At 63.7% G+C, this 112,661-nt stretch overlaps 11 protein-coding genes and 1 long non-coding RNA gene across 26 annotated transcripts in view; 7 read left to right on the top strand and 5 right to left on the bottom strand.

Moving 5' to 3' along the window:
* The first annotated feature begins 10,830 nt into the window (after window positions 1-10,830).
* On the top strand, window positions 10,831-15,971 carry ENTPD2 (ectonucleoside triphosphate diphosphohydrolase 2). 4 transcript variants are annotated; one of them, XM_032261814.1, is made up of 9 exons: window positions 10,831-11,016; window positions 12,452-12,569; window positions 13,152-13,302; window positions 13,430-13,589; window positions 13,671-13,898; window positions 14,257-14,511; window positions 14,591-14,710; window positions 15,468-15,602; window positions 15,687-15,971. In XM_032261814.1, exons 1-9 carry the CDS (start codon window positions 10,900-10,902, stop codon window positions 15,888-15,890), a joined length of 1,488 nt encoding a protein of 495 aa, XP_032117705.1. In that variant the 5' UTR covers window positions 10,831-10,899; the 3' UTR covers window positions 15,891-15,971. The 4 variants fall into 4 exon arrangements, with proteins under 4 accessions (XP_032117705.1, XP_032117706.1, XP_032117708.1 ...); XM_032261815.1 differs by having other exon boundaries at window positions 13,749-13,898; XM_032261817.1 differs by lacking the exon at window positions 14,257-14,511.
* Window positions 15,972-18,386: 2,415 nt separating this feature from the next.
* Window positions 18,387-24,490, top strand: NPDC1 (neural proliferation, differentiation and control 1). 2 transcript variants are annotated; one of them, XM_032261830.1, is made up of 9 exons: window positions 18,387-18,722; window positions 21,640-21,786; window positions 22,637-22,762; window positions 22,947-23,117; window positions 23,202-23,268; window positions 23,341-23,425; window positions 23,501-23,580; window positions 23,903-23,999; window positions 24,091-24,490. In XM_032261830.1, the coding sequence occupies exons 1-9, from the start codon at window positions 18,611-18,613 to the stop codon at window positions 24,178-24,180; spliced, it is 975 nt and encodes a 324-aa protein (XP_032117721.1). In that variant the 5' UTR covers window positions 18,387-18,610; the 3' UTR covers window positions 24,181-24,490. The 2 variants fall into 2 exon arrangements, with proteins under 2 accessions (XP_032117721.1, XP_032117722.1); XM_032261831.1 differs by lacking the exon at window positions 22,947-23,117.
* Window positions 24,491-27,403: 2,913 nt separating this feature from the next.
* On the bottom strand, window positions 27,404-31,026 carry CUNH9orf139 (chromosome unknown C9orf139 homolog). Its single transcript, XM_032261867.1, is given in 4 exon segments — window positions 27,404-29,123; window positions 29,125-29,153; window positions 29,155-29,292; window positions 31,021-31,026. Coding segments are annotated over 4 exon segments (525 nt in total). The 3' UTR covers window positions 27,404-28,771.
* FUT7 (fucosyltransferase 7) lies at window positions 30,846-33,534 on the top strand. The gene is made up of 2 exons (XM_032261828.1): window positions 30,846-31,840; window positions 31,984-33,534. The coding sequence occupies exons 1-2, from the start codon at window positions 31,636-31,638 to the stop codon at window positions 32,997-32,999; spliced, it is 1,221 nt and encodes a 406-aa protein (XP_032117719.1). The 5' UTR covers window positions 30,846-31,635; the 3' UTR covers window positions 33,000-33,534.
* Window positions 33,535-35,584: 2,050 nt separating this feature from the next.
* On the top strand, window positions 35,585-56,924 carry ABCA2 (ATP binding cassette subfamily A member 2). Of its 4 annotated transcripts, none has more exons than XM_032261747.1 (49): window positions 35,593-35,749; window positions 39,223-39,316; window positions 39,591-39,593; window positions 40,401-40,512; window positions 40,586-40,749; window positions 40,944-41,071; window positions 41,177-41,287; window positions 41,548-41,766; window positions 42,096-42,463; window positions 42,652-42,811; window positions 43,803-43,931; window positions 44,037-44,204; window positions 44,287-44,383; window positions 44,856-45,029; window positions 45,130-45,232; window positions 45,394-45,508; window positions 45,601-45,791; window positions 45,942-46,092; window positions 46,169-46,373; window positions 46,560-46,724; window positions 46,827-47,007; window positions 47,121-47,333; window positions 47,420-47,616; window positions 47,695-47,877; window positions 48,110-48,294; window positions 48,398-48,518; window positions 48,773-49,009; window positions 49,128-49,334; window positions 49,595-49,697; window positions 49,790-50,103; window positions 50,179-50,392; window positions 50,512-50,617; window positions 50,723-50,834; window positions 50,937-50,997; window positions 51,077-51,251; window positions 51,578-51,693; window positions 51,774-51,921; window positions 52,225-52,348; window positions 52,423-52,555; window positions 52,744-52,861; window positions 53,040-53,218; window positions 53,475-53,616; window positions 53,691-53,825; window positions 54,199-54,302; window positions 54,544-54,636; window positions 54,962-55,064; window positions 55,256-55,393; window positions 55,520-55,726; window positions 56,201-56,924. In XM_032261747.1, exons 1-49 carry the CDS (start codon window positions 35,684-35,686, stop codon window positions 56,234-56,236), a joined length of 7,308 nt encoding a protein of 2,435 aa, XP_032117638.1. In that variant the 5' UTR covers window positions 35,593-35,683; the 3' UTR covers window positions 56,237-56,924. The 4 variants fall into 4 exon arrangements, with proteins under 4 accessions (XP_032117641.1, XP_032117638.1, XP_032117639.1 ...); XM_032261749.1 differs by lacking the exon at window positions 35,593-35,749 and adding an exon at window positions 38,341-38,554 and having other exon boundaries at window positions 56,201-56,920; XM_032261748.1 differs by lacking the exon at window positions 39,591-39,593 and having other exon boundaries at window positions 35,604-35,749; window positions 56,201-56,920.
* A 2,232-nt stretch (window positions 56,925-59,156) lies between these two features.
* PTGDS (prostaglandin D2 synthase) lies at window positions 59,157-75,671 on the bottom strand. Of its 6 annotated transcripts, none has more exons than XM_032261842.1 (8): window positions 75,426-75,655; window positions 74,441-74,580; window positions 74,274-74,350; window positions 73,797-73,952; window positions 73,533-73,649; window positions 73,305-73,406; window positions 72,802-72,827; window positions 59,157-59,179 (listed from the first exon to the last, which is right to left on the bottom strand). In XM_032261842.1, the coding sequence occupies exons 1-7, from the start codon at window positions 75,537-75,539 to the stop codon at window positions 72,802-72,804; spliced, it is 732 nt and encodes a 243-aa protein (XP_032117733.1). In that variant the 5' UTR covers window positions 75,540-75,655; the 3' UTR covers window positions 59,157-59,179. The 6 variants fall into 6 exon arrangements, with proteins under 6 accessions (XP_032117733.1, XP_032117732.1, XP_032117731.1 ...); XM_032261841.1 differs by lacking the exon at window positions 59,157-59,179 and adding an exon at window positions 71,955-72,116 and having other exon boundaries at window positions 72,792-72,827; XM_032261840.1 differs by lacking the exon at window positions 59,157-59,179 and adding an exon at window positions 71,955-72,230 and having other exon boundaries at window positions 75,426-75,654.
* On the top strand, window positions 64,507-66,660 carry CLIC3 (chloride intracellular channel 3). 2 transcript variants are annotated; one of them, XM_032261837.1, is made up of 6 exons: window positions 64,507-64,780; window positions 65,532-65,641; window positions 65,721-65,846; window positions 65,998-66,104; window positions 66,183-66,358; window positions 66,457-66,660. In XM_032261837.1, the coding sequence occupies exons 1-6, from the start codon at window positions 64,748-64,750 to the stop codon at window positions 66,613-66,615; spliced, it is 711 nt and encodes a 236-aa protein (XP_032117728.1). In that variant the 5' UTR covers window positions 64,507-64,747; the 3' UTR covers window positions 66,616-66,660. The 2 variants fall into 2 exon arrangements, with proteins under 2 accessions (XP_032117728.1, XP_032117727.1); XM_032261836.1 differs by having other exon boundaries at window positions 64,676-64,780; window positions 65,998-66,358.
* PAXX (PAXX non-homologous end joining factor) lies at window positions 67,425-68,962 on the bottom strand. Its single transcript, XM_032261847.1, has 7 exons — window positions 68,804-68,962; window positions 68,668-68,728; window positions 68,396-68,445; window positions 68,122-68,312; window positions 67,954-68,022; window positions 67,710-67,794; window positions 67,425-67,622 (listed from the first exon to the last, which is right to left on the bottom strand). The coding sequence occupies exons 1-7, from the start codon at window positions 68,920-68,922 to the stop codon at window positions 67,583-67,585; spliced, it is 615 nt and encodes a 204-aa protein (XP_032117738.1). The 5' UTR covers window positions 68,923-68,962; the 3' UTR covers window positions 67,425-67,582.
* On the top strand, window positions 73,847-74,575 carry LOC116539161. Its single transcript, XR_004263933.1, has 2 exons — window positions 73,847-73,933; window positions 74,357-74,575. It is a non-coding gene; the product is annotated as an uncharacterized LOC116539161 (long non-coding RNA).
* Window positions 75,672-99,729: 24,058 nt separating the features above from the next.
* On the bottom strand, window positions 99,730-101,806 carry LCN12 (lipocalin 12). The gene is given in 8 exon segments (XM_032261839.1): window positions 99,730-99,964; window positions 99,966-100,010; window positions 100,012-100,043; window positions 100,045-100,169; window positions 100,358-100,474; window positions 100,543-100,622; window positions 101,005-101,141; window positions 101,533-101,806. Coding segments are annotated over 8 exon segments (744 nt in total). The 5' UTR covers window positions 101,647-101,806; the 3' UTR covers window positions 99,730-99,870.
* Window positions 101,807-109,485: 7,679 nt separating this feature from the next.
* Window positions 109,486-111,329, bottom strand: C8G (complement C8 gamma chain). Of its 2 annotated transcripts, XM_032261848.1 has the most exons (7): window positions 110,850-111,305; window positions 110,631-110,767; window positions 110,413-110,483; window positions 110,222-110,329; window positions 109,862-109,963; window positions 109,739-109,777; window positions 109,486-109,662 (listed from the first exon to the last, which is right to left on the bottom strand). In XM_032261848.1, the coding sequence occupies exons 1-7, from the start codon at window positions 110,985-110,987 to the stop codon at window positions 109,649-109,651; spliced, it is 609 nt and encodes a 202-aa protein (XP_032117739.1). In that variant the 5' UTR covers window positions 110,988-111,305; the 3' UTR covers window positions 109,486-109,648. The 2 variants fall into 2 exon arrangements, with proteins under 2 accessions (XP_032117739.1, XP_032117740.1); XM_032261849.1 differs by lacking the exon at window positions 110,222-110,329 and having other exon boundaries at window positions 110,850-111,329.
* A 224-nt stretch (window positions 111,330-111,553) lies between these two features.
* The window catches only part of FBXW5 (F-box and WD repeat domain containing 5), a 4,317-nt gene continuing 3,209 nt past the window's right edge, over window positions 111,554-112,661 (top strand). The window contains exons 1-2 of the mRNA XM_032261797.1: window positions 111,554-111,725; window positions 112,090-112,305. Coding sequence (XP_032117688.1) covers window positions 112,113-112,305 — 193 coding nt within the window. The 5' untranslated portion in view covers window positions 111,554-111,725; window positions 112,090-112,112. The remainder of the gene's footprint in view (window positions 111,726-112,089; window positions 112,306-112,661) is intronic.

The following is a 112,661-nucleotide window of genomic DNA, read 5'->3' on the forward strand; positions in this document are numbered from 1 at the left end:
GCAGGGACCCCGGTGCAGGGTCAGTGTGTGTGGGGGCGCAGGGACCCCGGTGCAGGGTCAGTGTGTGTGGGGCGCAGGGACCCCTCATGTCCAGGGTACTTTGGTGCGCTGTCCCAGAGGAGGGGTCCAGGCAGGCAGTGCAGCAACTCCCTTCTGGAACCCAGCTCCACATTCACCTGCCCACAGCAACCCCATGGAGCCACCTCCCCCCTGCACCCAGCCTGCCAGGGGTGTCCCAAGACGGGCCCAAGCCAACCCAGCGTGCAGCTGCCCTCCTCGTCTGAGGATGGGAGTGGGCTTTCCAGGGGACATGAGGGTGCCAGGCCTGGACCTCCTGGGCCGGAAAGGCAGAGGTTCCCAAAGGCCTGTGCCCCCATCCCCAGCACCAGGTGGACTGCTGCACAGTGGGTGAGCCAGCAGCAGCAGAGAGAAGCCCCTCCCCCCATCAGCAGCAGGCTGGGGTGTGCCCGCCGTGGCCTCCCCACATCTGTCTTTGAGGGTGCCTGCCATGCCCTGGGGGATCCTGGCGTCCTTACAGGACTGGAAGCAGGAGACCCAACCATGTCTGTCCCAGGGTGACCTCATCAGGAGACCGCCCACAGAGAGCTGGACCCCGAAGCTAAAGCAGAAATGTGAGACAGGCTGGCACCTCCGGAAAAACTGCCTCTCAGCTTTGGGGTTCCATGCAAGGTGAAGAAAAATAGGTCCTTCAAGTTTACAGCTTGAAATCAGGCTAGTGTGTGTTCCGACAGGCCACGCGCTGAGAAGGGAAAGTGGCCCCTGCCGGCAGGGTCCAGGCGGCTGGCAGAGGCACACGCAGACCCTGCCTGGAGCCCGCCCTGGTGACGCTGGTGAGCCAGTCTCTGTCCAGGATGTGAGCAGCATCCCTGGCCTGTGTCCACGAGGTGCCAGTAACATGCGCAGGATCATCCACGCATGTGCACACACAGTTGTGTCGCCCACAAACGTCTCAGGATATCAAAATGTGTCCCTGGGGGCAGAAGTGCCCTGGCTGAGAATCTGCCCCAGAGGAACACAACCACACCAGGCCTCAGGATTTCGTGTTGGCCAAGTTCCACGGAAAAGGGGCATCTCAGCCGGGCACCGTGGCTCACGCCTGGAATTCTGGCACTTGAGGCCAGGAGTTAAGAGACCAGCCTGGGTAACATAGTGAGAGACCCCATCTGTACAAAAAAAAAAAAAGAAAATGAGATATCCAGTTTTAAAAATTCATAAACACTTCAAGGAAAGAGTACACTGAGACCCAGCAGAAGCAACAGATAGGTTCTAGACACAGATGCTGGAATATCAGAGAATATAAAATAACAGTGTTTTATATATCTGCAGAAATAAAAGAGGTTTCTGGAAATACGAACAAGGAATGGTATTTATAGTTTCTTACTCCATAAAAAGCATGATCTTGCTGGCTGTGGCAGCTCACGCCTGTAATCCCAGCACTTCAGGAGGCTGAGGTGGGCAGATCACAAGGTCAGGAGATTGAGACCAGCCTGGACAACCTGGCGAAACCCCGTCTCTACTAAAATAAAAAAATTAGCTGGGTGTGGTGTTGGGCACCTATAATCCCAACCACTGGGGAGGCTGAGGCAGGAGAATTGCTTGAACCCAGGAGGCAGAGGTTGCAGTGAGCCAAGATCTCACCACTAAGCCAGGTGCAATGGCTCAGGCCTGTAATCCCAGCACTTTGGGAGGCTGAGGTGGGAGGATGGCTTGAGCCCCGGAGTTTGTGGCCAGCTAGGGCAATGTGGCAAGACCCTGTCTTTTTAAAAAAAAAAAGGGAGGGGAGGGAATTCGTGGGCAGGGTCCAGCCCTGCAGAGTCTAGTGGGTGCTCTTTTGTGTGCGGACACGATAGATCACAGGAAAGAAAGACACAAGACACAGAGATAGGAGAGGAATTCAGCTGGGCTAGGGGACCACTGCCACCAAGGGGCAGAGTCCAGCAGTGGCCCCGAATGCCTGGACACGCTGACATTTATTGTATACAAGGCAGGGGCAGGGCCGGAGAGTGACCCATCTGGCGTGATTGACAGGGTCACGTCAATCACGTGCTTACGGTACAGGGCCCCTCTCAGGGGGCTGCTGCTGGGGAGAGCGGCACATACGTCAGCATTTTTCTACACACTCATCAGAAAGGTTAAAGGCTTTTAGGATTCCCCTACTCTGACTTCTCACCACTTCTAAGAACTTAAAAGGAGAGCCAGGTGGGAAAGCGGAACCTGAAAGTGGACAAGGATGGTGACCGTCGGAGCACCACGGACAGGTGTTTAAGCCCCTGGATGTCTGCGGCCGGCCTGGCTAGTGTCAGGCCTTCCTCAAGAGCCGAGTAGAGCAGCATGTTCTCTGAACTCCCCAGTGAACGGGAAACTCCCCTTCACGGCCTGCTAAGTAACTGCTGCGTAACGGGCGCCTTCCCAGGCGCTGGCACCGCCGCAAGTCCTGCCTGCTGAGAAACAGGCGCAAGGCTCTCTCTCGTCTCATGATCGCTTCTCAAGATGTCCCTTCGGTTCCTAATTAGATGTCACCTGGTTGTTTCTATACTATAAGAATAGAACGTCTTTATGCTATAATACTAAAGCAAAGATTAATAATAAATAATACCGATTTAATAAGATTCATTATGCAATTATGATTGTTTCTAAACATATTTGGTATCATTGCTAAAAGTAATCAGGTATTTATTATTCTGGGACAGATTGTGCCTTCAGTCTCCTGCCTTGGCACCTGGGCGACTTTCTTCCCACACTGGTGCACCTGTGGTCCCAGCCCCTGGGGAGCATCACGTGAGCCCAGGAGGTTGAGGCTGCAGTGAGCTATGATTGTGCCACTGCACTCCAGCCAGCCTGGGTAACAAAGCAAGACCCCATCTCCTAAAAAAAAAAAGAGAGAATTGAGAGTTTAGGAGGCTGGGTGCGGTGGCTGACGCTTGTAATCCTGGCACTTTGGGAGCCGAGGTGGGTGGATCACCTGAGGTCAGGAGTTCAAGACTAGCCTGGCCATCATGGTGAAACCCCATCTTTATTAAAAAAAAAAAAAAGAGTTTAGGAAACTATCATCCAGAGCACAGCGCAGAGAGAGAGGAGATGGGAATGGGAATGAGGGGCAGTGGGCTGTGGACGAAGGCGAGAGGGAGCCACCCGTAATCCCAGCACTTTCGGAGGCCGAGCTGGGTGGATCATGAGGTCAGGAGATCGAGACCATCCTGACTTACACGGTGAAACCCCGTCTCTAAGCCAGGCGTGGTGGCGCACACCTGTAGTCCCAGCTACTCGAGAGGCTGAGGCAGGAGAATTGCTTGAACCTGGGAGGCGGAGGTTGCAGTGAGCGGAGATCATGCCACTGCACTCCAGCCTGGATGACAGAGCAAGACTCCCTCTCAAAACAAAACAAACAACTGGGCACAGTGGCTCACGCCTGTCATCCCAGCACTTTGGGAGGCCGAGGCGGGTGGATCACCTGAGGTCAGGAGTTGGAGACCAGCCTGAGCAACATAGCGAAACCCCATCTCTACTAAAAATGCAAAATTAGCCGGGTGTCGTGGTGCATGCCTGTAATCCCAGCAACTCAGGAGGCTGAGACAGGAGAATCACTTCAACCCAGGAGGCGGAGGTTGCAGTGAGCCGAGATCATGCCATTGCACTCCAACCTGAGGAACAAGGGCAAAACTCCATCTCAAAAAGAAAAGAAAGAAACAGCTGGGCATGGTGGTTCACGCCTGTGATACCAGCAGTTTGGGAGGCTGAGGCGGGTGGATCACGTGGTCAGGAGTTTGAGACCAGCCTGACCAACAAGGTGAAACCCCATCTCTACTAAAAATACACAAATCAGTCGGGTGTGGTGGCGGGTGCCTGTAGTCCCAGCGACTCAGGAGGCCGAGGCAGGAGAATTGCTTGAACCTGGGAGGCTGAGGCTGCGGTGAGCCAAGATTCCGCCACTGCACTCTTGCCTGGATGACAGGGTAAGACCTTGTCTCAAAACGAAACAAAAAACAAAATAGGTTTTCCTCTTTCATAAACAAAGTGAATTTAGTAAAATAGGAAACAAACATGACAGAAACTTGGTTGAGAAAACATACACAAAACATCGGGCCGGATCCATCGAGAAAAAAGAGGTAAGTCTCCAGGAATAAAACAGAGGGAAGCGGCCACACGTGCTGCAGAAGTTAGCTGACTCTAAGAGGATATTTTAAATGAGATTATGGCAATTCAGTTGGAGTGGGTAACTTCCTACAAAAACACAAAATCGGCCACATGGGATGTTTATGCCTGTAATCCCAGCACTTTGGGAGGCTGAAGTGGGAGGACTGCTTGAGCCCAGGTGTTTGGAACCGGCCTGGGCAACACAGGCAGACCCCAACTCTTTTTTTTTTATTTTTTATTTAAAGATGGGTTTTCACCATGATGGCCAGGCTGGTCTTGAACTCCTGACCTCAGGTGATCCACCCACCTCAGCCTCCCAAAGTGCTAGGATTATAGGCATGAGCCACCGCGCCCGGCGGGATACCCCGTCTCTACAAAAATTTTAAAGATCGATGTGTGTGTGATGTACACCTGTGGTCCCACCTACTCGGGAGGCTGAGGTGGGAGGATCACTTGAGCTCAGCAGACGGGGGGTGCCGTGAGCCGTGATCACACCACGGCCCTTCAGCCTGGGCAACAGAGTGAGACCCTGTGTCTAAAAAGAATAACAAATCTCAAAACACAAAAAAGAAATGAGAAAAAATACAAAATTGGCTCAAGAAGAAACAGAAAACCCACCTAGCGCTATAACCACCAAAGAAATTGAAATAGTACCACAGAAGCCTGCACGGTGGTGTCCGCCCGAATCCCAGCTGCTCCAGAGTGCTGGGATTACAGGTCAGGCCATCACGACACCAAAACCAAAGAGGAGGCTGGGTGCAGCGGCTCACACCTGTAATCCCAGCATTTTGGGAGGCCAAGGAGGGCAGATCGCTTGAGGCCAGGAGTTTAAGACCAGCCCGGCTGACATGGGGAACCCCCATCGCTACTGAAAATGCAAAAATGAGCTGGGCGTGGGGGCAGCTGCCTGTAGTCCCAGCTACTCGGGAGGCTGAAGCACAAGAATCGCTTGAGCCGGGGCGGTGGAGGCTGCAGTGAGCTGAGAGTGAGCCACAGTACTCCAGCCTGGGCGACACGGCAAGACCTTGCCTAAAACAAAAACCAAGAAAAACCAAAGAGGAGCCGGCCATGGACCTGTAGTCCTAGCTACTGGAGAGGCGGAGGCAGGAGGCTCACTTGAGGCCAAGAGCTGGAGGCTACGGTGAGCTCTGGCTGCACCGCTGCAGTCCAGGCTGGGCAACAGAGCAAGACCCCGTCGCTACAGCAAGAAAACCAAAGACCTGTTACCTACTTACAGGGAAGAGGCCGGGGTGCAGGGAGGGGGAGACTGTGACCAGCACGCCAGGGGTTCAGTCCAGGTCCTGCTCCTCGCTGCAGAGAAAGCCAATCGCTGAGACAAGAATTGACAGAGAAAAAGCTTTCATCCAGCTGCAGCCACAGAGACGGACGCCCCGTCTCTAATGCGTCTCCCCGACTCACTAAAGTCAGGGGTTTACAGAGCGGGGAAGCAACGTAACGAGGTGCAAGAAAACAGGAGTTGGGGCAGCTGAGGAAGGCGCTGGGCAACAGGAAGCTGGTGGTTGGTCAGGCAATCTTGACGGGGGTTGGGGGGGGCGGGGGGCCTGGCTTCTCATTGTCCAGATACCGTGATGGGTGAGTTTTAGCTCTTCCGTTCTATCTGCGAGCCCTGATGGTTCGTTTCCTGAGAAAGGAACTCAAATAGGACAAATGTCACTTTCTCAAATTTTAAGACTAGGAGGATCAATTTCAGTGTTTATTCAAATAAACCATAAAGATCAGTTCCCAGCTACTCAGGAGGCTGAGGCAGGAGGATTGCTTGCAGCTAGGAATTCAAGACCAGCCTGGGCAACATAGTGAGGCCCCCATCTCTAATAAAAGGAGACAGGTGGCTGGGTTTGGTGGCTCACACCTGTCATCCCAGCACTTCAGGAGGCCAAGGCAGGTGGATCACTTGAGGTCAGGAGTTCGAGATCAGCCTGGCCAACATGGTGAAACTCCGTCTCTACTGAAAATACAAAAATTAGCTGGGTGTGGTGGCTCACACCTGCAGTCCCAGCTACTCGGGAGGCTGAGAAGGAGAATCACCTGAACACAGGAGGCAGAGGTTGTAGTGAGCTGAGATTGCACCACTGCACTCCAGAGTAAGAGTGAGAGTCTGTCTCAAAATCAATCAATCAATCCATCAAATAAAGTAAAATAAAAGGAGATGGGAGAAGCTGGTTCTAAAATTTCCATGGGGCTGGGCACAGTGGCTCATGCCTGTAATCCTGGCACTTTGGGAGGTTGAGGCGGGTTTGCGGATAACCTGAGGTCAGGAGTTCAAGACCAGCCTGACTAATATGGCAAAACTGTCTCTACTAAAAATACAAAAATTAACCGGGTGTGGTGGCGTGCGCCTGTAGTCCCAGCTACTTGGGAGGCTGAGGCAGGAGAATGGCTTGAAGAGAATTGCAGAGGTTGCAGTGAGCCAAGATCACGCCACCGCACTCCAGCCTGGGCAATAGAGCGAGAATCCGTCTCAAAAGATAAATGAAAATGGCATGAAATTTCCTTGGTCAAGCAAAGGACACAGAACAGCCCCATGGAGGAATAGACTGAAGACGTGGTCCCTCTTCCCGGAGGTCAAGCCATGCTCGAAGGCTCTGGGGAGGGGGCCTGAGTGGTGGAGGGTGCTCAGCTAATGAAGAGAGACCCCACACAGAGCCCTGTGCTGCAGCCAGCCTGGGTGGGGGGGACGCTGCGCAGACGCTGCACAGGAGGCCACGTGACAAGTGGCGCTGGGACAGCTGGTTCCGCACATGGGAAAAGGTGAGGTGGAGCCTCTCCTCACGTCCTGCACAAAAACACCACCTCCAGGAGGATCGAAGCTGTGATCAGCAAAACCAGAACGCCTTCAGGAAGCACGCGGGGAGAGTATCTTGATGATCTCATAGCAGGTTACTCAGACGTAACCTCAGAGGAGCAAGGAGAACCTTCACGATTAACGGCCGCAGGACCGGGTTCGGGACACAAGGGCGTCTGCAAGTCAGCAGGGGCAAGGCAAGCATCCCCAGCCAGTGGACGGGAGCCGTGGAGCGTGGCTTCGCCGGAGGCACCACGAGACGCCCCCTCTCTTTGGGAACAGGGGAAATGCATATTAAAGTCGCAATGAGACACCGTTTCGCCCTCAGCAGATTCCCCGAAATCCCAACGCTGCACAACACCAGATGCTGATGAAGACGTGGAGCAGCCAAAGCCGTCACGCTCACCGCGAAGCTGGAGCCATCATTCAGAAAATAACTTGGCACTTGCTAGAGAAGCTGAACACACACTCGAATTACAACCAGCAACTCTGTTGTGGGACAGAGGAGTGCTCACAAGACTGCACATGTGTGGCCGGGCGCCGTGGCTCACGCCTGGAATCCCAGAACTTTGGAAGGCCGAGGCATCACCTGAGATCAGGAGTTTGACACTAGCCTGGCCAACATGGTGAAACCTTGTCTCTACTAAAAATACAAAATTAGTCAGGCGTGGTTGTGGCCTGTGCTGAGGCTCTGAGGACCCTCCCAGGGGTTCTCCCCGAACCTCTCTGCCTGTAACCTGAGCTACTTGGAAGGCTGAGGCAGGAGACTCACTTGAACCCAGGAGACAGAGGTTGCAGTGAGCCGGGATCGCGCCACTGAACTCCAGCCTGAGCGACAGAGAGAGACTCCGTTTAAAAAAAAAAAAAGGGCCGGGCGCGGTGGCTCAAGCCTGTAATCCCAGCACTTTGGGAGGCCGAGGCGGGTGGATCACGAGGTCAAGAGATCGAGACCATCCTGGTCAACATGGTGAAACCCCGTCTCTACTAAAAATACAAAACATTAGCTGGGCATGGTGGTGTGTGCCTGTAGTCCCAGCTACTCAGGAGGCTGAGGCAGGAGAATTGCCTGAACCCGGGAGGTGGAGGTTGCGGTGAGCCGAGATCGCGCCATTGCGCTCCAGCCTGGGTAACAAGAGTGAAACTCCGTCCCAAAAAAAAAAGAGTGCGCATGTGCAGAGCAGCAACCTCAGCAGGGCCGAAAACAGACACTGCGTTCAGCAGCTGCAGCAACACGCCATCCACATGTTCTCACTCACAGGACGGAACAGAGCAAGAAACAAACAGGCCACACCTTTCAGTGTCCACAGGGTGAATCCCAAATGCAGAATGTGATGAAAGAGGCAAGTCCCAGCACAGCACGTCCAGCACCTCAGAGACCACTGACGGGGTCCTGCCACCCACTCTGTGTGTCTCCCACCTCCAACAGGACAGCACGGGCTTCCTCACCTCTCGGGGGCCTCTGCAAAGTCTGCACTCCCCAGGCCAGTGGGTGCCCCCCGACAGGGCTGTGTGTTCATGGAGGCTGGTGTGGCTTTCGGCCCTCAGGAGGTACTCAGCAAGCGTTTGTTGAATGACTTAATGAGTACATGAAAAAGGGAGCAATGAGTGAAAGGCCTTTCACAATTAAGGTGTTTCAGCCAAAAAAAAGCTGCTTTTGAGACAGAGTCTTGCTCTGTCGCCCAGGCTGGAGTGCAGTGACCTCCTGGCTCACTGCAACCTCTGCCTCCTGGGTTCAAGGGATTCTCCTGCCTCAGCCTCCCGAGTAGCTGGGATTACAGGTGCTTGTCACCACTCCTGGCTAATTTTTGTATTTTTAGTAGAGATGGGGTTTCACCATGTTTGCCAGGCTGGTCTTGAACTCCCGACCTCACCTCGGCCTCCCAAAGGAACCCTCTGTGCTGCTTCTATACAGGATTACAGGCATGAGCCACACAGCACAGGCTTCTGATGGGGAGACTGAGGCAAGCAAGGCAGCCAAGATCTCAGCAGGCCTCGGTGAAGGCCCTGGGAGGTCTGAGCCCTGTGTGGGAGGGAGGCTCTGAGGACCCTCCTGGGGGTTCTCCCCGAACTCTGCGTCCGCATTTTTCCAGCACAGCCTGGGCCAGGCCATGTGCAGGACATCTGGAGCCCCCGCCCCCAAGAGGGTCCCAGAGGCTGGGGGCTGCCCCACCCAGAGCCCCCTTCACCCCTTTTGCTCCTGCCAGCTTCTGTCTGACGGGACAGAAGGGGTGTTCCCCCGCCCTCACTCTGAGAGAGTTCAACCTCTTTCTCTGTCCTGGCCCCTCTGGACTCCCTGCCTCTCTCACTCCACAGGCAAAGCTGGGCACTCAGCCATGAGCCTGTCTCCCCAGGGCAGAGTCCAGGCCACCCTCTCCCTCCCCACCGTCTCAGGCCTGGCAGGGCTCCTGCTCCCTGGCCTGGGCTTTTTGTCCATGAAAGACAGTCCAGAACGCCAGGAAGCCCCGCTGGGCCTGGCAGGGTGTGGGGGCGCCAGGGGCACTGGCAGGCCAGTGGGGGGGCCACAGCCCCTGCCTCTGGGCTGCCTTTGTTCCTCCCTTTTCAGGCATGATGTGCACTGTGTGTGCCTCTGTCTTCTCTGGGCTTTCAGGGTAGAAGAAAGGCCTGAGGTCAGTGTGGGAAAACAGGGCCTGAGACCTGGAGCTCAGCACGAGCCACACCCAGAGACTGTCTGCTGGGCCCCGCCAGGCTGGGAGGCAGTGAAGCTGCTTCCCAGGGCTCCCACCCCTCCCTTTGGGGTCCTGAGCTAGAAGAAAGACGCCTTTGCTAGGCCTGTGACGCCAGATCCTCACCCCTAGTGGCAATCCCAGCACAATTGTCGCCGCCTGTCCCAGAAGGCGGGCATGGTCTGGACCCTGTCCCAGGGGGTTGCCCTGTGGGCCCCAGCAGCCCGCACTCCCTGGGGGTCTGGCCTCGTGGCCCCTGACGCTGTGTAACTGGAATTACTAGGACAGGAACTTCCACTTTGCAGCAGGCGCGAAGGGGGCGCCCCTTGGCCGGGCTGGGATGCAGGGCCTGTGGAGGCAGCGCGGAAAGGCCAGCGTGTCCCGGGGCGGATCTAGGGCCAGCTGCGCTTCACCTGCCCCAGCCGTACCCAGAAGCCTGTTGCTGCCCCGCACCCCAACCCCGCTGGCCTGGGGTCCCTCTTTCCTGTCCTCCGGGCTGTGGAGAGGCCCCTCCGGCTGCCGTCCTGGGGAAGCCTCTGCAGGCACTGGGAGGCCCTGCGCCGGGAGGAAGGGACATTTGCCCCACGTGCGCTGCTTCCTTCTGCGTCTGGCTCGGCGTGAGCCGGGCGTCCCTGCCCTTCCCGCCGCTGCGGCCTCCGCGCAGCGCCCAGGTGAGGCGGCTCTGACTCGGGCCGCAAGCGTGGGTCCGGCCGGGGTCAGCTGAGCGTCTCCGCGCTGGCTCAGGGGCTCCCGCAGGCCTGCTCCGTCCTCGGCCCTGGGGGTCGGGCTCGGGGCTGTGCCCCAAAGCAGGTGATGGCCCCCGGCTCCTCCTGAGCCCCGGCCCGCGCCCGCCTGGCTCCCGCGGCGGCCGGCGCCTCATTCCCGCAGGGGTCCGGCGTCCCAGGCCAGGCCAGGAACAGGCGCGGTTCTCAGCGCGGGACCCTCGGAACCAGCCGCCCGCCCGCCCCACGCCAAGTCTCCTGCCTCCACCGGGGAGCCCCTTGCAGAGCGGGCGGGAAGGGGGAAGGTGGGCCACGGACCCGGGAGGCGCCTCTCACCTGCGCCCGCCGGACCGCGAGGAACCGGGCGCAGAGGCGGAGCCGCGTGGGCGTGGCCGGAGGTGGGCGTGGCCGGAGGTGGGCGGGCCTGGCCATCGCCCCGCCCCGCCCCTATCCCGCCGCCCCCGCCCGGCCCCCGCCGCCTCCGGCTTCGGCTCCCCGCGGTCTCCGGGTCCACGCGTCGTCCTGCCGCGCGCCCATGGCCGGGAAGGTGCTGTCTCTGCTGCCGCCGCTGCTGCTGGCCGCCGCGGGCCTCGCCGGGCTCCTGCTGCTGTGCGTCCCCACCCGCGACGTCCGGGAGCCGCCCGCCCTCAAGGTGCGCGCCCGGGCACCCAGCGCACGTCCGGGGAGCAGCGGGCCGGGCCGGGGAGCCGCGGGCGGGAGGGCGCGGCTGGGAGCCCGAGCAGGCTAAGCCCGAGACCCCCACCGCGCTCTGCTCCTGGCGGGCTGGGTGGGGTCCCCGGTTCTGCGCTCTGCGCTCCCGGACCGGGAACGCGGGACGGCGGTGGCGCTTCCACGGCGACGAGGTGCCGGAGGACCAGGTCCCGGGAATTCCGCGCCGGCCGCCGAGCCCGTCCATGCGGCCCAGGTGCTGTGTCCCTGCTCGCAGGATGCAGCCCGGGGATGCCCCCAGATGCTGCCGGACACCGCCCTCAGCCCTGTGCGGGCCCCCAGGGGCACCCCAGCCACTTGTACCCTGGGCCACCGCCCTGAGGGTGCGGGCTGTTCAGCCCAGGCGAGAATCAACAAGCCCTAGGACCCAGGGCCCCCTCCGGACACGAGGGCGGCCTTCACTGGAGCAGCCCTGGAGGGTCTGCAAAGGGTTGGAGCAGGCTAGCCCAGATTCCCCTCTAGCAGGTCCTCCTGACGGCCGCTTTAACCCTTTATTGGGCCTGTAGGAGTTAAGGTGGAGCCGAGCCCCCCAAATCCAAAGGGGTGTCGGAAGCTGAGAGCTCTGTGGCCCTCGGCCAGGTGGCAGTGGACATGCTGGCCTGTTGATGCTCTGGGCTCTGGGGAGGCTCTTGGTCTAGGTGGATTCGTGCAGCCCTCTCAAAGGCTGGAATTGGCACCCGGGCCTGGGAGGCTGGTCCCCAGCTTTCCAGGTGGATCCAGGACCCGGGGACAGGAGCTGGAAAGGGGTGTCTACAAGCTCATGCTGCCCAGGTCTGCAGGAAGGCCCACCCAGCGCCCCCAGCAAGGCAGGACCACCTTCTCTCTCTGGCCCTGGCTTGGCGGCCTAGGGCGAGCGTGTCTTCAACAGGCATGGCCTTGCTCTGAGGCCCACAGCCAGCCTCAGCTTGGTCTTCTTCCCCTGGGGCCCCACTTCTCCCATCCTCAGGTTGGGCTGTGGTCAGAGGAGAAGGAAAAAGAGAGGGGAGGAAGGAGAGGGGAGGAAGGAAGAGTGGCTCCAGGGGTTCCTCCTGCAGCAGAGCTTCCTCCCCTTGAAACTGGGGACCTCCTTGTGCCCCCAGGGAAAAGTCCGTGGGGGCCCTTGTCCCTGGCTCAGTCCCTCAGTCTGCCCTTGGCAGGAAGGCTGTTGCCCTGAGCCTGGCATGCCAGCTGCAGGCAGTCAGAAGGGAAGAGTCACCTGCCGCCCTGTTCTCCTTCCAGCCATGGCTGTCTTGGTCCCCTCTGAGCTTCAACACGAGGCTTGGCACATGACTGGGGGGGGAGTGGCAATCTGGAGGCACCAAACAGTGAGGCCTTCAGAACCCCTGGACACCCCAGGCCGACTCCCTCCCCTCCCCCAGTATGGCATCGTCCTGGACGCTGGCTCTTCACACACGTCCATGTTTGTCTACAAGTGGCCGGCAGACAAGGAGAATGACACAGGCATCGTGGGCCAGCACAGCTCCTGCGATGTTCCAGGTAAGGCCCTGCACGCCCCAGCCAGGACACCCACTCACCACAGGGTCCCTGGGGCCCCCTCCAGCCTTAGCCAGTGGAGGTCCAAACACTTTGCGCCTTCTGCTTAGTGCTGGGTGGGGCTCACTCCAGGCAGAAGCCCTAGAAACTGCGAGAGCCTGGGCGCTATGCGCCTGGATCGGATAGGAGTGGTTTGCACTCTGGAAAGGAAGCTGAGGCAGCAGGTGGGAGGGTTGGGCCTTGCCTGGCCCAATATTGGCCTCTATGTCCCAGACGGAGCAGGTGGAGGTCTGGGGGCCTGGTGGGCACACCCAGGCAGGCCCCAGGAGGCCAACCTGGGTCGACTATGCCCAGGGCTTTGTTGTAACACCTGTACCCACACCCACTCAGCGGGCACAGCCTCGGTCTCTGGGTGGCACCTGGGTCCCTTTGTCTCCAAGCTGGGTGTTTCTGGGGGCTTAAGCTGGGAAGGTGTGCCACCTGGCCTAGAACCCAGCCCCCCCACCCCCACCCTTACTCTCCTGGCCGGTGGCCCACCTAGGGACTGCCTGTGAGGCATGGGCTCATCTGTCTGCCTCTCTCTAGGTGGGGGCATCTCCAGCTATGCAGACAACCCTCCTGGGGCTGGCCAGAGTCTGGTTGAATGCCTTGAACAGGCGCTTCGGGACGTGCCCAAAGAGAGACATGCGGGCACGCCCCTCTACCTGGGAGCCACAGCGGGTATGCGCCTACTCAAGTGAGTGTGCCTGTCCCCTGGCCTGTCCCGACAGCCCTTCCCCTTGCGGGGTGGACCCCAAGCACGCCTGCCGCAAGCGCACAGCCACCTGGGGAGGAGGCCTCTTGGAGTTCTCTGTGTTTTACAGCCTGACCAACCCAGAGGCCTCGGCCAGTGTGCTTGCGGCAGTGACGCGCACGCTGACCCAGTACCCCTTTGACTTCCGTGGTGCCCGCATCCTCTCTGGCCAGGATGAGGGCGTGTTTGGCTGGGTGACTGCCAACTACCTGCTGGAGAACTTCATCAAGGTGGGCCTGGCAGCCAGCCGAAGAGCCAGGAGGCGTGGGCGCCCTTAGCGCCTGGGTGACCCCACACTCCCCTCTTCACAGTATGGCTGGGTGGGCCGGTGGTTCCGGCCACGGAAGGGGACGCTGGGGGCCATGGACCTGGGGGGTGCCTCCACCCAGATCACCTTTGAGACGACCGGTCCATCGGAGGACAGAGCCAACGAGGTCCAGCTGCGTCTCTACGGCCAGAACTACCAAGTCTACACCCACAGTTTCCTCTGCTATGGCCGCGACCAGGTCCTCCAGAGGCTGCTGGCCAGCGCCCTCCAGGTGCCCCTCCACCCTGGCTGGCTTGCACTGCACAGTGCCCTCCTGCAGCAGAGCCTGGACAGCCGCCGAGCTGTGGAGGTCTTCTCCAGGCTGGGCTGTAACTGGCTGGAAAGTCAGTTGGGAGGGCCAGAGCCTGAGCAAAGGCCCGGTGGCCGGGCTGGATCTGGAGAAGGGAGGGCTGGGACGGCTCTCAGAGGGAGCCTGGTCGGCGGGCTGGGCTCTGTCAAGCAGGCAGTGGGCCATGGATTGCCCCTGGGCACCCAAGTGAGGCTGCCAGACTGAGACCTGGGGGAGGTTCGTCGGGCTGGTCCTCCGGAGTGGCAATGGTGCCATTTGATCACACTGACAATCCCCCCAGACCCACGGCTTCCACCCCTGCTGGCCGAAGGGCTTCTCCACCCAAGTGCTGCTTGGGGATGTGTACCAGTCGCCCTGTACCGCGGCCCAGCGGCCCCAGGCCTTCAACAGCAGCGCCAGGGTCAGCCTGTCCGGGAGCAGTGACCCCCACCTCTGCCGAGATCTGGTTTCTGGGCTCTTCAGCTTCTCCTCCTGCCCCTTCTCCCGATGCTCTTTCAATGGGGTCTTCCAGCCTCCGGTGGCTGGAAACTTTATCGTGAGTAGGGGCAGACAGGGTGGCGGCAGGTGCCCTGAGCAGCTGGGTCCGGTCCCGGTGTGACTGTGCCGCCTTACAGGCCTTCTCTGCCTTCTTCCACACTGTGAACTTCTTGCGGACTTCGATGGGGCTGCCTGTGGCCACTCTGCAGCAGCTGGAGGCAGCCTCGGTGAATGTCTGCAACCAGACCTGGGCCCAGGTGAGCCCGCTCCCCTCCTCCAGGGCCATGCGGAAGGGCTCGGCCTCCGCATTCCTCCTCAGCCCTGCGTGCACACGCCTCTCGGAGTGCCCACTGAAGTGGGGGGCGTTGGCAGGCACTACGCCAACTCCAGAGGTGGTGGGGCTGTGGCCAGGAGGCTGTGAGCCAGACCGTGGGCTGGAGAAGCTTCCCCAGGCCCGACCCTCATCCCAGACCTGGACGGCAGAGGGGAGGCCACTCAGTGCCCAGGTTTCTGGTTTCTGCCACTGGTCCCTCCATGGTGCCATGCAAGGGAAGATGGAAGTGGGCGCGGGGAGTGTGCCCAGTGGAGACTCCAAGAGAAACGCACCAGTCGTCCCAGGACTGGGGTGGTGAGCGAGGCCCCATCCCGTCCTCCCAGGGCCTAGTCTGAGACAGACTAGGGTCGGGAGGTGGGGAAGGGTGGTGAGCCAGCGGGCAGACTCAGGCCTGGGGTTCGTCCTGTTTCCCTGGCCACACACCCAGGTGTTGCTGCCCCTGCTCCCTGGCGGCCATCTCTCCTGTCCCCAGTCACTGGCCTTCCAGGCAGGGGCGTTGGCTGGGGAGGGATAGAAGGGTGCCCTGCGGGGTTGCCCACTGGGCCCCGTCTGGCCGCACGTGTCGGAGCCCAGGTGCCCGTCTCCAGCTGGGGAGGGTTGCAGCACGCCGGCCACCTCTGCCCGTGGGGCGGAGACCTCCTGCTCGTCGCCTGCCTGATGGCGTCCCGCCCGCGCCCCAGCTGCAGGCCCGAGTGCCAGGGCAGCGGGCCCACCTGGCCGACTACTGCGCCGGGGCCATGTTCGTGCAGCAGCTGCTGAGCCGCGGCTACGGCTTCGACGAGCGCACCTTCGGCGGCGTGACCTTCCAGAAGAAGGTGGGCGGGGCGGGGGCGGGGCCGTGGGCGGGGCCGGCCGTGGGCGGGGCCTCGCGGGAGCTGAGGCCACGCCCTTCGCCGCAGGCCGCGGACACGGCGGTGGGCTGGGCGCTGGGCTACATGCTGAACCTGACCAACCTGATCCCCGCCGACCCCCCGGGGCTGCGCAAGGGCACGGACTTCAGCTCCTGGGTCGTCCTCCTGCTGATCTTCGCCTCCGCGCTCCTGGCTTCGCTTGTCCTGCTGCTGCGGCAGGTGCACTCCGCTAAGCTGCCGAGCACCATTTAGCGGCACGCGGGGGCAGCTGCCCCATCCCTCCCCTGTATCCCCCCCCCATCCCCCCCCCCCCCCAGCCCCGCGACCCCCCCCCCACCCCTGTACCCCCCCCTCTCCCCCCACCCCCACCCCTCCATTCACCCCTGTATCCTGCATTCTCCCCCTACCCCTCTATCCCTCACTCCTCCCATCCGCTCCATCCCCCACCCCTCCCCTCCCCTCCATCTCCTACCCCTCTACCCCAACCCCTCTATCCCCCACCCCTCCTCCCACCCCTCTATCCCCCACTCCTCCTCCCACCCCTCTATCCCTCACCCCTCCCTCCGTCACTTATTCTCCATCCCTCCACCCCACTCATAGTGTGTCTGCCCCTAGGGCAGCCTGGGAAATGGGAATTGAAACTCGGGTGCCCACACCCACAGGGCTCCGGGTGGGCAGAGAGCTCAATCCAGCTCCTCGGGCCCCTCCAGCCCGATTCAGCCTGGGTGTCACTCCAGGCCCCATGTTCCTCCTCCTCTTCCTCAGGGCTGGGTCTCCCAGGAGTGGGGCCTTGGTTCTGAGAATCAGGGCCCTCAGAGGTTCCTTCTCTGGAGTCTGGGTCTGTAGTGGGGAGGGTCACAGTCCACGGGCTGGCAGCCCGCCCAGCACCTACTTGTAAAATTTTCTAATAAAAAGTTTTTACCCGAGAAGTGAAAGGAGCATGTGTGTGGGGAGGGCGTCCTTGCTGCTGCCTGTGCCCTGACTTCCCGCTGCGCTGGTGCACAGGCCTGCCCCCGTCTCGAGGGTGGACAGCAGCTCTCCCTCCTGCCTTCCGCTCTGGAGCCAGGCCTAGGCCACTGGCTGTTCCCCTGCTGTGCCGTTGGGGCCTAGAGCAGCTGCAGGAGGGCTGGCCCAAGGGAACGTTCCTGGGTCCTTAAGGCTTCACTGGCCAGCAGAGTTCCCCAAAACCATCACATCCAGATCTGTGCTGGTGACCTAGCCCAGCCTGGAGGTTGGGTCCTGGTCCAGCAGGCCTGGGGTGAGGGTAGGGACCAGGGGCAGTCAGTGCTGGTAGAGACTGGAGGGAGGGCAGGCCCTCATCAGGAGGTGGCATAGGGGTGGGAGCTGAGATCAGCACCAGGAGGGACCCAGGGCCCCTCCCACAGCGGCAGGGCTCTTGCACAGAACCTGGCTGTGGAGCCATGTGATGGCATGGGGCACCTTGCCCTTCTGCCCTGGGACTGAGTGTCCTGCACTCCCAGGAAGCAACCCGCAGCTCCTCCCCAAGCCAGTTTTCTCCAGGACAGGAAGCCCTGGTCTTGCCCGCTCGCCCCTCCCCTTTCTGGGAAGTGAACTCAGACACTGCCTTTGCCTGCTCAGTGCTCTCGTGGGGAGGGTGGCAGTTCTTATTCTGCTTCCCCCTCCCCCGACACCATTTTTTTTTTTTTGAGTCATTTGATAAACCTGAGGGCAGCCAGCCCCAGCTTTGGAGTTCTGAGACTGGAAGGACCAAGGGGACACCCCAAGTTGGAGGGCTTGCTCTTGTTCTCGGAATGAGTGAGTCAAGGGAGTTTTCCAGTGGGATGGGGTGGGCGTGTTCTTGGGAGGCAACAGCTGAGGTTGAAGGGGGGCATCAGAGATGCCCGTTGTCAGCCGGGCACAGTGGCTCAGGTCTGTAATCCCAGCAGTTTGGGAGGCTGAAGTAGGTGGATCACCCGAGGCCAGGAGTTCGAGACTTGCTGAGCCAATGTGGTGAAACCCTGTCTCTACCAAAAATTAGTTGGGCGTGGTGGTGTGTGCTTCCTAATCCCAGCTATTCGGGAGAATGAGGCACAAGAATTACTTGAACCCGGGAGGCGGAGGTTGCAGTGAGCCAAAATAGGACCACTGCACTCCAGCCTGGGCGACAGAGACGCCGTCTCAAAAAAAAAAGAGATGCCCGTTGTCCTGGGGGAGCGAAAAGACTGTCACCTGGGGAGCAGGAACACCTTGGACAGCTCCCAGCTCCGGTCCTCAGGGGCTCCGGGTCACTCTTGCCCCCTGGTGGCCTCGCTGAGCGCGGCCGCTGGGGCTCCCGCCAGAGCAGCAGTTGGGGCCGGGGCCGTTCTGCGTTCCTGCATTCGCTTTTCCCCGCGAGTGGGGGTGCCCCTGCCTCTGTGGGCACACCTGTGCCTCCCTGCGCGCCTGCTCAGCTCGTGCGCACCTGTCTGCGTGCGCCGGGCGCTCCCGTGTCCCTGTGCGCTCCCAAGGCTGGACCGAGGCGGGTCCTTTGCCCCTTCGCGGGGGCGGGTGAGGGGCCCGGAGTCCTGCAGGAAAGAGGCCGGAAGGGAGCGCCTCCCGGGAAGCCCACCCGCGGCCCAAACCCAGCCGGACTTCTGCGAGCGGCACCGGCTGCGGAGCCCGCACGTGCCCAGACGCCCCGCGGCCGGGAGACGTCCGGAGAGGCCGGCAGAGGGGACCAGAGCCGAGTGGGGGAGGGGGCGCCGCCCGGAGCCTCCCGCCCCCGCAGGTGGAGCGCGCAGGCGCAGTCCCCGCGCGCGCGCGCCCCGCCGGCGCCTCCATCCCGGATCCGCGCTGCAGCGTCAGCGCCGCCGCCCGTTCCTTTCCTCTTCCTCCTCCTCGGCCTCGGCCTCCGCCTCCTCTTCCTCCTCCGTGCGCCCCCCCCACCTCCGCTGCTCCCGACGCGGAGCCCGGAGCCCGCGCCGAGCCCCCGGCCCCGCGGTGCCATGCTGCCCCGGCGGCGGCGCTGAACGATGGCGACGCCGCTGCCTCCGCCCTCCCCGCGGCACCTGCGGCTGCTGCGGCTGCTGCTCACCGGCCTCATCCTCGGCGCGGTCCTGCGCGGGGCCGCCGCCGGCCACCCGGGTGAGCGAGCGCGCTGGGCGCAGGCCGCGGGGCGCCCCGGGGCCGGGATCTCGGGGCGGGGACCGCGCTGCCAGGCGCCGCCGCCCTCTCCTGCCCAGGCCCGCAGGCCCTGCAGGCCCGGTCCTCTGCTGACGGCGGCCCCGCGTCGCGCTTTGGGATTAGCAGGCCCGGCCGGAGGACGCAGCGCGGATGGGGCTTCTGCCGGTTCTCGGAGGCGAAGCTGAAGTTCGCGGCTTCTTCCGCCGGGAGCCGGTCTGGCTTAGGCCTCGGCGCCGCGGCCATCTGGCTCTGGGCGGGCCCGCCGGGAGTCTGTCCTGCGTGGTCTGTGTGTGTGTCTCCGGGTTCGGGGCTCCCGCGGCTGCGGGGCTGGCCCTGAGTGCCCGCCGGCCTCGCTGCCCGTGTGCGTCCCGAGGTCGGGGCGTCCGTGCTGATCTGCCTGTCCTCACGCCTCAGGTGGCGCTGGACACCGGCCTTGTACGCCATGGTGGGCGCTGGTGTTCCAGGGGCACTTGATGGCGTAGGCTCGGGGTGCTGTTCTAGCTTCAATGGGGGAGGCTGTGGTCGTCTCAGAACCTCTTCCTGCACCCCCTGCCCTTGAGGGCACTGGCACTCTGCCTTTGGGACTGAGGCCTGCAGGGGAACTCCGAAGGAGGGTGATAAGCCCAGGGTCGTGGGACACCCTCCCCGGCTGCACAGATGGGCCCGGAGGCTCCCGGGAGCAGAGGTCTACGGGAACCCAGGATGCAAAGCTCGCTTTTTTCTGGGGGGGCTGAACTGGGAGACTTTGTGACTGTGCATTCGTGCAATCCTGGCAGCCCTGCAGAAGAGGTGCTGAGTCCGTTACAGTTAAGGAAACTGAGGCACGGAGACGTTAGGTGGAATGTGGCCCAGCTGATGCTACCCAGCGCAGTCTGCTTGTGTGTGTGTGTGGCCTCGCGGGGCCGGCTTCCTCCTGGGCACAGTGCCTCTGCGTGGGAGGTGGGCATGACCAGAAGGGGCTTCTGAGAGTCAGAGCCTGCTCAGCCAGGAAAGGTGGAGGCCACCTCAGGAACCGGGGCTGTAGCTGCTGTGCTGAGCCCAGGTGGGCAGCAGGTGCCAGGCCTCAGTTCACCAGTCTCTGCGGCTTCTTGCCTGCCTCACTGGGAGACCTGGCAAGGCCCTCCCCAGGGAGCCCCTCCCACTCCCAGTGCCGCGTGCTTGGAAGGGAGGGGCCCTCAGGCAGCCCAGACGTTAGGTGAGGTGTCAGCCACTCTCCAGCTGCTGCTGTTCCTGGGACCTCCTCTCAGGAGAAGGAAGTGGTGGATGGAGGCTCCTGGGCTGGGGAATCAGGGGCTGGGAAGGGCCCTAGAGCCGGCTTTGCACCTCAGGCCCCGGGCTTTGGCATGGCGCACTGTGCGTTATCAGCACAGGGAGAGGGACCGCCTCGCTCCCCAGGTGCCAAGTGTGTGGGTGGGCCCCGGGTGGACCTGCTGGCACAGGCTCAATGTTTAACATGCCCAAGTCCGGGCACAGCTCACTGATACCGGAGGCTGCTGCTCCAGGTCGTGGAGGGTGGGCGGTGCCTGTGGTGCCCACCTGCCACTGGGGCTGCTGAGGCTGCTGGAACTGCCTGGAAGGGAGGCCGACAGCCTGAAGGTACTGAGTGTCGGGTTACCAAGGAAACCAAGCCAGCCAGCCAAGGTCTGGAGAAGGACAGATGCCCCCTGCGGCGCCGGGCCCGGGTAGTCCTCCCTGCAGTGTGCAGTGTGGGGCTGGGCGGGGGAAGGGTCCTGGCTAGCCAGAGGGCCCACTGCAGGCTCCCCAGGCAGGGTTGATGGCCCTGCTGGGGTTCCCCCGGGTCCACTGGCTCACTGTGACTGGTGACATTCCTTACCTTTGAGGCAACTCAGCTTCTGCATCCCAGAGGGGAAACTGAGGCAGAGAGGGCCACTGCCCCCCTGCCCTGTTCTCCAGCACCAGGATAGGACTGATTAGCCACATGTGTAAGCTGGCACTGTGGCCTGGGCCTCTCCTCAGTGAGAAGAGAGGGTGGGTAGGAACTAGAGAGCTAGAGTCTGGCCTGCAGTCCCCAGCCCTGCCTATCTGGCCTCCTCAGGCCCTTGGGGGCCTCTGGCCCCTGACTGCAGTCCCTGTTGGTGTGGCTGTGGGAGTGACCTGCCTGCGTTCTGCGTCTGAGGCAAGCGAGGCCACAGACCCCATCCTAGCTCTCCTCCGTGCTTGGGGGACAAGCCAGAGGCTGGAGGAGCAGCCATGCTTCCAGGCTGCACGCTTGTTCAGTGCTGGTTCAGGAGAGAGCGGCACAGTGGGGAGAGGCCGCCGGCCGGCACCGGTCGCCCTCCTCGGAGACAGACCTCGGCCCCTCCCTCTGGGACTCCCGATCTGGACCAGGGTTCCTGGCTGGCTGTGGGGCATGTTGAGGCCGGAGGTTGAGCTTGGGGGCCGCATGGCACAGCACTGCCTGGATGGTGATGCTCAGCTTCCGAGCTGGGGGTTCTATCAGGCCTGAACATGGACCCTGGGGAGTGGGTGGGGCAGGGTAGTTCCGATAAGTCCTAGGACTGTTTGCTTCCTGGTTCTGAGCCCTGGCGGTGGGGAGGAAAGGCCTGTCCAGAACAATTGCCAGAGTCAGGCCTGGCCAGCTCGGGGGTGGGGGCGGGTGGCTGGGGCAGGGCTGCCGTATCCAGGGGCCGAGGCCAGCTCTGGGGGGCGGGGGCGGGTGGCTGGGGCAGGGCTGCCATGTCCAGGGGCCGAGGCCAGCTCTGGGGGGCGGGGGCGGGTGGCTGGGGCAGGGCTGCCGTGTCCAGGGGCCGAGGCCAGCTCTGGGGGGCAGGGGCGGGTGGCTGGGGCAGGGCTGCCGTGTCCAGGGGCCGAGCTCTTCGGGGCCGTGAGCCGGCCCTGTCTTCTGCTTCCTTCCTAGATGCAGCCGCCTGTCCCGGGAGCCTGGACTGTGCCCTGAAGAGGCGGGCACGGTGCCCCCCTGGTGCCCATGCCTGTGGGCCCTGCCTTCAGCCCTTCCAGGAGGACCAGCACGGGGTCTGTGTGCCCAGGACACGCCGGCCTCTGGGTACGAGAGCAAAGTGGGAGGTCGATGGGGGGTTGCCCCGAGTGCGCCTCTCCCGGAGGAAGCCTGCAGCTGGCCAGGCTGGGTGGCTCACACCTGTAATCCCAGCACTTTGGGAGGCTGAGGTGGGTGGATCTCTTGAGGTCAGGAATTCAAGACCAGCCTGGCCAACATGGTGAAACCCCATCTCTACTAAAAATACAAAACATCTGAGTGTGGTGGTGGGCGCCTGTAATCCCAGCTACTAGGGAAGCTGAGGCAGGAGAATCACTTGAACCTAGGAGGCGGAGGTTGCAGTGAGCTGAGATCACACCACGGCACTCCAGCCTGGGTGACAGAGGGAGACTGTTTCAACAGCAACAAAAAAATGAAGCCTGCAGCCGTGGCACCGTGGCCTGTGCTAGTGGCCCCGGGGCCCCTGAGCCTTGCGGGGTGCTGGGTCCAAGGCCTGGGGGATCCTCATGTCACTCTCCATGAAACCTCCCATCCTTCCCAGATGGAGCTGGACCCAGGCCTGGGGCCGTCAGGCCCTCCCAGGGGAAGGGCTGCCCAGTGTGACATGCTGGGGTGACCACGGGGAAGGAGGGGTCCGAGCTCCCCAGGCCTGGGCGCTGCAGGGTCTGCCCAGAAGCCCTTCAGCCTCCACTTCCCCACCATGGGCAGCTTGCAGTGTTTACCTTTGGGGAGCACTGCTCCTTACAGGAAGCACCTTACCGTCACCATGGCTATCTGGGAGGGAGGGGGTCCCCAGGCTGGTGCCCAGTCCTCGGGCGCCCCGGGGGGACCTGCGAGGCCAGGCCTGGGGCTGCCTCCTGGATGGGCCCCTTCACCTGATGGCCCTCACCCTCCCCAGGTCGGGGCCAGTCCCAGCCCAGGCTGGAAGATGAGATTGACTTCCTGGCCCAGGAGCTCGCCCGGAAGGAGTCGGGATACTCAACTCCGCCCCTGCCTGAGGCTCGACAGCGGCTCCTGGAGCCTGGTGAGACCCCTGCGGCCCCTGCCCCGCGGCCCGGCCCCAGCCCCACGGCCCAGCCCCTGCCCCACGGCCCGGCCCCTGCCCCTGCCCCACGGCCCGGCCCCAGCCCCTGCCCCACGGCCCGGCCCCAGCCCCGTGGCCTGGCCCCTGCCCGGTGCTGTCCTCTCTAACGCCTCCTCTCTCGCAGCCACCCTGGGCTTCTCAGCACGGGGGCAGGGGCTGGAGCTGGGCCTCCCCTCAACTCCGGGAGCCCCCACGCCCCCGCCCCACACCTCCCTGGGCTCCCCCGTGTCCTCCGAGCCGGTGCACATGTCACCCCTGGAGCCCCGGGGTGGGCATGGCGACGGCCTTGCCCTCGGTAGGTCTTGGCTGGGGGCGGGCAGGGGTGGCAGGGGCGGCAGGCCCCCCCATAGGAGGCCGCCCTCACACGCCCCTCCCACAGTGCTGATCCTGGCGTTCTGTGTGGCCGGTGCGGCAGCCCTCTCCGTGGCCTCCGTCTGCTGGTGCAGGTGAGCCAGCGGTCACAGGCTGGGCAGGGAGGGCGCCACACCCCCAGAGGCCTCAGGCCCTGCTCCCCACAGGCTGCAGCGTGAGATCCGCCTGACCCAGAAGGCTGACTATGCGACTGCGAAGGGCCCCGGCTCGGCAGCAGCACCCCGGACCTCGGTGGGTGCCCCTTCAGCCCTGAGGCTGCCACCCCACCCTGGCCACCACCTGACCCTTGCCCCTGCCTTCCCACAGCCTGGGGACCAGCGGCTGGCACACAGCGCGGAGATGTACCACTACCAGCACCAGCGCCAGCAGATGCTGTGCCTGGAACGGTGAGCAGCAGCCCCAGCCCCGCCCCCGCCCCCCCCCCCCCCCCTCACCTCCCCACCCACTTCCCCCCACCCCCCACCTCCCCTGGCCAACTTTACCCCGGGCCCTGCCACTCTTACCTGGACCCTAACCTTCACCTCCTCCTTGCACCTCCATTTCCGCCCCCACCATGCCTCCGCACCCCCTGCACCTCCACCTCCTCTTCACCCTGGGCTCTGCTGCCCAGCCACCCCAGGGCTGAGGTGGGCCAAGCACCCACTTCCAGACTGGGCCATGGGCACCTCAAGGGCGTGGGGAGGACCCAGCGCTCCCCCTCCCACCCAGGCATAAAGAGCCACCCAAGGAGCTGGACACAGCCTCGTCGGACGAGGAGAACGAGGACGGAGACTTCACGGTGTATGAGTGCCCGGGCCTGGCCCCAGTGAGTGCCTCGGGGTGCAGGGAGGGGGACCATCTCGGGGGTTCCCTCCCAGCAAGTGTCCCCACCTCACCCGCTGCCGGGCCTGACGCAGACCGGAGAGATGGAGGTTCGCAACCCGCTGTTCGACCACGCCGTGCTGTCTGCGCCCCTGCCGGCCCCAGGCTCGTCCACGCTGCCGTGACCTGAAGGCGGACAGACGCCCACCTGCTCCCTGACCGTGTGACCCCTGGGGGAGGGGCAGGGCCCAGAGCTTCCCACTAAAACAGGTTTTGAGGTTGTGTGCTTGGGGCTGGGCCTCGGGCACCAGGCCCTGGGGCCCCTTGCCAGGGAGACCCCCACCTTTGTTCCAGGAGACCGTCTGTCCCCTGCACCTCTCCTGTTCGGTTTGGACCCCCAAACTGAAGGGGTCAGGGAGAACCACAGAGCCAGGAATGGGTGGGGAACTGCAGGGACAAAAGCCAATTAAAGTCTTTTCAGACCCGCGGCTTCTGTGTGTGTGGTCCTCGTGGGTTAATCCGTCGCCCTCCTCCCCTGTTTGGGGCCCCGGTTGATGGACCCATGAGCAGGGGGCCTGGGGTCTGCTCTTGCACCCCTAGAGGGAAAGTGCATTTCTGTCCCCTAATTAGGAGGACCTTCCCATGGAGCTGGAGGAGAGGTCACAGGATCATCCCCCAAACCCAGCTAGGCCTCACCCCTGCTCTGCACACCCTTCTCTGCAAGTGGGAGATCTGGAGCCCAGGGAGCACAGGGCTGGGTCTTCCCGGAGTTGGCCGTGACAGCCCCAAAGACCCCATGCTGTGTGATAGAGAGGACTGGAGCAGGGGACGGTCCACACACACGTGGACATGGGCGCTGCCACCTCCGGGCAGATGGGAAAGGGTGCAGACATGGAGTCTGGGTTTCTCACGGGGACCAAGGACTCCAGGCCTGCAGCACATGGAGGAGGAGCGCCAGGCAGAGGCACGTGGGTGACCCCAGCTGTGCACAGCCAGGTGGCCAGGTGAGGGGTGTGATGGCAGGGGTCCTGGTTGCCTGGAGCTGGGGTTTGGCCCGCCACTCCCAAATGTGGAGGAGCAAGAAGGCCCCGAGGGAGGGAGGGCGACGGTGTGGTCAAAGGTGCCGGGATCTGGCCGGCACTGGGCCAGGGTGCGGGGCTGAAACTCCGTCCCACTGAGGCTGGGGAGGGAGGAGGATTGAGCTCAGAAGCTGCTTTGTGGCTGTTAGGAGCTGGGAGACAGCCCTGGTGTTCTATTAGTCAGGGTTCTCTTATTTTATTTTTACTTATTTATTTTTTAAGACGGGGTTTCACTCTCATTGCCCAGGCTGGGGCTCAATGGCGTGATCTCGCCTCACTGCAACCTCTGCACTCTGGGTTCAAGCGATTCTCCTGCCTCAGCTTCTCGAGTAGCTGGGATTACAGGCGCATGCCACCACGCCCAGCTAATTTTTGTATTTTTAGTAGAGACAGGGTTTCTCCATGTTGGTCAGGCTGGTATCAAACTCCCGACCTCAGGTAATCCACCTGCCTTGGCCTCCCAAAGTGCCGGGATTATAGGCTGAGCCCCCGCGCCTGGTCAGTCAGGGTCCTCTAAGAGAAACAGAACTAATAGGATTGATATATATATAAAAGGGGGCTGGGTGCAGTGGCTCACGCCTGCAATCCCAGCACTTCGGGAGGCCAAGGTGGGCGGATTGCCTGAGCTCAGGAGTTCCAGACCAGCCTGGGCAACACGGTGAAACCCCATCTCTACTAAAATACAAAGCCTAGCCTGGCGTGGTGGTGTGTGCCTGTAATCCCAGCTACTCAGGAGACTGAGGCAGGAGAATCACTTGAAATTGGGGGGCAGAGGTTGCAGAGAGCCAAGATTGCGTCACTGCACGCCAGCCTGGGCGACACGTATAGATGGGAGTTTATGAAGTATTAACTCACACGATCACAAGGTTCCACAATGGGCTGTCTGCAAGCTGAGGAGCAAGGAGAGCCAGTCTGAGCCCCAGAACTGAAGAGCTTGGAGTCTGATGTTTGAGGGCAGGAAGCATCCAGCCCAGGAGAAAGATGTAGGCTGGGAGCCTACGCCCGTCTCGCCTTTTCACATTTTTCTCCCTACTTTATATTCGCTAGCAGCTGATTCGATGGTGCCCACAAGATTAAAAGTGGGTCTGCCTTCCCCAGCCCACTGACTCCAATGTGAATCTCTTTTGGCAGCACCCTCACAGACATACCCAGGATCGATAGTTCAATCCAGTCAAGCTGACAGTGTTCACCACCACACTTGGCATGGGGAAAACGGGCCCACTGGGCACAGCCAGGTCCCTGGAGAAAAGGTGGGCCAGGCAGGCTGTGGGAAACGGCCCCCTCCTGCTGGGGGCGACTGGCTTAGCCAGTATGTTTTGGGGGCCAGAGCCTGCCCAGACCAGGAAGCCACCTTGCCCCCAGTTCACTCCTCACCCGTGACCTTGGGCTGGCCCTGGGCTGGGAGCCTTCTAGTCCTCTGGGCACTGCTGTGATGGGGCCTGGTGTGACAGCTGCCTGCTTGTGGGCCCCAGTGTGACGGGTGCCTGTGTGCATGGGGCAGAGTGGATGCGGAGCCCGTGTGGCATGCCCATGCCCACCATCCTTCACTCCAAGCCATTAGCCACAGGGAAAGCAGGCAGGTGCAGAGGCCCGGGCACCTCAGGTCAGCGTATGGCTCAGGTCGGGGTGTCACTGGCTGGGAGGCTCCCCTGCAGCTCCACGGTCAGTCCCTGGGGTCACAGCACTCACGTGTCCTCCTGCTGGCCTCTCGGTGTGACCCATCCTCTTGTTCTGGGGGTCCCCAGCCTATCCCTAGGGTCCCTGCAGCTCACTCTCTCAGGTCTCAGCAAGGACGGACTCCCTCCCAGGGCAGCTGCATGAGAAAGGAGCCTGAAGGCCTGAGCTGGGGAAGGTTGGAGGCGGCTGGGGTCCTCCGGCGGGCACGCCCTCATGCAGCTCAGCACCCTGCTCCCCACTCACCTTTTTGGCTTTTTTTTGAGAGTCTCACTCTGGCACCCAGGCTGCAGTGCAACGGTGCTATCTTGGCTCACTGTAAGCTCCAATTCTTGCGTTCAGGTGATTCTCCTGCTTCAGCCTCCTGAGTAGCTAGGATTACAGGTGCATGCCACCGTGCCCAGCTAGAGTGTGTATGTGTGTGTGTGAGACGGAGTCTTACTCTGTTGCTAGGGTGGACTGCAGTGGTGCAATCTTGGTTCACTGCAACTTCTGCCTCTTGGGTTCAAGCAATTCTCCTGCTTCAGCTTCCCAAGTAGGTGGGATTATAGACCTGCCACAACACCCAGCTAATTTTTGTATTTTTAGTAGAGATAGGGTTTCACCATGCTGGCCAGGCTGGTCTCAAACTCCTGGCCTCAGGTGACCCACCCGCCTCGGCTCCCACGGTGCTGGGGTTACAGGCGTGAGCCGCCGCGCCCAGCCTTTTCTTGGCTTTCATTGGCTCCCAGCCAATTCAGACAGCCTTCAACTTTGTCCAAGCTCCTGCCCCTAGCCATCAGGAGTCCCCCTGCTCCCATAGACCCCAGGCTGTGGGTGGGCTGCCCTGGGGTCCCCAGGGACTCTGGAGACCCCAATCCTGGGCATCAGGCCTGGCTCAGCCTTCCTGGGGGCCCATTACTCACTTCCTTTCCAGTTTGCCTTCTGCCGTTCCTGCCCCCGTCCCAGGGCCCTCGAAGCAGCGAGAGACATCCCGCCTTGGCTGCTGGCTGGACTGTGAGCCCTGAGCCTGCTGACCCTGGCCCCGCAGCCCAGCCCCTCCACTGCTTCCCACTTGAGGAAGCCCAGCGGGGCACTGATGTGTGTCTGTTCTTCCAGCCTCAGCCACTTCCCGCCTGGTGCCCTGCCCACACCTGGTGACTTCCCAAGCACAGATGCCCAAGGGTGATGTGCGCAGACCCTGGCAGAGACTCTGGGGTGACACTCCTCTGGTAGGAGATGCCCCCGACCCAACAAGATGTTGGGGCAGGACCATGCTTGGCCCAGAATGTGGGGTGTGTGATCCCCTAGCCAGCACCCTAGGAAGTGGGGACCTCCCCAGCATCTGGTCCTGGGGGGCGATCTTGTTCCCCAGCCTGCGTGGCTGAGTGGGCCGGCCCCAGGTTCAGGGCCCCGGGTCGCAGCCCTCCCGCACAGCCACGCAGCACAGAGGAGTGGGTCTTGCTGCAGAACAGAAGGGACGGGCAAAACTTGGGGTGCAGAGTGGGTCCCCACCTGGCAGCTCCACCTGGAGGCGAACAGGGGCACAGACATGATCCCCCCACACCCTGGGGCTTGATGGGACGTGAGTGGAGGGGAGGGGCTGGGCTCACCTGCCCCTCGGCCACCTGCCAGGCTCCATGCATCCACCCGCTTTCCAAAGGTGGGCTCGGAGGGGCTCCCCAGCCCCCAGTTCCCCCCTGTCGTGGAGAATCAAGCGCAGTTTGTGTCCTCCCTGGAGCCATGCAGCTCTGCAGCACGCTGCCAGGGGGCGCTCGAGACGCACCTTGGGACCAACCTGCTCAGCAGGTGGGTAGGCGGGGGACAGCCAGGCTCCGCCCGCTCCCTGGGGGCCTCTCGGGCTGGGGCTGGGTGCCCTTGCTGATGCCCGGGGGGCCGCTGTCTGCAGAGGGTAGCTGGCCAGTGCCCTGCTCTTGGTTGGGAGTGGGGCCCATGGGTGGAGGCCTCTTGAAGGGGGTCCGCTGGGAAGCTGGCCCACAGCAAAGGCTCAGCTGGGCAGAGCGTGTCCTGACCATTGAGATGCTCACAGGCCACGGGGCTGGGGTTGGTGCCTGCCTGTGTCCTCACCAGCCCGGGGAGTCGGGAGGCCTGGGTGGAGAGAGAAGAGGAGCCCTCCGCCCCCGGACTTTCCTTTTGACTCATACCCTTTTCTTTCCTCTAAGAGGCTTTCGTTCTGACCCATTTCTGAGCAAAACCTCTGAGCCCCATTTGCCAGCTCGCAGGTTCCCACGCACAACGGGGCCGCAAGGTGGCCACCCTGCCCGCGGCCCTCAAGGAGGAGCATGCTCCGAGGGGAAGGCAGGGGAGGCTCCTTCCAATCCACCCAGGAAGGCAGCAGGCTGTGGCTGCGGCAGAGGCACATGTCGAGGGCCCCTGGCAGCACAAACAGGAAGGACAGCGGGCTCCAGCAGCCAGAGGCTGGGCCACCTGCAGGTGCGGGAGGACGGCCTCCTTCCTGTGGGAGCTGCCACCGGGTGCCCGTTGCAGGGAGAAGAGAAGGGGCGGAGTGAGGCTGAAGCCCGGGTGTGGCTCTGAGGAGAAACGCTACGGTGGCATGAAAGTCCCAGGTGCCCCTGTGGGCATCACCCAAAACAGGGCAGACTGGAAGGGTGGGGCTGGCGGCACTGCCCACCCTGGTGCCAGCCCTTGAGCAAAGCAGCTCCGGCGCCAACAGTTTCCCTTGGCGCCCTCGGCTCCCCCCGCCCCGTCCTCAGCCGTTACACAAGTTCCGCAGCACAGCTCAGCTCGGTTACGCTGTGCCACAGGGGTGGGGGCCTCTGAGGAGCCAGCCTGCCACCCTGTCCCGGGCCTGCCTCTGTCCTCGCAGTGGGACTGCTGCCAGCTGTCTGGTTCCCCTCCCAAGGCAGCCTGGTCCTCACTGTGGGGCGGGGAGAGGCCGGCAGCCCCTGGAGCCTGAAACGGGAGCAGGACAGGGGCAGGGGGTGGGTGGGAGGCAGTCCCCTCAGAGGGTGTGGGGGCAAAGGCCAGGACGACCTTTCACGGCTGCCGTTCCTCCCGGGAGACACGATCTGAGGCCCCAGAGGACCTGACAGGACAGGCACGTCCCACTCAGGGAATCCCAGAGCTTTGGGATTCCAAGGTGGGAGGATTGCTTGAGCCAGGAGTTTGAAATCAGCCTGTGCAACATAGCAAGACTCTGTCTCTACAAAAAAAGTTTAGAAATTGGCCGGGCGCGGTGGCTCACGCCTGTAATCCCAGCACTTTGGGAGGCCGAGGCAGGTGGATCACGAGGTCAAGAGATCGAGACCATCCTGATCAACATGGTGAAACCCGTCTCTACTAAAAATACAAAAAATCAGCTGGGCATGGTGGCGCGTGCCTGTAATCCCAGCTACTCAGGAGGCTGAGGCAGGAGAATTGCCTGAACCCAGGAGGCGGAGGTTGCGGTGAGCCGAGATCGCGCCATTGCACTCCAGCCTGGGTAACATGAGTGAAACTCCATCTCAAAAAAAAAAAAAAAAAATTAACCAGGCATGGTGGCGCACACCCATAGGCCCAGCGACTCTGGAGGCTGAGTCGAGAGGATGGCTTGAGCCCAGGAGGTGGAGGCTGCAGTGAGCCACGACTTAACCACTGCACTCCAGCCTGAGCAACAGAGCAAGACCCTGTCTCATACAAAACAAAGCACCCCCCCCCCCCCCCCCCCACACAAAACAAATTTGGCCGGGCGTGGTGGCTCACTCCTGTAATCTTAGCACTTTGGAGGCTGCGGCAGGCGGATCACCTGAAGTCAGGGGTTTGAGATCAGCCTGGCCAACGTGGTGAAAGCTGGTCTCTACCAAAAATACAAAAATTAGTCAGGCGTGGTGGCAGGCACTTGTAATCCCAGATACTCAGAAGGCTGAGACAAGAGAATTGCTTGAACTGGGGAGGTGGAGGTTGCAGTGAGCTAAGATGGCACCAGAGAGCCTATCTGGTAGGGCTGAAGAAGCTGATGGGGCCCCGCTGTGGTGGAGGCTGGGTGTTGGCTGGGGCTCAGGGTGACCCTGCAGGGCCATCCCAGCCTGGCTGGTGTCTAACATGGGCTTCTGTAGAAGGTCCCAGCTAGAGGGAGTCGGGAGTCTGGACTTCAGGCTGGGTCCAGCCTTCCTCTTCCTGGAGCGGGTGCCAGCCCCCAGCCCACTTGCGTCAGGGACACAAGGACTCCTTCCCTTTCCAGCCTGGAAAGCCCCTTTGCCGCCGCCTGGAGGAAGGGAGCTGCGTGCCCTGCTGCCCAGGACCCCGGGCTGGCCTAGAGTCAGTGGCGCCTACGGGCATGGATCTGGATGGGAAGAAGGACCAAGCAGCCTCCACAGTTCATTCTGGGACCAGGCCCTCATGGGCACGCGCTAGGCTCCTGTTGGAAGACGCTAAGGGCCCCAGGACAGACCCCCTCTCCAGTCAACTGGGTTCCCAGATGGCAGAGGTGGCAGAGTGGGGCAGGGTACTCAGCCCCACTCGGAATTGGGAAGCTTAGCCTCCTGCAAAGACCCGAGCACAGCACATCTGCAATGTACGAGGGTCTCCCGGAGACCGGCCAGCCGGTGGAGAGCTGGGGGAAGTGGGTGACGCTGCGGTGGGAGGGGCTACCTTGCCTCTGGGGAAGTGCAATTGCTATCTGGCTCCCAGGCCTGGGTAGCTGGGTGGGGGCTGGGGAGCCATCTCCGCTCCGAGTGCCCGAATCTCGCCTTCCCTACACTGGGCCAAGCCTGCCGGCGCCTCCCCATCCTCTACCTGACCAGCTTGACATCCCTGGGCCTCTCTGGAGACCAGTGGGGGGGGGTAGGGAGGGGCGTTGTAACAACTGGCTTGGCACTCCTCTTGTGGCCAGACCCCTTCCAGCGGCCCCACAACTAGTAAGGGAGATGGGGGTGGGGACGGTGGTTGATGCCAAAGGTCATGGGGGCAGGGGCGGGGCAGGAGAGGAAGGTTCCCTGGCTTCCCTCACCTTGGGCAGATGAAAGGCGCACAGCTCCAGGCGGGGCTGAGCCGGGCGCAGCTGTGATTTCAGGGCGCCTCTGGCAGTGCTGTGATTTGAGAACCTCGGTGTCCTGGGTGACTGATTCCGGGAGACTGCGGATGAGCAATGCTGGTGAGTGTCTGGCCCCGGGGGGAAGCCCGGGCTGGGGAGGGCTGGCAGCCTAGGAGGGGAGGACGGGGGTGGCACAGAGTGGGGGCTGCGTGTGTCCCACAGAGCTCCGGCGACAGAGCCTCTCCTCCCTTGTGCCGCTGCAGGGAATGGCCCCACACGGAGGCTGCGGGGCTCGGAGGTCCTGGCCGGAGTGGCTCTGCTCGCCGCCCTCTGGCTTCTGTGGCTGCTGGGGTCAGCCCCTCGGGGCACCCCGGCACCCCAGCCCACCATCACCATCCTTGTCTGGCATTGGCCCTTCACTGACCAGCCTCCAGAGCTGCCTGGGGACACCTGCACCCGCTACGGCATCGCCCGCTGCCGCCTGAGCGCCAACCGGAGCCTGCTGGCCAGCGCCGACGCCGTGGTCTTCCACCACCGCGAGCTGCAGACCCAGCGGTCCCACCTGCCCCTGGCCCAGCGGCCGCCCGGACAACCCTGGGTGTGGGCCTCCATGGAGTCGCCCAGCCACGCCCACGGCCTCGGCCGCCTCCGCGGCATCTTCAACTGGGTGCTGAGCTACCGTCGAGACTCAGACATCTTCGTGCCCTACGGCCGCCTGGAGCCCTACTTGGGGCCCTCGCCGCCGCTGCCGGCCAAGAGCGGGGTTGCCGCCTGGGTGGTCAGCAACTTCCAGGAGCAGCAGCCGCGTGCCAGGCTGTACCGGCAGCTGGTGCTTCACCTGCGGGTGGACGTGTTTGGCCGCGCCAGTGGGCGGCCGCTGTGTGCCAGCTGCCTGCTGCCCACCGTGGCCCGATACCGCTTCTATCTGTCCTTCGAGAACTCTCAGCACCGAGACTACATCACGGAGAAGTTCTGGCGCAACGCACTGGCGGCTGGTGCTGTGCCCGTGGTGCTGGGGCCCCCACGGGCGACCTACGAGGCCTTCGCGCCTGCCGACGCCTTCGTGCACGTGGACGACTTTGCCTCGGCCCGAGAGCTGGCGGCTTTCCTCACCGGCATGAACGAGAGCCGATACCAACGCTTCTTTGCCTGGCGTGACCGGCTCCGCGTGCGACTGTTCACCGACTGGCAGGAGCGCTTCTGTGCCATCTGTGCCCGCTACCCCCACCTGCCTCGCAGCCAGGTCTATGAGGACCTGGAGGGCTGGTTCCAGGCTTGAGCTCTGCTGGCCGGGGGAGGTGGGTATGAGTGGAAGGGCTGGGTGTCGAAATCAAACCACCAGGCATCCGGCCCTTACCGGCAAGTACTGGCCTAGCAGGAGGCTGGGGACGGGGGTCAGGAAGCAGGGGCGGGGGGTGCAGGCGGGAGCAGGAGCAGGCAGAGGAGGCGAGAGCGGGAGGGAGTAACGGGTGCCTGCTGTCGGGGCAGATGGGAGGGGAAAGGCTGCCGAGGATCCTCCCCACCCAAACAAATCTCGTGTGGGTCAAGGCCTGGCTGGAAGAGGGTGAAAGGCAGGCCCTTGGGGCTGGGGACACCCCAGCCTACAGTGTGTGGGGGCCAAGCCTGGGACCGCGAGCTTCCTCTGTAGCAGAGGCACTGTGGTCCCCAGGACACAGCCACGGGTCCCTGCCGCACCCACAGTCCTGAGGTCCCTGCATGCAGGCTGGCACGGGGCCCAGGAGACCACGAGGAGCAAGCCAGCTTGTTCTGGGCTCAGGGTGGGAGGCAGAGGGCAATAAAGACCTACACCAGTGTCAGCAATAAAGACCAGTGTCTCATGGGTGCCGTCCGTGCAGGGCCATGGAGCCTGTCTGCCCTCCCCTGGCAGGTTGCCCCCACGGCCACAGGGCTGCTGGTTCCCCACGGGGGATCCTGCCTCCTGACCCTGGGGCCTTTGCTCGCCCTCTGCCTGAGAGCCCTCCCTGTGCCACAGCTGCCTGATGGCTCCCCCAGTTCCTGCCTTCCGTGACCCAGGGGCTGGCACTGGCTGGGGCAGGCATGGAGCAGACACAGCATGAATAACTGGCTCAGATAGTCCCCAAGATCCTGCCCAGGGAGACACAGAGGTGGGGAGGGAGAAGATGAGCTGAGATGTACATGGGTCAGAGTAGACCACAAGCTGGCAGATTTGTCCCTGTAGGCCCTGGAGCTCCTCAGAGGGCAGGCAGGCCTGGTGCGGGCTGCGGACAGGAAACCTGATTTGCTGAGGCAGACGGCAAAAGGCCAAGGCGATGGGCCCAGGAGTTTCAGAGCAGCCTGGGCAGTGTAGTGAAACCTCATCTCCGCCAAAAATACAAGAATTAGCAGGGCGCAGTGGCTCACGCCTGTGGTCAGAGCTACTTGGGATACTGAGCCCGGGAGGCTGAAGCCGTGGTGAGCTGTGATCACACCACTGCACTCAAGCCTGGGCAACAGAGTGAGACCCTGTCTCAAAACAAAAAACCGAAACTGGCCACAGAGGGTGAAGAGTAGGGAACGGACGTCAGAGACGTGGCCAGGCTGAAAGTGCCCGTCTCCCAGGCCCGCAGGCTGCAGGGTGTCAGGGGCGACGCGTCTGACCTGTGCCTTGGCGCTCCCTCTGGTGGCCAGCGCTGGGGAGGCACTGAGGACGCTGCCGCAGCCGGGTGGGGAGTGGGGCGAGGAGAGAGGCCATCGCGGGTGGTGCTGACCAGACCCAACAGGCCAAGCTCCCGGGGCTGGGCACAGGGCTGGTCCCCGCCCCTGGTGGGGGTGGGCAGGATGAAGCCAGGAAGCCCCCATCACCCATGGCCCGGGCTTGTGGGAGCGAGCTGCTGGTGGCTTCCTGCCCTGACTTAGCCCCGTGGACCGAGCAGGGAACAGCAAATGTCCCGAGGCTGTGGGCTGGGTGGGAGGCTGACGCCCTCACCCACCAGCCCAGGGTCACCTTTCTGCTGCAAAGGAGCTGGGAGGAGTGGGGAGCTGCGGCCCGAAGTCCTTCGTTCACTTGAGGGTGCGCCTTCTCTGTGCGCTCCAGACACCGCACTGGACCCCGGGCCCCGCACAGCCCCACTTCAACCCATTCACAGGCGGGGAAGCTGAGGCTGGGAGGCGCCGCGGGGGCCTGCCCTCTCGCCCTCCGCAAGCCACGCGGAGGAACCGCCCACCTCCCCGGGCGCCGCAGCAGGTGCCAGCCACCGCCGCGGAACCGCCTGACCCCGGACTCTCGGTGCTGCGGCCACACTCGCCGGGATACGGGGCGAAAAACGAGCCACGTGCAGCGGGGGCAGCCAGGGTCCCCGGCCTGTCCGCCCGCGGCGAGCGTTCTCGGGGCCTCGGGTGTCCTCCCTTCCGCTGGCTGCCCGGAGTGCGGGGCCCAGCCCCCGGCCGCCCGGCCTCCCCTGCAGGTGGGCGCCGCCTGGGCTCCACGCGCCCGTTTGGGAGACTCGCAGGAGACCCTCGCCAGCGTCCGCTCGACGCGCCCCGGGGACCGTGAGGGCCTGGGCGCCTCCGCAGAGTCGCCAGCGCGGCCGCGCAGCGGGGCCCCGGGAGAGGAGCGCGGCGGCGAGGGTCCCCGGCCCCCGCGCGCTGAGCGGGCTCTGGGATCGGGTGCGCGCTGCGAGGGCTGTGGCGCGGGGCGTGGCGCCCGGTGAGGGCGGCCCGGAGGCTTCCCGGCGGCGGCGCGGGAGGGTCTCGGGCCCGGGCGGCGGGCGCCTCCTGGCGGGCGCGGGCGGAGCGCGGCGCCTTTAAGCGGGGGCGGGCGGAGCGCGGGCAGAGTCGCTGTCGCCGCGGCCGCCGGGGCGGAGCCAGCGCGGATCGGGTCCCGGACGCCCGAGCGCCCCGCCCCCGCGCGGGCGATGCCCAGCGGCGCGGCGGGCGGCGGGGCCCGGCGGGGCGCGCAGAGGAGCGGGCCGCGGCGCTGAGGCGGCGGAGCGCGGCCCCGCCATGGGCTTCCTGCACCAGCTGCAGCTGCTGCTCTGGAAGAACGTGACGCTCAAACGCCGGAGCCCGGTGAGCCCACCCCACGCGCCCGCTCGCAGCCCGAGGCCGCGCGCCCCCCGCGCGCACGTGCGGACGGCCGGGCGCGCGCAGACCCTGGCGGGCGCGGGGGGCGACACGGGCCTGGGCCCCCTCCCCGCCGGGCCCTGCCCGCCCCTCCAGGCGCTGCGGCCTCCGGGGAGGTGGTTGGGTCGTGCCCAGCCCGGGCCCGCGTCCGCTGACATCGCGGTGCTCGGCTGAGTCACGGCACCCGCGCCCTCCGCAGCGCGCTCTCTGGGGCCGCTGTGGGCGGGGGGCAAGCGGCGCTCAGGACTCCGGCTTAGGGAGGTCCGGGTTCCCAGGACAGAGGGCAGGCCTAGGAGGCTCCATCCGGCTGCCAGGCTCCATGGTCCTTGGGCCCAGCCTCACTGGGGCCTGGGGGAGACCCCGTCCCTGCCCTCCCTCCACCCCTCCCCTGCCCTTGGGCCGCGGCCTGCCGTGGCATCTGTCCACCCCTCCCTCCCCCGCACATCCCCTCCCCCGCATCCCCCCCCACACACACACATATCTATGACCCTTGCTGATGCCCTCGCCACTGGGAACGTCCTTGTGCCAGCCTCGGCCGGCCTGGGTCTCTGCACCCCTTTGTCCTTTGGGGTCAGTTCTCCCTGAGCCTGGTCTGGATTCCCTCCTGGTTCCCCCCACCTCCTCTGGGGGCTGGGTCTGCTGTCTGGAGCTGTGACCACCGGGTTACCCAGCACTGCCTGGGCAACCAGTGGACCTGAGGGTGCGGGACACATAGTGGTCAGGGACAGAAGTCCTGAGTGGAGCGAGGGGCTTGGGGGCATGGGTGTCTTGCCATAACCCCCAGCTGGCCAGCTTGGCTCCAGCCTGGGAAGGGCAGGGACAGCTTCCAGGCCACAGGCCTGGGCTTGCTTGGGTTTCTGAAGGCCCTTGGTATTGTCCAGGCCAGGGCCCAGAGCAGGTGGGCACCTGAGGCAGACACACCCTCTTGCCCAGCCAGGACCCCTGGGGCTACACCAGTCCTTGCCTGTTTATCTTTCAACATGCTCTCTTTGGGAAGGCCAGGCTGCAGGCAGGTGGGGCGGCCATCATCACCACGGCTGGCAGCATTCCCCTGGGCACCTGGCCTTGGCAGGGAGCCCGGGTTAGGTACATGCCCTGCCCAGGCACCTGGGGCTGGCTGAGTGGGGTCCTGGGGACCAGGCCTGCAGTCCTTGGCATTGGGTCACCGGGGACAGCAGAGCAGGGCCAGGGGAACAGGGATGTGGACTGTGGCATGCATTAGTGTTGGCCCCCAGGGGTTGTCACGAAGGGCCCCCACTCTGCCTGGGAGCAGAGGCTGGAATGGTGGCCCCTGTTCCAGTGGGGACAACGCTCAGGGAAGGGAGTGTGGCTCATGGGGGCACCTGGCAAGCAGGTGGGAGGCACGCACTGTCCTGACCACAGAAGTTCCTGCCAGCTGTTGGTTGGGGCTGCCCCCCAGGACCTTTCTGGGTCCCCACCCTACAGGGCTCCCAGAGGCCCACTGGCCCACAGCGGAGGTCCTTAGCCCTCGGCGGGTGCAGGTGGGAGCTGTTTCCCCAGGAAGGCTGCGTCCTTCCCAGGCTTGTGATGTGGGGCTGGGGCTGCTGGGCACGCCCACACTCCTGCTGGATTCTCACTTCTTGGGAAGGATCTTGGGTATCAGAGCTGGACTCTTGGGACCAGGCTTGGATGGCAGAGGTTTGCCCTGCCGGTGGCCTGCTGGAGCAGGGGCGCACCCTGGGCGGAGCTCAGGGTTTGGAGGGTGGGTGCCAAGGGTCTCTGCACTGCTAGCAGGCTCCTCCAAGCTCTTTGCCTCAGTTTCCCTGGCTGAGTGTGGCCCATGCCCTCTTAGCTAGATGTGGGTCTACCCTCAGGCTACAGGCTGCTGCTCTTGGTGAAAGGACAGGGTCACTGTCATGAAGCCACTAGGGTGGCAGGTGGCAGCACCACCCTGAGGTCTCACCTGTTCTCCTCCTGACACAGTAGGTGGGGGCTACAGGGAGGGGTCAAGCCCGGAGAGGGCCTCCAGGCCTGCAGGCGACGTGACGGCGCTGGGCTGGCCTTGAGAGACAGAGGTTGGGCCACCTGCAGGCACCCGTGTGGGGCACCCAGGGCGTGCTAGACCTGTGCTGCCGCCTGTAACCAGATGCCCCTGTGGCGCCCGCCGCCCGCCAGCCAGGACTCTCCTCCTCCCCCCAGCAGCTCGTGCGAGGCCGTTGCTATAGCAATGGAGGAGGCAGCCGGGCCTGTTGCAGTTACAGCGCCCGTAGTGGGCCGAGTGTGGGCAGGGCTGGCACCCCACGCTGTGACCCCGGCCTCTGGCATTGCCCCATGCCTGCAGCCACCCTCACCCTGGTGCCTGTTGGTGCCCACAGTGCCTCAGCAAGCCCTGGGTTCCATCCTGGCTCAGGGAGCGGGTGGAGGCTGGCACGGGCTGGGGCGGGCATGGGGCACAGACACAGCATGACGTTCTGGCCACAGAGCCCTATTGTCCGGGCACAGTAAACACAGCAGCCGCCCCCACCCCAGGGACCGGGGGCTCGGCCCGGGCCACACAGCACACTGGGGGCTCTGAAAGCTTTTGATATGGGGACGAGGATGAAGGATGCCTCCAAACTGGGTGCTGGGGGCTCACCCTTGGGCTAGGGAGGGCAGGGCCCCTCTGTCCTGTGGGTCTCAGACAGGGCTGGCCTGCCAAGGGTTCTCCTGAGAGCAGCTGGTCCAAGCTTTTCCTCCCCTCCCTGAGCTGGAGGCTGGGACACCAGAACGGGTGAAGTCCTTGGATTTCAGGTGGAAGTGAGCAAAGCTAAGCGGGCCTCGGGAACTTCCCTCACTCCAGGCAGGTCCCGCTAGGGCTCACCTTGGTGCCCAGCCTGGGTCAGCAGGAGCCAGCCTGGAAAAACTGAGCTCCGAGGCCCAAGACTGGCGGGGCTGCCCTGGGCCAGGGGAGGGGACAGGGCAGAGAGAGGTGCCTTTGCCTCAGGGAATGGGGCTGCCAGAGCCTGGCCAGGTTTTCTCTGAGGCTCAGGGCCCTGGGCTCAGGCGAGGCCTCTCTGAACCAGATCTCCTCATGTGCCCAGACCCCTGCATTGGTGGGGAGGAAGGTGAACCCTGGGCAGTGCGGGAGCTGTAGGTGGGGCCAATGGTTCAGGTGGTCCCCAAGATCCTGCCCAGGTGGCCACAGAGGTGTGGAGGGAGAAGATGAGCTGGGGTATACATGGGTCAGAGTAGACCACAGCTGGCCAATTTGTCCCTATAGGCCGTGGGGCTCCTCAGTGGGCAGGTAGGCCCGGTGCGGGCTGGGGACGGGAAAGCTGATTTGCTGAGCCAGACAGTCCTTACCCTCAGTGCCCTGGCAGGGCTCAGACCTTCAGTGGTCCCAGGGAGCATGTGGTCCTGGCTGGGAGGACCTGGGGAGCACAGGTCTGCCCCGTCCTCACTGGGCCCACCCTTTGCAGTGGGTCCTGGCCTTCGAGATCTTCATTCCGCTGGTGCTGTTCTTCATCCTGCTGGGGCTGCGGCAGAAGAAGCCCACCATCTCCGTGAAGGAAGGTGAGCATGGGGGGCAGCCCCGGCATCTCACACGCCTGCGCTGTGTGTGCACGTCTGCACATGGCGTCCGGCTCCTGGAGTTCCTGAGGCATGATGCCTGCTCCCTGTGTGGTCTGGGGCCGTGTCTCCCGGCCGGGCATGGAGGTCGGGGCTGGCCTGTGGCCGCAAATGATGATGCCAACGCCTGTTCCTGGTGATGTGGGCACTCACTGTCTCCTCTGTTCTGTTTCGACCCCTCCCCCCGCATGGTGTCTTGTCCTCGGTCGGCATGCAGTCTGTAAGTGAGCGGCCGCCTCCTCCTGGCTGGCCTGGGCAGCAGCTGCAGGGGCCCACGGGCATCCCTGGCTTGAGCGCCCTCCCCGCTTGCATTAACAGCCTCCCGGGTCCCCTGCCGGCCTCAGAAACAGCTGTCTCCAGACGTGGGGTTGGGTGGGCAGTGAAGTGGGCAGTGGTAGGTAGTGAGAGGCCCGGCCACCTAAGCCACAGCTGGTGCCCGGGTCAGGCTGCGGGGCATCTCTGTGCCTGGCCTTGCCTTCCAGGGGTGGGGCGCCTCAGCTGGTTTATGCTGGCCTGAGCTGGCCTGGGCTGGCCTGGGCTGGCCTGGGCTGGCCTGGGCTGGTCTGGGCTGGCCTGGGCTGGTCTGGGCTGGCGGCCTGGCTACTCTCCCTTCCTACTCCTTCAGGCCCCTGCACTCACTCTGCTAACCAGCTGGCCAGGGGTCAGAGGTCACTGCCCAGTGGGGCCCTATGTCCTCCCTTGGGCTCTGTGGGCAGTGCCACAGCTGAAATGTTTTCAGGGGGAGGGTGCCAGGGCATGTGGCCCTGTGCTGGCTGAGGGAAAGGAATGATCTGGGCAGAAGGGGTGGTGAGTGGCTCTGACCTCTGACCTGCTGGAGTCATTTACCCCACAACGCTTGGCCTGCAGCCCAGCTGGGGCCAGGGCTCTGCTTCTCCCTGATGCTGCTCCTCTTTCCTGACTGTCTCTAAATTTCTCCTCTCGGCCTCTGTCTCCCTTCCTTTCTGGAATTCCTCTCCCTCTTTCTTCCCTTTGCCCCCGGCCCCACCCTTGCCCGTGGGTCTGCCAGCCTTCTACACCGCGGCGCCCTTGACGTCTGCCGGCATTCTGCCCGTCATGCAGTCGCTGTGCCCAGATGGCCAGCGGGACGAGTTTGGCTTCCTGCAGTATGCCAACTCCACGTGAGTGCCCCCCGCCCCCGGATCGCCCACCCCGCTCCAGCCCATCCCGTGGCTGACCTCTGCCGTGGTGCAGGGTCACTCAGCTGCTCGAGCGCCTGGACCGCGTGGTGGAGGAAGGCAACCTGTTTGACCCAGCGCGGCCCGGCCTGGGCTCGGAGCTCGAGGCCCTGCGCCAGCATCTGGAGGCCCTCAGCGCAGGCCCGGGCACCCCAGAGAGCTACCCCGACAGACCCACAGGTGTGCCCTGCACAGGGAAGTTGGGGGGCGGGGCTGCCGGCATGGGGCTGAAGCCCACCTCCGCGCGGGCCGTCCACCTGCACTGAGCTCCCGCTGTGCCGGCTGCAGTGGCAGAGCCGTGGTGCTGGGCTCGGCGCCGAGGGCACCTGGGCAGGGTGGAGCAGCCTCTCAGCCTCACCTTCCTGCCTGCCCAGTGTCGTCCTTCTCGCTGGACTCGGTGGCCAGGGACCCGCAGGAGCTCTGGCGTTTCCTGACGCAGAACCTGTCGCTGCCCGATAGTGCCGCGCACGCCCTCCTGTTCGCCCGCGTGGACCCGCCCGAGGTGAGGCAGGGACAGCTCCCAGCCCTGGCCACTCCCCTCTGCCCTCCCCGTGCCCGGGTTGCTGAGCCATCCTCAGGACTCTGAGCCACGCCCCCACACCCCCAGGTCTACCACCTGCTGTTCGGTCCCTCGCCTGCCCTGGATTCAGAGTCCGGCCTTCCCAAGGGTCAGGAGCCCTGGAGCCACCTGGGGAGCAATCCCCTGTTCCGGATGGAGGTGAGGACGTCTGAGAATGGGATGGGACTGGAGTGCTGCCTGTCTCCGTGGGTGAGGAAAGGGCAGCTTTGGTGACTGTCAGCTCCTCCCCAGAGAGGGGGAGGGTCCCAGGGGTCTGTGGCAAGCGTGAAGGCACAGGCCTATGGTAGGGCCCCAGCAGCTCCAGAGCCAGCCAGTGGGTGGGGCAGGTGAGACCTGAGGCTCCTGTGGTTGGAGACAGAGTCCTTGCCTGGCCCCACTGACCCCTGTGCCCACCCCAGGAGCTGCTGCTGGCTCCTGCCCTCCTGGAACGGCTCACCTGCGCACCGGGCTCCCGGGAGCTGGGCCGGATCCTCACTGTGCCCGAGAGTCAGAAGGGGGCCCTGCAGGGCTACCAGGATGCTGTTTGCAGTGGGCAGGCTACTGCACGTGCCAGGCGCTTCTCTGGGCTGGCCACTGAGCTCCGGAACCAGCTGGACATGGCCAAGGTCTCCCAGCAGGTGAGGCCCTCCTGCCCGCTGCCCACTGCCCACTGCCTGAGTGGAAGGAGGGGCTAGGGCTGCTTGCAGAGCTCAGGGTTCCTGGGCCCAAGCTGTGCGTGGATGCGGCCTGCGGGTGGGTGTCCAGTGCCCACCGTGGTGCCATGGCTCGTGCCCTACCCCTGCTCACCATCCCAGCTCGTCCTGGCTCCCCTTACCCAGGCTGCGGACTCCCTCCCAGCACCCCGGCATATGTCCCCCTGCTGCTGTCCTCCCTGCTCCGCTCCTGACCTGCCACCTGCCTGCGGCCAATCCCACCCTGCACTGCCCACCTGCCTGTCTCCCCTCAGCTGGGCCTGGATGCCCCCAACGGCTCAGACTCCCCGCCACAGGCACCACCCCCGCGGAGGCTGCAGGCACTTCTGGGGGACCTGCTGGATGCCCAGAAGGTTCTGCAGGATGTGGATGTCCTGTCGGCCCTGGCCCTGCTGCTGCCCCAGGGTGCCTGTGCTGGCCGGACCCCCGGACCCCTGGCCAGCGGTATGGGCGGGGCGGCCAATGGCACTGGGGTGGGCACGGCCTCGGGCCCCAATGCCACCGCCGAGGAAGACACACCTTCTGCTGCAGCGCCCGCCACCCCGGACATGCTGCAGGGCCAGTGCTCCGCCTTCGTGCAGCTCTGGGCTGGCCTGCAGCCCATCTTGTGTGGTAACAACCGGTAGGTGGGCGGTGAGGGAACGGGGGTGAGGAGGACGGCCGGGCAGGGCCTGACCCCTGACTCTAGGCTCTGGCTCTGGAGGTCTCAGTGGGCGCACTGCCCTGAGCCTCGCAGCCCTGCCCCATCCCGAGGCCCCTCCCACTCCTGTGGCCCCACCCCCTGATGGTCGGGCCCTGCCCTCTGCCCAGCACCATTGAGCCCGAGGCGCTGCGGCGAGGCAACATGAGCTCCCTGGGCTTCACGAGCAAGGAACAGCGGAACCTGGGCCTCCTTGTGCACCTCATGACCAGCAACCCCAAAATCCTGTACGCCCCCGCTGGCTCTGAGGTCGACCGCGTCATCCTCAAGGTGCGCGGCTCCGGATGCTCCGCGTTTGCAGGCAGAGTGGGCGGGGTATCTGCAGGCTTGGGATCCCTGGGCAGAGGGGGTCGCCAGAATTGGCAGGGAGGGGTGCAGGGGCGCAGGGAGGGTGGGACACAGGCTCTGCAGCTGGGGGAGCAGAGGCCGCTTTTCCTTTTGGGAGCTTCGGGGACTGCTGTGGGAAGGCACTGGAGAGGCTGCTTGGCAGGGTCCCCCAGCGGGGTGTGGCCAGCCCGGGCAGTGCTAGTGGAGGACGGATGTGTCCAGGGACCTTCCAGAGTGTCCCGTGGGGGGGCAGCTGGGCAGTTTGGGTTCTGGATGAGAGGTCCTGTCTGGAACAAGCAGAGGCCAGGGCTGGACGTTGGCCTGGGAGGGGAGGGCCTGTGGACGAGGCCAGATGGGCGTAGAGAGAGTCCCTAGGATAAGCTGGGAGAAATGAGGGTGGAGTACCAGGTGCTTGGGGGACACAAGCTGGGCGGTTGGGGGTCTGGAGGCCCTGCTGCCCTGGGAGCAGAGGGCAAAGCAGGTTTCACACGGTGCCGCAAAAAGGTGTGGAGAGCCGGGGGTGGGCCTCACACCTGTAATTCCAGTACTTTGGGAGGCCAAGGTAGGGGTCACTTGAGCTGAGGAGTTTGAGACCAGCCTGAGCAACATAGCAGAAACCCATCTCTACCAAAAATACAAAACAGCTGGGCATGGTGGCGGGTGCCTGTAATCCCAGCTACTTGGAGGGCTGAGGTGGGAGGATCCCTTGAGCCTGGGATCCTCCAGGATCCAGGGACTGCAGTGAGCTTGGGCACTGACTGCACCATGCACTCCAGCGTGGGTGACTGAGACCCTGTCTCAGGAAAAAAAAAGGAAAAGTGGGGAGGGTCGGCTGTTGTTTGCAGGGGCCAACCGCTAGAGAGGTGAGGGGTAAGAGCCCTCAAGCCAGCGGGGTCCGTCCAGGAGCTCCATGCCCCTGCCTCACCTTCCGCAGGCCAACGAAACTTTTGCATTTGTGGGCAACGTGACTCACTACGCCCAGGTCTGGCTCAACATCTCGGCGGAGATCCGCAGCTTCCTGGAGCAGGGCAGGCTGCAGCAACACCTGCACTGGCTACAGCAGGTGCCGGGGTGCCCTTGAGGGAGGCAGCCGCGGGTGGCTCGGGGAGCCCCTCCCTGCCCCATACAGTAGGCGCAGGCCCCCCTCGAGCCGCTCCTCTACCCCTAGTATGTGGCAGAGCTGCGGCTGCACCCCGAGGCACTGAACCTGTCGCTGGATGAACTGCCACCCGCCCTGCGCCAGGACAACTTTTCGCTGCCCAGCGGCACGGCCCTCCTGCAGCAACTGGACACCATTGACAACGCGGCCTGCGGCTGGATCCAGTTCATGTCCAAGGTGAGGTGGGGCCGGCGAGGCTCCCCCATCCCCCTACCCTGCGCCGGCCCAGGGTGGGCTTCAGCGATGCTCCTTCCTCTAGGTGAGCGTGGACATCTTCAAGGGCTTCCCCGATGAGGAGAGCATTGTCAACTATACGCTCAACCAGGCCTACCAGGACAACGTCACTGTGTTTGCCAGTGAGCTGCCGCCCCCCACAGACCTGCTTCCTCCCCAGCCCAGCCCCACCTGTCCCCCTTTGCCCTCCCACTGGCCTTGGCCCGTCACCTGCCACTTCAAACGGCCCCACCCTACAATTGCCCCCTCCCTGCACCTCCCGACTGCTGCCCACCTTTACCGTGGGACCCCTACCCCAGCCCTGCCCTACCTTTCCCTGGACCCTTCTGTCCCTACCCCCGTACCTTGACCCCGCCCCCGTACCTGGCTCCACCTCTGCCTCTTGGCCCCGCCCCGTACCTTGACCCCGCCCCCGTACCTGGCTCCACCTCTGCATCTTGGCCCCGCCCCATGCCTTGACCCCACCCCACATCATGACCCCGCCCCCTGCCTTGACCCCACCCACACCTTGGCCCCGCCCCACCCCTTGGTCCTGCCCCGCCCCATGCCCTGACCCCGCCCCTGCATCTTGGCCCCGCCCCCTCCCGGCCCCAGGTGTGATCTTCCAGACGCGGAAAGATGGCTCGCTCCCGCCGCACGTGCACTACAAGATCCGGCAGAACTCCAGCTTCACTGAGAAGACCAACGAGATCCGCCGCGCCTACTGGCGGCCCGGGCCCAACACTGGCGGCCGCTTCTACTTCCTTTACGGCTTTGTCTGGATCCAGGGTGAGGGGCGGGCCCGGAGGGCGGGCCGGAGGATGGTGGGGAGGACGGGTGGGAGCGCGGGAGGGCCTGCCCGGCTTCTGATGGCTGCCTCCACCCGCAGACATGATGGAGCGTGCCATCATCGACACCTTCGTGGGGCACGACGTGGTGGAGCCGGGCAGCTACGTGCAGATGTTCCCCTACCCCTGCTACACGCGGGATGAGTGAGTGCCGGGCGCCCGGGCGGGCTGGGCTGGGGTTGACCCGTGCCTCCCCTCCCCCCACGGCCTCCCCTCCCCCCACGGCCTCCCCTCCCCTCCCCTCCCCTCCCCGCCTCTCCTCCCCTCCCCTCACGGCCTCCCCTCCCCTCATGGTCTCCCCGTAGCTTCTTGTTTGTCATTGAGCACATGATGCCGCTGTGCATGGTGATCTCTTGGGTCTACTCTGTGGCCATGACCATCCAGCACATCGTGGCAGAGAAGGAGCACCGGCTCAAGGAGGTGTGCAGCCGGGACCCTCCCTGGAGGCGCGGGCTGGCGGGGAGGGGCGGCGTCCTCCCTGGGTCGTGCTCCAAACCCCTGGCCGCCTGCAGGTGATGAAGACCATGGGCCTGAACAACGCGGTGCACTGGGTGGCCTGGTTCATCACCGGCTTCGTGCAGCTGTCTATCTCGGTGACTGCACTCACCGCCATCCTCAAGTACGGCCAGGTTCTTATGCATAGCCACGTGGTCATCATCTGGCTCTTCCTGGCTGTCTACGCCGTGGCCACCATCATGTTCTGGTGAGCACAGCCACGGCGGGAGGGGCGTGGGACAGGCACTTGCTCAGCGAGCTCACCCCATGCCCCTCAGAGCCCCTGGATCCCATCAGGAGCTTGCCCAGGAGGCCAGGCATGCGGTGGCTGACGGCATGCCTGGCCCCTGCCCACCAGCTTCTTGGTATCCGTGCTGTACTCCAAGGCCAAGCTGGCCTCAGCCTGTGGTGGTATCATCTACTTCCTGAGCTATGTGCCCTACATGTACGTGGCGATCCGAGAAGAGGTGGCTCATGATAAGATCACGGCCTTCGAGAAGTGCATTGCGGTGAGGCTCGTGGTGAGGGCAGGTGGACGGCCGGGGTGCTGGGCCACCCCACACATTGACACTGCCATCTCCTCAGTCTCTCATGTCCACAACGGCCTTCGGCCTGGGCTCCAAGTACTTCGCGCTGTACGAGGTGGCTGGCGTGGGCATCCAGTGGCACACCTTCAGCCAGTCCCCGGTGGAGGGGGACGACTTCAACCTGCTCCTGGCCGTGGCCATGCTGATGGTGGATGCCGTGGTTTATGGGATCCTCACGTGGTACATCGAGGCGGTGCACCCAGGTACTGGCCAGCCCTCGGAGGGCAGGGGAGAGGCAGGGGTGCCCAGCCAGGGTTGGGGACTGGTATTCTGGGCCCACTCCTGGATGCAGCACGGGTGGCTCCCTGGTTGGGCACGTGGCCCACATGGTGGATGGTCACCTGAGGCCCTAGGTCAGCCTCCCCTCCCCTCCCCTCCCCGACCCCCAGGCATGTACGGGCTGCCCCGGCCCTGGTACTTCCCACTGCAGAAGTCCTACTGGCTGGGCAGTGGGCGGACAGAAGCCTGGGAGTGGAGCTGGCCATGGGCACGCACCCCCCGCCTCAGTGTCATGGAGGAGGACCAGGCCTGCGCCATGGAGAGCCGGCGCTTCGGTGAGGCAGGCACCAGAACAGTGACTGGGGTGGGTTCTGGGTTTGGAATCCTGGGTGGCCTCGGTGCTGCCCGCACCCTGCTGACCCATGACCCTGGTGCAGAGGAGACCCGTGGCATGGAAGAGGAGCCCACCCACCTGCCTCTGGTTGTCTGTGTGGACAAACTGACCAAGATCTACAAGGATGACAAGAAGCTGGCCCTAAACAAGCTGAGCCTGAACCTCTACGAGAACCAGGTGGTCTCTTTCCTGGGCCACAATGGGGCGGGCAAGACCACCACCATGTGAGTGTTGGCGGAGTGGGTGGTGGGCGGCTGCTGACTAGCAGGAGTGCTAACCAGGGGTGGGGTGGGGCCCCGGCGGGGGTGTGGGGTCGTGACCCTGCCCACCCACCCAGGTCCATCCTGACCGGCCTGTTCCCGCCCACGTCGGGTTCCGCCACCATCTACGGGCATGACATCCGCACGGAGATGGATGAGATCCGCAAGAACCTGGGCATGTGCCCGCAGCACAACGTGCTCTTCGACCGGCTCACGGTGGAGGAGCACCTCTGGTTCTACTCGCGGCTCAAGAGCATGGCCCAGGAGGAGATCCGCAAAGAAATGGACAAGTGGGTGGGCCAGGGCGGGCCGCAGAGGGTGGCTGGGCCCCGGGGCTCTGCCCAGGCCCAGCCCCACACCCGCCTCCCTGTCCTAGGATGATCGAGGACCTGGAGCTCTCCAACAAGCGGCACTCGCTGGTGCAGACGCTGTCCGGTGGCATGAAGCGCAAGCTCTCTGTGGCCATTGCCTTCGTGGGCGGCTCTCGTGCCATCATCCTGGACGAGCCCACGGCTGGCGTGGACCCCTACGCGCGTCGCGCCATCTGGGACCTCATCCTGAAGTACAAGCCGGGTGAGCAGCGTGCCGTGTGGGCGGGGACATGGGCGGTGCCTACCCGGCCCCCTGACCCTGGGTCTGGCCTCGCCCTAGGCCGCACCATCCTTCTGTCCACGCACCACATGGACGAGGCCGACCTGCTTGGGGACCGCATTGCCATCATCTCCCACGGGAAGCTCAAGTGCTGTGGCTCCCCGCTCTTCCTCAAGGGCACCTACGGAGACGGGTACCGCCTCACACTGGTCAAGCGGCCCGCTGAGCCGGGGGCCCCCCCAGGTCTGTGCTGAAGCTGCCTGAGCTGGCCTCAGGCCACCCCTTCCCCGGGACCCCCACCTGAGAGCCCATGATGGAGAGGTTGGGTCCTCACTGTCACGCGCTGGGCCCAGGATACCCACTGGGGCCTGCCCACCCTCTCCAATGCCCCTTATCTTGAGCCGGTTGGGTTCCCGTCGGGGGTCCCTCTTCCCAACCCCTGAGTGAAACCTCCCTGTTCCCCCATCCCTCCCAGAGCCAGGGCTGGCCTCCAGCCCTCCAGGCCGGGCCCAGCTGAGCAGCTGCTCGGAGCCCCAGGTGTCCCAGTTTATCCGCACGCACGTGGCCTCCTGCCTGCTGGTCTCGGACACCAGCACGGAGCTCTCCTACATCCTGCCCAGCGAGGCCGCCAAGAAGGGGGCCTTCGAGCGCCTCTTCCAGGTGTGAGGGCTGAGAACAGGCTGGGCGCAAGGCTGGGCGGGGCAGGTGGACGCACCCCTGCCTGGGCGTCCACACTGCACCTCACCCTGCACCGCCCCCGCAGCACCTGGAGCGCAGCCTGGATGCGCTGCACCTCAGCAGCTTCGGGCTGATGGACACGACTCTGGAGGAGGTATTCCTCAAGGTGTCTGAGGAGGATCAGTCGCTGGAGAACAGTGAGGCCGGTGAGGGACTGGGGCCGCTGCTCAGCCCACCCCACCCACAGGGCCCCAACTCCGGCCACTCTGTTGCTCCTGCCTGGTGTCTGGAAGCACCGACCTGGTCCTGGGTGGGAACCAGGGGATAGCCTGGGGTCCTGGGTGGGTGGTCATGGTGGCCAGAGGTCCTAGGAGCTGGGATCAAGGCCAGGGAGGGGGGTCCTGGGCAGGCCTTGGGGCAGGTAGCCCTGAGCGTCCCCTCGGCCCGTCCACTGTGGCAGATGTGAAGGAGTCCAGGAAGGACGTACTCTCTGGGACAGAGGGCCCAGCGTCTGGGGAGGGCCACGCCGGCAACCTGGCCCGGTGCTCAGAGCTGGCACAGTCACAGGCCTCGCTGCAGTCTGTGTCATCGGTGGGCTCTGCCCGTGGCGACGAGGGAGCTGGCTATGCCGACGTATATGGCGACTACCGGCCCCTCTTTGATAACCCGCAGGACCCAGACAACGTCAGCCTGCAAGGTGGGGGTGGCCGGGTGAAGCCGGGGCAGCAGCGAGGGGCCGGGGGGGCGGGGCTGCATGGGGGCGCTCTGTGGGGGGTACCGCGGAGCCACCTGCCAGCCCTCACCTCCCTGCACAGAGGCCGAGGCGGAGACCCTGTCGAGGGTCGGCCAGGGCAGCTGCAAGCTGGACGGCGGGTGGCTGAAGCTTCGCCAGTTCCACGGGCTGCTGGTCAAACGTTTCCACTGTGCCCGCCGAAACTCCAAGGCCCTCTTCTCCCAGATCCTGCTGCCAGCCTTCTTCGTCTGCGTGGCCATGACTGTGGCGCTGTCCGTCCCCGAGATTGGTACGCCGCCGGCTGGGCGGGGGTGCTGGGTTTGCGTCCTCCCCCGGGGGCCGTGGGGATGCCCACTCCCGAGTCTCCTGGCTCTGGGACTCACCCCGCAGCTGAGGCTGGGCACACACCCGGGGTTCATCCGGGAGTCCTGCCTCCTCTGGGTCCAGAACCCCAGCACGGGTCCTCTGAGGTTGGGGGAAGGGACGGAGGCTTGGGGGCCGCTGGCTGGTGGGCGGAACCCGCTCAGGGCTCCCTTCTCGTCTTGCCAGGTGACCTGCCTCCGCTGGTCCTGTCACCCTCCCAGTACCACAACTACACCCAGCCCCGCGGCAACTTCATCCCCTACGCCAACGAGGAGCGCCACGAGTACCGGTGAGGCCGCTGGCGGGGGTGCAGCCGCGGTGGTCGGGTCGCATGCGGGAGGCGAGCCGGGCGGCCCCACCTCACACCACCGGTGCCCGCAGACTGCGGTCGCCTGATGCCAGCCCCCAGCAGCTCGTGAGCACGTTCCGGCTGCCGTCCGGCGTGGGCGCCACCTGCGTGCTCAAGTCTCCCGCCAACGGCTCACTGGGGCCCACGCTGAACCTGAGCAGCGGGGAGTCTCGCCTGCTGGCCGCTCGGTTCTTCGACAGCATGTGCTTGGAGTCCTTCACGCAGGGCCTGCCACTGTCTAACTTTGTGCCTCCTCCACCTTCGCCCGCCCCGTCCGACTCCCCGCTGTCCCTGGATGAGGACCTGCAGGCCTGGAACACCTCTCTACCGCCCACTACCGGGCCAGGTAGCAGTTCGGGGAGCCTGCTGGGGGACAGGGGCGGTGATGGACCCTTCTCACCGCGCCATGCTGTGCCCACAGAAATGTGGACGTCGGCGCCCTCCCTGCCGCGCCTGGTTCGGGAGCCCGTCCGCTGCACCTGCTCCTCGCAGGGCACCGGCTTCTCCTGCCCCAGCAGTGTGGGGGGGCACCCGCCCCAGATGCGGGTGGTCACAGGCGACATCCTGACTGACATCACCGGCCACAATGTCTCTGAGTACCTACTCTTCACCTCTGACCGCTTCCGACTGCACCGGTGAGCTGGGTGGGGAGGCTGTGGGTGAGGGAGGCCAGCGGCCACCCGCCTAGTCTCCACTCCTGCCCCGGAGCCTCATTCCCTGCCTAGCCTCACTGCTCCTCCCTGCTGCCTGCCAGGTACGGGGCCATCACCTTTGGCAACGTCCTGAAGTCCATCCCGGCCTCATTTGGCGCCAGGGCCCCGCCCATGGTGAGGAAGATCGCGGTGCGCAGGGCTGCCCAGGTGAGTGAGGCTGCGGCCGGGGGCTCCACGGTGTCCAGCGCCGCCTGAGGTCTGCAGGGACCCACGGGGCTGCCGGGGCCTTTCTGGGGCCTCGTCTTTCTCCAGGTTTTCTACAACAACAAGGGCTACCACAGCATGCCCACCTACCTCAACAGCCTCAACAATGCCATTTTGCGTGCCAACCTGCCCAAGAGCAAGGGCAACCCGGCGGCCTACGGTGAGCGGGCGGGGTGCGGCGGGGAGGACCCAGGCTGGCCGGATGGCGCAGGGGCCTGAACCTGTCCTCCCTGACCTGTGACCTCCCTGACATGTGATGCAGGCATCACGGTCACCAACCACCCCATGAACAAGACCAGCGCCAGCCTCTCCCTGGATTACCTGTAAGTGTGGACAGTGGGGGTGAGGGGGCGGGGGGTGCTGCGGCCACGGCGGAGAGGACTGAGGGCTTCCTTGCCCCAGGCTGCAGGGCACGGACGTCGTCATTGCCATCTTCATCATCGTGGCCATGTCGTTCGTGCCAGCCAGCTTCGTAGTCTTCCTCGTGGCGGAGAAGTCCACCAAGGCCAAGCACCTGCAGTTTGTCAGTGGCTGCAACCCCGTCATCTACTGGCTGGCCAACTACGTGTGGGACATGGTGCGCTCGGCGTGGCCACGGGGGTCCCCGACCCTTCTCATCCCCCCATCCCTGACCCGGTGCGCTCGGCGTGGCCACGGGGGTCCCCGACCCTTCTCATCCCCCCATCCCTGCCCCGGTGCGCTCGGCGTGGCCACGGGGGTCCCCGACCCTTCTCATCCCCCCCTCCCTGCCCCGGTGCGCTCGGCGTGGCCACGGGGGTCCCCGACCCTTCTCATCCCCCCATCCCTGCCCCGGTGCGCTCGGCGTGGCCATGGGGGTCCCTGACCCTTCTCACACCCACCCCCGCCCGCCCTGGGTCCCTCACTGGCCGCCCTGCCCTGCAGCTCAACTACCTGGTCCCCGCCACCTGCTGCGTCATCATCTTGTTCGTGTTCGACCTGCCAGCCTACACGTCGCCCACCAACTTCCCCGCTGTCCTCTCCCTCTTCCTGCTCTATGGGTAAGGGCACGAGCAGACGGGGAGCGGCCCCAGGTGGGGCTGGGACTGCCCGCTGACCACTGCCCACCACCCGGCCGCAGGTGGTCCATCACGCCCATCATGTACCCGGCCTCCTTCTGGTTTGAGGTCCCCAGCTCAGCCTATGTATTCCTCATCGTCATCAATCTCTTCATCGGCATCACCGCCACTGTGGCCACTTTCCTGCTACAGCTCTTTGAGCACGACAAGGTGGGGCGGCGGCGAGATGGGGGGAGGCGGCGACACGGGGGGAGGCGAGATGGGGGCGGCAGGCGACACGGGGGGAGGCGGCGACACGGGGGGCGGCGATGTGGGGGGTGGCAGGCGACACCGGGGGTGGCGACATGGGCGGCGGTGACATGGGGGGCGGCAGGCAACGGCGGCGACGTGGGGGCGGCAGGCGACACGGGGGGTGGCGACATGGGGGGCAGCGGCCACATGGGGGGCGGCAGGCAACATGGGGGGGGTGGCAGGCCCTGCAGACACTGTGCCCTGACCCCGGACACCCCACAGGACCTGAAGGTCGTCAACAGTTACCTGAAAAGCTGCTTTCTCATTTTCCCCAACTACAACCTGGGCCACGGGCTCATGGAGATGGCCTACAACGAGTACATCAATGAGTACTACGCCAAGATCGGTGAGCGCCTCGGGGCGGGCAGGCGTCAGGGCCCCCGAGGCCCCAGCACAGGCACTGAGCTGGCTGCCCCACAGGCCAGTTTGACAAGATGAAGTCCCCGTTCGAGTGGGACATCGTCACCCGCGGGCTGGTGGCCATGGCAGTTGAGGGCATCGTGGGCTTCTTCCTGACCATCATGTGCCAGTACAACTTCCTGCGGCGGCCGCAGTGAGCAGGGTGCACATCAGGGGCGGGGGCATGGGCGGGGGCGGGACGGGAGGCCGGGACGGGTGGGGTGCAGGGGATGGGAGAGGGGTCTGCCCACCCTTCCTGCGTGCCACAGCCAGAGGACTCGAGGCCGGTGGCGGGGAGGGGTGCCGGGTGGGAGTGTGGGACACCATCCACCCTGCTTCCAGGCGCATGCCCGTGTCTACCAAGCCTGTGGAGGATGACGTGGATGTGGCCAGCGAAAGGCAGCGAGTGCTCCGGGGAGACGCAGACAACGACATGGTCAAGATTGAGAACCTGACCAAGGTGGGCTCTGGGTGGGGCCTGGGCGGGTGGGCCAGGGTCTGGGGGTGGGGCCCTGGGCTCTGGGGGTGGGGCAGGGCCTGGGTGGGCACAGAGGGTGGGGGGAGCAGCGTGGGGTGGGGTGGTGGGACCCTACGCCCCCTGCCCCTGTGCCCCGCTGAGTGTGCAGGCTCCTGGCCAGGTCTACAAGTCACGGAAGATTGGCCGCATCCTGGCCGTTGACCGCCTGTGCCTGGGTGTGCGTCCCGGCGAGTGCTTCGGCCTCCTGGGCGTCAACGGTGCGGGCAAGACCAGCACCTTCAAGATGCTGACCGGCGACGAGAGCACGACGGGGGGCGAGGCATTCGTGAACGGGCACAGGTGCGGCAGGAGCCCTGGGTGGGCGGGGACGCAGGGAAGAGGCACAGGTGCGGCGGGAGCCCTGGGTGGGCGGGGACGCCGGGAAGGGGCACAGGTGCGGCGGGAGCCCTGGGTGGGCGGGGTCGCCGTGAAGGGACACAGGTGCGGCGGGAGCCCTGGGTGGGCGGGGCCGCCGTGAAGGGACACAGGTGCGGCGGGAGCCCTGGGTGGGCGGGGCCGCCGCGTCCCCCTGCGCTGACGGCCGCTGTGTCCCCAGCGTGCTGAAGGAGCTGCTCCAGGTGCAGCAGAGCCTCGGCTACTGCCCGCAGTGCGACGCGCTATTCGACGAGCTCACGGCCCGGGAGCACCTGCAGCTGTACACACGGCTGCGCGGAATCCCCTGGAAGGACGAGGCCCGGGTGAGGGTTCGCGCGGCGGCAGGGGCCGGGGAGCTGGGCGGCCCCGACTCTGCTGACGTCTCCTCCCCGGCCAGGTGGTGAAGTGGGCTCTGGAAAAGCTGGAGCTGACCAAGTACGCAGACAAGCCGGCCGGCACCTACAGCGGCGGTAACAAGCGGAAGCTCTCCACGGCCATCGCCCTCATCGGGTACCCGGCCTTCATTTTCCTGGTGAGTTCTGGGGGACAGGGAGCAGGGGGTGTACCCGGCCTTCATTTTTCTCGTGAGTTCTGGGGGACAGGGAGCAGGGGGTGTACCCGGCCTTCATTTTCCTGGTCTGAGCCCTGTGGGGGGAACATGGGGGTGGGGGAGAGTATCTGGCCTTGGTCTTCTTGGTGACTCCTGGAGCCCTAGGTGGGGGGCAGGGGAAGAGGGAAGGAAGTGGGGAGGAAGGGCGTGGGGGGCCGCCAGCATTCATCTTCCTGGTGAGCCCTGGGTGGGGGTTGGGGGTGGCTGCCAGGCCTTTGATTTCCTGGTGAGCACGGGCAGGGGCAGTGTTCACACTGGGTTAGGGTTAGGGTGCTGAGCCTGCCGCCATCTCCAGGACGAGCCCACCACGGGCATGGACCCCAAGGCCCGGCGCTTTCTCTGGAACCTCATCCTCGACCTCATCAAGACAGGACGTTCAGTGGTGCTGACATCACACAGGTGAGGCCGGCCATCCCTCCCCACTGTGCCTCCACCCCTCCCCGATGTACCCCCCACCCCTTCCTGCTGTACCCCCACCCCTGCCAACTGTGCCCCCACCCTCCCCGTTGTGCCCCCACCCCTCCCCGCTGTGCCCCTACCCCTCCCTGCTGTGCCTCCCTCCTTGCTGTGCCCCCCACCCCTCCCCGCTGTGCCCCACCCCGCAGCACCCCTTGCAGTGTCAGCTGTGCATGTCCTACAGCATGGAGGAGTGCGAGGCGCTGTGCACGCGGCTGGCCATCATGGTGAACGGACGCTTGCGGTGCTTGGGCAGCATCCAGCACCTGAAGAACCGGTGAGCTGGGGCGGGGCCAGAGCTGGGCGGGGCCAGGGCGGGGCCAGGAGTGGGCGCAGCTGCTGGGTTGTGAGTGCTGTGGGGCCAGGGGCGGGGCCAGAGCTGGGCGGGGCCAGGAATGGGTGTGGCTGCTGGGCTGTGAGTGCTGTGGGGCGTGGGGGCTGGGGGGACTGTGGGGCCACAGGAGGGGCCTGGGGGCCTGTGGGGCTGTGGGGGTCTATGAGGCTTCCTGGGGTGTCTTTGGGGGCTGTGGGGCCAGGAGGCTGGGGAGCTGGGGCTCTAGCTGGGCAGCGCGGGGCTCTGGGCCACGGGCCTGTCCCCCCAGGTTCGGAGATGGTTACATGATCACGGTGAGAACGAAGAGCAGCCAGAGCGTGAAGGACGTGGTGCGGTTCTTCAACCGGAACTTCCCGGAAGCCATGCTCAAGGTGCGCACTCCTCCGTGTCTCCGAGGAGGTGCTGCGGGCGGCGGGGGCGCGGGTGGCGGGGACAACGGGGCGCTGCAGACGCGGGAAAGTGCTGCGGAGCGGTGGGGGCCAGTGCGTGGTAGGGAGCGCTGCAGGGCAGGGGAGCACTGCAGGGGGAGCACTACCAGTGGCCTCTGACCTCTCTCCTGCAGGAGCGCCACCACACCAAGGTGCAGTACCAGCTCAAGTCGGAGCACATCTCACTGGCCCAGGTGTTCAGCAAGATGGAGCAGGTGTCCGGCCTGCTGGGCATCGAGGACTACTCCGTCAGCCAGACCACACTGGACAACGTGAGCACCCCAAGGGCGCTGCACACCACAACCCAGCCCCCACCTGCCCTGTCTCCTCCCCTGCCTGGCACCTCCCATCCCCCTACCCCAGGCTGCCCCTCCCCACATGCCTGTCCCACCCACCAGGTATTCGTGAACTTCGCCAAGAAGCAGAGCGATAACCTGGAACAGCAGGAGACGGAGGCGCCGTCCGCACTGCAGTCCCCTCTAGGCTGCCTGCTCAGCCTGCTCCGGCCCCGGCTGGCCCCCACGGAGCTCCGGGCACTTGTGGCGGAGGAGCCTGAGGACCTGGACACGGAGGACGAGGGCCTCATCAGCTTCGAGGAGGAACGGGTGAGCAGGCTGACCTCATGGCCGCCCAGGGCTCTGCAAGGGCTGGGCACTTCAGCCAGCCCTGCCTACTAGACCCAGGCTGCCTGGCGGCTCCAGTCCCAGGGTGGGGTTGGGGGAGAACTGGCCCAGGATGCTTGCTGTCCACAGGTCAAGAGGGCAGAGTGGGCGAGGAGGGCTTGCAGACAGGCCTGGAGAGCCCAATTGCATAGCCTAGACTTGCCCAGGCCTTTGAGGGGCATATGGCCAGGATGGGGCAGAGGGGACCAGAGCCTGGAAATAGGGGACTCTGTAGACTCAGTGGCCCCAGACTTGGCAGATGGAGGCCCAGGAGAGTCCAGACATGGGGCAGCTTGTGGGGAGACCCTGCATTCAGGCCCAGCCTGCGGGAGGGCCAGGGCGGGCCAGCACAAGTGTTCTCAGCCCCAGGGCGGGTGGCCCAGGACGCTGCCCACGCCTAGCCTCTCCTGTGCGCAGGCCCGGCTGTCCTTCAACACAGACACACTCTGCTGACCACCCGGCGCTGGAACAGGAAGGACACACTCCGCTGACCACCCGGTGCTGGACCAGGGACTTGACAGTGGGGACAGCAGTCCCCCAGTGCCTGCTGCCAGGCCCTGGAGTGGAGGCTGAGGACCAATGGCTTCTGGCGCTCCAGCCCCTGTACTCGGCCACGCCCTGTGGTCACTGCGGCTGCCGCCCCCAATTGTGCCAAAGGCTGACCCGGCCCAGGCTGCACACACCCTCGCCCTGCTTCGCCTTAAAGCCTCGGGGTCCACCTGGCCCCTCACCCCTGCCTGGCCCTGCTCTCCACCTGAGGCGACACCAGCTGGACCAGGCCCTGCTGACCTTTCTCCTGCCCGGCCGCAGAACCAGCTGTTTTCCCTGCAGTGAAGGCTGATGCCGGGGCGGGCCGTGAGCGGGGCTGCGTCAGTCGTATTTATTTTACTTTGAGAAGAGGCTCCCCTGGCCCTGCTTTCCTGCAGAGAGGTGGCCGCCCCATGGAACGCCATCAGCTTGGGCCAGATGGCAGGTGGCAGGAACGGAGAAACTGGCTCTGCTGGCCATGCGAGGGGCCGGACCCACCCCCCAGCTGCCGCTGCTCTCCCACCCAGCTTAGCCCCCTCCCCGCCCACCTGCCTGGGAGCCGGACCTGTACATACTGCACAGATGTTTGTTTTAAATAAATAAACAAAACGCCTGTGGGGCCTGCGTATGTGGGGTGGGTGGGGTGGGGAGGAGGGCCCGGTTAGGTGGGCTAGCGTCCCATAAGGCCCTGCCCCTTGGGCACAGGTGCTGGCGGTGCGTGGCTGGGCCAGCCTGGAGGAGGAAGACAGGCAGGCAGGGTGGTGGTTCACTGCCCCACAGGGCTTGCTCCCTGCCCACTTCCCCTGAGCCTTCGTCTTCCCGTCTACCTCTCTCCTCCTTCACCCCTGGCTGCCCACGTGGGGCCTGCAGTGGCCTGGGCTGGGCTGTCTCCATGTCGTGGAAGGGGCGGAGGGCTTCCAGGAAGAGGAGACCTCCAGGAGGAGCCTGTGGTCGTGAAGATTCCTGAAGGGAAGAGCATCCCAGCCGGAGGGCAGGGCGGAGGCGGAGGCGGAGGCGGAGGCGGAGGCCCCAGGGAGGCAGGGATCCCCAAGCTCTGAGGCTCGTCGAGGTGGAGCCTGCTGCACTGTGGGCAGGAGACAGTGCAGGGGCATAAAGGGCCCCCAGAGCTCGCTCCCGTGGTCTGGGCCAAGGTCAGACTGTTGCCTCAGGCTGTTTCAAGGCTTCTCAGGAAGGCAGAGGGTGGAGGGTGGGTGCAGGCGAGGGCTGATGCCACATAGGAACTGGCAGGGGAGGGGCCCATAGGCTTGGAGCACTGGTGGGCCTGGGTGGGCTGGGCCAATGGAGCCACTTGGGTTCCTGTGAAGTGCTTGCTGTGGCCCCTCACGAGGCTGTGGGATGGGCCTGCTGAAGCCTGAGTGGCTGGGTCACTGGGGTGAAGCTGCTCTGGGCCCTGGGGGCAGCTGACCCTGGAAGAACTGAGAACACTCGCTCACTGGAGGGTGTGGGTTTGGTGCTCAGCTGAGGAAAAGGTGTGGGGGAACCCCCAGAAGGCCGAGCCTGGGGCTTCAGGCAGCAGTGGCTCCGTACCACCATGGCAAGGGTTGGGTCCCAACAGGAAGAGGTGGAGAAAGGAACATGGCTCCGGCAGAGCTCGTAGAGACTCTGTGCACAGGACCAGGCCAGGCTGGACCTACACAGCCGCCCACGGACGACAGTTCATAGGGTGTCGTCTCCAGAGGCTCCATTTGTGACGACGTGTAATGAGCATTGACAGCAAATACGCCCCCAGCACCTTCTCAGAACATTCTCAGCCGGGCGCAGTGGCTGGAACCTGTCATCCCAGCACTGTGGGAGGCTGAGGTGGGCGGATCATCTGAGGTCGGGAGTTCAAGACCAGCCTGGTCAACACGGTGAAACCCCGTCCCTACTGAAAATACAAAAATTAGCTGGGCGTGGTGGCGGGCGCCTGTAATCCCAGCTACTTGGGAGGCTGAGGCAGGAGAATCGAACCGGGAGGCGGAGGCTGCAGTGAGTCGAGATCGAGCCACTGCACTCCAGCCTGGGTGACAGAGTGAGACTCTGTCTCAAAACAACAACAAAAGGAACATTTTAAACTTTCAGAAAACTTGTGAGAATAGCAGAACGCACATTGCATATCCTCAGCCGACGCACGAACTGTGGAATCTTGCCACACTTCTGTCCTGCTGCCCCGTGGGAAAGCAGCAGCTACTGTGACACGCGAGCCCCAGGCCCTGCAGCCTCCTTCCCTCAAGAGCCAGGGTAGCCCAGAGTTAAGAAGGGGTGCAGTGGGCTTTCCAGGGCCCCCATGTCCCAGGCATGCCCTTTTATTTATTTATTTTGAGGTGGAGTCTGTTGCCCAGGCTGGAGCGCCATGTCACAATCTTGGCTGACTGCCACCTCCAACTCTGTGGTTTAAGCGATTCTCCGGCCTCAGCCTCCCGAGTAGCTGGGATTACAGGTGTGGGCCACCGTGCCCAGCCCCAGGCATGCCCTGTAGAGCTTTTCCAAAAAACCAGGATCAGCCAGGCACCTTGGCTCATGCCTGTAATCCTAGCACTTTGGGAGGTCAAGGCCGGCAGATCACCTGAGGTCAGGAGTTCAAGACCAGCTTGGCCAACATGGCAAAACTCTGTCTCTACTAAAAACACAAAATTAGCTGGGTGTTGTGGTACCTGTAATCCCAGCCACATGGGAGGCTGAGGCAGGAGAATCACTAGAATCAGGGAGGCGGCGGTTGCAGTGAGCTGAGATTGCACCACTGCACTCCAGGCTGGGCAAGAGAGTGAAACTCCGTCTCAAAAAAAAAAAAAAAGAAAAAAGGAAAACTCAGGATCCAACCAGGAGACACCTCTTGTGTTTTGCTGCTTCCCCAGGCTCCCCTGAGCCAGCCCTGCCTTGGCGTTCTCCCCTCAGCAGGGACAGGCTGCACAGGCCCAGGCCGAGCTCTGGGTGTGTCTGATCATTTCCTCTTGGTCAGATGCAGGTTGGACGTTTTTGGCCAGAGGAGCACCGGGACACACTGTGGCAGTCACCTCTGGGTGTCCATCTGTCCCTCGGCAGGTGATGCTGAATGTGGCCCCCTGGTTGAGGCTCCGTTCTCCCTGCCTCAGATGTGGGGCAGTGACGTGGGTGCTGTGCTGCCACGTGGCCAGCCTGTGCCCCGCCGCCTGCATCACCCAGGGGCAGCTGCACAATGGCCATTTCCCGCGTGTATTCCATTTCTATTCACTGGCATTTTCTCTCACCAAAGGCCTCTTCCACTTTCAAACATGTATCAGTACAGACTTGCAGGTTTAAAACAATCCACGTGTTAACACTCTTCACTGCCATCTTTTAATTAATTACTTATTTTGAGACAGGGTCCTGCTCTGTTGCCCAGGCTGGAGTGTGGTGGTGCAATCTCAGCTCACTGCAGCCTCTAACTCCTGGGCTCAAGTGATCCTCCCGCCTCAGCCTCCCACAGACATGTGCTAATTTTTATTTTTGTAGATACAGGGTCTTGCTGTATTGCCCAGGTAGGTCTTGAACCCCCGAGCTCACGGTTCCTCCCACGTCGGCCTCCCGGAGTGTTGGGATTACAGGCGTGGGCCACCGCATCTGGCTCTTTTACAACGTTTCGGTGGTGGTAAAATCTATGCAAACTGATCATTTTAACCATTTGTAAGGCACAACCCACTGTCGTCATGTGCTCCGATTGCCCGAGCTCCGGCCAGTGGGTGCCCTCCAGCGTGGCTTCTGTGTCCTCTTTTTTTTTTGTTTTTTTTTTTTTTTTGAGACAGAGTTTCACTCTTGTTACCCAGGCTGGAGTGCAATGGTGTGATCTCGGCTCACAGCAACCTCCGCCTCCTGGGTTCAGGCAATTCTCCTGCCTCAGCCTCCTGAGTCGCTGGGATTCCAGGCACGCGCCACCATGCCCAGCTGATTTTTTGTGGTTTTAGTAGAGACGGGGTTTCACCGTGTTGACCAGGATGGTCTCGATCTCTTGACCTCGTGATCCACCCGCCTCGGCCTCCCAGAGTGCTGGGATTACAGGCTTGAGCCACCGCGCCCGGCCCTGTGTCCCCTTAACAGTCCCTGACGTGCTTTGGGTGTGTCCTTACCTTCCCTGCCCCACGCCTGGAACCAGCATCTCTCCGAGGAGCCTGCCTCAGTCTGACCAGGGCTGCGGTGCAAAGGCCCCGGATGGGTGGTGTTCATTTCTCACAGATCTGGAGGCTGAGGTCCGCAATCAGGGCACCAGTGCAGCCGGTTCTGGCGAGGGACCTTCTGGGTTGTGTGACTCCTCAAGTGGTGGAAGGAACAAGGGAGCTCTCCGGGGTCCCTTTGATGAGGGCACTGATGCTGTTCACCAGGCCTTCACCCTCATGACCCACTCACCCCCAAAAGGCCCCTTTCTTAATATCATCACTGGAGGGGCCAGGCTTTCAACACAGATTTTGGGGAGGACACAGTGTAGAGCAGAAGCCTGGCTCCTTCCAGGGCAGACGGGCTTTGGAACCACGATCTGAGCTCTGGTCTGCACGCTGCTCCTGAGACCTCCCTGCTTCTAGGCCCTCTCCACGCACAGAGCAGGGAAAGCTCTGCACCAAGACACCCGCCCCCAGCCCTCCGGCTCCCCACAGCTGTGTGTCTCCCTTCAGAACGGAGCTGCCCAGGCCGGGCACAGCGGCTCACACCTGTAATCCCAGCACTTTGGGAGGCCGAGGCAGGCAGATCACGAGGTCATGAGATTGAGACCATCCTGCCTAACACGATGAAACCTCATCTCTACTAAAAATATAAAAAATTGGCCAGTGAGTCATGGTGGCACGTACCTGTAGTCCCAGCTACTTGGGAGGCTGAGGCAGGAGAATCGCTTGAGCCCAGGAGTCAGAGGTTGTGGTGAGCTGAGATCCTCCTACTGCACCCTAGCGTTGGCAACAAGAGCGAAACGCTGTCTTAAAAAAAAAAAAAAAATAGGAAAAGGGTCTGAGGGGCTGAAATGTGGGGGGGGTGAGGGAAGGAGCGCAGAAGGTGGAGGCTGCAGTGAGCTGACTATGCCCCTGCACCTGAGCCTGGGCGACAGAGTGAAACCCTGTCTACAAAAAAAGGGCCCCTTGGAAGGGGCCCTCAGGAAGAGGTGTCGGGGAGGGACAGAGTTTCAATCCACCAGTCACTCCCAGAGCTGCAGCCCCAGGACCTTTGCTTGGCCCCGCTGACGGTGGCTCTATGAATCAGGGGCAGGCGCCGCAGGGGACGGGAGGTTTACGGATCGGGGAACCAGGGTCTACTTAAGGTTAGTGGTTGTGAATTACTGCTTTTTCGTCAAAACATTACGAAACTGTGGTAGAAAATGTGGTATGACGAAAATGCGGTAGAAAATGCAAACAGTGTGGCCAGACAGGAAGCACAGGCTGGAAGTGCGTTTCTGCCGGTCAGGGGTCACCCCTCCGACGGCGCCTCGCGTTTCTCAGCTCTGCACAAGCTGATTTTCTTCAGTTTCCTGGCGTTTCCCCACATTCTTAGTTTCCTAGCACTGCCATGCAAAGAGCCACGAAGTGAGGGGTTTAAAACAACAGCTGACATTGGGAGGCCGAGGTGGGAGGATCGCCTGAGGCCAGGGGTTTGAGAACAGCTTTGCCAACACGGTGAAACCCCATCTCTACTAAAAATACAAAAGATTAGCCAGGTGTGGTGACGGACTCCTGTAATCCCAGCTACTCGGGAGGCCCGGGAGGTGGAGGTTGCAGTGAGCTGAGATCGAGACACTGCACTCCAGCCTGGGCCACAGAGCGAGACTCCGTCTTCACAATCCACTGTCGTCGGTGAACGGAAGCTCACTGCCCAGCAGCCTGGAGGTCAGACACGGGGACGGGCGCTCGGGCTGCGCTGCCTCCTCCCAGGGCCTCGGCAACATCCGCTTGGCTCCTGGGCTGGCAGCTTCGTCACCCTGATGTCCGCCTGCATCTTCACGTGGCCCTCCCTGAGCGTCTGTGTCCAAACTCACCTGTCTACACCGACATCAGTCGTCGTGGATTAGGGCCTCTCCTACTCACCACACTTTTACTTGATAAGTTCCAACCGACCAATCTCGGCTCGCTGCAACTCCGCCTCCCGGGTTCAAGCGATTCTCCTGCCTCGGTCTCCTGAGTAGCTGGGGTTACGGACAGGCAGGCACCACCACGCCCGGCTAATTCTATATTTTCAGTACAGACGGGGTTTCACCATATTGGCCGGGCTGGTCTCAAACTCCTGACCTCAGGTGATCCTCCTGCCTCGGCCTCCCACTGTGCTGGGATTACAGGCGTGAGCCACGGCGCCCGGCCCATATAAAGTCACATTCGGAGGCACTAGGGGTTAGGACTCAAGCCTATGAATTTAAATTTAAGGGGACACAGCCAGGTCATTTACCGCCTAGTCTCAGGCCCTCCCTGCAGTGGGCACGCATGGACCCACCTTCTCTGTGCTCCTCCCTGGACACAACCAGAATCTCCCATAGACAGGGTGGTGGCTATGCCACGGAGCCACGTCAAAGCCATGCCACGCAGTGGGGCAGCCAGAACTCACTTGCCTGTCACTGGGAAACTGGCTGGGTGTGGTGGGTCACCCCTCTGGCTCTGGCATGCTGGGAGGTCAGGGCAGGCTGGTCACTTGAGCCAAGAGGTGGAGACAGCCTGGACAACATGGCAGGACCCTGTTTCTAGAAAATAAATTACTGAATTGATTAAACCGAACAAGGAAACCATGGGGCTGATTCCTAGGTGGGTGAGGGCACAGGAGGGGAGTGTTGGATGGCCACCTCGGCTCCCCAGTCCGCAGCCACGCCCACAGAACACCGGGCTGCTCCTGCCGCTGCAGCCATGAACGGGATCTGGTTTGGTTTGTTCCTTGAAACAGGCATGAGGTGAATGGTCTTCCTGTGTCTTGATGGTGTTTTTTTTTCCTTCTGAGCCACTGGTTCATGGCCTCTGTCTGTGCCATCGCTTTTCCTGTGGATTTGTGAGGGTGTGTCTGTCAGTATTAAAGACACAGGGCATTGGGGCAGCAGAGCCGGGCTGGGGGAGTCCCCGGACTTCTCCGTAGGTGGCCATTTGCCTGCCCAGGATTCAGGAAAGCAGCAAGCGGAGCCATCACCAGTGTGGAGAAAGACTAGAGCTTGCAATCGAGGTGGAAGCAGGATGGAGGGAAACTGAGGCTCCGCAGGGTGTTGGGGCTCAGGACGACAAAGGATGGGGGAGCCACGTGGTATTTCCAGGTCTCCGTGGCACTGTGTGTCCAGGAGCCCCAACCGTCACGGAATCCAGAGGGGTCAGGCTGGGCTGGCTGGGACAGCACTGGAGCGCGGTCGCGGGGACGGGGTGGGGCCTGTGCCAAGGCCCTGGGGAGGTGAGCAGGCGAGCCATGCCACCACAGCCACGCTGTCCAGGCTCACTGGGGCACCACACCGCCAGGGGAAGTGTGGCCAGGCCAATCCTGTGGGCGCCTGGCCTCTGGGTGGGGTCTCCCCTTGGGGTACCTCCCTGGGGCTGCCCCCCCAAAGCATCAGGAGGCACAGTTGGTGACCCCAAAGGGCCAGACTGACCTGTGGGCTCCAGTCACACCAGGAGGCCGAGCAGGCTCACACCTGCGGCCCACCAACCTCCTCTGGCCTCCTGCTTCCAGCCATGCGGGCTGTGGCTTCTAACCCCTCCAGATGCTTCTTTTTAAAGGTTAAGGGGTGGGGGTAAGAAACCTGTGCTGAGTGCCAGTGGGCGGGACGGGGGAGGGTGGAGACCTGCACTGCCGGCCAAACACCAAAGCCAGGCTGGCCCCCGCCCTGCTGCGGGCAGGTCTGGAATTCGGGCCCCGCCCTGAGTGGGGAGGGCCTGCCTGACAGCTTGGTTGGTGGGAAGGGGCGGCTCCTCCAGGTGGGCCTATCACCCCTGCGATGCCCTGGTCCTGCAGACCGGGAAACTGAAGCTAGGCTGGTCGCGTCATTTCTCCTGCCCACCCCACACACAGCTTTCTGGGCTGGGGTCCCTGACCAGGAGTATTTGTCCAAGGGACGGCCATAGGGCAGGTCCTGATTTGGGTTCATGGTGGGGGTGGTCCTGAGCCAAAGCCACCCCTCCCCAGGTGACACCCCTACACCCTTCTGGTCTGTAGGCTCTCCCCATGCCCCACCCACTGGTTTCCATCCATCACGCTGGCTCCCAGCACACTCAGCACCAGGCGGGTGGACCTCTGGGTGTGTGCCAGCCTCAGGTCCAGGGCAGCCCCCCACATCATTCCCCTCAAGGTCACACCCTCAGGCTCAGACACCCCAGGGTCGGGCTGGCGTTACTCAGGCAGCCGGCTCTGAACTCTGGGCAGCTTCATCTGCCCGCCTAGGTGGCTCCACGGGGCGGGCCCCTAGGCCAGGGAGGGCGGGGCTCACATAGAGACTTAAAAAGCTCCCCAGGTCCCCACCCGCGCCTGACCGCGGCAGCTCCCAGCATGGCGGAGACCAAGCTCCAGCTGTTTGTCAAGGTGCAGGGCAAACTGAGCTGCAGGGAGGGTGTCTGGGAGCGGGTGCTCTTCTGGGTTTTGCTTTCTGGGACAGGCTGGGGGTGGGCCTCCCCAGTGATGTCTGAGCCCCTTCCTGTGGGCGGCTAAGAGGACTCAGCCCTACAGAGGCTGAGTAAAGTGGGACAGCCAGGGGAAGAAGGACCCAGAGAGTCACCCAGAGAGGGGTCCAGTGGCCTTGGTCCTGTTCCCAGCCCAGTCTCCTGGGGGAGAGCCCCTTGGTGGGGAGGTACCAGCCAGGCTGCCGGTGGTGGAGCCTGCCAGGAGCTGTAGGTGGGTGTTCTAGGATGCGGGGTGCTGGGCTAGGCAGCCCCTCAGCTCTCAGATCAGGGACCAGGGCGGGGGCTGATGAGCTGCCAGCCACAGTGCCCAGTCTGGTGGGTGAATCACTCAGAAAACAGCTTGTGGGGCCCACCCCACCCCTGTAACCAGCTTTTGGGGCCTGAGCCCAGGGGCCTGGCCTCTGCCCAGGCTCTGATAAGATTCCAGGGGCCAGGCCCGCCCCAGGCCTCCAAGCTCCCAGCAGCTCTGCGCCCCTCCCCACGTCCTGGGGACCCAGTCAAGGGCCCTCACTGGGCACTTGGAAGTCACACCGACCAAGCTGGAGCCCTGGCGTCCCTCCAGTTCCGCTGGCAGTGGGAGGCGGGTCCCATCCAGCCTGGTGGCAGGATGCCTGGGTCTGCTCCCAGCCCTGACCCCCGCTCCACCCACCCAGGCAAGTGAGGACGGGGAGAGCGTGGGGCACTGCCCCTCCTGCCAGCGGCTCTTCATGGTTCTGCTCCTCAAGGGCGTACCCTTCACTCTCACCACTGTGGACACGCGCAGGTGAGGCCCACCCTGGGGACGCCTGCCTGGCCTCACACACCAGTGGGCCAGCCTCCTCCCACCCTGCTGCTGCCCACAGATCCCCAGACGTGCTGAAGGACTTCGCCCCTGGCTCGCAGCTGCCCATCCTGCTCTGTGACAGCGAGGCCAAGACAGACACGCTGCAGATCGAGGACTTTCTGGAGGAGACTTTGGGGCCGCCGGAGTGAGAGACCAAGCAGGGTGGGGGGACTAAGGGGGAGGACCCAGGGAGGCCGCGCCCAGGACAGAGCCCAGGAAAGCTCTTCGGGGTACTGTGGCGCCGGGACAGGGCAGCGGCCAGTCTGATGGAGTCTCTCACCCCCACATCCCCGCAGCTTCCCCAGCCTGGCGCCTCGGTACAGGGAGGCCAACACCGCCGGCAATGACATTTTCCACAAGTTCTCCGTGTTCATCAAGAACCCGGTGCCGGCGCAGGACGAAGGTGAGGCGAGGTCAGGGGGCTGGGTGCCCAGGCGGGAGGGCGCCCTGGGCGGGGTCCTCACTGCGCCGCCGCCCGCAGCCCTGTACCAGCAGCTGCTGCGCGCCCTCGCCAGGCTGGACAGCTACCTGCGTGCGCCCCTGGAGCACGAGCTGGCGCTGGAGCCGCAGCTGCGCGAGTCCCGCCGCCGCTTCCTGGATGGCGACCGGCTCACGCTGGCGGACTGCAGCCTGCTGCCCAAGCTGAACATCGTCGACGTGAGCGCGGGGGACAGGGGGAGGACGAGCGCCAGGGGGCCCGGGGCGCTGGGGACCGCAGGTCCTGACCGCGCCCCCGCACTCCCACCCGCCCGCAGACCGTGTGCGCGCACTTCCGCCAGGCGCCCATCCCCGCGGAGCTGCGCGGAGTCCGCCGATACCTGGACAGCGCGCTGCAGGAGAAGGAGTTCAAGTACACGTGTCCGCATAGCGCCGAGATATTGGCCGCCTACCGGCCCGCCGTGCATCCCCGCTAGCGCCCCGCCCCGCCTCTGCCGCCTGATAAAGGCATCTCTGTCCGATGTGAGCGTGTCCTGTCATCTGAGGGGCCAGGGGCCCCATGATCAGTGCCCCCAGTCGGGGGTGCTTCCCACCCCTAAACCCTTGGTGGGACGCTCAGCTGAATAGCCCAGAACCACAGGGGCCGGAGAGCCAGGATAGGGCGGGTCCCATCCCCCACGCTAAGTGCACAGACTCCAGGTCTCCTGCAACAAGTGGCCTCAGGGATCACCAGGACCGGATTGGGCTCCCAAACCAGTCAGGCCGGGGTGGGGCGGGGTGCCCCAGGTGGATGGGGGCTGGCTACATTCCTCAATCCTGTCCCAGGGGCAGGCTCTCCCCTCCCCACAGGGCCACTTCCACAGCATCTTGGAGGTCTGGGATCTGCACAGGACGTTCTGTGGGCATCTCCTATGGGGCTCTGGGCCTTGCCTGGGTGCAGCCTGGGAGCGTGGGAACAGAGTTCTAAGCCTTGGGGACCCTGGCCCCACCTGGCTGGGCCCCTCTCGGCTCCTGGGTGCAGCCTGGGAGGGTGGGAACAGAGTTCTTGCCCTGGGTACCCTGGCCCCACCTGGCTGGGCCCCTCTCAGCTCTGGGCTGGTAGGGCTGGGATAGCTGGACAGGTCTGAGAAAGCTCACCTCCCTCCAGCCCAGCAAGGAAGTCTCCAGGGAGCTGAGACGCTGCTGCATCTGTTCACATGCTGTGGTCCCACACCCAGAGTGTAGGCCCAGGGACCTTCCCTGCTCCCTTCCCAGGCCAATGCAGGAGCCAGAGCCCCACCAGAGCCTCCAGCCAAAGGAGCCGTTTATTTGATGGGGAAGGAACTTGAGGAGCCGCCTTAGTCCTGGCCCAGGATGGGCAGGTGGAGGTGGTGGTGGGGTCTCTAATGGGGCCTCTCCCCTCACAGGCAGGCACCCCACAGGGCCACACTTGGTACTGCACCTTCAGGCATCTTCAAAGTCCACGCCACCAGCTGGTTTCTTACTGGGAGGGAAGAAGGGTGTCACCATGGTGCAGAGAAAGGGGTGGGTCCAGCTGGACCCTCGGTGTGGGAGGCTGGTGGGCGAGTACCTCTTGAAGCCGGGGTTGATGAGAGACTCCCCCGGACACCGCCTCTTGACTCCAGGTCCTGGGCCACCTCTCTGGGGATCTGGGTCTGGGAGAAACGGGATGGGGCGGCTCCTGAAGCTGACAGCATCCCAGCCACAACCTCCTCCAAAGAGACAGAGACTCTGGAGTGTGAGGCTTGTTCAGGAAAACCAGTTCCAGAGTCAAGAGCTCAGCCCTACTTGAGTCACAGGAGGACATGCCTTACCTGGTAAGAAGAGCTGAGGCGCTGCAGGCTGGGAGCTCTTCCTGGGACTGGCAGCCGTCTGTTCTGCAGCTGGGGAAGAAAGCCCGTGGGAGCCCTGCTCAGTGCCAGGAGTGGGGGCAAGAGCAGGGGAGCCTCGTGAAAGTATGAGGTACCCACTCCCAACCCTACCTGCCAGGCGCCGCTCCAGGCTGCACACGCGTTGTGCCAGGTCCAGTGTCAGTGCCTGCAGCCTGGGGGCTGCCTCTGGGCCTGGTACCTTGGAGAGGTCAAAGGCCAATGGCGAGGGCCCCCCTGAAAGGGTCAGGGATGCTCTGTCCTCCTGCAGGGTCAGAGCCACAGCTTGCTGCTCACAGGCTGCCCTGGGAGAGGAGAGGTGCTGAGAGCTGTGGCCAGACCCTCCTGCTCGCCACCCAGTCACCCTCCCTCCCTGCTTGGGTCTCACCTGAACCGGGGCGTGATGTCCTCAGCCGCACTCAGGCCAAAACGGGCTTTCTAGAGAGCACAGGGGCTCGTCACCAGGTACCTAGGACCCGAGACCCACTGGGAGCACCCGAAAGCTGCCCGACCCCAGCTCCACTTGGGACCCCTGGCGAATGTAAAGACTGCAGCTACAGGGCGGGCAGGAATCCCAGAGGTCGGTCACCCCACGGGCGACCTGGACTGCAGGGAGGGGCGTGGCGGTTCCCAGACCCGCCCGGGCGCCCAGTTACCCACGAGGGCCGCCAGGCTGTCCGGCGTGAAGTGGGTGCTCCAAAGCTCCGCGGCGTCGGTCACGCTGCGGGGGAGGGCTTGTCAGCGGGGCCGCCCGCGGAGCTCCCGCACCCCCACCTCCCCGCGGACCCCCACTCACTACAGGTTGAAGCCGCCGCGGTCTCCCTCTCCGCTTCCCTCCCCTTCGCAGTAGCACACGAAGCGGGGCGGCCCGGGGCCCGGCGGCAGCGTGCAGAGCGGCGGTGACAGCGCCTCCATGGCGGCCGGCGAGCGCGAACCCGGCGGGGCGGGGCTTGGCGCCGAGGGGGCGGGGCTGCGGGCTCAGGGCGCCTGCGCGGAAGAGCGGCTTCCGGAGCCCGGCGAGGGCCCGTGGCGGGACTCAGGGAGCTAGCGCGGGGCGGAGTCTGCTGGGGCGGGGCTACCGCGGACGGAGGCGGGGCTTCTGCGGGCGGGGCTGGGGGCGGGGCTGGGGGCGGGGCTGGGGGCGGGGCGGAATTAAAGTTCCCTGGCTGGGACCCTGCCTGTACCCCCGCCGGCTTCTGGCGACTCGAGGCGGGTTTAGTGCCCCGGGCGGGCCGGAGCGGGGCGCCCCGAGTCAGGGATCCAGAGGCCCTGCCCCTAGCGCTGGCCTCGCCACATACACACATGCACATACACACATAGATACACTGACACACACACAAGACACACACAGATACACAGACACACTGACACACACACACAGAAGACACATATACACATGCACACACACACACAGATACACGGACACACTGACACACACACAGAAGACACACTCACATACACAGAAGACACACATACACACATGCACACACACACATATACACGGACACTCTGACACACACACAAAGACACAWACACAGAAGACACACATACACACATGCACATACACACATAGATACACTGACACACAGACACAGATRTACACAGAAGACACACACACAGAGATGGACACACACAGACATTCAGACACAGATACACAGACACTCAGATGCATATAGTGATACACACACAGTGAGGTACACAGCTACACAGAAGACACACATGCATATACACACACACATGCAGAAACGGACTCACACAGAGACAGTCACATATAGTGATACACACACAGACACAGACACAGACATGCGGACACTTTTCTCAGCACCAGGCCTCAGGCAGGGCTTCCTCCAGGGCCTGGATCCCTCTGGAGTCCTGTGGCTGCTGTCTGGGACTGGCCACGAGGAGCCCTCGAGGGCCCGTGGTCTGAGCCCGACGCGCTGAAGACACCATGGTCCCTCTGGACCTTCATCTGCCTCATGCTGGCCCTTGTCTGAGGCTGAGTGTGATGTGGGGCTTGTGGGATCACTTACATGGGGTATCCAAACATGAGGGCCAGGTCACCATTCACCAAGGGGGTCACTAAGACCACGGGCATCTTCACAGTGTCCTTCGGGTCCAGGAAGTCTGGGTCATCTGACACCACCCCGACCATGTACCAGGTGCCCTGGAACCGCAGGGTGAGTGCATGGAAGGCTGGGAGGTGGCCCCGTGCCCTGGGCCTGAGCCCACCATTTTCTACCCACCGCGTTCCATCCTGACACAGCTGCTTCCTGGCCAGGACGGGGGCTGCTGCGCGCATGTCCACTCTGATGCAGAACGGAGGAGGGGGGCCTCAGTAGAGGAGCAATGGCCCCCATCAGCCCAGCATCAGCTGTCTGCAGCGGGCAGTGCGGGGGACAGCTGGATGGGTGGGGCTGTGGCGAGGTCACAAGCTTGTGTGGGGTCGGCCGGGGGGGGACGTGAGGTGCAGGCAGCTGCGACTTGTCCCAGCTTTTGGCCCTGGGGAGTGACGGGGGGATGCAATGGAAAAGCTGGGGTGGCGGACTGCAGTCTTCCCCAGCCACGCCCCATCCCGACAGAAAGAGCAGGTGTGCGGGGGATCCCCTGCTTCAGCCCTGCTGAGCCTGGATCAAAGAGGGTGTGGACAGGGACCCGGGGTTCAGCACCAAAGTGCTGCACTTAGAGAACGTGTCCCCAGGTCTGGGCGCACCTGGCTGGCATGAAAGTTGGCCTGGATGGGGACCTGGGCCTGGCCTGGGGACCCCCAGAGCAGGGCAGGGAGGGAGCTGATCAGCAGAGCTCGAAGCACCGTGTAGCAAGGTGGCTCAGTGTCTCCTTGGGACTCGGGAGCAGGGCAGAGCTGGGGTGTTTCCTCTGTAGGCTTTATGCCCCTGAGATGCCCTGGGGCGGCTGGACTGGGACTGCACCCACCCTGATAGGCTTCTGATCACGTTGCACCCTGCAGCACTCTGGTCCAGCTTCTTCCGCCCAAGCCCCGCCATCCCCTACCAAGCCCTGCCTTTCCTCCGGGGTGGGGCCGGATGCTTGGCAGCTGGGGGTAGTTCTGACAGGCCTCCGGGGTGGGGGCCTGCAGCTCACCCACCCTGCCTCTTTGGCCGTCTGCAGACTCCCTAGGATGTGGGATCCCCCCTTGAGCTCAGGCACAGCCTCAAACTCCCTTCTCCTGGAAGGCCACCCAGAACCTCACCCTCACCTCTGAGCCTCAAATGCTTGGTGCCTCTGCAGGGCCTGCCTTGGTGGGGGGCCTGGTGGGCAGGTCACAGTGAGGGTGGGAGGGAGCAGGGTTGGGCAGGACACTGGCCGGGCGTGGTGTGGCAGTGGTGCCAGGGCTCTGGCTTGTGGACAGGGCTATGGTCTGGAAGCCCAGGTCAGAGGGCAGGGGGTGCTCAGAGAGCCAGAGGGATGTGGGGTGGCCTGTCCCCTCTGTCAGTCTGTCCTAGTGGGGGGTGGAGACACTCTAGCATCTTTCAAACAAATGTTCCTTTTTGTCCCCTGAAACCCTTATCTCTGCCCAGTCCCACACCTTGAGACACCCAACAGGTCCAAAGCTCCTCTGGGGCCTCCAGACTCAGGCCCTTCCTGCTGAGGGGGTGACAGGGTGGGGTTGGGGGTACAGGACACCTGCCTAGGGGATGAGATGAGTCACTGACCCCCCAGCTCAGCACCGGCCTGGCGGCAGTGGCAGCTCAGGGGGTGTGGCTGGACACGTGGGGCCGTGGCAGGGTCACACGATCGTGTGGAGTGGGTGGGGGACACGCCTCCTGGCTCTCCTGACTCAGGACCCCACTCAGGACCCCACTGGGAGCAAACACTGGAGGGCCTGCTCCTTTGCTGACATCAGGCTGGGATTTGACAGAGTGGGAGGTCGAGGTGGCCGGGGCCAGGCCCAGGACGGGTGACACCAGCACAGACAGCCAGGAGCCTGCTGACTTGCTTCCAGAGTTTATTGCATAGAGCCAGAATGAAGCCCAAGGGAGCGGGGGCACTTGAGTGGGGAGCCGGGGCAGGTCTCAGGGAAGGAACAGAGCAGAGACATCCAGAACTTGGGGGTCACCTGGCTGGCGGGGGTTCCAGCTTCAGGCCTGGGGGTGCAAGAGGAAGGCCATGATGGAGGCTGCGGTCTTCCCAGCCCACCCCCACTCCGGCTGGATGGAGCAGGTGCGGGTAGGGGGGCTTTCCTCTGCCCCTGGCTCCCATGAGCCCCGATGAGACAGCAAGATCCATCGCTGGGGCTCAGATCCCCACTGCCCCAGGGTCCAGACTCCACCCCTCCCTACCCCAGGGTCCAGATTCCAGCTCCAGCCTAGGCCTCCCTCCTGGGGGTGGGGTCAATCCGCCTGGAGCCTGCTTCCTTGAGGTCTCCCACAGCCTCCACGAAGCATCCTTAGCCCTCCCTTCTGTCCCGTCTCCTCCCATCCCATCTCACCCACCCTGGTTCCCTCCCACCCCAGGAGCCAGGTGCCCCTCGCTGCCAGATGGCCCCTGTGGTTCAGCCCCTCAGCCTTGTCTGCCTGGGGTCTCGCACCTGCACCCTGCCATGGGAGCCCTCAGGGACCAGCCCTATTCCAGTGGCTGGGACAAGTTTTCCTTCCGAGCCTCAGACCTGGGCACCCGTCAATGTGGGCAGCCCCTGTGTCTCCTGCCTGGTCCTGGACTGCAGCCACCAGGAAGGATGGGTCTGTAGCACCAGGCTGTCCTGGGACCCTGATCCATCGCAGAGTGGGTGGGCTGGATGTGTGCTGAATGAATGAATGAATGAATGAAGTGGCTCACCTATTCTTGTTCCGTCATGCACTTATCTGCCAAGAAAGAAGCCGGGGGCTGTCGTCAGAACCCCAGGCTTAGGCCAATTTTCCCATGGGACTTCCTGTCCCTCCCTGAATGCAGAGCTGGTCTTGAATAAACCCCCAAACCGCACAGACCCCCATCACCTCCCACCTCTCCCATGGCCCCCTGAAACAGAGAGGGCCTTTCTCCACCTCTGCTGAGAGCAGGCTGTCCACCTGTGTCCCCCATGGGCACCCCATCCTACACCCTCCACCAGGCTGGAGCCCCATATCCTGGGAGTTGCTGGGGCCTGGTATGGAGTAGGTGCCTGGCCTCCACATCCCCCACGGAGGTGGCTCCTCATGAAGGGCTGCAGGCCCAGGCCTCCAGCAAGTCAGCAGGCGCAGGGTGGGGCCACCTCCTCCCCTCTGCCTCCTGCAGTCAGAGACCGCTTGCCTGCCTGCCTCTAATCTGACCTTAATCCTCTCCCCATCAGATTAGGGCCTCACCGGTCTTGGGCAGGAAGACAATGGTATCCTCTGTGAAGTCCTGGGCCTTGCAGAAGGCAGTGAATTTCTCCTTGAACTCAGCCCTGGGGGTCTGGGTTCGGCCTGGGACAGGGAAGAGACAGCTGGCGTCAGCGAGGGGGACGGTGTGCGCTCTCCCTGAGTCTGGGGGTGCCCCTGTGGTCAGGCTGCATCCGGCCCCACCCTCGGGGCAGCCCCCTGGGCACGTACTGTAGAGCGTGGCCATGCGGAAGTCCTCGCCGGGGCCCTTGCTGCCCTGGCTGTAGAGCAGGGCGTACTGGTCGTAGTCCGTCTCCACCACTGACACCGAGTAGGTGCTGCCCCAGTCTGGGAACCCAAGAGATGGCCCTGTTGGGGACTCAGCTCTGCTTCAGGGAGGGGGTGCGCCGGTGGGCTGTGGGCACTCAGGCCTCCTCCGGCCTGGGATTCTCCCCAAGCCCGCTGCTCTCCAGCCCACACCCCGCTCCTGCCTACACAGCCTGTGAACTCTCCCAAACCAGACGTCTGGGGGAGCCAGGTTCAGAAAACCGGATTCTTGGTGCAGCCCCAGAACTCGCTGCCAGAACCGGGAAGTGAAGAGGTCTCCCAGCAGGAGCCATTCCCCAGGAGGGGTGAGGAAGCCCCTGCGTCCTGGGGAGGAGAACTGGGAGGAGGTGTGTGGAGGGCCTTTGGGGGCTGCGTATGTGGGGAAAACTCCAGGGAACAGGAGAAGGGCCTGGCAAGACATTAGTGGGCTCCAGAGAGGGTCCCACCCCCTGGAGGAAGGGTCCCTCTGTCCCCCACGCTGGTGCATGGGCAGTCATGCCGAGACCTGGCCTTGGCCTCTCTGCCCTGGTGGGGCGGCCATCACCCCCCACCCCATGGATCTCCGAGGCAGGGGGCTGGCCGAGAGTCAGCCCGGCAAGTGTCACCCCCAGGCCGGGCCCAGGGGGCGGTGGAGGCCCCACTCACGGGGACTCCGGTAGCTGTAGGAGCCGAGGGACTCCGCGGGCTGCAGCAGCATGGTTCGGGTCTCGCACTGGTTTTTCCTGCAGGTGGGTGACCTCAGGGTCAGGGGCCAGGCCCGAGGGTGTTCCCAGACCTCTGCGTCCCAGAAGCCCACCTGCCCGCTGTCACACCTGAGGAAGGTGGAGGTCAGGTTGAGGCCGCCATCCGAGGCCGGGGCCACCACCGACTTGCACATGGACAGCGCCGCCTTCTTCTCTCGGAGCCAGCTCGAGTTGGAGGCGAGGCCCGCGCTGAACCAGAGCCCCAGGAACTACGGCGAGCGGCCCCACCGCGTCGGCCAGGACCCTCCGGACCACTGGTGCCGACCCGCGGGGCGCCTCCGCCCCTCCTGTCCCGGCTCCAACCCGGCCGGGTCCCCACGTTCAATCCCCAAGAAGCCACGCCCTCGCCACGCCCACAAACGGCCCCGCCCCGGGAGCTGGCCACGCCCCCTCCGAGGACAGTGCCCCCCCGTGGACCCCCGCACCAGCCACCTCCGGCCCCTCCGCCCCCGGTCCCGATTCTGTGCCCTGGCGGGGCGCCCGGCCCTTTCAGCGGGCGGCAGAGGACGCGGCGTTCCCGCAGGGGGTGGGCGGGTCCTCGGCTCCGCTTCGCGGACCGCTGGGGGGTCTCCTCGGCCCTGGGGAGGGGCGCGCGGCCGGAGAACCCGCGCTCCGGCGCGTCCCCGAGTAGCTCCCGGGCGAGAGCGCGCGTCGCCGGCTTTCTGTGCGGGGCGGGTCCCCCGCGCGCGCCATCCCCGTGCGCCACCGCCCCCCGCCCGTGTCCTGGCACCCAGGTGTGGAACGTGCGCTCGTGTGTCCTCTGGGGGTCGCTTGCCCGTAGCGATGGCCGTGTTTGGATGGCGTGGGCGCGTGTGGACCGGTGTCTGTGTGGCCCATCGGGGAGACTGGACGTGGTGCCCAGGGAGGGCCCCTCGTGGTCAGCTCCTCGGGCCGCCGCCCAGCCTCCTTCCTGCGCGCCCGGCTCTGTCCCTGGCCGGCACTGCCGGGCACTGCGGAACTTCGCTCCCTCCGCCGGGGAGAAGACCCAGCTGGAAAGTGACCTTCCCCGACCGGGCCCTGTAGCTCTCGGGGATGGCGCAGGGAAGCCCCTCACCTTTTCCTGCTGGAAGTCGGGCTGCACGGAGACCTGGGCCTCGGCTGCTGCCTGCAGGCCGCCCAGCAGCCCCAGCAGGACCAGCCCCATCCACAGAGTGTGCTGAGCAGCCATTCTCTCGAAGCAGAGCAGGTGTCTGGGGCCCGGTGCCAGCGGTGTGGGCGAGGGAGGGAGGTGTGCGGCAGGAGTGGAGAGCACGGAGGAGACCCCTATTTATGGGCCAGGCTTGGCCTCACCCAGGGCCCCAGGACAGCCCACTGAAGACTCGTGATGCTGGGGGGTGGGGTGGCCGGGCGCTGCTGCAGCCTCGTCCCCTACAGGGCGCTTATGCAAGAGGCTGGGCCTGCTGCCCTGGCTGAGGCTGAGGCCCCTGCCCACTTGTCCCAGAGACAGAGCTGGCAGCGGCCTTGCCACCCTCCTCCTGCCGGCAGGACCCACCGGCCCGAAGCCCTGATAGGGACGGGGCTGTGTGCCTCAGCTGTGCCTGCCTCCAAGGCCTTTGGCCACTTCCCATGGAGGGGGCAGGACCCACATCCTGCAGGCCCTACCATCAATCCCTTTCGAGCCCTGAGACCCCAGAGGGGGACACAAAGCCTCACTTCCACCTGAGAGTTTGATCCTGAAACGCCCAGCAAGTGAACTGGTGATGGGAAGCTGCGGCCGAGGTAGAGAAACTGGGTCTGCCCCGCAGGGGCCTGAGGGCCAGGTGTGCTGGGCACGGCTTCCCCATGGCCAGTTGTTGGGACTCTGAGAGTGGCCCCTGGGCACCCATTGCAGCTTGGGTACCTCTGGGCTTGGGCACAGGCCTATCCCTTGCCAGAGGCCCTGCCTTCTCCCAGCAACCACCCGACCCTGAGTCTGCCCTCCCCCAAGTCTGGGCCTGTCCCGTTACCCCAGCGCTGCACCCAGCCCCTTGGGCCCCTCCAGCTTGTCGGCCCTGGCTGGGCCCTGCCGTGGGCTGTCACAGGCAGGCTCCTGGTGGACTGAGCTGTCCCGGCAGGTGTGGTGGGTGAGCGCTGCCCCTGGTTGGCAGGTGGGCCCAGGTGGGGAGCTAGGAAATGTACATGAGAGCAGGAGTGACTGGGACGGCGTGGGGTGGCTGGCTTCTAGGGGGCCACTGGCAACCACTGGGGGCTGGAGCCCGTCCCCTTCCTGGGTTCTGTGGCCCACCCCTTGCCGGGGCGCATGGGCCCTGGAACTGAGCTTGCACTGCTTCTCCTCCCCAGTGGCCCGGGGGTCAAGGAACCCAGGCTTGGGGGTCCGGGGGCCTGGGGCGGAGGCATATGCAGCAGCAGCTGGTGGGCAGTATTGGTGTTGGGGTTGCTGGGGGTGGCTGGGTAGCGTCCCAGGCAGAGGCCAAGGTGAGGGAGTGAGTCCCGGGGAGCACGGAGGCCCCTGAGAGTCATGGAGAAGGAGGGTAAGCAGGAGAAGGGGCCGGGGCAGGCCTCAGAATCCCCCCTCCCCGGGCCTCCCAGAATCCCCCCTACCCAGAGCAGCAGTGCCCTGCTAGCTCAGATGCCATCTGTGCCCTAGGCTGAGAGGGAGGTCTGTTGGAACATTTGGGGGGGTGTCGTCTAACTCCAGGACCCCGCATGGCCCCCAGGCCTGGCTCAGCTACAAAGCTGGGGGTTCCCATCAGGACAGGGAGGGGCAGGAAGACAGTTGTAGCTGGAGCACCACTGCAGGCCTGGCCTCCTGCCCTCTGCCGACTGAGTCCCGGCTGCCATTCGGCCCTGGTGGGGCTGGCAGCTCACTGAGTGGCCTGGCTGGAGGTCCCTACCAAGGCCAGGTAGGTCCAGGACAAGGGGCCTCCCGGTGGTGAGCAAGCCCCAGGGCGTGGTGGCAGGTGGCACAGGGCAGGGAGACCCGGGAGATGTGGCTCTGGGTCTGAATGGCTCCAGTCTGGGCAGGCCTGGGAGGGACTGGGGAGCCTGGTGGGGCAAGGTCCTCCCATAGCCCCAGGGGTTCCCAGGGGATCTCAGGTGCCCAGCCCTTAAACCCAGTGCCTGGAGAAAGGACCAAGCCCCTCCCCTTCCCCACTTTCTGGTGGGCAGCAGAAGGCCCAACAGGCCCCATGTCCCCTTCTCCTCCATGATCAGTCGTTACCGAGACCAAGTGGTCACCGGTGGCGCCTGGAGAGCTGGGAGAAATGGTGAACTCATGCTCAGTTCGGGAACCGACTCCTTAGTCTCCGTGGTCAAGATGGCCAGCGGGCGGCCAGGGACACTCCCCAGGCATGGCTGCATGAGTGCGGAGCCGCCCACAAGCCCTGATTCCTGGGGGTACCTGGGCCCGACGAGGGCTGGAGATTCATCTCCCACCAAATCCAGGAAGGGCCGGGCAGTTGCCAGCTCCTGGTGAACTCATGCCAGATTTCTCCCCTCCTCTCCAGCCGGGATTGTGCTTGCACGAGGTGGACAGCGGCGGGCGGGCCTTCGAGGAGCCTCTTGCAGCTCAAGCAGGGACAAGGACCCCCCTGCGAACTCTCCTCGTCCTTCCCTTTGCTCTGAGCTCTGCTGCCATGCAGGACCTCGGTAGAGGCTGGGGGAGGGCTGGGCAGGAAGAAGCTGGCCACCCCACCCCGCCGCTCTGGGAACAAGTTGCTTTGAGTCACAGAATGCAAGGACTTGGCCTCTACCTTAAGAAGTCATCAAGGCCATCCCCCGGCCTGCGGTACAGGCAGGTCAGAGACAAGCCTGGTGGCCTGGGCCTGGGCTCCCAGAACTGACCCCAACCTTTTCCTGGAGAGAAGCAGTCTCCGCCCTGGGGCCCTGGCCAGCGTCCTCTGGGGGCGCTGGTGCCCCTGTCCAGTGTCCCCACCGATGGTTTGCCCTCAAGGACCGAGGCTGTCCCAGTGACTGGTGGGACCTGAATTTGACTGAATGTCCACCAGCCTTGAATAACTCATGGGGACCTCGTCGGCCCCACCCACCTGCGACCTGGGATCAGCTCCCCTAGCCTGGGATTGGGGAGGAGCAGCCCCAATGCCCCACCCTCTCAGGCCCTGCTTTGCCTGCCCTCCAGCGGTGCCCAGGTCTCGTGGCTCCAGAGGCTCACTACTGTCAGAGCTGCCCTGCTAGGGATCTTCAGTAGGTGAGGGCAGTACCCGGGTGAGACCCTGCGTGGGGTGTTCTGGACAAGTCAGGGTCAGAGCGGGAGCACCCTGAGACTGCCGCAGGAGATCCAGGGCCGGGTGCGGTGGGGACAGCCCAGCACAGTGCTCCCCTAGGGGCCAGAAATTCTCCCTCCACAGCCATACCCACCCCCATCGGGTCCAGCCCTACGGGGTCCCGTGAGCCCCTCTCTGCAGGTGTGCAGACGAGAAACAGTGACAATAAAGACACAAGACACAGATTTAGAGAAAAGAGAGCCTGGGCCCGGGGTCCACTGCTGCCGAGGCCCAGAGTCCTGCAGTGCCCCGAGGGCCTGGACGCTCTGATTTTACTGAGTCCCAAGCAGGGGGCAGGGTGGGTAGGCGAGGTAACGGGGCGGCGACAGGGCCCAGGTCTTCCAAGCAGCCGAGGCGAGGAGGAAAGCTCGTGCGTCAGCACTTTTTTCATGTCTGTCAAGGATATGAAGGACGTTAACATTTGTGTTACCGTCACTAATTCTTATCTTAGAAGGAAGAGAGGAAGCAGGTGCAGAAGCGGAACTTGAAAGTAGACAAGGAACGTGACGCTTAGGCGCAGCGCGGAGACCAGCCCCGATGCCTGCGGGGGCCCCCAACAGCTGCCAGGGCCTGGAGGAGCCGCGTTTCTCCTCACTCCCCCGAGGACAGAGACGTCTCGGCCACCTTGGACGTCTCCTTCCCTAGCTGGCTAAACAGCGGGCGCTTTCCCGGCGCTGACACTGGCACAGCCGAGGCGCCCTCCAGCAGTCCTTATGCGGGCGGGACAGAGGACTTAGAGCATCTTGCCTTAGGGTCACCTCTTTCCCGATGCCACCTCAGTCCCGTACTTCTTGACCTGAGACTTATTGGTAACATTAAAGGTCATGTGATTGATTGCATGTGAACAGCTGTGTGATTATGATTGTAATCATAATCTAACTGGATCTCCAATCTTTTCTAATTCTATATTTATGCGAGAACAGACAGAGGCCTCAGACCATTGCCTTGGCTCTTGTGGGGTTCTCCCCCCACACCCCTACCCCCACCTCTACTCCCACCCCCACCCCCACCCCACCCCACCCCCACAGCCTTGGTATGCTCAGCTCCAGGATGCCAGCACTGTGGACCACCTCTGAGGCTCAGCCTGGCTTCAGGAAGCGCCCAGCTCGGCCATGGAAGGTCAAAGCTAGTGTCCCCACCTGCCCATTTAGGGGCTGGGCGGAAGCTCCCCAGGCCGGTGAGGTCTGGGCAGGGGCCGAGCCTGGGAGGACCCCGGGTCACGGCAGCACCAGGCTGAGCACCACTCCCCGCAGAGACTGGAAGCCCCACACTCCCCTTCAGCAAGAGGGGCTGGCCCCTGCAGGGCACCGGTGGAGACCTGATTCCAGAGGCCGCTCCGCAGCCTGTGCCCACCCCCGGTCAGGGTTCCCGACTGTGGGACGCGGGTAGGCCACATGGAGCCTGGGCCCACGCCCCTGAGATGGGCCTTCCCGGGGGCTCAAGGCGAACCAGGGAGGCAGGGCCACGGCTCTGAGAAGAGCCAGTGGTGAGGGAAGGAAGCTCCTAGCAGGGGCGGGGGGTGCCAGGCGCTGTGGAGCTGGGCAAGCCCCTCGGTCACAGGCCTCCAAGGCCCCCCATCACCCCGTGGTCCCTGCTCCCAGCCTGGGCAGTTTCTGCTGGGCGCCGTGGAGGGCGGCCTGTGTGTGTGAGGATGGGTCTGGCTCTGTCCACCTGAGAGCACAGGGGCCAGGAGAGCAGCCAGCTGGGAGGGAGGCAGCCACCGGCTTAGATGAGGGCAAGCTCCTCCCTGGGCCTGGAATCCGGGCTGCTCCCAGCGGCCCTGCCCACTGCCCACTCACGATCACCCTGGGTCACGGACAGGCAGACCTGGCTCCCCCAGCACAGACTGTTTCTGGTGGGGTCTCGGGGACAGGTTGTGACTGAGCCTCCACGGGGTGGGGGCACCAGCCAGGCTGGGGCAGGTGGTGAGGGTGGGGCCACCAAGGGCCAGGCCAGGGTCCACTGCCCTCAGGACAGAGGGTGGAAGGCCCAGGCAGAGAATCTCGGAGGAGCTGGAGTGAGAGGAGGGAGACAGAGACCTTTGGGAGAGGGAGGGGCTGGGGGTGCCAGGGCCAGGAGGGAGGAGGGCACAGGGCGGGCCTGGCTGATGCCTCCTGGCTTCGCTGATGCCAGCGTGGCCCGGGACCCCGGGACCCCCAGCAGTTACACTTTCGGCTCACCACGGGCTCCCCTGTGAGGAAGGAGCGCTGGTCAGAGGCCCAGCGGTCCAAGGCCATGTTCGCACAACCTCTGACCCTGGGGCATGACCTCTGACCTGGGGCATGACCTCTGACCTGGGGCATGACCTCTGACCCTGGGGCTCCCGCCTGCTCCAGGGCTGCTTTGGTAGCTGCAGATGGCCCAGTGCAGGGGACCCAGGGGCTTGGGCAGAGACCCTCAGAGGGCCTGCGTTGGGCGGGAGGGGATGCTCCAGGCCACAGGTGCGTCAAGGTCTGCGCCCCGAGGCGCCCCCCCATCTGGAGTCCCAGCTCACTCTCAACTCTCAGAGCCTCAGCTGCTGTGGCCTCCCTCTTCCCACAGGGCCCCTGCCTCGGGTCCCGGGTCTTGGGGGGCCTGGCCCCTTCCAGCCCAGAGCCCTCTTGCCTCAAGGTTGACCCTCCCAGCCGTGGTCCCTTGGGTCAGAAATGAGGATGCCGAGGGCTTCCCTGCAGCCCCTCCGCCGGGACTCCTGTCCCTCCACCTGCCATCCACTTTGCCTGCTGTGCACATGGGGCGCCTCCAGTGACCCGGGTCCTGCCAGGACCCTCTGGCACCTGGGCTTGGTCCCCCGACCCTGATGATCTTCTGGGCAGTCCTTCCCCAGGGGTGGGGCTGGGGCACCTCAGGTTGTGCCGTTAGGACACCAGGCACCCTCTCCTTGGTGAACACTCCTGCCTGGCCCCAGGCCTCGGCCTGCAGGGCTCTGGGTCGGCCTCCCCCATCAGGGTGGTCCCTGCTGCCTACCCCATGCCCCCTCGGCCTTCCAGTGCCAGTTTGGGGCAGGAAGAGAATCTGGTCAGATCTGATCAATTTCTCCCTCAGGTCAAAAGCCACCTCCTTCTCCTACCCTGGGCCAAGAACGGGGTGAGCCCTGGGAAGACTCCTCCCTCCCCAGCTCAGCCCCAGGGGGTCCTGGGAGGCCCCTTCCCGCCGTCCTCAGGGCCTCACCGCGCAGCTTGGCCTGGTCCCCTCTCCTGGGGCTTGGTCTCAGCGTAGCATCCATCTCGCCATTTTCCTACCCCACCTCTGCGGGGAGCAGGCAGGGGTCAGGCCTCTGCTGCTGGGGACAGGCTGCTGATCATGCCCCCTCTGAGGCCACAGCAAGGCCTTCCCCAGAGTGTCCTTTTTACTATATTTATGGTTTTAGAGACAGGGTTTCGCTCTGTCACCCAGGCTGGAGTGCAGTGGCTCAATCACAGCTCAATGCAGACTCCTGGGCCCAGGCAATCCTCCCTCGTAGCTAGGACTACAGGCATGTACCACCACACCCAGCTAGTTTTTAAATTTTATTTTTGTAGAGATGGGGGTCTCACTATGTTGTCCAGGCTGGTCTCAAACTCCTGGCCACAGCTGATCCTCCTCCCTCAGCCTCTGGAAGTGCTGGGATTACACATGTGGAGTGTCCTTAACCTGGGGCAGCTCTGGGCCTTTCTCAGGGTGTCAGGCAGGGAAGACACCCTCCCGGCCTCCAAGGAGGTTCTGATCTGGCTGCCTCTCAGGGACAGGGACACTGGGCCAGCGTTTGCAGGGTGGGTCCCTGTAGGAGGAGGTTGTTGGCAGGAGGGGCTGGGAGGCTTCGGGGCCTCCAGGAAGGGTCCTGATCTTCACTGTTCCTGAAGCCGCTCTTCCTGCCTGTCCCTGCCTCTGACGGTGTCCCCGCCTCTGACGGTGTCCTCTGCCCGTGGAAGTTCTCACTGCATGCATGGAATTGGGGTGTCCACCTACAGTCACCGTGTGCCCTGTCTCCACACCCTCCCCTGATCTCCCCGTGACCCTGGGTCTCAGGACAGGCCCCTCCTCCAAACTGCAGGCCCCAGGAGGGGAGCAGGGGCCCCACGCTATGTTGAGGGCGGGGTGAGCTCCTTCACGGCAGGTGCTGCCTCCTTCTGCCCACGGGGTCCACCCACTGGCCTGTCTGTGTGAGGGGTCTCCACCCAGCGGCCCTTCCATCTCCTCTCCCAGGCAGCCCCATCACCTGACAGGGGCTCTGGGTGCCCGGCTTCAGCTGAGCGGGCTGGACGTGACCACGGCTGCCACCAACATCCTGAATTGGGACCTGCGTTCTGGCCTGAAGGTGTTGGCCGCCACCGCTCCCCCGGAACTGCAGGGCTGGCAGTGGGCAGGGCCAGGACACCCTCCCTGGACAGGGCCCCCAGGCTGGGCTGGCACTTGTGACTCTGGAGGAGCCTGCCCTGGACTGATGGGAACAGGTGACCCTGGCCAGTGGTGGGCAGCCTTCCCGAACCTCACTTTCTCCACTTGGACCAAGGGTGTGAGCTCCTCCCACCCGGCAGGGCCACGCTCACTGTAGCCTCATGCAAGGAGGCTACATCCTCCCTCCTTCCCCTCCTTCCCCTCCTTCCCCCTCCCTCCTTCCCCTCCCTCCTTCCCCTCCCTCCTTCCCCTCCCTCCTTCCCCCTCCCTCCTTTTCCTCCCTCCTTCCCCCCTTCCCCTCCTCCTTCCCCTCCCTCCTTCCCCCTCCCCCCTCCCCCTCCCCCTTTCCCCCTCCCTCCTTCCCTCCCCTTCCTCCTTTCCCTCTCAGGGCCCACTCACCTGCTTCTTCCTGAGGCCCAGCTGGAAACAGATCTTATGGAAAGGCAGGTTTGGGCCCCTCAGACGCCCCCCAAGCCTCGAGGGGCCCGGGTGCTGTGGCTGCAGCGTCCCCAGCAGGGTGAGGCCCACCCACAGGGGCCCCAGGGCTCCATGACGGGGTACAGGGGGCAGGACTCCTGGGCAGCAGCCGGCCTGGCAGGGGGTGGGGAAGGGGGTGGGTGAGGGTCTGGGCTGGGACCCCCTAGTAACAAGGTTCCCTGCCGGCCCCCTCCCCAGGACAAGTAGCCCCTTTCTCTCCAAGTGCAGGAAGGGTGAGATTTTGCCCCTGTCCCCCCTCAGCAAGGGGGCAAAAGGAGAGGCAGGGCAGAGGGAGGCTGGGCTGGGGAGACAGGGGGGCCTTGGGGGCCCAGCAAAGACCGGGGAGTGTGCCTTCCACTGGCGTCCACTGTTCCCCTTCTCAGCCTTGGGAGGGGAATAGGGGTGGAAATGTGGGGCGGGGGTGGGCGCCCACAGAGACCACCAACTCCCAGGGAGGCCCCAGGCCTCACCCCTGACTCCCAAAGCTGGGGTCCCTGTCCTCCTGCTCCTACGTCCATCCTCAGAGCTGTCGCCCCAAAGGCTGCCAGCCAGCGCTGGATCTGGGTGTGACTGTGCTTAGCACGGGTGGCTGCCCGGAGCCCGCACTGCCCTGAGGCATCAGCAGGATGAGGCCGAGCTGTTCCCTGGCCCGGGGCTGGCTGTGGAGGGGAGCACTGGAGGTGGGCGGGCTGGACTGTGACTGCGCGGAGGCTGCCTGAACCCCCCTGCTCTGCCCACAGGTGCAGTCTGGGCCAGGACCCCCGGATGCAGCCCCGCCCCTTCCTCCAAGCCCCCTCTCTCCCGGGCACAGCAGGTCTTGGGCCCACTCCCCCAGGCTCCCTAGCCCACCTGCCTCCCTCGCCAGCTGCTGGGTGGGGCAGCCTCGAGGCTTCTCAGCACTCTCGTCCCGTAATGAGGCCCCTGGGATGGCTGACCCTGGGAAGCTGCTGCTGACCCAGGCTGGGGCTTCCCCAGAGGACCTTGGCCTTGGCCTGGCCACAGCCCAGTTCTCAGGGGTCCCATGTGCATTTCTGAGTTCAGGGCTTGGTGACCCAGATGCTGGGCTGGGGGTGCACCCCCATCCCCACGGCTCCTTCCCATAGTGCTCAGCGGCACCTCAGGGCCCCGTTGGCAAAGGTGTGATGGGCAGGTGGGCCAGGGGCGTGGACACAGGCTGCAGGGTCCAGATGCCTCCCTCTGGGCCCAGCAGTGTCCTGGTTTCCCTAAGGCCTTGGAGGGGCCACTGTCCTCTTCCAGGCTCTGAGCAGCTCCTGGAGCTCAGCCTGGGTTGGGGAGCATCTTGTGGGTCCTTGGTCTCTGCCACACCCCCAGGTGCCCTGTCCTCGGCTTCCCACCCCCCTGAGGCCTGCTCACAGGGGACTTGGGTTATCTCTGGAGGGCCCTGGGCTGAGGGCAGCCCAGCCTGTGTTGGGAACTGCAGCCAGGCTGCTGGAGAGCCTGGGCCTCCTCACAGAGGGCCACCAGGGCTCAGATCGGTCCCAGGCAGGGATCTGGTGGCTGGCAGGTGATGGGTGATGTGCCAGGGGGGGCTCACCTTCTCCTACTGTCTCCTCCTCGCCCACCTCCCTTGGGGCCCTCCCATGTGACTAATGCTTTGCACAGGCTCCCAAGTGCCCCCCACCTTGTGCCCTCTGAGCAAGCACATGGTATTAGAGCCAAGGCAAAGAGGTCACAGATGGGCCTGGCTGGTGTGCAGGGGCTCAGGGGCCCCTCCCTCCCAGGACCGAACCCCTCCCCCACCCACCAAGCCACACTGGGGTGGGGGTTGCCAGGGCGTGGGCAGGGGAGGGGCAAGCCTAGAAGGGAACCTGCCAGCACCGCATGGCGGTGGGGCCAACACTCACCAGACCAGGAATTAAACAAATAAAAACAAAGATGGAATAGGAACGTCCAAGCCAACAGCTGACTCTTGGAAAAAAAAAACTAATATAGTTTAAAACTATATCCTAACATTTTGGGAGGCTGAGACAGGCAGATCACCTGAGGTCCGGAGTTCGAGACCAGCCTGGCCAACATGGCGAAACCCTGTCTCTACTAAAAGTACAAAAATTAGCCAGGTGTGGTGGTGTGCGCCTGTAATCCCAGCTACTCAGGAGGCTGAGGCAGGAGAATCGCTTGAACCCAGGAGGTAGAGCCAAGATTGTGCCATTGCACTCCAGCCCGGGCAACTGTAGGGCCCAGTCCTGGGGGGTCCCTTGAGTCCCTCCCTGCTGGTGTGGAGATGAGAATCTGCAGGAATAAAAGACACAAGACACCAAGAAAGAGAAAAGAGAGTTTGGGCCCGGGGTCCACTGCCAACCAAAGCGCGGAGTCCGGCCGTGGCCCCGAGTGCCCGGGCACTCTGACTTTTACTGAGCACAAAGCAGGGGGCAGGGCAGGTGGGGTGAGGTAACGGCGGTCAGTGACAGGGTCAGGTAAGTCACGTGTCTTGGAGATGGGGGGCCCAAGACTCTGAAGAAGCCGAGGCGAGGAGAAAACCTGAGGCGTCAGCACTTTTTCACACTTGTCAAGAAATAGCAAGGTCACTAAGGTTTATGTTACTGTTACTAATTCTTATCTTCTAAGGAAAAGAGGAACCAGGTGCAGAAGCAGAAGTTGAAAGTAGCCATGGAGCGTGACCGCCGAAGCACAGCGTCACACAGAGACAGGTCCCTGGATGTCTGCGGGCCTCCCTGACAGCCGCCAGGCCTGCCACAGGAGCTTCTAAGAGCGGAGTTTTCTCCTCACTCCCCCGAGGACGGAGACGTCTCAGCCACCTTGGACGTCTCCTTCCCTAGCTGGCTGAACAGCGGGCGCTTTCCCGGTGCCGACACTGGCACAGCCGAGGCGCCCTCCAGCAGCCCTTAGGCAGGCGGGACAGAGGACTTAGAGCATCTTGTCTTAGGGTCACCTCTTTCCCGATGCCACCTCAGCCCCATGCTTCTTGACCTGAGGCTTGTTAATAAGATTAAAGATCATATGTATATATATGTGTATGTTTATGTTACATAGGAATAGCTATGTGATTACTTATGATTATATATAGGAATAACTCTGTAACTGTATCTCTAATTCTATGTTTATAGGAGAACATGCTAAGGCCTCAGACCCTTGCCGCGGCTCCTGCGGGGTTTCCCCCGACAGGCAACAAGAGCAAAACTCCGCCTCAAAAAGTAATAGTAATAAATAAATAAATAAGATAAACTTTTAGAATGGTTTTGTATTTGCAGGGAAAAACGTGAAGACAGAGCAGGGAGATTCCGTCCCCCGCCCCCCACTCCCGGCTCAGTGGCGTCTTCATTCCTCAGGTCTTTCCCGGATTCCCTTAGTTACCGAGGGTCCCTTTCTCTCCAGGCCACCACGTGACATTCTGTCTCTCACCCTCGGGCTCCCCCTGAGTGACGTTTCTCAGCCTTCCTGGTCTTTGGGGACCCCTGTGGCCTTGAGGGAGGCTGCTCTGGTGTTTATGGGCGTCCCTCAATTGGGCTCTGTCTGCTGTTTCTCACGCCGAACCTGGTAACAGTCGGAAGAGAATGGGGGTGGGGCTTCCTCTCACCCCCTACACGGGGACACCGCCGGCACGACCGTCACCGCCAATGCTGACCTTGGTCACCTGGCTGAGTTTCCTCCACCCCAACGCTGGGCCTCTCGTCTTCTGGAACTGGCCTCTGTGGATGAAGCCCCCCTGAGCGGCCCCCACCTCCCGAGGGAATCCACACACATTTGAGACTTTGCTGCACCGAGATCCGTCTTTGCGCTCCGTGGGGGGACACGGCCCTTCCAGGACATCGTGTGGCCCTCAGGTGTTTATGTTAGGGTTTGCCTCACATCCTGATGTCACGTCCTGTTCTGTGGCTCACATCAGGCCAGCCTCTGCTCCTGCCAGCTTTTCCATCAGCTTTCGGGGCCTTCTGGCACGTGCCCTCTCTGCAGGGAGTTTTGAGGCAGATACCCACAAAACCATCACTGTGGTCGCGGGACAACCGTGTCAGTGTCCCGAAAGATTCCCTGAGCCCCTCTGGAGTCCCTCCCTCCCTTCTCTTTCCTCCCACGCCCCCAGACCACTGCCGTGCTTTCTGTCGCTGGAGAGGCGTTTGGTTTCTAGGGCTCCGAGTGCGTGGAACCAGCCGGCGAGCGCTGTTCTCGCTGCCTGACGGCTTCACCCCGCGCGGTTATTTTGGGACTCGGGCAGGTTGCCAGGAGCATCCGTACTTCCTCCCTTCACTGCTGGGCAGCGCTGCAGACACATCACGATTTGCTCCCCTTCCCCTGTGGGTGGACGTGGGGGTGTTTCCAGTTTGGGGCCATCACAGATAAAGCCGCTGTGGGCACACGCGTCCTGCGTGGGCATGTGCTTTTTCTCTTTTGCGTAAATACCCAGGAAGGCAATGGCCAGGTCCTATGACGGTGTAGCTTAATTCTAAAACACTGACGGACTGTTTTCCAGTCCTTTCCAGATAGGACTTTCCCCTGCGGCTGCCCAGGGGCATCGAGAGCGCCATGGAGCCCCACCAGGGTCCACTCGAGACTGTGGGAGCAGGAAGGTCTCACTGAAACCCCCGAGCTTGTGGCCAGGCGGCCTGTGGCTGAGACTGTACGGAGGCTTCTTTCTGTTTCTTGCAAACATCCAGGCGTGGAGCCTTCCAGCCCCAGGTGTGGGCCCCACCGTCTCCAGGACGGCTTCCTGGGAGGCGTGCAGCCGACGCCGTGCTCTCCATGCAGACTCAGCTGCAGGACCATGCAAAGCAGGCAGCTACAACCTGGGTTCCACGTGGAGCCAGATCGGGTCCCTCCCTGGGTGTGGCCCGAGAGTCCCCTTCCTCCGCCAAGCAGGGAGGGGCAGGCAGTGTGGGGGAGGGGGGCTCTCAGCAGGCAGTGCGGAGGCTGGGGAGGACAGGCAGCTTTGACGCCAGGTGGTCAGGCCAGTTCTGGACGCTGGGTGCTTGATGCGTGCACAGCCCCCTGCCTGCCTGAGCTCAGCGCTGGGCCTGCAGTGCCGGTTGCCAGCGAGCTTCTGCCCAGGGTGCCCACAGTCACAGGAGGCTGCACTGAGGCACCCTCCAGCCTGAGGGAGGGGAGAGCAGAAGAGAAACTACCCTAAAGCCCAGAACCACTTCTGGGGCCAGGGTGGGCACAGTGCCCCCTCTCCCCTGCCAGGCCTGGGGTGGTCCCCTCACGCCCGGGCGGGTCACAGGAGAGTGTGGGTGTGAGATGGGGGGGCTGGGCCATCTCCCCCAACTCCCAGGCTCCTCTGCAGGGGTCCCCCGAGCCTGCATGCTGACCCCTGCCCTGCAGCCCCCAGCGGTGGACTCAGCTCTGCCCTCATCAGGGCCTTCCGCTGGCTGCGGAACAGCAACCCCCAGACCCCAGCCCCAAATCCTCAGCCCCGCCCTAGAACCCACCCCCTTCCTCCTCCCTGTCCCCCACTGGCCCCGTCTCCTGGGCTCACGGCCTTTCCCGGTTTTGGAGGTCAGGGATGCCTCCAGGGCAGGCCTGGGGTCCCACGACTTCGAGGGACTGTGGTCTGTGGGGCCTGCCTTGAATTCGGAAGGGCCCGCCCAGCTTCACCATCCAGTGTGGGGTTGTCTGGTCCCACAGAGACTCAGACGTTGCAGGAAGTGTGCTCTGTGCTGGCCTCGGGCCCGCTGGCGTGGGGACTGCCTCCTCTTCCTCTGTCTGACATCTGTCTGCCAGGCGGGCCGTCCTCACGCCGCATCTGCCTGAGCGCTCACAGGCCCTGGGCCCTGCGCCCCGAGTCGGATGGAGCTCGTCAGCATCCTCCCAGCCAACACAGGTCCGGCCTGAGGATCCCGACAAGCCTGAGCCCCTCCCAGGGCAGAATCCCCTGGAGGACAGAGTCAGGGACCGGCTCTGTTCAGCACTGAAGTGCACGGTTGGGCCGGGTGGAAAAAACCCACCTCCTGGTTAATCCACACAAACCTGAGAAGTAAGACAATTTCCTGCAAAACAAAATAGCTTTCCACCAGCATTCCTCCCCACGGGCCACACTCCGCACCCCTCGGGGGCGCTTCAGGAGAAACGAGACGGAGCATCACACAGCAAAGGCCCTGTGTGCACGCGTGTCGTGCGTCTGTGCCTGTGTGCACACGTGTGCCTGTGTGTGTGTGTACACGTGTGCCTGTGTGTGCACACGAGTGCCTGTGAGTGCCTGTGCGTGTGTGTACACGTGTGCCTGTGTGTGTACATGTGTGCCTGTGTATGTGCACATGTGTGCCTGTGTATGTGCGTACGTGTACCTGTGAGTGCCTGTGCATGTGTGTACACGTGTGCCTGTATATGTGCACACGTGTGCCTGTGAGTGCCTGTGCGTGTATGTACACGTGTGCCTGTGTATGTGCGCACGTGTGCCTGTGTATGTGCGCACGTGTGCCTGTGAGTGCCTGTTCGTGTGTGTACACGTGTGCTTATGTATGTGCACACGTGTGCCTGTGAGTGCCTGTGCGTGTGTGTACACGTGTGCCTGTGAGCACAAGTGTTCCCGTGTTCATGTGTGTGCGTGCATGTGTGCCTGTGCACGAATGTGCCTGTGTGTGTGTCTGTGTGCATGTGTGTATGCCTGTGCATATGTGCCTGTGCGTGTGCCCTTGTGTGTCTGTGTACATGTGTGAGCCTGTGTGTGCCTGTGCCTGTGTGTGCATGTGTGAGCCTGTGTGCATGTGAGTGTGCGTGTGCAGACACATGTGTGCCTGTGCATGTGCATGGGTAGCCTGTGTGCATGTGTGTGCCTCTGTGTGTACATGTCTGTGTGTGTGTGTGTGCATGGCACGTGTGCTCCTATGCAGGCCGGCTGTGCACACAGAGGTGGAGACAATGTCTCCGCCTCCCGGCTACATCCTGGGCAGCTGCGGCTCCCTCACCGTGGTGACCACACCCACAGCCACTCCCTCTTTGAGCTCCCACGGCCCCAGGCCACTCCCATTTCTGGCGCCCACCTCAGGGGAGCCCCTTCATCTCACTGGGTGACCTGCCCTCCAGGGCGATGAGCCAGGCCTCAAGCCATAGGCTGGTCCAGGCCTCTGGGGCTGGGGGCAGGCGCAGTGGGCGGGAATGGCTCTGGGAGCTGCTGTTGCCGGGCCTGGAGGCCCAGGCTTGGCCCCGTGGGGGTGACAGCCAGGGCTCTGGGTCTGGCCTGGCTCTGGCCGTGGTTTTTGCTGCCATGTGGCTTCTTCCCGGTGCTTGGGAAAAGCCCCTGGGGCCCAGGCACGGTGGCTCACACCTGTAATCTCAGCTCTTTGGGAGGCTGAGGCAGGCGGATCACCTGAGGTCAGGAGTTCAAGACCAGCCTGGACAACGTGGTAGGACCCGCTCTCTTCTAAAAAATACCAAAATCAGCCGGGTGTGGTGGCTCACGCCTGCAGTCAGCTACTTGGGAGGCTGAGGCGGGAGAATCGCATGAACCGGGAGGCGGAGGTCGTCCTGAGCTGAGATTGCACCACTGCACTCCAGCCTAGGCAAGAGCAAGACCCTGTCTTTCTTTTTTTTTTGAGATGGAGTTTTGCTCTTGTTGCCGAGGCTGGAGCCCAATGGTGCGAACTTGGCTCACTGCAACCTCTGCCTCCTGGATTCAAGAGATCACAGGCATGTGCCACCACGTCCAGCTAATTTTGTATTTTTAGTAGAGATGGGGTTTCACCATGTTGGTCAGGCTAGTCCCGAACTCCTGACCTTATGTGATCCACCTGCCTCTGACTCCCAAAGTGCTGGGATTACAGGCGTGCACCACTGCGCCCAGCCAAAAGACCCTGCCTTAAAAAATAAAGTGGATTTGGGGATGAAGCGTCAATACATGGAATCTGGGGACACATTCATACCATAGCACCCCGTTTTCAGCAGAGCGGCCCCCAACACACAGGAAGCTGGATCCTCCCCACACCCCAGGATTAGAGAGGGGCCCCTCAGCTCACCTGTCCCCTGTGCTGTGTGGGCCCTGGTGGCCGTCCTGATCCTGTGGGCTGTCCTGCCCGGAGCCCAGAGTCCCCCGTTGCACAGGTGGGGTGCGTGGGGTGTCTCTCCAGGAATCTTGGGCCAGGGCCAAGGTTCTTATGCCAGGGAGTTATTGGGAAAACAGGCTTCCCAGGGACCGGGGGAGGGTGGCAGGGCTTAGGGTCGGCTGGGGGGTCTCCAGCTTCCCTGGGATGGGGGAGGGGGGCAGGGCCCAGGGTTGGAGGGGGTCTCCAGCTTCCCTGGGACGGGGGAGGGGGGCAGGGCCCAGGGCCGGAGGGGGTCTCCAGCTTCCCAGGGATGGGGGAGGGGCGGCGCCCAGGGTCGGAGGGGTCCCCAGCTCAGCTCAGCTCCGCAGGCCTGGCCCCCATGCTGCCCAGTCAGTCCCCAGATGACTCCTCCCCAGCCCTCCTCCTTCCTCCTGAAGGAAACAAGCAGAGGCCAGCTGGAAACCCTCAGGCATCTGGTCCAGGCCCAGCAGGCCCAGTTGGTGGCCAAGATAAAGAGACCGGATCAGACAGGGCCTGAGGGACAGGGAGTGCTGGGCCCGGCTGGGCGGGGTGGCCCTGGGCTCATCAGCCAGCAGGAGCCCCCCCTCCCCTCAGCCAAGGCTCCAGGCCCCACTCCCAGCCGCCCTGCATGCTGTTCCCCTGGCAGCCCTGTCCCTGCAGACCCTTGAGCTCCCTAGGAGCCCGGCCCCCCACCTCTGTGCAGCAGCCCCAGGCCCTGCGGTCCCGGCGTGTGCCCCCAGCTCCTCCTGCACGGCTCAGGGCCCCGGCTGCCTGATCATGTGAAGGGCAGTGTGGAGGAGGAGTGGGCCAGGCAGGGCAGACCCTCACCCACCCTCCACGGCCTCGCGGGACTCTGGGTCCACAGTACAGCTCTCAGCTCCACACTCAGTGCCCAGGGCCTCCTGCTCAGTGCCAGGTCCTGGAGACGTGAAGGCAGGGAGTATGGGCTCTGCCTGGTGGGAGGGGGCTGTGGGTGTGCTCCACCTCCAGACGCAGACCCGGACCCACACCCAGGAGCCCAGCACCCAATGGGAGGAGTTTGACCCACACGAGGCAGGGGGCACGTGGAGCATCAGGTGTGGCCCTGCTGGCGGGCCTCGGGGCATCACCACATCCCACCATGCAGCCGCCTCTGTCCCGCCTCTTGCTGCCCCCCGTTCTCTCTTTTCTTGCCTCCTTTTGGATTAAATTATTTCTTTCTCTTTCTCTTTTTTTTTTTTGGACGCAGAGTCTTGCTCTACCCCTCAGACTGGAGTGCAGTGGCATGATCTCAGCTCACTGCAACCTCCACCTCCTAGATTCAAGCACTTCTCATGCCTCAGCCTCCTGAGTAGCTGTGACTATGGGCGCCTGCCACCACATCTGGCTGATTTTTATATTTTTGGTAGAGACGGGTTTCACCATGTTGGCCAGGTGGGTCTCGAACTCCTGACCTCAGGTGATCCACCTGCCTTGGCCGCCCAAAGTGCTGGGATTCCAGGCATGAGCCACCGCGCCCGGCCGGGCTGTCTTCTTACTGCATCCTTTTTCTCCCTTGTTATCTTGGTAGCTAACGTTTTTCAGCTGTCCTCACCATCTCAGGGGCACACTCCCAGGGTCCCGCAGCCACCGGCACCCGCCCTCCGCCACAGAGCTCTCCCTCTGCCCAAACAAAGCGCTGCCCCACAAAACACTCACTCCCCGTCCCCTCCCTGCCCCAGCACCCACCTTTCTACTTCCTGCCTCTGTGGATTTGGCGACTCTGGGGGCCGTCTGTGAGTGGAACCACACGGGGTGCGTCCTTTCGTGTCTGGCCCATTCCACGCTGCACAAAGTCCCAAGGCTCACTCGCCTGTTGCATGTGGCAGGACATCCTGCTGCCTCAAGGCTGAGTGACACGCGAGGCATGGAGGGACCTCCTTCTACTCATCCGCTCAGCCGCCAGCAAACACCTGTGCTGCGCTGCCTCCGGGCTGCCGGGGACAGGCCTGCTGCCGCCAGGGTGTGCGGGCAGGGCCTGGAGACTCTGCTAATTCACACTTAGCTGTTAGCCTGGAGATTATTGTGTCACCCTTGCCTTATTTTTATTTATTTACTCATTTTTGAGATGGAGTCTCGCTCTGTCCCTCAGGCTGGAGTGCAGTGGCGCGATCTTGGCTCACTGAAACCTCTGTCTCCCGGGTTCAAGGAATTCTCCTGTCTCAACCTCCCAAGACTGAGGCTACAGGTGCCCGCCAGCACACCCAGCTGCTTTTCCTGTTTTTAGTATGGGTGGGGTTTCACCATGTCGGCCAAGATGGTCTCGAACTCCTGACCTCAGGTGATCCCCCCGCCTCGGCCTCCCAAAGTGCTGGATGACAGGTGTGAGGCCCCGAGCCCGGCCTGCCCTGCTGTCCTCGTCAAGCCCCGCAGGCGTCCTGTGCGCCTCAGTGGTGGAGCCCACACAGCTGTGGCCCAGCCCCCCCAGGCCCGGCCTTCCCTTCCCTCCCCAGCCCTCCTGGACCCCCTTCTGAGGTTGTTTTCCTCCCGACTGAAGAACACCCTTGCGTGTTTTTTATTAAGGGTCTGCTGGCGATGAATTTCTGCAGTGTTTATTTGTTTGAAAACATCCTCATTCGGTTCATTTCTGGAGCGTGAGCTCCAGCGAGGCGTGTTCGGCTCACGGCAACCCGGGCACCAGAATCACACACCTCGATGAGCCCCAGCACCCTCGTGAGCAAAACCTGATCCCAACGTGGAACGTTCCAGCCGCCCCCCCACCCCGCACCTACAAGCTGCCGGCGGTGTTCCAGAACATTCCAACGCCCCGCCCTCCAGCTGCAGCCACAGAACATTCTGCCCTGCCTCACCGTGTCCCACCCCGGACGCAGCAGCTGCAGATCTGATTCCCATCACCAGAGATGAGTGTGGCCTCTTCTAGAACTTTGTAAATGGAATCACGCAGTTTGTGACCTTTTGTGTCTGTTTTCTGACCCAACCCCGAACCCAGGTCAGGCCACTCTGAGGTCAGGGTGTAGCTGCATCCACCTCCCCCCGCATGCTCCACACCCTCAGATGAAGGCCCGAACGGGGCGGGCCCAGGGCCCAAAAAGACAGAACAGCACTGCGGGGACCCCGTGCTTCCCGCTCCGCCCAGAGGCTCCGCAGCGTGACCCCAGGAAAGCAATGTGGGCTCAGGCGCTGGGCGTCCCTGGCAGGTCTCCCACCACCTGTGCCTCCGTTTCCTAGTCTGGGGCACTGGGGTAGATATCCAGGAGCCGCCTGGTCACCCCAGGTCTGAGCAGTTCGAAGAGGAGCTGGGCCCAGCACCCCCCGCCTGTGGACAGCCTGACCCAGACTTGCAAGCCCCGTCCCCACCTGCCCAGCCTCCCCTGGGCTGCCCCTTGGCGTCTGAGTGGGCACGGCAGAGCGCTTGTCCTGTGGGACAGCCTGGGGAAGGAAGGTGCCCCATGGGTAGGGTGGCCGGAGGGGACATGAGCCCCGGGAAGGGGTGTCGTGGGGCGAGGCCAGAGGGCCCCTCCCCTCCGTGTGCCATGTGGGAGCTGCCTCCCACTGGAGCCCACCATACTCAGCAGGAGCCCTGGGTGGCCTCTCTGTGGCTGCTGTGGCAGGCCCAGGCTCCTGCGGTCACTGTCGCAGGCAGGGGCTCTATGTGGCCATGGCGGGGCCCTGGACACGGCCGAGAGGAACCACAGCTGCCTTCGGGTAACAGCCCCCTCTGCCACCTCGGGGTGCTGAGCCTAGAGGTCATGGTAGCCCCTGGAGGGCCGAAAACCAGCCCTGGGAGCAGCCCCTCCACCCAGACCCCCCCGTCCTCAAGCCCCACTGACCCTGTTCTGTGGGAGGCGCAGGCACAGGCTGTTCCCGGGCCCAGCAGGCCCAGGTGGTGAGCTGGGAGCAGCTCCACTCCAGCCAGGATAAAGAGATTCGATCGGCCACCCGCAGGGGCCTGGGCTGAGGTGTGGGGCGTGGGCACAGGGTCCAGCAGGACACCCCACCCCACTCGGCCAGCCTGGGTGGACTCCAGCAAGCAGACAGGTGGGCAGGTGGGCACTGTCTCTGGTCTGTGTCTGGCCCCAGGCCTGTGGGCTGGGCACATGTGGGCAGACATCCCTGGACCACCTGCCTGCTCCCAGCCCTGTCCCCTAGTGCAGGCAAGACATGGGAAGGGGCCTTTGGCCGGGAGGTGCTGGTGCCCCTGGGGGACCTGAGAGGGAGGAGGTTCACACCGGGGCTACCATCAGGGCCAGAGACTTGTGTCACCCCAGGAGAGATGGGACGAGAGGGGCTGTGGGAGCCAGAGTCCAAGGCAGAGAGTGCTGTATGGAGGGGCCCCCTGACCACTGATGTGAGACACAGCCTCCACCCAGGACTGAGGACTTCTGGGAGAGACACTATCCTGCAGCCCAGGTGGGAGCCAGGTGGGCCAGTGGGACTGCACAGCTGCTCCTGCCGGGGCCAGTGAAGCAGAAGAGGGTGGCCGAGGTCCTGGATCCAACCAGGCCTGAAGCCTGCCCTCCCTGGAGGAGCTGGGAAGGAACACAGGCCTAGGCAGCATCTTTTCTCCCCAGAAGGTGACGTGGAGGGAGGGGGAGTGTGCTGGGCTATGCACAGAGACGACATCAGGGAGGGGGAGGGGGAAGGGGGGGGGGGGAAGGGTGGTCATGGTCTTGCAACCAGGGTTGTGTTCCCTGCTTTGGGGAAGGGAAGCTGGCAGGGGAGGGTGACCCCACCAAGCGACCAGGCAGCCTTCCGGAACCATCTGTGCAGAGGGACTGGAGGATTCCCACTGGCAAAGGCTGTGCCAGGTCAGGAGGGAGAAGGCGGCCTCGGAGTCTCTCTTAGGTTGTTAGCGCGGGGCGGGGCTCCTTGCTCAAGCTGAGCTCCCCAGGCCTCTCCTGTCTTCTGGCCCCGATCCTTGCCTGGACCCCATGCAGCAGCCATCCCCTGCTGCAGCCGGGCATCAGGTAAGGGTGTGGCCGCGGCCCCAGGCTGTGAGGGCGCAGGTCCTGGCCCTGCAGAGCAAGTCTCATCCATGGGTACACCGTGGCCCAGCAGGAGGAGAGGTGAGGGGAGGGGCTGAGGTGGTAAAGAGTGAGGCCACCACTCTGGGGACCCTGTGTCTGACCCCCACCCCAGGGTGCAGTGAACCTTCCTTGATGTGTTCAGGAAGGAACATCAACAGGCCCCTTCTGCCAAAAGACAGCTACCGTCACTTTCAGCCTTCCTGGGGTCAAATTCAACACATGCCAGGCCGTGGTCCAGGATTCCTGACACCCAGGCTTGTGTCCTCGTGACCATCCAGTACAGAAAGTCTCTCAATCCAGACACAACCAGACTTGCTGCTTTAAACCTCAGCCTCCTCATCCAGGGCACAAGAACAAGAGTAAAAAAGCATCATCCATCCATCACCCACCATTCATCTATCCACCCATCCATCCACCCACCCCTTATCCATCCATCCATCCATCCATCACCCACCATTCATCCATCCACCCATCCATCCACCCACCCCTTATCCATCCATCCATCCATCACCCACCATTCATCTATCCACCCATCCATCCACCCACCCCTTATCCATCCATCCATCACCCACCATTCATCTATCCACCCATCCATCCACCCACCCCTTATCCAACCATCCATCCATCACCCACCTGCCCATCATCCATCCATCCATCCACCCATGATCCAACCATCCTTCCATCCATCCACCTACCCACCCATTTATCCACTCATCTATCCATCCACCCACTCACTCATCGTCTAATTATCCATCTAGCTAACCATCTACACACCCATCCATTCATCCATCCACCCATCATTCAGCAGCTTTCTCTGTGCCAGGTGCCATGCTGGAATGTGGGATAGAGGGATGGACACAGCAGGCCTGTACCTGGCCTTGTGGGGGTTGCGTGCTGGGGAGTCAGACACACAGAGAAAGTTGAATTGTGGCTGCAGTAAGCACCACAGGTGTCGTTGAGTTGATATTGGGGGTCCACCTTGTTGGGGTCATCAGGGCAGGGAGGGATTCCAGGATGTCTGCTGTTTCTGCCCATCCTCCAATTTCAGAATCTGCTTGGATGTCACACAGCCTGCCCGGCAGGGGTGCACATGGTGGTAGAAGGATTCTCAGCAGGGCCAGGCTCCTGAGCAGCAGGGTACTCCCAGTGGGTGAAAGCGGGGCACCCATCGTGCCCTTCTGCTTCCTGCCTCTGGTCCTTCACATGTGCATAGCCATGTGCGTACACACTCATGCATGTGCAAATGTGTACAGACCGGCACGTGCCTGCACATGTGACAAGGTGGGGGCCTCTGGATGCCCTCCGCTCTCTAGCAAGGCCAGAGACCACGAGGGTCCATGGCTGCCCTGGGCACTGCCCTGCTCTCCCTGCCTGGAGGACAGTGGGGGCCAAGATGGACACAGACATGGGAGCACTGAGAGATAGGCTGCCGCTGGGGCTGGGCTTCCAAATGCAGCCGTCTTGCAAGGTGTACAGTCAGGGTTGGGGGACTCCGGCTGGGGTTCTGTGTTGCGGCCTCAGGCCCTTTGTGTCTCTGTGCCCAGCAGGCTCCAGTCTGCAGCTGCTTGTCCCCACATCTCCTCTTCCAGTCCTGGGGCATCCGCATCAGGGCCTCCTCCTGCTCTGGGGCCCTGGGAGCTCCTGGTGAGCTTGCCTGACAGCACGGCCACTGCTTGGGACACCTCAGGGGCCGAGTGTTCCCGGGGCAAGCTCCAGCCTGGCTGCACCTGACACGGTGGCCCCAAGTGGAGGAGCAGAGGACGTGGCCCACAGGAGCTGCCCTGCCAACAACCCACAACCATGTGCAAAGACTCACGCATGAACACACGTGTGCACACTCTCATTGACACACACATACACACTGGCTGGAGGGAGCCGGCAGGGGGCCGTGGGGTGCCAGAGAAGGAGCTCTGAGCTGGGGGGAGCCGTGGGGGACCAGGGAATGAGCTCTCTTGGCCCTGCAGGGTCAGTGGTCTCCTTGTCCCTGTCCCCCTGCCCAGCCGAGGTCACAGTGGTCACACTCTGGGGCTCCGGGCTTGGTGCATTTATTCAGGTTTGAGAGCAGAGGAGGGCAGAGCTGGAAGCTGTGAGGCAGGGCTGGGCGCGGCAGGAGCTGCTTCATGCTTCAACAGCCACTGGCCTGGGATGACAAGCCTGGTGGGGGACATGGAGCAGAGACGGAGGACAAGGCGGCAGCGGGGGACAGAGCCCAGGATGAAGCCGGGGTACAAAGGAGGGGACAGGTGGCTTCAGGCAAGGAGCAAAGGAAGGGGACCAGCAGTGGGCTTAAGGGAAGGGGCTGGGGTGGGGGAGGCGGGAAGGGGCAGAGGATGTGGTCCACAGGGGCTGTCCTGCCAACAGCCCTGGGTCCTCAGGAAGCCCCTCACCTGGCCCTACCTGTCCCCATGGGCCCCCAGACTCACTGCAGACCCAGGAGGCCTGGCACAGTGAGCATGCAGGTGTGTGCAGGAGCGTGCAGGTGTGTGAGGTGCATACAGGAGCACAAAGGTGCATGCTGATGTGTGCAGGTGTGAGCAGGTGCATACAGAAGCATACAGGTGTGTGCAGGTGTGAGCAGGTGCATACAGGAGCATGCAGGTATGTGCAGGAGCGTGCAGGGTGTGTGAGGTGCATACAGGAGCACACAGGTGCATGCAGGTGTGTGCAGGTGTGGGCAGGAGCGTGCAGGTGAGGTGCATACAGGAGTGCACAGGTGCATGCTGGTATGTGCAGGAGCGTGCAGATGTGTGCAGATGCATACAAGAGCATACAGGTGTGTGTAGGAGCATGCAGGTGCCTGCCAGCGTGTGCAGGTGTGAGCAGGTGCGTATAGGAGTGTACAGGTACATGTCAGTGTGTGCAGGAGCATGAAGGTGCATGCAGGAGTGTGCAGGTGAGTGCAGGTGTGGACAGGAGCGTGCAGGTGTGTGCAGGTGCGGGCAGGTGTGTGCAGATGCGTGCAGGTGTGTGCAGGAGCCTGAAGGTGTGTGCAGGTGTGGGCAGGAGCGTGCAGGTATGTGCAGGTGTGGGCAGGTGTGTGCAAGAGCCTGCAGGTATGGGCAGGAGTGTGCAGGTGTGTGTAGGTGCCTTGCATGAGTATACAGCATGTGAGCAAGTATGAGTGCATGTGTGTCTAAGTGGGTGTTTGCATGTGCAGGCATGTGCCGGTCTGTACACATTTACACATGCGTGTGTGTGCACATGGCTATGCACATGTAAAGGACAAGAGGCAGGAATCAGAAGGGCATGATGGGCAACGCTCCTGGAAGAGGAGGTGCTGGGGGCTGTCCTTGCCCTTATGCAAGAAGAGTCAAGCCTTGGCAGCCAAGGCTCTCTGAGTGGCCAGGCTGGGGCGGCCACCCGGGGCAGGTTGCTGAGGCCCAGGACACCACCTGGGATGACACCCAAGCTCTTTGTAAGCAGGGCTGGGTGAGGGAAGAAGGTCACTAGGATAGGGGACCCAGGCTGGGAGGAGGTGGCTTAGAACCTGGGTTGAGGGCAGGGACCCAGGAGCCTTGAGACCCCTGAGTGCAGGCTGAGGGAGCTCCATGGGCAGACCCCAGGTCCAGCCCCTCTAGGGTCAACCACTCATTCTGGCAGGCCCGGTGCCCACTGCCCAGCCTGCTGCAGGCGAGCCCTTTACCAGTCACATCTGGGAAGACGATGTTGTCGTCCGAGAGGCCATGAGCTCTGCCCAGGCAGATGAACTGGTCCAGTGTCCCGGGAGGCAGGAACCAGCTCCTGCCTGCAGCCCAGGGAGCCCAGCGTGGGTCTGCGCACTTGGCAGTGGGTGGGTGGCCAGGGTGAGTACGGGGAGATTAAGCTATCTGTACCCCTAAGTCGCTCCAGGCTGGGTGGGGAGGCAGGGTTGGGACCCCCAGAAAGGAGGGGCCTCCAGGGCCAATACAGGCCCGGGGTGGGGCAGGGGCTCACCCAGCAGGCTGATCCTGAGGACGGCCAGGCTGCCCGTGTGTCTGCGAGACAGCATCAGCCCGAACTGGGTGTAGTCGCTATTCACCACCCAGGTCTCCTCTCTGTCCGCCCCGGGCTCTGAGGGGACACAGACGTCATGTCCCTGTGGGCCGGCACCCTGTCCCTCCCTGCTGTGACCCGCTGACCTCTGCCATGGTCCACAGTGAACTGCCCGGGCTGTGCGGCCGGAATCAGCACATAAGACCATGTGTCACAGCGCTGGCCTCTGTGGGAGGGGACGGGTGGAGGCAGAAGGTTCCGGAAGCTGGCAGCTCCGTGCCAAGGTGGGCCCCCCCAGAAGATTTCGGCCGCTCATTCAGAGGGACCCACGGCGGGAGTGGCCAAGCGTCATGAGCGGAGGTGGTGTCTGCGTCGCCCAGGCTGGCCTGAAACTCCTTCTGCCTCTGCCTCCCGAAGTGCTTGGACACAGGTGTGAGCCAGCGCCCAGCCGCCTGCACTTTTCTGTATGCTCCCGAGCTGGGTTTGGTCATTGGCAGCAGAGTCACGAGACAGGGCCCCTGGCACACCTGAGCCTCAGGCTGCTGGACCCGGCCTGGGATCCTCCTCGCCTGCCTGGATCAGGGCGGGGGGCAGGAATGGCCACTCACCGCGTCATGGCGTTCCAGACCTGAAAGCGGCCGTCCTTGCTGAGCTCGAAAGTGGCGGTGAAAGGGCTCAGCAGCGCCCTGTGCTCCGGCCTGAAGCTGCTGCCCGCCAGGCCCAAGACGAACCACTCCCCCTGGAACTGCAGGGGGGCAACGGGTGCGGCCGGGAGCCCCCTCCCGCCCTCCCTGGCAGCTTCTGGGCCAGGGTCCCTCACAGAGCAGCGCTCCAGCGCCAGGGACACTGGTAGGAACAGGAGCCGACCCGGGTCTGGCAGGGACACGGTGACCCTGGCCAGCGGCTGTGCGGCCTTCCTGGGCCTCAGTTTCCCCTCACGCACAGAGGGAGCAATGGGAGGGGGGAGTGGTAGGGAAAGGGATGGGTGCCAGGCGAGTCTGCACTGGGTCATCCTCTGCTGGAGGTCGGGGGCCCACCCGGGAGCAGGGCTGGTCCTGACTTTCCGGGCAGCACCCCGAGGCCTGCTCAGCCACCTCTCCCTGCACCTGGTTTCCTTGGAAGCTGTGGCCTCGTACCTGGCTTCCTTGGAAGCTCTGCATCGGGGAAGGGAGTGGCAGGGGCGTTGGGGTCTGGCCCTGAAGGACTTTCAGCAAGGAGAGCCAAAGCCACAGGCCGCACGGTGGCCTCATCTTGGCAGCTGCCGGGCCCACAGGGACAGAGAGAAGAAGTGGCTATGGGCAGGGTGACCACAGACCCACCTCTTTATGTGTGTACCTGGCAGGTGCCACTCCCAAGGGGACGCGCCCCCTGCCTCCCTCCTGAGGCCTGGCAGGAGAGGTGGTGCCCAGGGCAGGCCTGGGGTGGGCTGGGTGGGGCGGGCTCTCCTCAGGTCCCACCCACCGGCCTGGGGTCTCGGGTTCCAGTCAGGTGGGTAGGAGGCCGCCTCAGGGCCACCTTCCACCTCGTCTTGTCATTCCTGAGGCCCTGCATCCTGTTGGCCCCCTTCCAAGTGCCCATGCTGGGGGTTCAGACGCCCAGACAGCCCGCCCCAGCCTCCCTCCCTGTCCTGGAATGTTGTGTCCCAGGCAGAGAGCGTGACCTACCACAGCCCTAAGGCACAAGACCCAGCTGCAGCCTAGGCCAGGCATTCCTCCTGCAGGGCCTAGGCCTGCCAGACCCCACCCGGCTCCCCACATGCCTGACCCGCAGCGTGGGCCTGGCCCTGAGCAAGAACAGGACCAGGGAGGGGCCTGCGGCCAGGAGGGCAGGGGTGGAGGTGGCCGGAGCAGGGGCAGGTTGGGACCTGCAGAGCACCCCATCACCCAGGTGAGGATAGCTGGGGCATGGCAAAGGTGGCCTCTGCCCAGAGGGAGGGGCAGGGTTGGGAAACCCCATTAATGAGAGTGTGGCCCCCATGCAGGTCCTGCCTGAAAGAGGGGGCTGGCAGGCGGGGGCAGAGGCTCACGCCTATAATCCCAGCACTTCGGGAGGCCAAGGAGGGAGGATCACTTGAGCCCAGGAGTTTGAGATCACCTTGGGCCATGTAGTGAGACTCCATTTCTATAAAAAATAATAAAATTAGCTGAGTGTGATGGTGCACGCCTGCGGTCCCAGCTACTCGGGAGGCTGAGGGGAGAGGAAATGCTTTATCCCAGGGGCTTGAGGCCGCAGTCAGCTGTGATCGTGCCACTGCACCCCAGCCCGGCAGCAGAGTGAGATTTCATCTCTAAAAATATAAAAATAAAATTTAAAAAGAGGGCTGGCAGGGAGGGCATTGGCAGACTTGGGGCTTCCAGCTGTCCTGACACCTCTTGGACTACGGGTCCAGGGAGCGGAGTCCCCTTCCTGACCCCCACAGGCAGCTGAGGCTGTGGGCGCTGGGCCCCGTGTTACAGAGTCACCAAGGCCCAGCCAGGTGCCTCCCACTCACAGTGTACCTGTCTTGTGAGCCCCGCCAGGGCCGCCTCCTCCCCTCAGGTCCGCATCCTGGCCACCTCCTCCCACCCCAGATCCCCAGACTCCCTGTCCTGGCCGCCTCTCCCCCGGGGTCCCTGTCCTGGCCACCCGCTGGGAATACCATGGACCCCTTGGCAGTGACTAAGCAACCCCAAGCTTCTGGAAGAATTGGCAAAACCTGAGCTATCTGAAATAACAGAAGAAATTGTTGATTTTTTACCTGTAAATCCTCTTAGAATTTGGTTTCGCTGAAATGCGTTATTTGCTTTGTGATGCTTGTTACTTACTGTCTCGATTATACTTGAGAAAATGAAGAAAGGTGTGAAACGCTGAGCTGCAACTTGTAACTTTGGCCCTGAGAAAAACAGGAACTCTGTGAAAGGGATTAACCACACAGCTTGGCCGCGGAGAGAGAAGACAGCGTGTCATCGGCCTCTCATTGCAGAGAGCCTGCACACGGACATGCAGTGGAGAGGCTCATTACCTGGGCTCCTTCCCAGGAGAGGCATATTGATTAGGGCCCTGGAAAGGGGATGCGGCCCTTATGGAGAGCCTATAAATGGACCTTGGGGGGCGTCTTCTCTGTGGTGGAGACAAGGGTGTAAAAGTCTTTCTTGTCCCCCGGCTCCTCCAGGCCTGCGTGGAGGCCCCTCCTCTGCAGTTTTGTGGTCAGGCTGGCTGTCCTGTGTCAGATCCTGTCCCCCACAGCTGTGAGCCCAATGTGTTCTTGCTGATAAATCATAAGTTTATGTTTAACCTCACTTCTTGCTAAGGTGCATGGTTTCTGTGCTGACACACAGAAAGTTATCTTTGCATTGTTCTGCTTTTATAAGACCACGTTGTAATTTTTGTGCACCAGTTTTTGCCAATGTATTCTTTTTGTATGATTATCGCTGGAACTCTGTGCAGCCTTGCTCACCCTCCCCTATTGAAATAACGTAACAAAAACTGAGAGCGGCTTTATGTGGTGTCTCCCCTGGGCCCAGCTTGGAAGAAAATTGTTTCTTTGTCTTTATTTTCCTTTTCACCCACCACTCAATCACTTTGAGAGATCTCGAATCCGCGTTGATATACTGGGAACAAGTCTCACCGACAGCCACCTCCTCCCACCCCAGGCTCCCCGTCCTGGCCGCCGCCTCCTGCCACCCAGCCCTGCTCACAAGGGACTTGGGCTCATCCCAGGAGTCCCTGGGCCTCGGCAGCCTGCCCCAGGTGGCAGCCCCAGCCTGGCCACTCAGAGAGCCTGGCCCCGGGGACTTGAGGGCTCCAGGGCTGGGCTCCGTCCCCGGCCTCGCTGCCCGTGGAAGGGCCGCTTGCTGTCTCACCAGCACAACTGCAGGTTTGGGGAGGCTGGCCCAGGAAAAGTTGGAAAGAGCTCCCCAGGGGAGCCTTCGACTCCAGCACGCCCCTCGCCCAAGCCAGCCAGGGAGCCCCAGTCAGCAGCCCCAGGGTCCTGCTCTAGGCTCAGCAGGCACCTCTCCCGGAGTCCGGCTTATCGCAGGGCACGGGGGAGACGTGGGATCACAGCACACACCGTGTAGACGGCGGTCCCTGCCACGGCCCCCCCCACCACGCGGGGCCCCCCCCCCCCCCCGGGCCCCCCCCCCCCCGCAGGGCCCCCCCCGCCACGCGGGGCCCCCCCCACCACGCGGGGCCCCCCCCACCACGCAGGGCCCCGAGGAAGACCGGGCCTTCCCCGGCCAGCTCCAGCCCCACAGAGACCCCCGAGCAGCAGAGGTCGGGCGGGCCGAGTCCTCCACACGGAGGAGGGTCCCCGGGCTGCAGGCAGTGCCCCGGGCCCCACGCGCCCTCCCCAGACCCACTGCTGCCGCCCGGGGGTCTGCGTGTGCCTGCGGGCAGCCATCGGCCCCACGCCAACCTCCGTGCCCCACGTCCCCTTCGGGGCCTCCTGGGCGGGACGTGGTCTGGGGCGCCGCCCTCCCGTCTAAGGCGAGGGGGGAGGGCGGCCACGTGACCCCCGCGCGCGCGGGCCGCAGGTGCATTTCCCGGGCTGGCCGGGGCGCTGGGGCCCGCGGGGCGCGGGCTTTGGGCACCTGCTGGGCGCCCGGGGCAGTCCCGGCTCTGCCCTCGGCCCCCCGCGCCGCGTGGGGAGGGAGGACGGCGCGGCGCCCCGAGCTCGGGGCCTGGGGAGGAGCCGCCGCGCCTCCGCAGCGCGTCCCTGAGAGGCGGGAGGGAAAGCGGGCTCCCGGGACCCCCAGCCCGCCCTGGGGCCCGTCCCTGCGGCCCCTGCCACCGGCCCCTCCCGCCTGGTCCTCTTCCCGCTGCTCCCCGCCCCCCCCCTTCACCTCCGCCTCCCACCCCCCACACTGCGTCTCCCTCGGTTCCCAGAACTCCCGACCTGCCCTCTGCGCACCCTCCTGTCTCTTCCCACTCCCGGGACAAACAGCTTTTCCCAGACGGGGTCCTGGGCACTGGGAGGCCCCCTGGGGTGGGGTGCGGGCGGGAGTGGCTGGGGCGAGGCAGGGAGGGGAGGAGGGTGCCCGTCCCCACGTGCGGAGTCCTGCCCACCTGTCCCTCTGAGCAGCTGCGTGCGCGGGGAGACCCGGGCCAGAGGGGGGGGGCGCACAGCCCTGGACTGTGGGGCCTGCCTGTGTGACCAGGGGCGCCGCGGGCAGCACAGCCGGCTCCCGTCCAGGCCGGACGGTGGGGCCCCCGCAACAGTCCTGGGCTCCTGACCCCAAAGGTCTTTTTCTTCTTCTTTTTTGAAAGATCCTTTTGCCGGGCGCGGTGGCTCAAGCCTGTAATCCCAGCACTTTGGGAGGCCGAGGCGGGTGGATCACGAGGTCAAGAGATCGAGACCATCCTGGTCAACATGGTGAAACCCCGTCTCTACTAAAAATACAAAAAATTAGCTGGGCATGGTGGCACGTGCCTGTAATCCCAGCTGCTCAGGAGGCTGAGGCAGGAGAATTGCCTGAACCCGGGAGGCGGAGGGTGCGGTGAGCCGAGATCGCGCCATTGCACTCCAGCCTGGGTAACAAGAGCGAAACTCCGTCTCAAAAAAAAAAAAAAAAAGAAAGATCCTTTTAATTGAGACGGAGTCTCACCCTGTTGCCCAGCCGGGAGGGCAGTGGCTCCTTCTCGGCTCACTGCAACCTCTGCCTCCAGGTTCAAGCAATTCTTAGCTGGGAATTACAGGCACCCACCACCACGCTCAACTAATTTTTTTGTATTTTTAGTAGAGACGGATGTAGGGTCCAGCCCTGCGGGGTCCCGTGAGCCCCTCTCTGCTGGTGTGGAGATGAGAAACTGCAGAAATAAAAGACACAAGACACCAAGAAAGAGAAAAGAGAGTTTGGGCCCGGGGTCCACTGCCAACCAAAGCGCGGAGTCCGGCCGTGGCCCCGAGTGCCCGGGCGCTCTGACTTTTACTGAGCACAAAGCAGGGGGCAGGGCAGGTGGGGTGAGGTAACGGCGGTCAGTGACAGGGTCAGGTAAGTCACGTGTCTTGGAGATGGGGGGCCCAAGACTCTGAAGAAGCCGAGGCGAGGAGAAAACCTGAGGCGTCAGCACTTTTTCACACTTGTCAAGAAATAGCAAGGTCACTAAGGTTTATGTTACTGTTACTAATTCTTATCTTCTAAGGAAAAGAGGAACCAGGTGCAGAAGCAGAAGTTGAAAGTAGCCATGGAGCGTGACCGCCGAAGCACAGCGTCACACAGAGACAGGTCCCTGGATGTCTGCGGGCCTCCCTGACAGCCGCCAGGCCTGCCACAGGAGCTTCTAAGAGCGGAGTTTTCTCCTCACTCCCCCGAGGACGGAGACGTCTCAGCCACCTTGGACGTCTCCTTCCCTAGCTGGCTGAACAGCGGGCGCTTTCCCGGTGCCGACACTGGCACAGCCGAGGGGCCCTCCAGCAGCCCTTAGGCGGGCGGGACAGAGGACTTAGAGCATCTTGTCTTAGGGTCACCTCTTTCCCGATGCCACCTCAGTCCCATGCTTCTTGACCTGAGGCTTGTTAATAAGATTAAAGATCATATGAATATATATGTATATATTTGTGCTACATATGAATAGCTATGTGATTATTTTATGATTATGTGTGTATATTTGTGATTACATATGAATACGTATGTGATTATTTTCGGATTATATATAGGAATAACTCTGTAACTGCATCTCTAATTCATTTCTGTTTCTATGTTTATATGAGAACATGCTCAGGCCTCGGACACTTGCCTCAGCTCTTTCAGGGTTCCCCCCCCACAGATGGGGCTTCACCAAGTTGGCCAGGCTGATTTCAAACTCCTGACCCCAGGTAATCTGCCCACCTTGTCCTCCCAAAGTGCTAGAATTACAGGTGTGAGCCACCACACTCGGCCATTTCTGTGTGTAAATGTATATACATATACGTGTGTGTGTGTGTGTGTGTGTGTGTGTGTGTGTATATATATATACTGTTTCTTTTTTTGAGTCAGAGTCTTGCTCTGTCGCCCAGGTTGGAGTGCAGTGGCGTGATCCCAGCTCACTGCAACCTCTGCCTCCTGGGTTCAAGCGATTCTCCTGCCTCAGCCTTCGGAGTAGCTGGGATATTACAGGCGCCCACCACCATGTCCGGCTAATTTTTGTATTTTCAGTAGAGACGGGGTTTCACCATGTTGGCCCGGCTGGTCTGGAACTCCCGGCCTCAAGTGATCCACCTGCCCTGGCCTCCAAAGTGCTGGGATCACAGACGTGAGCCACCGCCCGGCCAAATGAAGCAAACTATTTTAAAGAACAGTGATTCACACCGAGCTGCCGTGATTTTATGCAGTGCCTGAAATTTAACTAAAGCTCATTAAACGCTTCTGTGAAAATGCAATGCCTGTAGTCCTTGCGCTCCGCAGCCTGTGGTCCCAGTGCAGCCAGCCAAGTGGCCACGGGCTTCACCCAGCGCGGGAACCCACCCAGCCCGGCAGTCGGAGACCTGGAGTCAGGCTGGGCCACTCCCACCAACCGCAGCACCCACGTCATGAGTGGGTCTCTGGCGCCACCCCGCGACGTTCAGCCCTCTTTGAAGCTGTGATCGTGGCCAGCTACCCGACTCCTGCCCCCAGATGAGACCCTCACTTTCTGTTTGGGGGATGGGGGCCAGGCATGGAGGGGGCTCTCCCAGGGCTCAGGCACAGGAATTCCCAACATTGCCAGATCCGAACGCTGAGCCCTTCTGCTGCACGCTGGTCTGTATGCCATGGGTCTCCGGGACACGGAGCTTGAGTGGGCAGGGGCGATGAAAGGGTGTGACCTCCTGACCCTTCTCCCTCCCAGGTCCCGGCAGTCAGGGCCCTGCCCCCCTTCCACCTGCCCTTCTAGGGGTCCAGCAGCTGAGGAAACTTGGGTGGGCACAGCAGGGTGACACCCGCCCATGGGATGGGGAGCCCTTGGGCAGCTGCTGGCTCCTCCCAGCCCCCAACCAGGCCACACACCCCTGTCCTGTCTGGAGCAGGCCAGTAGGCAATGTGGTCAGGGCTGGGGGCCAGGACCTCCAGGGACCAGGCAGCGGCCCTTCTTGCCCTGTGGTCTGCAGCCACCTGGGTGTCCTGGGTCCTTCCGAAGCCCAAAGAAAGAGGGGGTGGGGGAAAATGAGGTGAGGAAAGGGGTGGGAGAGGAGGTTGGGGGGCTGGGGCAGAGGTGAGGGGAGTGGGAATGGTGGTGAGGACGCGGTGGGAGCAGAGGTGAGGAAGGGGTGGGAGGGGTGGTGAGGGAGGGGTGGGAGCGGAGGTGGGGGGTGGGAGCGGAGGTGGGGGGTGGGAGCGGAGGTGGGGGTGGGAGCGGAGGTGGGGGGTGGGAGTGGAGGTGGGGGGTGGGAGTGGAGTGGGGGTGTGGGACCAAGTCCGAGGCACCTTCTCCCCCCATCTCTGTCCGCTGTGGCCAATTGGTGGCCTGGACTTGAGTTCCTAGCGGGAGGGACCAGCCCACCCAGTGGCCCCAGGACTCTGCACACTGTGGGCTTCCAGAAATGCTTATCAAACAAATGCCAGGGGCTGCAGGCCCAGGGCCAGGCGAGGCCTGAGGGGAGCTGCTGAGCAGCCAGGTCCAGACCCAGCGTGGCCCAGCCATGCCCGGTTCCTGACCCTCCGGCCGCAGCCCAGGGGCTGCCCCGAGAATAGAGCTGGCCCACCCCTAGTTCTGCTCTGCTTCTTGGTTTTAGGAGGGGCGTGGGACTGGATGGAGCGTGCAGAGAGTGCAGCGGCTGTGAGTGGGCACCAGCAACTGCTGCCACTGACACAGGCCAGCTGGTGCCAGCGCGGCTTGGAAGAGGCCACAATGGGCAGTGACGGCTGGCCCCCACGGAGACGGAGGAGCAGCCTGGGGGTGCAGGACAAAGGACTGGGCAAGGGCAGCCTTGGAGCAAGGCTGGTTGCCCCCAGGTCCCAGCAGGGCACAAGGTGGGTGTGTGCCAGGGAGGATTTCCCCTCCCAAATCCCCAGAGCTGCTGAAATCAGCCCAGTGCCCAGTGTGTGCACTCCTGCCAAAAGGGAGCCCGGGCTTTCAATCAGGTGGGGGGCAGGGGCAGAGAGGGCCTTGGTGGTACTGGTGCAGTTCCAGAGTGGACAGAAAAGAGTCAGGGAGAAGGCTGAGACATTTAATAAGAAGGTGCCTCACCCCCCACTGTGCAGAAGATCCCCCCCAGCCCCAGGTGGCAGGGTCCTGATCTGAGGCTGGGGCTCTGGACGAGCAGCGGGGTTGTCTCTCAGGGCACTGACTTCTCAGCACTGAAGCTGCGCGCCGGCCTCACCTCCTCACTTCTGCAGCAGAGATGAGACTCAGCCCCTGGCCATGGCCCCCCTCCGCGCCTCCACGCTTGCCCCACTGCGCACTCACCGTCCAGGACGTGGAACTGGTCTGCAGCCTCGCAGAAGCCTGGGGGCCCAAGGCAGGGGTCAGGCTGGACATCAGCCCAGAAAGAGGGGGTGGCTGAGGCAGGGAGCTACTGGGGACACTCACCATAGTTGGGGAAAAAGAAGATCTGGTCCTCAGTCAGGTGGGCCTCCCGGACCCGCTGCTCAAACCCACTCAGAACGGAGTCGCTCACAGGGAGGGAGCGGGCTGCAGGGCAGAGAGGGCTCCTGGGGTCCCGGCACCAGGCCACTTGGAGGGCTCTGGGACGCGGTCTGTGTGTCCCCTGCCCCCACACTGGGCCTGTCTGTCACTGCTCCTCCCTGGGCCCCTGCTCAGCAGGGGGGTCAGGATGGGAGGGAGGGAGGGAGGGCACGTCACCCTGGGCTCACCCAGCCCCCCAGGACGGCCCAGTGAGTGTGCAGAGCTCCAGTGCCTGTCCGGTCACAGAGGCCGGGCCCTCCATACCGTACAGCTTCACCGACAGCTGCCCTGCCCGCTCCAGGTAGAGAACAGCGAAACTCTGGTAGTCGGTCTCAGCAACAACCACGTGCACGGCCCCTCGGGCGCCTCGGGCTGGGCAGAGCCAAGGCAGCCACATCAGAGAGCCACAGAGGCTGCGTCACCGCCACCCACAGGCCCTGCGGCCCTTGCCTCACCTTGAAGCAGGAAGCGGCCAGGGACCTTCGTGTTTCCGTAGAGCTGGCGCACCTGCCAGCAGATCCCATCCCTGGGGGAAGGCACCACAGGCTGGGGGACCCCAATGGGGAACTCCAGTCCTGGCAGAGCCCAGGTGGGGTCAGGGGCCAGGGCAGGGTTGATGTCCGGGGCAGACAGGAGAGTGGGGGCTCGGGTGCAGGGCCACTCTGGGACTTACAGCTTTCGGAAGGTGCTGACAGCCATGGCTGCACCCTGGGGAGCCACATGCAGTGTGGTGGCCTCAGCCCGGTGGTTCTGCTCCCGCAGGAATCGGCAGGCGGAGCCCACAGCCACAAGGAGCCAGGTGCCTGCAAACTGGGGGCGGCCCACAGGAGGACTCGAGGGCACTGTGCGAGTGCCCCCTCCCCTGCCTCCCTCCACCCCCAACAGCTTCTACCTGCTGAGCATCAAAATTGGCCTTGGGCTGGATGGTGCTGATGGGGGATGGGCGCTGGGGAGGCCTCCGGGGCCTCTGGCCCAGTGAGCCGGCTGCCAGGAGCAGAGTCAAGAGGATTGCAGTCCCAGGGGGCAGCATGGTGGCGGTGGCGGGGTGGCAAGACTGTGGGAGGCCAAGGGCAGCACCACCAAGTCCCAGGCCAGAGTCTACTGTGCAGTCACGGAGCCCAGCCCAGAAAGTCCATGTCTGTCCCTTGCCTCTCCAACCCCTGCCCTGGGCCAGCCCCACCCCCCACCCCCAGCCTTCTCGAGAGCCCAGCTTCGATCTGCACTTCCCGGCAGGGCCCTGGCATCATGTCCTGTGTACAAAGTCCAAGGTGACCTCTGGCTGTTTATCCACTTTCCCCTGCACCCCTGACTTCCACTGACAGTCAGTCCTTAGCCGTTTGCACATCATCTTCCTTAAACCATCACCCAGTGGTCTTAGCTCCACGGCCAACGTCACGGGGTCCATGAAGCCACTTGCTCAGGGCCTGGCGATGGGAAACGCCGGAAGCGGGTCCCGAACCACGGGCCGTGGCGCCTCGCCCGCAGTCCCACCCACGACCGCCGCCCCAAGGGGCGCTGTTCCCAAAGAGGCCGAGTGCGCGCAGGCGCACAAAGAAGCGCCGGCCGGGCCGCCGGGGCCCGAGACGCAGGCGCACGAGGGGCGGACGCGGGCAGCCCGCGCGCGCGGCCTTCCGCCGCCATCGATGCCTCGGGGCTCGTGTCGTCGGGCCTGGCAGGCTCCCTGCGCGGCGGCGGCGGCGGCGGCGGAGGCGGAAGCGGGTCGGGGCGGCGCGGGGCGGGGGCGGCGCAGCGGGCGGAGGCGGCCGCGGTGAGTGCGCCTGCGGCCCTCGGGGTCCGGCCTCGGCGGCCCCGCCCGCGCCGGGCGAGTGCAGGAGTCCGGGGCCGCCCGTGCGCGCGTCCCCGCCGGGCAGGGCTTCCCCAGGGCCGCGGGGCGGGGGCCACGGCCCGGCCGCCCGAGCCTGTGCCCGGCGGAGCGCGTCCCGGGGCGGCGCCCGGTGCCCCGGTGCCTCGCGCGCGTCTGTCCCGAGGGGCGCCCGCCGCCGGCCGCGGGGGCCGGGGATGGCGCGGGGCCCGGGCGCTCCCCGCACACACGCAGCCCCGCGGAGTCCCCGGCGCCCGCGCCCGGCCTCCCTGCCCGGGCCTGGGCTGAGCGCGGCCGTTGGTGGTTTCAGGGCCGCCCGGGCAGAATGTCACGATGGACGAGGGCGGCGCGCCCCTGCTCCCCGACAGCCTCGTCTACCAGATCTTCCTGAGCCTGGGCCCGGCCGACGTGCTGGCCGCGGGGCTGGTGTGCCGCCAGTGGCTCGCCGTGTCGCGGGACGAGTTCCTGTGGAGGGAGCAGTTCTACCGCTTCTACCAGGTGGCCCGCGACGTGCCCCGACACCCAGGTCCGTGGCGTTCGGCAGCCCAGGCCCCGGGCCCCTGCGCTTGGGGGTCAGCCTGGCGGGGGCCTGGCCCGCGCCCCGAGTGTCCATCCCCACAGCCTCACCGTGACCCAGGCCTGTCCGCACACAGCACAGGCCCCCTCAGCCTGGAGGCCCAAGGCTTCACGGGTCACTTGCAGGGCTGGGGATACGGGGGTCTCTGTGAGCGACGGGGTTGTACCCCCCAGCCGAGGCCTATGCCAGGACTGGTGGGTTCCCGGGGCACCGCTGGCGTCTGCCCCCAGGACCCCTGCTCCCTAGGACCCTTGCCCACTAGGATCCCTGCCCCCTGGAACCCCTGCCCCCTGGGACCCCTGCCC

This window comes from Sapajus apella, unplaced genomic scaffold, assembly GCF_009761245.1.
Source record: "Sapajus apella isolate SASKATOON/1434 unplaced genomic scaffold, GSC_monkey_1.0 scaffold126, whole genome shotgun sequence".
Classification (NCBI taxonomy): Eukaryota; Metazoa; Chordata; class Mammalia; order Primates; family Cebidae; genus Sapajus; species Sapajus apella.

Excerpts from the sequence above, each read along its gene's own strand:
- CLIC3 (XM_032261836.1), top strand. The coding sequence starts at position 64,748 with ATGGCGGAGACCAAGCTCCAGCTGTTTGTCAAG. Across the intron at positions 64,781-65,531 it reads AGCTCCAGCTGTTTGTCAAG|GCAAGTGAGGACGGGGAGAG; the intron begins GTGCAGGGCAAA and ends CCACCCACCCAG. Across the intron at positions 65,642-65,720 it reads ACCACTGTGGACACGCGCAG|ATCCCCAGACGTGCTGAAGG; the intron begins GTGAGGCCCACC and ends TGCTGCCCACAG.
- FUT7 (XM_032261828.1), top strand. The coding sequence starts at position 31,636 with ATGCCAAAGGTCATGGGGGCAGGGGCGGGGCAGGAGAGGAAGGTTCCC. Across the intron at positions 31,841-31,983 it reads ACTGCGGATGAGCAATGCTG|GGAATGGCCCCACACGGAGG; the intron begins GTGAGTGTCTGG and ends GTGCCGCTGCAG.
- C8G (XM_032261848.1), bottom strand. The coding sequence starts at position 110,987 with ATGCTGCCCCCTGGGACTGCAATCCTCTTGACTCTGCTCCTGGCAGCC. Across the intron at positions 109,964-110,221 it reads GCTGTCGGTGAAGCTGTACG|CCCGCTCCCTCCCTGTGAGC; the intron begins GTATGGAGGGCC and ends TCTGCCCTGCAG. Across the intron at positions 109,778-109,861 it reads CTTCTTTTTCCCCAACTATG|GCTTCTGCGAGGCTGCAGAC; the intron begins GTGAGTGTCCCC and ends TTGGGCCCCCAG.
- PTGDS (XM_032261842.1), bottom strand. The coding sequence starts at position 75,539 with ATGGCTGCTCAGCACACTCTGTGGATGGGGCTGGTCCTGCTGGGGCTG. Across the intron at positions 73,407-73,532 it reads CCGCATGGCCACGCTCTACA|GCCGAACCCAGACCCCCAGG; the intron begins GTACGTGCCCAG and ends TCCCTGTCCCAG. Across the intron at positions 72,828-73,304 it reads TGTCTTCCTGCCCAAGACCG|ATAAGTGCATGACGGAACAA; the intron begins GTGAGGCCCTAA and ends CTTTCTTGGCAG.
- ABCA2 (XM_032261747.1), top strand. The coding sequence starts at position 35,684 with ATGGGCTTCCTGCACCAGCTGCAGCTGCTGCTCTGGAAGAACGTGACG. Across the intron at positions 45,030-45,129 it reads CGGCTTTGTCTGGATCCAGG|ACATGATGGAGCGTGCCATC; the intron begins GTGAGGGGCGGG and ends CTCCACCCGCAG. Across the intron at positions 50,835-50,936 it reads GGGCAACCCGGCGGCCTACG|GCATCACGGTCACCAACCAC; the intron begins GTGAGCGGGCGG and ends CATGTGATGCAG.
- ENTPD2 (XM_032261814.1), top strand. The coding sequence starts at position 10,900 with ATGGCCGGGAAGGTGCTGTCTCTGCTGCCGCCGCTGCTGCTGGCCGCC. Across the intron at positions 11,017-12,451 it reads GGGAGCCGCCCGCCCTCAAG|TATGGCATCGTCCTGGACGC; the intron begins GTGCGCGCCCGG and ends CCCCTCCCCCAG. Across the intron at positions 13,590-13,670 it reads TGCTGGAGAACTTCATCAAG|TATGGCTGGGTGGGCCGGTG; the intron begins GTGGGCCTGGCA and ends CCCTCTTCACAG.
- NPDC1 (XM_032261830.1), top strand. The coding sequence starts at position 18,611 with ATGGCGACGCCGCTGCCTCCGCCCTCCCCGCGGCACCTGCGGCTGCTG. Across the intron at positions 22,763-22,946 it reads ACAGCGGCTCCTGGAGCCTG|CCACCCTGGGCTTCTCAGCA; the intron begins GTGAGACCCCTG and ends CCTCTCTCGCAG. Across the intron at positions 24,000-24,090 it reads AGTGCCCGGGCCTGGCCCCA|ACCGGAGAGATGGAGGTTCG; the intron begins GTGAGTGCCTCG and ends GGCCTGACGCAG.
- PAXX (XM_032261847.1), bottom strand. The coding sequence starts at position 68,922 with ATGGAGGCGCTGTCACCGCCGCTCTGCACGCTGCCGCCGGGCCCCGGG. Across the intron at positions 68,729-68,803 it reads CGCGGCGGCTTCAACCTGTA|CGTGACCGACGCCGCGGAGC; the intron begins GTGAGTGGGGGT and ends CCTCCCCCGCAG. Across the intron at positions 67,795-67,953 it reads GCCTCAGCTCTTCTTACCAG|ACCCAGATCCCCAGAGAGGT; the intron begins GTAAGGCATGTC and ends CGTTTCTCCCAG.